At 40.9% G+C, this 111,581-nt stretch overlaps 1 protein-coding gene across 4 annotated transcripts; it reads left to right on the plus strand.

Moving 5' to 3' along the window:
- The first annotated feature begins 14,341 nt into the window (after positions 1 to 14,341).
- MBD5 (methyl-CpG binding domain protein 5) lies at positions 14,342 to 89,968 on the plus strand. Of its 4 annotated transcripts, none has more exons than XM_019554118.1 (10): positions 14,342 to 14,923; positions 25,831 to 25,933; positions 28,171 to 28,351; positions 32,516 to 34,648; positions 52,813 to 53,850; positions 55,526 to 55,737; positions 57,179 to 58,387; positions 67,322 to 67,434; positions 82,006 to 82,081; positions 84,407 to 89,968. In XM_019554118.1, exons 1-10 carry the CDS (start codon positions 14,811 to 14,813, stop codon positions 84,476 to 84,478), a joined length of 5,250 nt encoding a protein of 1,749 aa, XP_019409663.1. In that variant the 5' UTR covers positions 14,342 to 14,810; the 3' UTR covers positions 84,479 to 89,968. The 4 variants fall into 4 exon arrangements, with proteins under 4 accessions (XP_019409663.1, XP_019409664.1, XP_019409665.1 ...); XM_019554119.1 differs by having other exon boundaries at positions 67,361 to 67,434; XM_019554120.1 differs by having other exon boundaries at positions 52,813 to 53,148.
- Positions 89,969 to 111,581: the final 21,613 nt, after the last annotated feature.

Here is a 111,581-nt window from a genome sequence, read left to right on the forward strand (position 1 = left end):
AGTCTTTCACTCCCTACTAGCGTGCTCACCTTGCCCCAGATTTTGGTATCATCAGCAAATTTAAACAGGGTTCTTTTCACCCCGTCGTCCAAATAGCTGATAAAGAGATTGAACAGTGCAGGCCCAAGAACCGAGCCCTGGGGATCTCCACTGCCCACTTCTCCCCACATCGAATATGACCCGTCTACCACCACCCTCTGAGTGCGACCCTTCAGCCAATCTGCAATCCATCTGACTGTGTAGACATCAATGCCGCAGTCGCCCAATTTTTAATGAGGATGGGGTGGGAGATGATATCAAAGGACTTGCTGAAGTCCAGAAAGACTACATCCATGGCAACACCTGCATCCAATGCCTTTGTGACCTGATCATAAAAGGCAATCAGGTTGGTCTGACATGACCTGCCCCTAATGAAACTGTACTGGTTGCCCTTGAGCATCATCTCTGAGGCCGGCCCATCGCAGATGTGGTCCATGATTATCTTCTCAAAGAGTTTCTCTAGGATTGAGGTAAGACTGATGGGCCTATACTTGCCCGGGTCCTCCCTCCTCCCTTTTCTAAAGATGGGGACCACGTTGGCTATCTTCCAGTCATCTGGCACCTGGCTTGAGCACCACGAGCGCTCGTAAAGCCATGCCAGAGGCCCTGTAATAACCCCTGCTAGCTCCCTCAACACCCTGGGGTGGAAAGCATCCGGACCCCCTGATTTGAACACATCCAGCCCCTCCAGAAGTTCTCTAACCCGGTCCCCCCCAACCTGAGGTCTGGAGGCGTTCCCCTCGAGTCTGTCTTGCATCATGGTGGGGAAGTCCCGATCCCTGCCCAAGAAAACAGAGGTGAAGGTGATTTAAGGTTCCATTCTGTAGAATAACTGGGTAATATAAGTAATTCCATTTTCATAATATTAGTACACATTGTCAGATTGACTGGAAACTTTTTTTAAGAAGGAAAAGTAAAAAAAAAAAGAAGACCTTCAGTAACTGTGCTGTTCTAGAACTCTAAAATATATATTGGGGCCCTGCCACACATTCAGATTAAAGCTGGATATATAGATATATACTAGCTAATTGCCTGTTAAGAATGATGGATTACAGGGAGTGTTTACATGACCCCCCCTCAGGCCCCACTAACCTTATGGGGGCAACCATGTAAAGATTCCCCCCCCCCACCTCTGCCTTGCAGTGGGGATTTGACCTCCCTTCCCACCACTCCCTCCACCCCTGCTAGCTTTGTCAGAGCTGGGCTGTGGGGGGGGGAGAGGCACCACCACCGTAACCCTGACTCCCCTCCCTGCTTCTTCTTCCTTCCTTCCCTGCACCCACCCAGGACCATGCCATGCCTGTGCAGCCTCCCTCCCTCCCTGCCACTTCACCCCACTTCCAGCTGTTCTCAGGGCCCACTCCTCTCCCTCCCTCCCCGCTGCCCAGCCCTGACAACAGCCACCACCCTGACCCCGCCCTTCACTTCTCCCTGCCTTGCTCCCTCTCTGCCCACTGCCTCCCTTTCCCTGCCAGCTGTTCTAGGGGGCATCGGGACAGGTGGCAGGGGGGTGCCCTCACCCCCTCCCTTCACCCTCTGCTGGGGAGACGTGGGAAAGCCCTGCTTCTCAGGCAGCTGGGGTGTGTTTTTTGCCTCCACAAACTTCCCCGGCTGTGGCTCAACCTTGGGCCTGCGCATCCTGGGCCATGCAGCCAATTGCCACCTGCCCTCTTGGCAGCACATGTGCAGTTGTCCAGAAGCATTATGGACAGACAGTCAGACTTAAGCCTTTTATTATATTAGAATGACAGATATAGATGGAAACAGCTATAAAATTGTTACATTTTCTTAAGCATTATCTTTGTAGCTGGTTCACTCTTATAGGTAGAAGGAGATTTTTATGACATGATGATTACTTTGCACATGCAGCCACTCTAAATTTGTTGGGTGATTAACCAGAAATCGCATGATAATTACTTTGCATGTCTGGCCAGTCTTACTTTGCATGTGTGGCTGGCCTACAATTGTTGTGTGATTACCCAGTTAATTGCATAATATATGTAAAGTGTGGCAGGGGCTTTAGTAACATATGTCAGAGCTATTTTTTAATATGGTATGATACATTTTGCTACATATTTAAAAAACTTTTTTTCTGCTTGCACTTAGAGTCTCTCTGTCTCTGTACAATTCTACTGTGAAGACTGATGTTCAGTGTTATAATGTGTCTGAAAAGTTACCCAAAATTCACTTACATTCTTGAATGGAGATTCCAAGGACTTAATAACAAGAATTTTGGCAGCTGTTTAGGTTGAGTAGAATATAATTCTAACACCAGAACTTATGAGTTTTGTTCTTCATTTTCCTTTGAAAGTCACATGGAAGCCTGTTTATGTCAGTAATAGAAGCCAAGCAGCAACTGTTGTCCTTACCAGCGTTCAGAATAAACAAAGTATAGCTTTTTCCATATGAGTTATTACTTAGACAGTGTGGCTCAGTTTCAGGTCACCATTCTGGTCCCCCATTACTGTACATTGGCTACATGAAGATTCTTTAGACAAAGAATCATCAAGTTATATAGAGCCATAGGTGAAGTCCCACCTCAGCATTCAGCAGCATAATCTATTACATGTTGATGGAGAAAGAGATACAACTGGAATACAGTGCCATCTAGCAATTCTTAACTATTGTAACAGCTGCTAGATTCAGAGGATCCAGGACCAGGAAGTGCAAAACTAGTGAACATTCCATTTTGCCAGGCCATTCAGATCTTGCATGACCCTGGTCTAAGAAACCTTCCCAATCTAGTTGCATACAGTTTCCACTAATCTCATGGGCTAGGGACAGACATTCAAGAAGCCTGAGCCTGAACTGATTCAATCTTTGAAAGTTAGTCTAACCTTGCTATGTTTAACCAGTTTGTAACTGTACAGACATCCCATCTGGACTGAAAAAAAAAATGCAGGCACATGCCTGCAGTGGCTCAGGTTAGAACCTGTGGGGTGTTAAAGCAGCCCTCCCTTCCCTTTTACAGTACTGAGCTGAGGGGGGCATGGCCAGGCCCCAGCAGGACTCTGATTATGAAGGGGTTCCCGCCCCTCCTGACCAGCTAGCAGGGAATTGATAACACAGCGTTTATCCCCCAATTAAGAAAACAACAGGGGGACATTACCAGCTACCTGTTGATTTTGCCTTTGTCCCATCTGCCGTAGCACAGACCACAGCCAGCATGTGGTCTGCTAACTAATGCTCTGTGTGTGTGTAAGACAGAGGGGACGGTGGATCCCTGCTTAGAGGTGAGGGGGGGAGAAGGGGGAAGCCAGGCAGCTGCAGCCAGAGAGCAGAGGGGAGGAGCCAGCTCTACAGTGAAGCATGCTGGGATGTTGGGGGAGTCTGATTTTAACTTAAACCATCAAGGGATCTGGCAAAGACATTACATAAACCAGTTTGACCTAAATCAATTAAGTGTGATACTACATTCAACCAGGTTCATCTCAAATAAGTTTCAGCTATTTTCAAATTTGTTTATGTGCCCTGAACATCTGTTCTGTTACAGATTTAAACCAGTTTATGTGTAATGTCTGTCCCTAGCCATATTTACTGGATACGTCTGTGTTACTATGCTGCCATACAGTATTATACTGCAAGAAATGACCTCTCTGTTTCCATTATTGTGGCCCTGCAATAATGAAGGTACAAGAGGAATGTATTACAAATACCCAAATGAGGGATAATTGGCTCAGGAGCAACACTGCCAAGAAAAATCTGGGGCTTTGGCAGATCAAAAACTCAGTATGACTCAGCAATGTGATGCAGTCACAAAAAAAAGAAATACACATTTCAGAAGTATTGTGTATAAGATATAGGAGATCATAGTACTACCCCACTTGCCACCAGTTAGGCCCTATCTTGCATACTTCATGCAGTTCTGAGTTCTACATTTTAAGAAGGATATAGACAAATTGAGGAGGGTCCAGAGGCAAGTAAAGAAGATGGTAAAGGAGTTGGAATGCTACCCTTATGAGAAAGCATTGAGAACTAGGTAGTTTGGAGAAACAGAATAAGGGACATGTGATAGCCTAATTGAAGAGCTGACAGAAAGGCCAGAGCAAACTCCTGTTCTCCCTTGTTTCTATGAGCAGGAAGAGAAGCAGCACATTTAAACTGAAGCAAAAAGATAAGGTTAGGTTAGATTAAGGCTAGGTACAGACATTCAAAAAGCCCGAGGTGGAATTGATCTAAGTTGCACTGTTTTCTGTAAACGGCCTAGTTTAGATTGGTAGCAAACAGAACACACATTCACCCTGGGGAGGGGGAGGGTGCAAATCTTAGACCCGGTTCTGTCATTTTTAAACCAGTCTGTATCTGCTGAACTTCTGTTGTGTTATAGGTATAGACCAGTTTTGTGTGCCAAATTTCTGTCCTGTTACAGATGGGACAAAGGTTTCCCATCCCTTATACTGATAAATATGTAATGTCTGTACCAGGCATCAATCTCAGAAAAAAACTTGCTAACTTTCAAGAGAGGTATATGATAGTTGTCATGTATACACACCATCACCTGCTTTCAGTGCTCCTCAGCTGTCTGCAATGGACAGAGGTAGCAATCCCTACATGAAAAAATAAGTAGACACCAATTTGATATCGCTTCCAGAAATACATAAAAGCTTGTGGCAAAGTGCTTCAGTCACCTTGCACAGTCCATCACTGACTTTAGTGTATAGCTGTATTTAAAAACAATAAAACTTAAAAAAACAACTTGAACACGAGACTGCAGAATAATAAATCGTGTACAGATTGAATGATGTTAAGTATGGTTTCAGCAAAGACTGGATTCTTAAACTTTTACCTGGATTAACTTTTATAAGTGCTATGTAGTTCCATGGATTAATTGTCTTGTTTGTCCCTGTTGACCTATTTGAGCCACCTTTGCATTTCAGCAGTGTCCCCTTTCTCTACCACTATGTATTTACATTCCCGTGTAAGTTCCCTTTTGATCTGCTTTCTGCAAGTCCATCCTTAACATCTGAAAAAGTAGGCTGTTGCCTACAAAAGCTTATGCCTTTCTGAACCAGATTCTAAGGTGCCACACTACCCTACTTTCTGCTTTCTTTGCAGCAGAGTAGGCCAGTTAGGGAGCTAATACATGAGCTATTGTGTAAAGATGGTTAAGAGAATTACAGTCTCCTCCTTGATTCCTTCATTGCTCCAGACAGTGGGTATACTGCCCAACTTGGCACAGGTTGGGAAGTTCTTATTTGCTTAGTTATCATTAAGATGACACAAAAACTTTGCATTTTATTATAAATGGATTTTAAGGTCAAAAGGGACTTAACATCATTTAGTCTGGCCACTTTTGTAACGCAGTCTGTAGAAATTTTCCCAGTAATTCATGTATCAGTTCCATACGGCTCCAAATATATATGTTTTATAAAAACATTCAATCTTGATTTAAATCCATTATGTACTGGAAAAATGAACTATATTTTCTTCTACTTTAACACCTTTTTTCGAAAGAGGCTGGAATTGTTTATAAACAGGAATGAACAGGCCTGCCTGCTGTTCATTGAAATAGAAAAGTCTATTAACATATTTTTTACTAGGGTTGGGCATTTGACCAGTCAGATGAAGTTCAGACAATTGATTGGTCAGATACCGGTCAAAAATTGTTTTTAAAAATTGCCAATACATCCCGATAATACACAGAAGAAGCAGTTTTTCCATTAAGAAATGTGTCAAAAACAATGTAAAAAATCATATTTTAATTAAGAAAATTACAAAAAAAGTAGGGTTTGGGTTGTTTGTTTGGTTTTTTTTGTAAAATTGCTATAATCTTTGACCAGTCAAAAATATGCAGCCTGTTGACAACATTTGACTGGTCAGTTGACCAGTTTGCCAACTCTGATTTTTACAAAAGGATGACTAGCCTGTGGCTCACGTGCTGGAAGTGGCACAGGCAAATTGGGGAGGGAGCAGAGAATATAGCAGCAGGTAAGAAAGGTAGTACAAAGCAGGCAACAGATTGGGAAGAGAGCACAATGCAGAAAGCAGAGCTACAGATCAGGAGGGAGGAATGGATAGGGAGTAGAAACCAAATCGGCAGGTCAGGTAGGGGAAGAGGATCAGACTGACATTCAGGAAGGGTGCTGGGCTTAAGGTGTGTCATGCTTGCCAAAAATATTGGCCCCACTGTTTTACAGTATGGCTAACAGGTTTGTTACTTTTAAGAAAATAAAGATTATTTATCATACCACCTTAGCTACTACACCAGTCCAAAGCAGAGTACAGAAGTCTGCATTGCCACAGAAAAGAACTCCCACTGCTAGGGTTCAATTCAGCCTCATACCAAAATAATTTGCAGTTGTGTAACCCCACAAATATAATGGTGCAGTTTAAAAATTTCATCTTAGAAGTTGAACATCTGAACAGAGTTGGTCTCAAAATTGAGGACAATGTGCTATACCATATCTAGAGTAATGTTGTAGTGCTAGAATACAGTCCAACTAGGTGAGATAAAGGCAGAGAGGAAACCTGTATCCTGATCTTCATTGTGTTTGTTCGTTTGAGTTAATTGCTTGCGTGAAAATAGCACTTCATAAAATGTTTAATATTAATCTCATTAGTCAACAACATTCATGTTTTAAAAGGATTGCATAAATAAAAGCAACAAGCATTGTTGTCTAATTAGATGACAGTTGAGAATCCTAATTAATTGCTTTGATATATTTTACAGATTAATAATTAGCAAGTGATAGACTTGCATAGACTAAAATGTGTCCTATACTTTAGGAAGCTGTTGTTCCTCCATCACTTTATAGGAATATTGCTATTTTGTTAATGGGCAGTTTGTCTGTTCTGTGTTCTGACACCACACACATCACAGCGAAAAATATTTCAGAGAGAAAAATGCACAGATTGTAGTATTTTCTTTCTCTCGATTCCTTTGCTGACAGGGGAGAGGCAGGGGTCGGAGGGTTCGGGGGGGATTGGTGGGGTGAGGGACAGGCCGCAGACGGATGCAGGGCCTGGGGGAGTGGGCGGGCCGTTGGGGGTCTCCCCCCACAGTCCCTTCCCCCCTCCTCCAGCCCCCCCGATCCCTTACTCACTGGCACCAGAGCCCTGGTGCTGAAACACATGGCCTGGCTGGCCGCGTGTTTCGGCACCAGAGCAAGGGGCAACCATAGAGATGCTCTGGCAGCCAGAGCATCTCTGTGGAAGACCCAGCCTCCCGTTGCCTCAGGGCATAGTCAGGGACTGCCCTGCTCCACTTTTTTATATTTCGCTTTTTTTAGACCCCTGAACATTTTTTGTTCCCGCACATGCCTGTTGCCCCGCTTCAAAAGGGTTTGAGGCGGGGCAGCAGGCACGTGCGCGCTTGTGTGGACGCACCCATACTGTTCAAAAGGTCAGAGGGCCATTATCGCTGATGGAACACAGAACGGTTAGCAGAGAAAACAATAAGGTATGACAAGTCAGAAAATCATTTTTTATGGGTTTTTTTGTTCCCAGCCCTGTGTTCTTAAGATATTGTGCACGTTTCCCTTGAGGACAAGGATTGTGAGGTCAGAAATAAAGCTTTTTTCTGGGAAAATTTTTCTTCCACTACTAATTTTTCTATGAGAATTCATTCTGGAGCATAATGGTTATTTGATGTCACCCATCTGGATTCTGTGACGGTATTTAGCACACTGGAGGAAGATGTATACAGTAGAACCCTAATTGTTCATATCAGCGTAGTTTGCAATCCACATAATTTGCATCTGGTTGTTGAATTAAGGATAAGCCCCTCAGCTGTCTCTTGTGATATTATGGTACTGCTGCTTCACTCACCTGGAGCTCATCAGTGGTTCTTTGCAGATGATCAGAGAAGCAACATCCTTTTGAAATAAGAGCTGTAGCAACTCAAAGATCCCATGCAGTAAACAGAAAGGCAGTTTGTTGTGGCTCTGCATACCCCTGGTCATTTTGCAAACCCTCATAAGTGATCAGAAAGGAAAGGGCTAGATAAAGGAATTGCACACACACCCGTATAAGTGAACAGAAATGAGTTCAAATTTGTAACGCAATAGAAGTTCAGTGCACATAAACAGTTATTTTAAAATGGCCGAAACCGATTTAAAATAAACCTGGATGGATGTAGTATCAGACTTAAGTTATTTAGGTTCAATAAGTTTATTGCTCTTCTTTCCCAGATTCCCTCCAGATTTAAGCTCAACTCTCAGTCCCCTGGCATCCCAGGATGCTTTGCACTCCCCCCCCTCCCCCACAGAGTGGGCAGGCTAGTTTTGGCCCAAGCTGTCTGCTCCAGCCAAGCAGGGAGCCTTGCGATTGCTCCCCCCGGCTTCTAGCCTGAGCCACTGCAGGCATGTGGCTGCACTTTCATAATCAAAAGTGAATGTCTGTTCACTTGCCTATTGGTTTGGTCTACACAGCTTAGACTAACCTGCAAAGATTGAATTGATTCAGCCTCAGGTTATTTAACTGTCTGTACTTAGCCATGACCATTATAGATTTTGTTGTATCACGTTTTGTGATGAGACCCATGGATTGAGATAGTTTCATTGTGGGGTGTATTTATCATGGCAATGGTAGAAATATGTTGGGAGGTTTTGCATTTGTTTAGGGAGGGGATTTTTGTGTTTATGATCAGCAGAAAATTTGTTTCTGTTTGAAAATTTGCTGAGGTTGGCAGGGAGTTATTTGAAAGCCAAGAGGGAAAGGGGGATAATTGATTTCAAGGTGTTATATGGTGACTGACCAGATTGGGACCCCAACTTTGCTGAAGTGAACAGCACCAATCACTGTTTTATGTTTTGAATTTTAACATGCACTAGTTTGTATGCTGTACTTGCACTTGAAAAAATAGGAAATGTGAATGACAAATGGTTTGTGCACTAAATTCGTACAAGTGCTCCTATTTTTACACTGCTAAAGCCCTGATGTTACAGTTTATAGTCCTTGCACCTCCAAATCTTATCAAGGTTAAAATGCTTGACAAGAGTTGGACTAAAAAGATATTCATGGCTGCAGCAAGCAGTTTGTGCTTATTCATTGTACTGGCTAAAAATCTTTGAAAATTTTCCACATAGGCAGTTATGCAAATTATCTTGCTGTTTATCACATCTTTGCAAGTCATGCGTAATATAGGAAAATGGCTGATCTGATCAAGCTGTTAAGTATCGTAGTAGGGATAGAATTCAGTGTTAGCTGATGCATTGTATTGCAAAACCAGCAAAAATAACGTTACTTAAAAGTGCTTTGTAAAGAAAATATTGGTGGCTGTAATTCTCAGGTAATGAATCCAATGTGATTGCATTAAACAGCAACATGAGCAAGCAAAAGCTGTCATAATACCAGGCTGAGAGATTACTATATTTATCTCACCTGCTTCCATGTAGCTTAATATTTTAAATATATATATTCTGCCAATGATTTCCCCAAAACTAATTGTAACTGAAAATAATAAGATGTCTATTTACTTATTCCAGTCTTTACACACAAAATCTGTTTACATACTGTATTAATTCAGTCTTGCTCTTCAGAAAAAGTTCACTTGGCCTAAGACATCTAAATAACCAAGGTAAAATCCACAAAAACAAAACAAGGTTTCAGCTAAAAGCTTGCCTGCACAAAAACCCCTTGAATTATAACTAAAGCTTGCCAAAGTTTAGCTAATCTATTAAACCTATTTGTTTCTAATTTTTAATTGCCACATCTATTTGCCAGATTCAGAAATTAAGACATATAAAGTTGTCTGCCACTAGTTGAGTTGTTTGACTATGTTCTAGTTGTCTGAATATGGCCTCCTCTTCTCCCTAACATACATAATTTAGGGTTGCATGATGATTGAGTTTCAGAGGTGAGTGAAGTGATTTCATACCGTTTTGTAGCATTCTGTATTGGTCAGGTGAATGGGAAAGTTTGTGAAAGGAAAAAAAAAGATACTGAGTTCTGAGAATGATCCAAAATTATTTTGAGATTTTGTGGTAGAGAATGTAATAGTTTAGGGCTCTTCTCTTGACTTCCATACAGTTCATGTTTGGTTCTTTTACTGGTAGTGTGCTTTCCCATCATTTCAGTGCCAGGGGTTTATATATCTAGGCCCTGAAGTATTTAGATGCTCCCTCATTGTAGGATTTGTAGAGGAAGGCCAGAACCTTGAAAAAACTTTGTATAGGGTAGTAAGTCACATGTGCCGAGCACGGCACTCGAGGCCATTGTGCTCAGCCCGCCACCGCCAGCCTGGACTCTAGGCAGGTGCTGCAAACATCTGCTCCAGGATCTGGCATTAGCTCCATACTGGCAGGTGCACGCACGCCTCAGAGTGGATGGTGGAGAAAGGGCCTGAGGCAGTGCAACCCCGGCCTCTCCCTTCCTGCTGACACAGCTGATGAGCGAGCTCCAGAACCCGGTGCAGCTGTTTTGTAGCCACCCTGGGCTCTGGGCAGCTGCAGCATGCTCCACAGCCCCAGCATCAGCTCCATGGAAGCAGTGACTGCATGTGCACCTCAGAGCAGACAGCGGGAAGGCTGTGATACCTCAGGCTCTATCCCCACCGTCCACTCTGAGGCGCACATGCACCCGCTGATATGGGGCTGATGTCAGAGCCTGAAGCAGCTGTTTGCAGCCTCCCAGCTGCAGCCAGCCCAGGCTCTGGTGGCTGCTGCCAACCACAGAGCCCAGGCTGCTTGTAGCAGGGCTTGCAGCTGAGCCCGCCTGACTCGTGCCTGCTCCAAGCCCAGCCCACCACCAGGATGAGGCTGGCACTGCCCCTTGCCAAGAGCACCACACCTTTTGCGGGCTTAGCTGTGCGGGGTCTGTAGGTGATTGGGTTGACAGGCAGGCTCCGGGCTGGGCCTCGGCCAGCTGCACTGCAGCCCAGGAGCTGGCTCCCCGGGGAAGCCTAGGGGCTCTGGCAGAACCACAGCATTGTTGGGTCGGACTTTGTCCAGTGGCCCAGGAGCCCAGCTCCATGCACCTGCACATCTGGTTCTGTGCGTTTGTCTGCCTCTGTCTGGTTCTGTGTGTCTGGTTCGTGTGCATGTGTCTGTTCTGGGTGTGTTCTGGTTCTCTGTGTTTGTGCACGTGGTTCTGTGTGTGTGTATGTGTGTTTGTATGTGTGCGCACATGCATTTGTCTGGTTCTCTGTCTGCTCTCCTTTTTCTTTCTCTTTCTCCCCTTTCTCTTATTTGTCTCTCTTTTCTGTCTCTCTCATTGCAACATGCTCAACAAAAAGGAATACACAACAAAGGCAACATTTATGATATTAAATATACCAATATGCAGTGCATTCTGCCTCCCCCCCGCCCATTTTGTTTTTCTGGTATGCTGGCACTCCAGCACCTTCCAAGGTAGACATTGTGGCTTTTTCAGCACTCCAGCCAAAAAACATTGTCTACCCCTGGCCTAGGACATGCCAAGCAGTGTGCGATATGGTCACATTGACTTATTTCTCATAATAACTGCCATATTATATCAGCTGCAATCTGTATGCAGACTCCATTCCTCTACCTAGATTATATGTGTTACGGAGTTTGGCCTAAAGACTATTATAGATACTTATAAGTAGAATATTTCAAAGGCAGAAGGATCCACCTGAGAAGGTAGTGCTGCTGATAATGGAAAGTTATGTTACACAAGTTTTCTTTCTCATATAATATCAGTGTCTTGAGTTATCATTGGAAGTTATTTGCATTTTTTTAAATTATTCCTTGCTGGTGTGTTTCTACTCCATGCTCGCTGATGCTACTGACACCTGCCATTTTAGTAATAGAATCATCCATGCTCTCTGCAAAAATGCAAGCTCCACACATGGGGTACAAAATGTAATGAAGTCTAGAAGTATGCACTGCAAACAAGATGTACCAGACGTAAGTGTGTACTTCGCTTTATAAACTGTAAAGAGGCAACTGGACTTATCCCAACTGTGTTATAACTAGGGCCTTCCCCATATGATTCTACAGCCACTAATTCCCAATTTTTTTCCCGTATTTTCTGGGTAATCATTCTAATAAGGGACTTTAGGAACATGGGAATCTTGCCTTAGATTTCTACAGGGCAAGGCTTCATGTTGTGCCGTAATACTTCTTCCTGGCTGAGAAATGGGTCCTAGGCTAGTAACTAAGTCCCTTGTCCCAAATGAAGGTCTGCAGAGACTCAGCATAGAGTATCCATCCTGCTTCCTCATTCTGCCAGCCTACATTGTTCTTGTAAGTATCACATAGTTATCTTAAAAAAAAAACTCTTTAAGGTTGAAATATATAAAGAGCATATCTCGGTAAGATGAAATACAAGAAATGCACGTCTTGTGAGCTCAGTATGCTGTGCGTTCAGTGTGATGTTGATGTTGAAGTGTGTGGAGTTTGCTCTTTAGGTTTTGTTTTTTGGGGGTTTTTTATTATTATTATTATTAAATACATCACTTTGTTTTATTTTTAAGCATGTAATACCAGACAAACATTTTCAATGTGGACAATCTAACTCTGGTGTTGAAAATTCTAATTTTTTGCATTTCTTTACTCCCTTTAAATTGGAATCTTAATCTATTAGCATAAGATGTTTTTCATGCAACATATTTGAACTATTTCTGTCCTAAGCACTTCTTCTATTACAATCTGTTCAATAGATGAATGTAAGGAAATGTTAGAATGAGGAAATAAAAACCAGAAACAGCACGTATCTAAAATAAAAGCTATAATGCCATTGTTGCCATAGTAAAGGATTCAACAGTATCTTACTTTTTCAATGTTTGATTTCTAGGATTACTGCTTTTGCAGCATAGTTAGATTTTGAACTGCATACTTATTTTAGTCTCTCTTTAATAAACCTTTCTAGAGGTAGCTAATTGTAAACCCAGATATTTATGTCTCCTTTTGGTTGAGGATAACATGATCCATTGCTTTCAAAACATCTCTAATAGGGATTACTCATACAATAGAGTAATATGATATATGTTTATTATTTTTCCTGTGTCATTCAGGCAATTCAGAGTTTTTTGCGTGGGTACTCTGAGGCCCATACATAAAAAATACCAGACTGATAGCAAATTTACACTGAAAAATCAAGAGATGCTGTTTTTCTTTGTATTGAATGAGTTTCTATATAATTAAGTGCAATTAAAATACTTTTACTGATACAATAATTTACCATGTTTACTTGAATATAAGAAAACCCCTCAAAAATTAGATTCTATATATGGGAAATGCATAATTTGATATAATTTTCAGGTATAGAATATAATTATTGGAGGTCCATCTTGAATTTGTCCCCCTCCCATTACTACAGCAGGGAAAATAAATCTAGGGGGTCAGGTAGTCCCCTTGCCCTCTGCCCCCTCAACCTTTTCCCCCCAAAGCCTCTTCCCACTCCTTACTGCCAGAGCTGCTCCCCTTGAGCACATGTAAGTGAGGGGCAAATTTGAAAACACTTACCTTTGAAATAAAGATACCTGTGGTAACTTGCATGTAAACAAATTACTACAGATACCCAAAGACTTAGTTCATCCAGAATGGATGTGTTTTACCTTGTTTGAAACTGCCACAAGTTATAGCACAGGTATTCCATAAACACTTTTAAGCAGTGTTTTGTACCTATTTATATATAGTACAAACTGCATGATATTAGTTCAAAACCAAAAGGTGCATGATTTTTACCATATAGTTCATTGGACTGGGCCCCAGCAGAGTCAACAGTGTTTCAAGCCTTGGTAACTTCATAGCTCAGCACTGCTCACTATGTATGTGTATATTCCAGATACCCCCTGCCAAAGGATTCATGTGTTAATTAGCCCCCCAGTCATGACTGGAACCAGGTGTTCTTGTTGCAAGCCCTGAGATCCTCCAAAAATGTATATGCAGATGAGGCACAGGGCAATCTGGTCTGGCTCCACCTCACGGAGGACAGGGAAATCACACTAATCAAATGTTCCAGGCTGAGAGAGAGGGGCAACAGGGGGATTCTGGGTAAACTGTTTGGGGCCCTGTTTGATGTTTGCCAGACAAGGGGATGATGAGGGGGTGCACCCCAGGGGATGATGAGGTTGAAAGTTTATAAGCTACTGCAAGACCATTTCAGGCTGTACATAAGGAAGAATTTTACTGTCCAAGCCCCCGAGGTCTGAAACAGTCTGCCATCAAAGGTGGTTCAAGCACCTACATTGAACACCTTCAAGAGTAAATTGGATGCTTATCTTGCTGGGATCCTATGACCCCAGCTGACTTCCTGCCCTTCGGGCGGGGGGCTGGACTCAATGATCTTCCAAGGTCCTTTCCAGCCCTAATGTCTATGAAAGTCTATGAAAGACATTTAAGGCTGATAAAGAAGCCAGAATCATTAGAAATGGGAAAGAAACGCACAGCTAAAGGTGGCATCTAAAGGGTATAATATCTGGAGATATTAGCTCTGACTCATATATGTAAAAATGAGACTAGCTCTCATAAAATACAAGTTGTCCTAGATGGTCATCAAGCTTGGAGTCATGCTTTTGAACTAGAAATTCATTCCCTCCCTTTCTGACAGGTAACAGAGGACTGGTGAATTATGATTTTCCAAAGTTGGAAGCACTCATTTTTACCCATGTAGTTAATCCTTATGAATACATAAGGAGTTAAACATTGCATATTTAATGTGGATTATAATGGGATACTGACTCATTAACAAAAAATGGCAGATTTTAAGGACTTGGTTTCAAATTGAACTGGAGCCTCCAATGCACTTTGTACAATCTGGGGAAAGCTGTACTGAATGGCCTTCTCTTGAAGGCCATGATGACATGTAATAAAAAGATATCATCTTACTGTTGATATCTTTGAAGAGTCATAAGCAGAAGCAGAAAAATGAATGGAGGAAAGGAGTGTGATGGAGGGGACAAGGATGGAGGGCCACCAGCAGTACAAGTTCCAGTTGGTTGGCAACGTCGGATAGACCAGAATGGAGTGCTCTATATCAGGTGAGAATTAAATATATTGTATGCACTTTATATTATTCTTGTTATACTAGAATGTATTATAAATTAGTGACTCTTCTGATGATGTAATCACAGTATATGGTAGCTTCAAACTTTTTGTTATTCTGAAAATGTTAGGTCATATTTTCTGCTGATATTAAAATATGAAGATCGGGTTAAGCTGGCAGTGGTCAACTGATTTATACCAGCTGAGAATTTGTCATGTCATTCCTGATTTACACTTCTTTATTTTAATATTATACCCAGTTTCAATTACTACACTACTTAATATATGTAGTGTATAAAGCCATATGAACAATGCCTTATTTCTCTATGGATTATGTATTTGAAAGGTATATCAAATGTAAAGCCTCTTAATTTTTTTATTATTCAAACCAATTAACTCAGAATATTTTGAATATCTGTTACTTCTCTCTCTTTAGTCTTTTATGGATTTATGCTGCAAATATCAATTATTTTTAGTATTTTCTATGCTTCCATTTGAAGGGAAGTTGAGTAGCATAACCCATGTAATAGCTTTAGAAAACATTCATCTTTAAATGGTCATTGATAGTTTCCTCCTGGATATCCTGTTGTTTTTCCTAAAGAACTGCATCTGCAGAACACCTACATATTGCATATACAAAGCAAAGTAAATTGGTGTCAAGTACAGGACCATGTTGTAGATATAGGTATTGGGAATTGTTACACAATAAAAAAAAAAAAGTTCTGTATCACTTTCTAAGCTCCCTGTTTTCCTACAGCTATAAACAGGAGACCACCAAACCATTGCTGCTTTTCTGACATTTCTCCACATAAGTTGTTTTTTTTTTTTTGGTGTGCACGAACATTGTTCACTCAGGCCCCTGGCAGACATGCAGATAAAGGCGTGATGGGATCTGATGCACGATCCACACAATCATGCATCCTGCCATGCAGGACTGAGCATGTGAGATTTGAGCATCAGATTCCATCACTCTTTATTTCTCATGCAGGGGGAGCCTGGGATAACAATCCTGCGTTCTCCCAGTTGGAAGTCCCATCAATTGACAGGGCTCCTAGCCACAAGACTGCATCGTGTGCCTCTGCCAGCTAGGAGCCTGGATCAATTGATGTGGCTCACAACCGCAGGAGCACATGGTATGATCCTGCAGCTGGGAGCCCCATCAGCTGACAGAGCTCCCAACCACAGTGATCCACCTGGCCACACATTCAGTTAATGGCATGATAAGAATCAGCCACAAAGTTGTTACACATTTTTTGTGGAACAACTTTGTAGCTTATCCCTTGTTTTATGACATGGTTAATCATCTGAATGTGTGGCAAGGTTACAACTTAAAATGCAGTTAACTGGTTAATCATGTTTCAAGTGTAATGTGTGCCCAGGGCCTCAAAAGTAGAGACTTTTTTTTGCCAGTTGAGTCCATTGGAGCTATGCATGCTCCTAAGTTTCATTCTGTTCCCATATCAAGGGCATAAAGTACAGAACAACCATGGTTAAACCACTGTTTGAACCATCTTCATTGCCTTCTCACTGACCCTTCATTGTGAGACTGAGCTCCTCAGGATCCACATATCCATACAGTATTTCTGTCTCTTGTATGTGTGTAAATTCCTGTTTGTATGGTTAGTTAAGTTAGTTACTCTCTGGCGATTTTTGATAGCTTTGGAAATTTTATTTTCCTTATTTTATTTTCTCTCTCTTGTCAAGAAGTGATCTCTGCTACCTCTGGTATTAAATGTCATGTCCTAAGTTGTGCACATTTTAAGAATTGTCTTTTTTTGTAAAATAACATTAATGATGACTGTGCTCTAATGTCTTAGAGAAGCCCATATTCATGAGTATTCAGCATGTATGCTGTTTTTCCAAAACAGAGAAAGGCACCCTTGACTTCTTAATGTCATTGGTATCTGATCAAGGAAAAGCATAATTCCTTGACAAGTCCTCCTGCTGCTTAGAAGTATCTGGAAGTCCCTCCCAGGGATCAGCTAGATCCTGAGTTCCAACTTCAAAAATAATGTCAGCTTCATAGAAGATGCAATTGCAAGGGACCTCCTATGTCACAGTTACTAGTGACATTGCAAGTGCTACATTATATACAGGCATACCTCGGCGATATTGCAGGTTCGGTTCCAGACCACCACAATAAAGCGAATATTGCAATAAAGTGAGTCACACGAATTTTTTGGTTTTCCAGTGCATATAAAAGTTATGTTTACACTATACTGTAGTCCATTAAGTGTGCAATAGCATTATGTCTAAAAAAACAATGTACACACCTTAATTAAAAATACTTTATTGCTAAAAAATGCTAATCATCATCTGAGCCTTCAGCGAGTCATAATCTTTTTGCTGGTGGATATTGATGGCTGCTGACTGATCAGGGTGGTGGTTGCTGAAGTTTGAAATATTGTGAGAATTACCAAAATGCGACACAGAGACACGAAGTGAGCAAATGCTGTTGGAAAAATGGTGCCAACAGACTTGCTCGACGCAGGGTGGCCACAAACCTTCAATTTGTAAAAAACACAATATCTGCGAAGCGCAATAAAGCAAAGCGCAATAAAATGAGGTATGCCTGTAATACCTCCATATATAGAGCATATTCACACTGACAGATTGGGGGCGGGGAGGGAATAGCACTTTACTGAAAGAGGCAGTGCATTAGTTTGACCCACTCTGCAGCGTCTGTATAGGCAGCTCAGCAAGGCATCTTGGTAATCTCTAAAGGTGATTCAATCAGCTATAAGATAAAAGTGCCCAATCTATATAGACATTGGGCAAACTGTGTCCAGCTAATGTGGTGCCTCTTTTGGATATGTGCTGCGTTTGGTGCAAGGGTGCACTGAGCTTAAAGCCCTGGGGTTTTTTCCCCCCTGCATCTGTAAACAGCCTTATTTTTTATTTTTTGGTGGGGGGAGCATGTTTCCTTGCTACTCCCACTGGCAAGCTGCTCCTGAAACTAATTGCTCTAATATCTAGGAACCATCTTCTCATTTCTGGCCTAAATTTACTCATGATCAGGATGTACTTATTTATGCTCACAGTGCACTTTCACTTATATGCTTTTTTTCCTTTCCTTGGTTTTTACTTCCCTTCATGAATTTGTACACATGTATTCCCCTGATCAACTTAATAGCCTTTCTCTGCACTCATTACAGTGTCAGCTCATCTTGAACATGAAAAAAGATTTCTCTCTTAACCCCCATTTAAGCCTAGGCACTGTATTTGCTGCTGTTTTATCATATAGTATCATCTCCAGTTACAGATTTGTTAAAATATATTTGCTACTAGATGTACAATTTCATGTGCCAGCTTCTTCAAAATTCTGGAATGGAAATTATCCTGTCCCTCAGTTTGCAAATATTCATGTCCTTATTCCCACTATCCACCTCTGATATCTTGTTCAACATCAATTTCTTTATTGAAAATTGAGGAGAATCATATGATTGTATTACTCTGTTAATTTAGCCTTTTAGCTAAATTACCTATATTATAATAGGAATCATAGAAAAATAAGAGGACATTCAAGAGGTCATCTAGTCCAACCTGTGTTTTAAGTAGGATTATCACTGTCTAAATCATCCCAGACAAATCTTTGCCAAACTAAACGTAGATATCATTTAAGATGAAGACTCCAGAATCTCTTTGAGTAAACTATTCTAATACTTACCCACCTGCAGAGTTATAAAATTTTACCTAATACCTAACCTATTAAATAGGTTATAGTTTCAAAGTGCTTAGGGTCGGAAGGGACCTAAACAGATCATCAGGTCCGACCCTCTGCCCCAGGTAGGAATGAGTGCTGGGGTCATAACACCCAAGCCAAATATCTATCAAGCCTCCTTTTGAAGACCCCCAAGGTAGGAGAGAGCACCACCTCACTTGGGAGCCCGTTCCAGAGCCTGGCAGCCCTAACTGTAAGGAAATGCCTCCTGACGTCCAGCCTGAACCTTCTCTCTAACAATTTGTCGCCATTATTCCTAGTAACCCCTGGTGGTGCCCAGGGGAACAGAGCCTCACCCAATTTCCGCTGGTCCACCCCGGTGAGTTTGTAGACAGCCACCAGATCCCCTCTCAGCCTTCTCTTGTGGAGGCTGGATCAATTCAGGCCCTTTAGCTTCTCTTTGTTGGGCCTGCCCCGCTGCCCCTCGACCATGCAAGTGGCCCTCATCTGGATCCTCTCAATGCTAGCCACATCCCTCTTGAAGTGCAGCACCCAGAACTGGACACAGTACTCCAACTGCAGCCTGACCAATGCCACATAGAGGGGAAGGATCACCTCCCTGGACCTGTTTTTGATCTATCTGTAGATTCACAACAAGATGCAGTTAGCCTTACTGACCACTTCCTTGCCTTGGTGGCTCATGTTCATCCTGGAGTCAACAATGACTCCAAGATCCCTTTCTGCTGCTGTGTTGACAGAAAGGGTGTTCCCTAGCCTTTAGGTATGTTGCTGGTTCCTTCTCCCTAGATGCAGCACCTTGCATTTCCTGCCTTGAATTCCATCCTGTACTCATCTGCCCACCTCTGTAACCTGTCAAGATCTAGCTGGATTCTGTCCCTCCCCTCCAGCATGCCCACCTCATCCCACATCTTGGTGTCATCAGTGAACTTGGACAGCGTGCTTTCCACACCCACATCGCTGATAAAGATGTTGAACAGTATAGGCCCAAGGACCGAGCCCTGCGGAACGCCACTGCCCACATCCCTTCAGGTCAAAAACAACCCATCCACCACCACTCTCTGGGTGTGACCATCTAGCCAATTTGCCACCCATCTGACTGTGTAGGTATCAGTGCCACAGGCATCAGAGAGCTAACTGCCGCAGTCAGTTTGAAATACCAGTAAAAAATCATGATGTTAGTCATCGCTAACAAAATTGCATGTATATATGTTTTTGACCTTTTTGTTTGGAAAGATTAAAAAAAAATAAAATCTGCTGTGCTGTTAAATTCCAAGTGGATCATTTTACTCAATCTTTAAACATTTCTGTATAATTTAAGATAGACAAAACATAAGTCATTATATTAGTCTTGAAGTGTTGTATAACTTTGTGTTTAAAGTGACCGCCCAGCAAGACTGAGATAACTGAGGCATAAGGTACTTGGTTGTCCAAGGTCATACTTTGGCAAGTCTTTGGACGCTGTTTGTTAAATGTTAGACCTTTGATTAAATAGGATCATAAGAAAGTAAAGCTGGAATGGACCTCACAAAGTGATCTAGTCCAGGCCCCTGTGCGAGGCAGGACAATGCCTCATTAAACCATTCCAGCCGGGTAGCTGTCCAGCTTGCTCTTAAAAGTTCCAGGGGATGCGGATTATACCATTTCTCTAGGTAGCCTGTTCCAGTGTTTGATCACTGTAATAGACAGAAAGTTCCTAATCTCAAACCCATGTTTCCTCTGCTGCAACTTGAGGCCATTGCTCCTAGTCCTGTTCCCTTACAGCCACAGTCTATCTCCATCCCTTCCCTTGATTTCCAAATTACACTCTTGTTAATGCAACCCAGTATGCTGTTTACTTTTTTAGTAGCACACTTGGCTAATATTCAGTTTATGGTCAATGGTAACCCCTAGGTCCTCCTTTGCAGTACTGCAGTCTAGCAGTCATTCGCCAGTCTATTTATGCATGCAATTATTCCTTTCCAAGCACAGGACTTTTGCACTTGTCCTTGTTGAATTTCATCTGGAAATGTAAATTCATCTTTTATGCAAGTGATCTACATATTATATATTATAACCATATGAACTGAAATTGAATGTAGACTATGAAACAAAATATAGAACTTACTAATGGACTTCAATATTAGTTTAGTGTCCTATAAAAATCAGGTGCATCTTTATAGCGTAAAATGAAGTATAATGTTATTATGTTACTTTCAAGAAGACTTTTTATTTTAAAACATCACTGTATTAAGAAGGCAGATATTAACTGAAAAGCTTTTGACCTATTTTTATTAACCTGAGTTGACAACTTGTCAAAAAATAAAATGTTTGAAATGTAATAGCTTCCATTAGTAATTGGCATTCTTTTTCCAGCTTAAAAATTAACTATGCAGTTGAAACAGACAAAAAAAATCCATGTTCTTGTAGACAAGAGAATAAACATAAGTAAAAAAGTCACTTGATTCTATTTTGTTAATTTTAAGTACCATTTTTTACATCCAGACCAGTGTGAGTTCTTCATTTAAAAGTTAACTCTTTGTATTTATCCCCTTTAAGTCAGTGATTGTAACTGCTCAGTACGTAATCTGATTTTTTTTTAATTTTGTTTTAACCACTGTCAGAGACCCATCTGTAGGAGTATTCCTAGAGCCCCAAGTTTCTCCCCATTGTCCTACTGCTTGTTCCAAGGAACAAACAAAGGTTTCTCTTGGAATAACTTCCCCACAAGTCTCAGTTCCACTGTCCTTATACCAGACCCCACAGCTGCAGCAGAGGAATTTTTGCCATCTCTAAGTAGTGTTTTCTTGGGCCATGAAAAAATTCAAGGTCCACCCCAGACTCTCTCCATATATGGGGTAGCCTGAAAGATCACTTGTTCTGAGATCACATTTTACCACAAGCAGTCAGTAAGGTACCAGAACACAAAAATGATTTATTACGTGGAAGAAAGTAATTGTACATAAAAAGTAGTCATCTAGTTTGAAGACAGAACAAAAAGACAGGTAAAGTTTTTACCCTCTCATCCGGCTACAACCTAGTTCTTCTAAAAGAGCTGTCGCAATACTTTGAGTGCCCATCTCAACAATAGCCCTTTCTGCCTGTGTTTGGCAGTGGCAGTTGTTCTTGCTCGAGTGACACAACAGGCCAGTGTTCCTTATTAATATCACTTTCCTTTGTTCCTTTGTGTCGGGTAGTCACCGGGTATGGGCATGTACCCCTACATCCCGCTGACATTCACTGGTCCCCTCAGGGTGGCTGCACCCCTTGTGGGTGATTGTAGTGAGGTCTGGTGCCCTTTCTTCCTTCCTGCCATGACTTTAATGATAAGAAGATGTTTATGAAAGGGAGGTGGTGACTACCCACCCCACATCCAGATCGATCGCCAGGGCTGCCCCAATGCCCGAAGCCCAAAAATGAAAGCAATGAAAGGACCAACTTGAAACCAATTTATTTACTCCCTTCTCATTTTATTTTTTTGGGTTAACTGAAATCTTATCGCTTTTATCCTTTTCTTCTTTTGGACATTGTTGAAGTCTGGTCCTGGTTGCCTGGGGCTCTGTTAACCCTCGGAGCCAGTCAGCAGCTTACTGTCTCTGCCTCAGACTCCTTCTGGATATTTTTAATTAGGACCGTGCCAGGCTTAATTGGCAGTGCATGCTGCTTAACGAGGAAGGGAACTCCCTCTTGTGCCATCAGCTGGTAAGGAGGCGCGGTCTTCACAGTTTGTAGGCTTTCTGCCCCACTCCCGATCCAGTCGGGGGGCCTTTCGGGGCACACAATCCCCTTTCCCTCGTGGGAGAATGCCCAGCCCTGATATGGACTTTCTTCTTGCCTGGACTGCCTGTGGCTCAGCGGCATCTGGCGGCACCCAGTATGTGGCTCTCAAGCAGGGAACAGAACATCAAAGGAAAGAGGAAAAAAAACACCAAAAAACCCCCGCAGCAGACAGTTCAGGCAGATCCGCTACCTCCGCCATTGCTAGGGTCTCTCCCTAATTTGCCTTCTATTGCCTTCCTTCTTCCACCCTCCTCTTCACTCCCACAGCAAGGGTGTCACTGCCTCTTCAGGGTCCAATGAGGGGCTTATCCAACTTTCATCGCCTTCACTCCACATCTCCAGCTCCCTGGCTTTTTCCTTTTCTTTTCCCGCTGTCCTCCTCTCTCCACCCTGGGCTCTGTTCCCAGTCCCTAGATATTGCCCCAGCTGCAGATTAGCACCAATCCACTTCACCTATCAAAGAGGTAAAGCCGGGCAGGTGTGGATAGGAAGCTCCCATTGTAGTGTGGACATCGTGATGCAATGCAGTCCATGCCTGTGGCCAGGGATGTACTCTAGGTGAGTGCCCTCTGGACTCTCACACTTTGACATATAAATAGCTCTTAATTAGAGATCTGTCCATAACCTTTGACTAAGCTGTGTCCCAAAATCTTAAAGATCTATACAGACAGTGTAACATCCCTACAGTGATAAAAATGACATAAATAAATACAGTTTTACAGCTTTTGAACAAGACCAAACACAAGGTCATCCATATCAAACTTGAGGCAGATAGTTCTATGGAAGACGCTCTAAACCTCAAAAGAATTCCTGCTTTTGGGTGTGCTTATGACGACCACTATTATAACTGGTTGAATCAGCATAATTTATGAAAGTACTTAGCTGTTTTAGGTCCCTTGACAGAGCACAATGATGGAATGATTTGTGTTTGCTATGTGAAGGCATGAAACAACTCCTTCCCTTGCATAATGTATATGCTGTGGTCGTGGTGTGGTGGTAAGGGGTCCCTGCTCACGTGTGCACAAATAAAGATAGGCAGGCAGTGATGAAAAATGGGCAGTCTTGGCACTGTGCATTTCTCCCTACCAATGTGGCAAGAAAATAGCAATTCCCACCATGATGTGGTGATAGTTTACCCTAAACCTAAATCAGGGAAAAAATTCTGATTCTGGTGGTACGACATCTTTGCATAACTGGAATGACTGACAGCCAAGTTAGTCCAGATTAGGGATAAGTAAGCTCACTGCAAAGCCATATTTGTGTTACTTACCTTCACTGCATTCACTGCGATATGTGGCTAGGAATTTTGGAGTCCTATGACATGGGGGTTTGTGCTACAGTAAGCCAAGCCACTCTTTGCCAGTTAATTGTGAGCAAACTTGTCTGTGTTTCTGAACCGAAAATGGGATTTGTGGCTACAAACAGATGTTGCATTTCTCCTGGGAGAAACCATTTTATTCCAGAACAAAGTGCAGTTGTTCACACTTCCATGTCCATTGTCCTGAAACAAACTCTAAAAAGGCTCATGGGATAAGAAATGCTAACATTTTGTCCTGGGGTATCACAAAATCTATCTGAACAGTTGTTTTACGATTACATGATTAAATTAATGGTAGAAAAGTGGCACTGCATTCAGGCATTTCCTAAACTCTGATGAAAAGGTGATGTTTGTACACACCAGTCCAGGGACTTATCTGTTCCAAGACAGACACAGGCATGATGTCCCAGAACAAATGCAGTGTTCCTATGCATACTATCAAGCACTAAATAACTCAGTACTCAAATGATTTAGCTTGCATTCTCACTGCAAAATGGATGACTTACCAGTCCAAATGAAACGAGAACACAAGCTCTAGCCTATCTCCAGCTGTTCCATCTAGCTTGTGTTTTAATCATCCCTATAACTGGTTGAGAACATCCTACTTGTTAATAGGTGAAGGATGGAGGCAACACCTGAGTAACCCCAAATTAACTGCAGTGAGGGCATACCCTGAGTAACAGTTTATTACTGTGTGCTTACTTCAAACAGCTTGTAAAAATCCGATATAGGCCTAAATGACTGGTTTGTGCTGAAGTTCTAAAGGCAAATTGCAAAATTTAGGGATAACATTTGCTTAATAAGTGACGACAGTGTCTTGTCTTGACTGGTTTCTGGTAGAAATAATGTCCAATTCTTCCCAGAACAGGAAAACTATCATACTAAGTCTTGCAGTCTAAAGCTGTTCACCACAAAGCATGTACCTCATGTCTATAATTTAAATCTTTACTGAAAATGTTAATGTCATCTGTAATAGTTGGTTTGTACATACTGTAAGCGTTCTTTTATGCAAAGTACTTGGTTTTACCTTTTGTTCTTAAGTGTAAAATCTTACATGTATTATCAATTTTGTGTCTTGAGTCCCAGCTGACTTTTGAATCCCAATATCTGCATCACAGAGTACTACTGAGGCTCTAGTCCATAGGAATTGTCAAGGTTATAGGGGAACCCCCCTTTTACTGGGTTCTTGATGTAATATCTCCCAGAGTCAGTGAGGCATTTGAAAATTTAGCTGAATTAAAGCTAAGCTATGGACATACTGGTCTGTATAACTACATTTATGTACTGTAGCAGTTCTTAACCTTTTTTAAACTCAAGGCATCCTTTGAAAAATGCCAGCTCTTAATTTTTACTCTGTTTTTGACTACAGAAAAAGTGTAGAGTAAGTCTTCTGTTGCAAAGCCCTCAGAAAGACCATGATGCTTTTAACGCTATGGATTTTATTCGAAATCTCTGGATTTATCTGTCAATCATGTTTGCACACCTGACAGTGCTAACATTGTGTGGCACCCTGCAGCAGCCTTGGAAGGATTTCTGGGCACCTTGGGGTGCCAGGTTGAGATTCTTTGATGTACTGTTTCCTTGATCTTCCATCCTGTATCTTGTACTGCTGGAAGCATGTTCTTGTGATGACACCTCTTAAATGAGGTTCTCATCCTTCAGAGTACACCATGCAAGTACACCTGTATCTGTGTGGATCCCCAGTGGCCTCACAGAAAGAGTCCATGGAGATGTCACAGTCTACTCCTGTATTGTATTATAGAACTGGGGAGAAAAAAGTTGTTTTAAAATGTTTATGCAGTCTAGATCCTCTTTGAGCACTACTGCAATGTGAAAATTAAATAGTTATAATTTTGATTGCTTTGGTTTTTTTCTGCATGTGTTACCTTTTGTTTTTGTATCAAGATCTCTGACTTTCACAGATATATTTTGGGGTCTGTTATAAACCAATTCTTCTGGTTGGGAGGGGGCTAGCGGGGGGAGGGGAGTGGTGCTCTTAAATAAAGTCTCTCTCCTGGTGAAAAATAAACTACAAAACGGAAGTTCAAAAACTGAAATGACTTAGTTTTCATTTGACATGTTGGAACTATATATAGATACTATCATCTATAAATATTAATTTATGTATATCTTCTATTGCTTTACAGTCCCAGTGGATCTTTATTATCCTGCTTGGAGCAGGTGAAGACTTACCTGTTGACTGATGGAACATGCAAGTGTGGCTTAGAATGTCCTCTTATCCTCCCCAAGGTAAAAAGTAGAGAGTAACTTTAAACATATAGGCAGAACACAGGGTAGAGATGTACCTTATAGACTCTCTGAATTAGCACTGAATAAGCTTTCATGAGCAAGAGCTCACTAATGCTGGTTGTTGTATTATTCCTGCTGAGCCATAATTTCATACTTATTCAGAGGTTATGCTTCAGAAAAATATGTGATTTATGCCCAAATTAAAGAATTTCTTGTTTTCAAGTAGAGATGATTTTTTTTTTCTTGTGGGGAGGAGGAAAATGGAAGTAATAGTTGACAGACAGCATGGTTGTAAAATACCAAACTTTTTTTAAATTTATTTTTTAGTTTAAAACATCAGTGGAAAGGGTGGCTAGTATATTTCCTTGTGCACAGCATGCTTCCATATATAGGACACACCTTGCTCTTTAAGGACAGCCTGAAGTGGAGGTGGAGGAAATCTTTCTTTGTGATAGCTACATAGCAGCACCTAGGGAACTAAGCCCACTTCTTACCTCACTGCCAGCCCTGTGTGTCAGATGAGGCCCCCAAACCAACCCAGTGCACTGGGTCTGGGAGCAGTATGCCAAGTCCAACCCCATCTGCTGGCTCTGGAGCCTTGTGCTGAATTGGACCCAGCACACTGAGTAGGGAACCACACGCTAGGTCTGGGGCTGAGCGCTAGCTCTAAGGCTGTGCACCCACACAGATCACATCTGAGGTCATACACTGGCCATGTGCCAGTCACTCCTTGTACATTGGCTCCAAAGCTGTGTGCGGGGCCCAACCCCATGTGTTGGCTCCAGGACTGTATGCTGAGTCTGGCCATGTACCAACCCTGTGCAATGACCCGGTCCAGCTCATGGGGCCATACCATCTGGTTGGGGATGGTGCTCTTCACAGGTCCTGAAATTTGACAGCAGGGGAGCAGTGGCAGTATTAATTACCATAGTTTCCAGAGCCATGGCAGTTAACTCTGCCATCAGTCTTCTGCTGCCAAATTTTCATCCTTGGGGAGATTCATTTTTCTCCTGTACAATGCATACACCAAATTTCACCAGCTGATTTTGCAAGGGAAAAAGGCATAGGGTATATGCAACAAGATAAGCATCCTCCTGTATTGATGGAAATCTAAACATAAAAACATTATGCCAGTGCATGAGAACCAGAAGGTGAACATGATGAATATTGACTAGTGAATAAAAAGAGTTTTTCAAAAAGAGTTGTTTATACTTGGCACATTCTGTGTAAGCTTCAACAACTTTTGGAGTAGGTCCATAATTTATGTGTTTGTTTAATCCTTAAAATATATATTTTATAAGTATGCATCAAGACTGCCATCATTTGAAAATATAAAAGGTATAGAAAGCTTTCATAAAATATATAAACTGGGTCACATTATTGTATAACACTGATATAGTCCTGAAATTTATTACTATTAGTCTGTATTCCAAAACATCTTTTCCTTGATCCTAAATTAATCCTAATCATGTGTGATCTCTCCTTTTTATTTAAACAGAGGCATCATGCACAAATGCAGTACTCTTTGAAGTTCTGCTTCACTAAAGGGATGCTTGCTTTTGCCTTTTTACACTAAAGACCAGCTGTTCGCCTTTTTTTTACTTCTAATATTTATCATACACGACCGCTGGATTTCAGGTTTCCTGAACAGTGTTCCTCTGAGTGTTGTAGTGATGGAACACAAAATGTTTTCCCTCCTCATCCCCTACCCACACTCTCTAAAACAAATACACTGTTATTTTTCATGCTCCTCCTTTATCATCTACCCTTCCCATCAGTGTAGGCAGCCTCAGATACCTCCTTTTACTGAGAAAATCCCAACATTGTGGTTCTCTTCCCTCTGGTCCCTCTGTTGATTAGCATCTGGTAGGCTAATCTGCTGCAGAAATTCATTTGTAGTAATAGTTTCACCTAATTGGATAGAGAAAGAAAGGAATGTGGTGGATGGAAGCATGAAGATGAGCAAGATGAGGCCATGCCCTGTAAGGAGGAATAAAGGAGGTATTCTACCATCTACTAATGTCTGTATTCATAAGCTGTCTGTACAGCATTGATGCTCTGACCAAAAGCATCCACCTGAGCTGATTGCAGGGCAAGGCAGGGTTGATATCTATCTAAGACATGATATAAAGGTTGATATCCCATGAAACTTGTGACAAACTTTGGTTCTCTTTCCAGTTCTGATACAATTTTGGAGTTGTTGCTCTGTCTCTAATATGAGGATTTCACTTTTTTAGGTATTTAATTTTGATCCTGGAGCTGCTGTGAAACAGAGAACTGCTGAAGATGTAAAAGCAGATGAAGATGTCACCAAGCTATGCATTCATAAACGGAAAATTATTGCTGTGGCTACACTCCATAAAAGCATGGAAGCGCCTCATCCATCACTCGTTCTGACTAGTCCTGGAGGGGGAACAAGTAAGTTATATTATGCAAGGAAAAGCAGACTTGTATGTTTTTGTGAAATTACAAACTATTGCTCTATAAAAGTACAGTAAAATCCCTGTCATCCGGCATTTGAGTAACTAGAACACTCTATTAACTGGAATTTCCGGCCAGCTGTCCAGATGCTGGGAGGATGAAGCTTGCTCATGGCGGCCACTGTTGCCACCCGCCACCCTGCACTGCTGCTGCTGCTCCACATGCAGCTGGAAACCCCTATGCCTCAGGTAACTGGCATTTTAAGTTACTGGCACCCCCCATTCCCCACTTATGCCAGATAACAGGGATTTTACTGTAACTAACAAACTACAAAACCTCTCCTGATATAAGTTTAGAATGAAGAATTTTCAAGTAGAAAGAAATCCTAAAGTTAAGATATACATAAAACTGTTAATTTAGCTACGCAATATTTGGTGCATATGTGCTGTTGTATTTTTGGAATACTATTTCTGGTGTTAAAACTTTACCTTAATAAGTCAGTGCAACTAATGCTGTTAGAACCCTTAACTGTATAGTTTTCTGATTCTTGTGCATTTAGTTTAAGCTTTACCATGACATGCCTATACTATATCTTTTGCATTTAATTTCTGTATTAAAAAATAGAAAAAAGTAAAGCAGAAATAAATAATAATTTATTAATTAAATCCCTAACCAACATGGGTCAGTTATGCAGCCTTCCATGACTGCTTCCCTACAAGATCACTGTGCATCTCCCAGTTGAAGAAGTAAGCCTCCTAGCACACAACTCCTCCCCTATAATATGCCCCAGTAAAGCTAAGATTGGATATGCACACTTACATTTCATTTCATATATACCAGGAGCCAACATTCAGAGGGAGGAACTTGCATAAATATGCTTTGGTAATTCAGTCACACTATCAAATATTTCATGTATTTGAATTAACATTTGATTGTGGAAGTTGAATGAGTTCCTGCAGCTAGTAATGATGGGAAGGAAAGAAGCTTGTCACCATAGTATAGTTGAGTGACATTAGCAGGCAGGATGAAGAACAGGTTTGTCATTGCAGCTTGTGTGAATTGTCTTCTATAGGGAAGGTGACAAATGAATATTTGTCCATAGTCCTTTAGATTTATTTGAATATGCTGTCTGCAAATCATATATTCAGTGTGAGGGAGAATTAATACTATTTGAGGTATAAATTTCCAGAGTAACCAAATTTGTCATAGTGGCCACCATAGGATGATACCATTCCTAAAGTAAAAGTGGGAAATACAGATTCTAGGAAAAAATGTTGGTAGAAAGAAAAGGAAAGTGAACTTTCTCTGAGAGTGGAAAACGTATGAAGATTAGAATTGATACCGCTTAATTTATTCATTCCTTTAGATTGGATCTAATAAAAAAGCATATAGTTTTTTTGTGTACACTTCTTCCTCCCACCACAAACACACAGAGGAATCTTGGAAACAAAAAGAAAAGCTCCTCCTAGAAACAACCGAAATTCAGCGTCCAGATATCCTAAATAAAACTGCAGCTAGAATGGCAACAAGAGCTTTAATTTAGTAAAGCATTAAAATGCAGGTTTTAAGTCTACCTTTTTTGACGAAGTACTTGTCAACTTTAAGTAGGAGCAAAAGTATTTTGCTAAAACAAAATAGTTAGAATAAAAATGGGGCAAAGAGGACTGTTCTTCACTGAGCCAACTCATGTTTAGAATTTTAATTAGAAACATTTGACTTAGTTGAATGCAGAACAGGTATAAGCAATTTATATATGTAGATGTATAGATATAGTCATCTAATCTTAGAATTCAACCCGCAGATTGGCTCCATATGCCAGAGCAAGCATGCAGGACCAGGCCAGTGAGGGTGTCGCATGCATCATGTGCTCTGAACCAGCCCCATGTGCTGCTGGCTAGGGGTGTGCAAAGCAGGCAGTATTCAATTCAGATTCTGAAGATTTGATTCTGATTTGGAGAATCTGTGATTCGGCCATAGACACAGCTTTATATGTTTTTTCTACATAGCTCAAGGTACCAGGTGTGGCTCGTGAACACTGAGATGGTGGGGCGGATGGAGCATCCCACAGGAGCGTGGGGGGCCCCCCCATGTGCTCAGTGGCGGACCCAGAAGTGGACTTGAAGTATTTCGGTCCATTTCCGGGTCCACTGCCAAGCATGTGGATGACACCCTCCATGCCCCCTTAGCTCAGCTATTGGCCACAGGGGGACCCCAGGTTCCCCCCCAGACCCAGGAAGCACCAGTCACTGAGCCAGGGAATGGGGGAGGTGGCCCCCATGTGCTCCATGGCGGACCTGAAAGTAGACTGGAAGTACTTCTGGTCCACTTCTAGATCCACCATCAAGCACGCGGGGGATCCCCCTCCCCCCCATGCTCCTGTGGGATGCTTCATCTGCCCCACCATCTCAGTGTTCATGAGCTAAGCCCTGGTACCTTGAGGTATGTCAAAAAAACATAAAGCTGTGTCTATGGTTGAATCTCTCCGTATCAAATCGGAGGCTTCCGATTCGATTTGGAGAAATTAATGGGTCTCCTGATTTGATTCAGATTCAGAGATTTGGCCACTGAATCAGCCTGAATCTCCTCCAAATTGAATCAGTGACCGAAGCTTCGCATAGCTCTACTGCTGGCACATATGCCAGCTTTAGTCCTGTATACCACATGCAGCATTTGCTGGCTCCAGTCCCACAGTGTATGGAGCTAGTCTGGCGCATGCTACACATGGCGCATGGGGCCAGTCCAGGGTGTGTGCTGCACATGCCACCTGTGCTGAACCAGGCCTGTGGATTGATTCAGGCAAGTGGTGACCAGTCTGTGGACTCGGTCCAGACCAGCCCTGCACATTGGAACTGGGGCTGGTCTGATATGAGCACTGTGTGCAGCAGACACCTCAAATTAGCCCTGCATGTGGTTTGCATTGGCGCCAGTCTATACACACTGCATGTAGTATGTACCAGCCCCAGCCTGCTACCGCGCACAGGTCTTGTCTGGGGCCCACACTGCATACAGCACCTGTGCCAGATTAGCCCTACATGCTGCTTCTGCCATGCAGGGCTCATCTGTGGGCCCATTCTAGACCAGCTCCAGATCTCACATGTGGGGCTGCTCTGATGCAAATGCCACATGGAGCATATGCCCTGGACTAGCCCTGTGCACCATGTGCAATGCATGCCAGACTGAGTCTCACACTGTGTACAGCCTGTGCCAGACAAGTTCCACATGCCTCATTCAGGCCAGGCCAAGACCCACAGGCTTCACAGCAGGCTGAATAATAGGGCTTATGGGCCAGATCCAGCCTGCGGGACATATCTTTGACACCCCGATCTAATCAAGAGGTAGTTGTATAATCCTTTATACGATATTAAATTTACCTTACTTACAGTAATGTTATCCAGGCAATATTATCAACAATCTAGTTGAGCAGCTGTTATTGATAACACACAGTGATACATATTGAAAGGATTTTTGAGCTGTAAGATTTTGTACATTCAGCATATTTTTGAAAATTTGATATTAACAGGTGTGTTTGTCATCCAATTGAAAATATCTATTAAAACCTGTTTGGTTTATGAATTAGAATTAGGCACAAGGATGGTACACTATGTTCAACTTCCTTTATTTTAACTTTGCCCTGCCCTTTGCTGCTGATTGGCCAAGGGGCCTGGTGGCCTTACCCCTTACTGCTGATTGGTTGAGGAGGAGGCGGTGGCTCCACCCCTTACTGCTGATTGGTCAAGGGGGGCAGTTGTCCCATTCCCACCACCTCCAAGGGGACTGAAGTGGCAGTAGTTTGTGCAGTGATGAAGGTTGAGGGCTCAGATACCCTGTTTATGGAAGTACTTCATATCGTTCTTTTTTTTTTCCGAGAGAAACATCTCTAGGAAGTAACATCCAAAAAACACCTATGCTAATAAAAAGTTATTTATGCAGCAAAATCAAGTATACATTTGCATACAGTCTTTAATTATATGACTACATACTATTTTCTAAATAGGCAACTGTTAATCTAGGACATGATAACTTTCAAATGCTTTTTTTAGAAATTAAAAGCTTGGCATTGTTTTTGCATATAGTCAATTTCTATGTATTCATGTTTGTCTAAAACAAATTAGTTAAACAGATTTCAAAATAGTAACTGTTATTTGATATCTTTAATATCAGGTGCAACGCCAGTAGTTCCTACTCGAGCAGCAACTCCAAGATCAATGAGGAATAAATCACATGAAGGAATTACAAATTCTGTGATGCCAGAATGTAAGACTCCTTTCAAGTTAATGATAGGGGCATCAAATGCCATGGGTAGGATTTATGTACAAGAAATGGCTGGAAGCCAGCAACAAGAACTTCATTCTGTCTATCCCAGGCAGAGATTGGGCAGTAATGAACTTGGGCAGAAGTCTCCGTATCGTGGCAGTCATGGTGGAATGCCTAGTCCAGCTTCATCAGGATCACAGATATATGGAGATGGCTCAATCTCTCCTAGGACTGACCCACTTGGAAGCCCTGATGTTTTCACACGAAATAATCCCAATTTTCATGGAGCACCCAACTCTAGTCCTATTCACATGAACAGGACTCCTTTATCTCCACCTTCAGTAATGCTACATGGTTCTCCAGTACAGTCATCCTGTGCAATGGCTGGAAGGACTAATATACCTCTTTCCCCACCCCTGACCACAAAAAGCCCAGTAATGAAAAAGCCCATGTGTAATTTTTCAGCTAATATGGAAATACCACGAGCAATGTTTCACCATAAACCACCCCAAGGCCCACCTCCACCTCCTCCACCTTCTTGTGCTCTTCAGAAGAAGCCATTAACATCAGAAAAGGATCCGCTTGGCATACTTGACCCTATTCCTAGCAAACCAGTGAATCAGAATCCTGTTATCATTAACCCAACTACTTTCCATTCAAATGTCCACTCTCAGGTACCTGTGATGAATGTAAGCATGCCTCCTGCCGTTGTCCCCTTGCCAAGTAATCTCCCTTTGCCAACAGTAAAACCTGGTCACATGAACCATGGAAGTCATGTACAAAGAATTCAGCATTCAGCTTCAACCTCACTGTCTCCTTCACCAGTGACGTCCCCTGTTCATATGATAGCATCTGGGATTGGAAGGATTGAGGCTTCTCCCCAAAGATCACGCTCATCTTCCACATCATCAGATCATGGAAATTTCATGTTGCCTCCAGTAGGACCACAGTCATCCTGTAGCGGTATTAAAGTTCCTCCCAGATCACCAAGATCAACAATAGGGTCCCCAAGACCTTCTATGCCATCAAGCCCTTCTACCAAGCCTGATGGACTTCATCAATACAAGGACATCCCTAACCCATTAATTGCTGGAATGAGTAATGTATTAAATCCTCCAAGCAATGCAGTTTTTTCTACTGCATCAGCTGGAAGTGGTCCCTTAAAGAGTCAGCCTGGTTTGCTGGGAATGCCTTTAAATCAGATCTTGAACCAGCACAATGCTGCCTCTTTTCCAGCAAGCAGTTTACTCTCAGCAGCAGCCAAAGCACAGCTAGCAAATCAAAATAAACTTGCTGGTAACAACAATAACAGCAGTAGCAATTCTGGAGCTGTTGCCGGTGGCGGCAACAATGAAGGACATAGCACTTTAAATACCATGTTTCCTCCTACTGCCAATGTTCTTCTACCAACAAGTGAAGGACAAAGTGGTCGAGCAGCACTAAGAGATAAACTGATGTCTCAGCAAAAAGACCCTTTAAGAAAAAGAAAACAGCCAACTACAACAGTGCTGAGTTTGCTTAGGCAGTCTCAGTTGGATAGTTCTGGAGTTCCTAAGTCTGGATCTGATTTGATAAGAAAGCAAAGTCAAGGTTCATTTCCCATCAGTTCTATGTCCCAGTTACTTCAGTCCATGAGTTGTCAAAGCTCTCACATGAGCAGCAATACTACCACTGGTTGTGGGAGCTCAAATACTGTTTTGCCTTGCTCTTCTAACCAGATGCATTTTACAGACACCAGTATGAACTCTGGCACTCTTCAGAATTCATTGACACAGAGTTTATCTTTAAGAGGAGAAGGTATGCACTGCCAGAATGCAAACACTAATTTTGTTCATGGTACTAGCCCAGGTCCAAACAACCATCTTGCAGGCCTAATAAATCAGATGCAGGCTAGTGGGAACTGTGGGGTGCTCAGTCAGTCAGGAATGGCTTTAGGAAATTCATTACATCCAACACCTCAGTCAAGAATCCAAGCATCCTCCACGCCAGTGATACCAAACAGCATTGTTAGCAGCTGTAATCAAACAAGTCCTGAAACAGGTATGTTTCCCTTTAAAAGGGTTCTTGTATGTTTGACAGTTTTCAGCTGTTATGAATTGTTTTTATGTGTGTATTGTTTTATCTCCTTTGATTTCAACTTAGCGTAAAAGTAAGCCTGCTAAAGGCTAATCGCAGGTGATCAAAACTATAGATAGCTAAAAACAGTAATAGCCTAAAACTCTTCTTTCTCTACAAAAATGCACACTGTTCCATAAATCCAGGTCCTGCCTTCCACCTTGCTTTTAACTCTTGCTAAACCCTCATTTTCTTAATAAAAATAAATAAAATTCATGCACCTGTTTAGGGCCCCAAAACTCAGTTCTCTCTTACCACAAAACTAAATAGATTGATTTTGAGGCATACTCTGAAGGCCAACAGAATTAGGCTGTTTTACAGCATGCCAAGGGGCCACATTCAAGAGAGAAGGTTGCAATTTATTAACCAGAAAAAGATGGAAAATAGGATCATGATCATGTACCACCATTGGGTATGTAACATAATCCCCAAATTGCCAGTTGAGATGTGTCAATCAAATATCCTCAGTGAGAGAAGCCAGTATCATCATGTTCTTATTCTCTGGCTGGTTACCCTGACTTACTAACCACAGTTCAGTCCTATATGGATTGAGCTTCAGCCATTTCATTGAACTCAGTGTCCCTGGACTACCAGACAATAAAAAAAGAACTCATCTGTACCCTTTTCTTTAGTTAAAATTGATATAGAAATCTGAATACTATCCACATACTAAAAACACTTCCATCCGTATCTCTCACTTACCATTATATACTTATTAAAGGAGGCGGGGATAATAGAACGTTGTGAAACTCCCATGTGTCCTCCAAGCATAAAAATAATGACCCAAAACTATGGTCAATCTGGTAGTATCTATGTGCAACATAAATGACATAGTATATGTATTAATTGTTTACTACTTGTATTAAATATATGACAGGTATAAATGCTTCTAAAGTTTGGCTAAATGTTTAAGAGTACAGAACTAACACAATAACTTTTGGTCAAGTTTATATTTGTGTTAATCTTGATAATTTTACAAGAACTATAACTAGATTGTTGAATAAATTATATTTAGTTGCAAAAATGCAACAAGATTTTAGTTATGAAGACTCCTAGAAGTAGCAGGTATGTAAGGTCAGTTTTCTTCTTTATATTTGTGCTACTTTTTCATAAAAAGGAGACATCTTAAAAAAACCCACATTTTTAATGAACATTGACTAGAAAGAATGTCTGTTTAATTTCTCTGCAAAATGATAAATAATATCTAATATTAATTTATACACAGAAGAACAATATTTATTTGATGCATATTTTAGTCTTAGGACTTTAGTCATTTTTCAAAAGTATTTATTAACCTTTTCATTTTACAGAGTCATAGGTAAAAAATCCCATATCAAGTAAAAATTATTGTAATCACACCTTAAGTGGTCACCCAGGCACCTGTTCATTCAGTTAATGGCATGATAAAAAGCGGAATAAACTACAAAGTTATTCCACAAAATATGTGGAAGGTTGTAGTTGCTTCCTATCATGCCATTAATTGAATGTGTGGCCTGGGGCCTCTGTGGCTGGGAGTCCCATCAGCATATTGGAGCTCCCAGCTGGGGGGTGGGGAGGCCACGTTCACCCCTGCGTTTGGGGGCTCCAGGTGATGCTACCTCCCAGCTGTGGGAGCATATGAGCTCAGGGCTGGGAGCCCCATCAGCTGAAATGGCTCCCAGCCATGGGGGCACTTAGTACACCCCTGTGACTAGGATACCCCAGCTGATGCGGTATCCCAGTCATGCAGTGGTTTATGGGGATGCTGGGTAAACTGTGGTCTCACAGTTGTGAGGGTGAATGAAGTACCTCTGCAGCAGGGATGCTGTCAGCTGCAATCTCCCCACTGCAGGGAGCCCTGTGGCACCCCCATAGCTAGGAACCCTATCAACTGAGGGGGCTCCCAACTGCAGGAGCTTGTTTCTTGCCAGTGCAGGGAGAGCTCAGGATTAGGCTCCTCCTCCACCAGCAATAAGACATGATAGGCTCCGATTCGTAATTCCACAATCACACTTCCTGCCATGCAGGCCTGGTAGGAGGTGCTGTTGTGTGGCTAGTGTATTAGATCCCCTCGTGCCTTTACCTGCGTGTGTGGAGGGACACTCAGAATTGCTGTACTGTTGGAGCCAGAACTTCCATGTTTCTGGAAGCACAACCATGTTGTTCCATAAAAGAGAGGTAACAAACTTGATAGTATGTCCTGTAGTCCTTTGTGTCTGTCTAAATGTTGTCCTCCAGAGCATGGCTGGGCCCTCAGTCACACTTTCTTAAAACTTCTGGTTGGTCAAGTAACAGGCCGGTAGCCCACAACTCTTTGCTTGGCTGTTTTACCCCATCACAGTGAGGAACAACAGAAGGCTTAGATAAGCTCCGCCCACTCTAAAAGCCCATGTTCCCTTCCATGCAGATCAAAGAAAGAGTTCTGCCTTAAAACATGCTTTCTAGCAAAGCCTTCAGAAGACCCCTCTGGAGGAAAACCACGTGTCATACCTTCACAGGGGTGAATGGGACCCAGTACTGTGCGGAGAATGGCCAGCTGGGTTTCCCTGGTTTCCCTGCACCAGTGCTTTGAAAGAAAGTAGTGCATGCTTTACGCTCTGGACCTCACTCTTTCCAGGCAATTCTACAGAGAACCAGACAGGTGGAACCAGCACTCAGTTATCAGAGTCCCTTGCTTCCTGCAAATCTAATGTAATCAGCCCCTGACCATGGCCTTGCCCCTCACTCCCAAGCCACAGCCCCCTCCCCCCCAGCCCTACTGGTGCCCCTCACTCACAGCCCCCTGGCCCTGCCAGTGCCCATTACTTCCAACCCACAGTCCCCCACCCCTCCCAGCGCTGTTAGTGCACCTCACTCCTGACCCACAGTCCCCTGTCCCTGCTGGTCCCCTCACCCAATGCCCAGCCCTGCTTGTACCCCTTATTCCCAACCCTGCTAGAGGGGGGCCTCCAGCTGCCACGGCTATGGGATCAGGGCCAGGGCCCGCAGCCCCCAGCCTACCCCAGCATTGCCCAAGCCCCGGCTGCCACACGCAGGAGGTAGCAGTTGCTGTGGCTAGAGCAGAACATGGGCCCTGCCCCCCTATCCCTTAACTTGTGGACAGTATGGCCAGAGCAGAGCTGAGTGGAGCCCATGGGGGTGTGGGAGGGGATGAGTTTGCAGGCCGCCTACTATGGACTCGGGGATCCTTGCCCTGCTGCCCTGCCCCTGGGGGCCTCTGCAGCCCAGTGAGCGGGACCCAGTATGAGAGGGTAGGGAGGTTTGATGCTGCTGCTGCTGTCACTGCCATGAGCCCTACACCAGCTGCACCACCGTGGCAAGGCACCCCTGACTGCCCAGCAGCAGCAGGGGGAATGGTGACAGCATGGAGTTGTGCCCCTTTAAAGGAGAAAAATATGTGTTTTTCTCTTTTAAAGGAGAAAATATGCATTTTCTGCAACAGAGAAAAACACAGATCCGTGGTAATCAGTAAAGAGGAGAAAACATTCCCCCGTTCTCAATCCCAGCAGAAAAGTATGAGTATGAAGCTTATGACTGAAATTTCCTATGAGAGAATGGGGCTGTTTATACAAGTCAGAAGTGATTAAGAAAGATGTCATGTTATACAGAAGTATTAATAATAAATTTTCATTTGCAGATTATTAGAGCAGCTTCCCATTAAGACTTGGGAACTTAACAATGCTCTCCCTGCAAGTCTCTGTCTACTCTGCCTGTACTCATCTGTGGTCTTGCTTGGCCACTTGCTCACAAGGCATCTCTTGGGCCAGGGGCAGGGGCAGCAGGTTGAAGTGCTCTGTTGTTTGCAATGTCCTTTCTTGCTATCAGGGAGGTTGATTTCCTTTCCTGAGGAGAAGATGCCCCGCCACTTGTGTTTCAGGATGGAAAAGGCACTGCCAGTTTGAAAGCCATAACAGGATAACAGTAGAGAAAGTACACATACATACACACACAACCATACTTATCTGCCTGGGCAGTGGCAGAGGCTTCCTAAAGAAATGCATTTAAGTTTAATGAATTATGTCAGGCATGTTATACACAGATAATTTTTGTCCTGTATAGCAATATAGTTATCCTTGACTAATACCCCTGTGAATGTTATTTGAGATGAGAACTTTTTATTACATCTTTTATTGGACCAACTGCATTGTTAAGAGAGAAGTTTGGCATGGTTTTGTACACAGAGAACCCTTTACGTGAATGTTGGTATTCTGTTATAACTCTGACATTTGGGGGTTTACTTTAAAAACTATACCAAGCAGAATAAGGTAACCTGGAAAACAGGCAGTCGTGTAACAGGCATTGATTGGGGTTTTACTAGTTTAACTTCCTAGGCTTAAAATCACACTTTTTTATCAAAAAAACTTCCTTACTCACGGTAACTTACTCCACAAATAGCCCACTTCCTGGAAGCATATCAGTGTGAAGATGACAGAACCTGTGTGTAAAATCAAAAGAAAAGTAAAATCTATCTTACTATTTATGCTGTTTGGTTGCATTTTTGCATCTTTCCATTTCTCTTGAGCCCTGAGCTGTATTGTTTGGGTTGTAAGCATTGTTTATGAACAATTGTATTAAAGGGGAGCTAGCAGAGGACTCAGCATATAGCTTATTTTGCATATTCCTTTACTAAAGATTCTAATGTTTCTATTATGTACCAAGAGGAGATCATGAGTTTGTACTCAGTTTTTCAGATAATTGATGTGAATATTTCTGTAACCTTCAAGTCCTGTCATGTTATTAACCAGAGCCTCATATCCCACAAAGAGGTTACACAAGGTAAAGGCAGTAGATGGTTCTAAAATATAGCAGTACACATTTTATTCACTAAGCCACACTGCATCTTACTAATAACCTACCATATTTGTCTTTGGTTATGCTATCTGTTAAAAAAAAAAAAAAAAATGAAAAATGATGTAGATGACTCACTTCAACACTGTTATGCATCTTTCCCTAGAAGCTGGTTCTCACAGGAGATCAGTTTTCTTTTATTGCTAATGTGTATGCACTTACTCCAGAAACTCAGTTTGTAGAAAATCTGTACATCAGTTCTGATGGTTTAGTATTCAAAGACTACTGTTAATGCAAAAATTAGTATATGAAGGACAGATAAGGGGAAAGTAGCAATTAATTTGCTATGTAGTAAAAATGAAGGCAACTCATAAAGGAAGACAACAGAACTAATTGTCAGGAGTCAGGGCAACAAGCAGGCTAAACTGGTTACTGGGTTGTTCTGCCTACTTGTGGCCTACCTACCCCCAGGCTGACCCCAGTTACTTGCATGGGTATGACTACTTGCTTATAACCAGCAGCTCTTGCAGTGCCCAGAAAGTTACTTATTAGGACAGATGCCTTTGTCTGACTGTAGACTTCAGATTCCTTGTTCTTAGCTTCCAGGTTCCTACCTTTGACTCCTATTTTTCCATTCCCTGGCCTTGTCTATTTGTTCCTAGTATTCTAGATCCATCCTTTTTATTCCTGATTTGGTTGGCTTCCTGGCTTCATCCTTGTTCTTGGTTCTTGCCATCTGTTCCTATTTCCAGCTGCCTTCCTGGCTTTTTGAACCTTTGTGCTTCCAGACTTCAGTCCAGGACCCTGTCCTCCCACATCCAGCTTCTGACTTGTGGGTTAGCTTGGCGATTGTCCATGACCTCATTCCATATAGCTATAACTGCTTGCTCCAGACCCCTATGGCTAGTGACTCTGGTCTGGATCCCTGCCTCCTGTCCCTGACCACTCCAGGGCACCAGTATATGTTCTGGTCCCTGGCCTGTTGACCCACCTGCCCTTGATCTCCTGCTCTGGTTTTGACCCCGCGTTTCCCTGACCTGGTCTGTTCTTGGTCCCCTGGGTTGTCACTCAGAGTCAGGCCCCAAATGCCCGCATCCTAGTCATGCCTCAACACTAATAAAGTATCATTGGCCAGTAAGGCTACAAATAAGGCATTTAGAAAACATGTGAGGCAAGAAAAACCCTAAGTCAGATATACTCATTATTAGGTAAAACTGCAGAACAGCAGTATAAAAAGGACTGAAGTGTTCATTATGCATTTGTAATAAAAGAAGAGGATATGATGATGTTTTTATTTAAATAGAAAGTTTACTGGTTATAATAAACGAGAAGATAAAGCTGTATCTGCTGAAATTTAATATTTTCAAATCAACAGGCCTAGATAACTTACTTGTAAGCATCTAATGTAGGAACAACTCTCTGAACAACTATTTTTTTAATGAATCTTGGAAAATGGGAAATTCTGGTTGCCATTTTTTTCTCATGTAGAACGCGTGACCTATGGTACTATACACCAGTCAGCATGGGTTGCCGCCAGGTTAAAATAATTCATGACTTCTCACCAAAGAATAGGAGGCTAATGTATAATATTATTACAGTAAAATCCCTGTTATCTGGGATTTTACTAACTATTACACCATACTAACCGGAATATCCAGCCAGCCTGCTGGATAGACATGGGGGGCCAAAGCTCGCATGTGGCAGCTACTGCTGCCACCCGCTACCCACTACCCTTCACCGCCATTCCTCATAGCCACTGCTGCCCCCCTCTCTGCATGCAGGCACTGCCACTGCCCACTACCCCATGATAATGCTGCCCAGCCTCTACCACACTTTACCTGCCCCCCAGCTCTGTGTTACCTGAAAACCCCTGCTGGGTTATTTGTAGATAACCAGAATTTTTACACAACCAGCAATTTCCTTACCAGAAAGATGCCAGATAACAGAGATTTTACTGTAATTCCAGTCGGAATGGTTTTAAGGAAAGTGGATCTTGTGAAATAAATCAGTTACCAGTTTTGGCAGGATTCCAGGTCTAGTCGATTAAAGCATATTTGTTGGTATCTCTTACTTGATTTCTCCAAGGTATTTGACTTAGGTGCACATGATCGTTGATTAGAACACTTGCATTGTACGGAAATAGCAGTGGATTAAAAACTGGCTTGCTGACAGATACCAAAATATAACTCTTAATGGGGAAACATATTGGTTCCATCTGGCTCACAGAAGGATTATTCTTGGTCAAGAACTATTTATTGTATTTATAAACAATCTAGATGACAATAGAAATCTTTTCTTGTAAAGTTTGCAAATGACATGACGGGTGCAGAAGTATATCATGAGGAGGACAGGTTCCTATTACAGAAGAATCTGAATCACCTGATTAGTGGTCACCTTTCAGTAAAATACATTTTGATAAATCCAAGATCAGGTTAATTTATCTCATAATGAAGTCTGTGACTTATAAATACAGAACCAGAGACTGTTTTGGAAAGCAGTGGCTCAGAGAAGGGCTTTAGGAGACTTTATAGATAATCAACTCAATGGGATCTGTCAGTATAATGCTATAACAAAAATGGCTAATGGGATTCGTGAATGAACATAAAGGAAAATACTCAGTAGACACAAGGAAGTGCTCTTGTCGTCTTATATATATTATCTATTCTGTGTGTATGTTCTTTTTTTTTTTTTTTCCTTTCTTGGGGGCTAACCTGTGATGACCATAGCTAGTGTTCGCAAGGTAGTGTATCTGGTCCACAGTTGGACACAGAATAGTGCTTACTGTCAACACAAACCTGTGTTCTTGTGGGTCTCAAGTCTTCCATATTTGTTCCCCAATTCTCTGTAAGTAGTGGTCTGGTGTCCTTGTTTTCTATAGAACTTGAAAGGAGGATGAGAGACGGTGGATCTTTTAAATGTAGTTTTTGTTGCAACCTGGGCTTCATTCTGAAACCAGGTTCAGGTAAATCAGGAGTTACTACATCATACTACTACCGCATTTAATGTGTTCATTGAAATTGCTGGACACAAAACAAAGAGTGAAAGGGCCAGTGCTTGATTATGAGATGATGAAAATAGCTTGCTGGAGCTTCTGGCACACCTAATGAGAAATTAGCCAGGATTTAGCCAACTAGCAAATGCTTTATCTGCATGCTAATGTTCCAGTGTAATTTCCACATCTGCATTTTATGTCATGACAGTCAGAGTTTTGTAAGATGGGAGTAGAAATCCTGGGCCATTGAGCCTATTCACCTTGTGTTCTCGGGCTACTATTTATTCAGAATCCATAAGAACATACATTCTGGCATGTCTTGCACATGACAGCCACAAAACGTCTGATTATAAAAGAACCTACAGTGCACCACAGGAAGAGCACAAAAACGACAGGAGTGCTACCAGTGGGGAGTTTTATAAGTAAAATGCGTTCCATTGATTTTAGGAAATGGAATACAGTCCACGTTACAAAGGAAAGCAAAAGACTTCCCGCCCCCATTGTGCTAGATCTTGGAGAAAGTTCTTTTCTAACCGTAAATCTGGGGATCAGTTTGATCCTAAGTGCATGAGCAAGACTCACTAGCCAGGTACCCAAAGCTAACTAGCCTCAGTGCATGAGCAAGACTCACTACAGTTTACTTGCACCAGCACACCCAGCCATTCTCCTGTCTTGCCATGGCCGACGTCCAGTTCTTGAGAGCAGGGGTGTTAAACTCAATAACCCCCATGAGTCAGATCTGGGCTTCGTAACTCCTTATGGGCTGGATCTGGGTGAGCAACGGGGGAGCAGCAGTATGGGTATTAATGCAGCCATTGTTCACCACTACCACCCCACCCACCAATGACCAATATGCCCAAAGGACCTATTTCTGGGAATTTGGTGATAGGCATACCCCTAAATTCCCAGCCCCTCTGCCCACCCCATAGGTCTGAAACTCCCCTGCTTTAGAGTAAGGTAAAATGAAATCTGGTAAATTTTTCTGGAGGAAAAAATTATTTTTGACAATGAAAGATATGAAATTTCACTTCCGTCGTATCACAGGGATACTAACTGTATGAAGCCACATAGCAGCTGCTCTCGTTTCTAGAACACAAACACCCCTAACCCACCATGCAACTAATTCCATGAACTGATTAAGTTCCATCTGATGGAGTTCAGGTTTCTCTGATGGGCCCCCACTGCAAAATGTCTCTCCTCTAACGGTTAGAAACCTTTTAATTGCCAAAGGTTTGTGTATGCTAGTAGCCTTTTGATTTGGTACCAAAATTGTCCTTTTATCTTAAGTAACTCTTCTCCATCCCTTATATTAATCCCCCAGATATATTTTTAAAGAGTAATCATATCACCTCTCAACTTTAATTATTCAAAGATTTTAATTACTTCTCATAAGGTAGGTTTTCTGTTCCCCTAATAATCCTAGTAACGCATCTTTGCACGTTTTTCTAATTTAATTTTGACCATTTTAAATCTTTTTTTTACCAGAGCTTTGCACAGTATGCTAACTGGATGTCACTAATGTTTTATACAGCAATGGTGGAACTAATACTTCCTTGTCTCTCAAAAAAAAATACTGTCTAATACACCTTAGAATTGTACTAGCCTTCTTCAAAGCCACAGCATACTTGAGACTCATGGTAATATTATAATTAGTCAGTGTACCCAGGCCCCTTTTTTCCTCCCATCACCTTCATATTATATCAAAGCTATGAGAGAGGTTTCATTACTCCCCAAATGCATGAATTTGCACTCTGTACTGTTACTTGTTCTACCATTTTTATTACTGTGCCTCATAAGGTTATCTAACTCTTTCTAGACACTTATCTGGTCATCATCTGTGTATTGACAGTACCTCCTAACTTCTTGTTATCCTCAAATATACTAAACATACATCTATTTCCTGTACCAACGTGATGAAAATCTTAAATTGAATAGTTCCCAAGACCAATCCCGAGGAAGATCACTCTCCAATCAAATCTTTTTTCAAGCAGATACCTCTCTTTCACTATAAACTTTGTAATCTCCTCGTAGGCAACTCTTTATTCACCTTACAATTATAGTATTTTCTATTTTAGCTAATTATTTACCATGAGGCGCAATATTGGACGCTTTGCTTTAAATCTGTGTAGACAAGGTCCACTACATTACCCTTGCCTAAGAAGTCAGTTTTCCTGTCATAGAAGGATATTGAATTATTTTGAACAGTAGTAGTAGTTTGCTTCTAGTTTTTGCTAAAGCAATACAGTAAAACTGAAAATAAAATTTCATGCAATATAATAGTAGAAGTATATAATATATGGTTATGGGAAAAGCGTGCAGTAAGATTACACATTCTACCAATTTAGACAATTAAAACAGAATATAATATATGACGATACCAAAAATAAATAACGTGAAACAATATATAATCGTACATTAACAAAAGAACAGGGGGAATTTTATTTGATTTTGGCTGTTATTCTCTATTCGAGTAATATGAATACACCCAGGGATTATAAAAGAGTCTGTAGTGTATTAGAGAGAAGCCAAACTGGTTTTCCTCATTAGCACAGTATTTAAAATTTTCCACCGACAAAGAGATCCATTTTCCTCTTGTTTCTTCAAAGAATGAGCCAAATGACAAATAGTGATTTAAATAGTCCATCTTATTCTTTTTCAAGTCTGTATATGGGGTCTGACACAACCTTCACGTCTCATTTCAGTGAATTGCGGTGTTGTAATGACCTTTTGTTGTTTGTAGTTTTGTACTTCAAAACTACATCTTTTTAAGCCAAAAGGGTGCTTTATTAATCTCAGAAAAAGAAGTTTGAGGAAAGTCTCACTACCTGAATATCAGAATGACAGCATCTTTAATTCTTTTATCTTTTTTAAACATTGGGGTGATGTTGGATCAGTGTCTGTCAGTATGTTTTTAGAAGGATATTGAATTTGTCTGAGGTGATCTTCCTTGGATAAAAGTCTTGAATTCTGTCCTATTTTCTATTTACCTCCATGCCCTTTATTCTTTCTTTTACTCTCTATTATAAGAGCTTGCATAGTTTTGATGTCAAACTAATGGGTGTACAGTTGCATGTATATTTCTTCTTTGCTTTTTGAAAATGTAGGAACTATATCTATTTTCCAGTCGTATGGCCCTATCCCTGAATAGTTTAATTCATTGAAGAGTCATTCTAGAGGAGCTGCTATTTAATGTGTCAGTTCTTTCATTATTCTGAGATGGAGATTATCCGTCCCCCTGATTTTATTATAGTGAGCAATATAAATTATGCTTTCACTTCCGATTGTAGTAATTTCCATTAGCATACCTCTCATTCACATTCCCATTGTCATTCCTCACATCCTTCTCTTAGCCTCACACACATCTTTATTCTTATTGAAGACTGAAGTAAAGTATTTGTTTAGTACTTAAACCATAACTGTATTAGTCTTAATCTTCACCGTAAATTCAGTGTATAGCAGTTCTCCTACTTCTCTTTTTTGTTTGACCAAAGAACCTTTGACTGTTTGTTCTGATCTGCTTCTCAAGGTCCAACTGAATGAAACTTTTGGCACCTTCATTTTATTTCTGGACTTTCAGATCTCTAAAAGATAGTTCTTCTCCCCAATCAATCCTTTTTTTTTATTGCTTGTGAATTCTCTGCTTACTCTGAATGTCCTGTTTGAGGTGCTTTTTCATCCAAATAGATCTTTACCCCTTTCCTATCAAGCTTTAATTCTTGCATCTGAAGTAAGCCCCAGACAGTTGGACTTAATTTCCCCTGCTCTAATAAGTGCCACAATTTTTCATATTCTTGTAGAAGTCTCTCTCCATGCTTCCCCAAAACCAAGCATACCTTTGGGCTAGGAAGCAGAGATCTCTCTCCTTGCTCATTTCTCTGTGGCCTAATTCTATAGGTGGAAATTATTAGATAAGGATTTGCCAAAGGTCATTCAATTGGTCCATGGTATAGTGAAGACTAAAAATCAGGTTTCCTAATTAATACAATAAGATACTCCCTCATTCCATTATTTTCAGGTGATACAGAGTCAAAACCTGTGCTCCTCACTTAGTTCTCACTCATTCCTCACTCAGATGAACCCTGACTTCAGTTGAAACTTAAATAAAGACCTTAAAATAAAGCCTATACAATTAAAACAAAAGTATCTTGCACTTCAGATATTATTTTATAATGTAAGTTTTATATGATGTAATACATTTCAAAAATTTTTCAAGAGCTGACTTCTATATCCCTAATTCAGCATTTTTATTTTTATTTATTCTACCTTCTAGTAGCATGATGGATACTTAATTTAAGTAACTCATAAATATTAAAATCAGTGCAAAGAAGAACTTATTTTATGTTGCTATTTAACATATTAAGCACTTCAAAATTAATGTAACATCCATTAAGATTGTCAGCCATCTACTCTTTCACTGAAAAATTGAATGATCTATTTCATAGTGTGTATGTGTCTTTTTCTTTTTCATTTACTGTTATTTGTTAGCTAAACAATGCTGGTGCACTAGCAAAAAGGGACTCTCACTTTTAAACTTTAACTTTGTAAATGTAGTGTAGTCAAGCTTCTGTAATGAGATTTTATTTCTGAATAAATATTTGTTCAATGTAATCCATCTGCTTAAAAACAGTGATAAGTTTTATGATGCAGCATAGTAAAATGTGTGGAGATACATTTCTAAAAGAAAAATAAATCTGCCTTTTTAAAAATGAGTGAGTAATTCACAGCAGTAAAATGTTAAACACATTGTGTCCATCAAGTGACTAGCTTTTTCCATAGAGAAAAAAAATCTCCAGTGGGCATTCTGTTGTCTTACATCTTTTAACTTTATTGACCCTCTAGGACAGGAGTGGGCAATTATTTCTGGGAGGGGGCCTTTTACTGAGTTTTGGCGACCCATCGAAGGCGACATGACAGGCAGCCAGGGGTAAATAGATATTAATTTTCTAAACTTTCATGGGGCCCTGCGGGCCAGAATGAATGGCCTGGAGGGCCACATCTGGCCTGCGGGCCACATTTTGCTTACCCCTGCTCTAGGAAATCTAAAAGGTGTATTTCTTACAGGCCTGGGTACCTGTGATTCTCCTTGCATTACATGAACAGTCCTTTACTGTCATTTGCTAAATAAAGGACATCAGCGTTAACAGTTCTTCTGTTTTGCAGAACTTCATCTTCTTTCTTGCTTAAGCAGACAAGATTGTATGGGTAGATATATTTTATTAGATGAACTGAGTAGTTGGAAAAAAGGTTCTTTGCAAGCTTTCGGGCACAGTCACCCTTCTTCAGGCACAGGGACTCTCTGCCATTCTAAGATCTCCAAGGATTGAAAGAAGCTAAAAGTGCAAAAGCCATAGACAGCGGAAGACTGGGCCTAACGGGGCTTATCCTCCCTCCCCCCCCCACCCCAAAAAAAAAAAACAAAACAACTCAGGGCAACAGTGGCAGTGCAGAACACTGCAGGACAGTCTGGGCACAGGCTTCAGGCGGCTGCAAGCAAGGGAGGGGCATACACAGACACAGACAAGCAGCTGAAGCTTGTACATGGCAGGAACTCAGCCTGGCTGGTTGTGGAGCAGCACCAGGTAAATGTGTAAGAGGGAAGGGTCATGGGGGCAGGGGGGCAGATTGAGGTCCCTGCAGTAAAGGAGGGAGTGGGGCAGAGGCAGAGATGAATGGGGTCCTGGGGTGAGTTGTGAAAGGGTCAAAGCCTGGGCGGCTCATCCAGGGGTACTGGATGCCATATGCCTCCTGCATGCTGGCTGTGCTTGCACCACGTCCCTCTCCTGCCTGGTGACAGGAGGCATGTGGCATCGCAAAGTGGCTCCCAAGGTACCAGCAGCAGGGCGGCACAGAGCCCAGCGCTCAGCAGGCAGCCTGCCTCCATGATGCACTGTGCACAGATCCGGCAGGACCTTCCCCCCCACCCCACACACACTCCTGGACCAACCGCCCCGGCTCTGACCCTCCCATGACCCACCCCGGGGTCCCATTCACCCCAGCCCCTGCCTCAGCCCCATTCCGCCCTCACTGCAGGGGCATTGATCTGCACCCCCACCCACCCATCCCTCCCCCTGTGCCCTTTTCCCCCCTACACACTTACCTACTGGGTGGTGTGTGTGTGTGTGCCTGTCTGTGTGTGCATCTGTGTATCTGTGCATGTGTATCTGTGTCTGTGTACATGTGTGCATCCGTCTGTCTGTGTTTGTGTCTCTGTGTGGGTGTAGAAGTATTTTTAAGTTTTACCCAGCCTCCCAAATAATATTTTCTCTCTCTTGCTATGATGACAGGGTATCAGTGAGAATGTACATAGGTGAAAGTTAGGAAAACAATGTGTAGAGAAGGGAAGGGAGGGGGGAAATAATGCCAACGGTAACTAAGGGAGACTACTGTATTTGAGTTCTCTAAGGTAGAAAAGAGGCAGTCTGTGAACAAGTAAATAGCTGGAAATTAGAAAGACAAAGGGTAGAAAAGGAGGGGAGGAGAGAAATGGGGGCAAATAAAAGTGTAAATGGTAAGGTCAGGAAGGTTTTAATGCATCATAAATAAATGTAATGTGTCATAAAGAAATCTTTCCAGAACCACCCATCCTGGCCTTTAAACAAACACCAAACCTTGCTAGCCTCATCACCAGATGCAAACTCCCTATGACCCAAACCACACCTAATAGATCTAGACCATGCCCTCCCCTCCTTTTATACCCTTGGTCTTTCTAATTTCCAGTTATTTACTTGTTCACAGACTGCCTCTTTTCTACCTTGGAGAACTCAACTATGGTAAAGTCTCCTTGGTTTACCTTTGGTAGTACTTACCCATTGTTTTCCTAATTTCTATCTATTTACATTCTCACTGACATCCTCTCACACTTTTAGCTTCTTTCATTCCTTGGAGATCTCAGAATAGCAGACTCCCCATGCCTGAAGAAGGGTGCTTGTGCCTGAAAGCTTACAAAGAACTTTTTTCCAACTACTCGGATGGTCTAATAAAAGATATCACATTTACGCAAAGAAGCTTTCCTGCCTATGTCATTGAAACAACACAGCTACAACCAAAAATCCTTTCTTACTCTCATTTTATTGGTAAGCCTTTACTGTAAAAGCTGCACCTAATATAAGAATCTTTTTCCCAGTGAGGGACCAACATTTTGGGCATATTGTGGATTTGGGATGCTAAAGTACAGAACATCTTGATTCAGCTGCACCTTTACCCAAACAAGGATTGTCCTTTTTTTAGCTTTTGAGTCTCACTCAGCCCTCATTAAGTCCCAGCATCTCCCATCTGTCTCTTTTAAATGTTGGTGTTCAGCTGGGATTTACATTAAGCAAATATCCATGTTGGACATTTGGGTGAGACCAGTGCAGTGCTTAGATGGTGCCATGGTTCATTCTCTTTTAATGATGGTTCTTTAGGTTTGAAGGAAACAAAAGTAATCAACTGTCATTGTTCCCCACCCTTCCATATCCAATCAGGTTTCATTATAGTTTTGCCTGCCTAAAGTTGCCTGTTTGGGTCAAGATGTTTCTTGACTAAGGGACACAGTCTGTTCTCTGCTCTCATCCTACTATTTTTTGGAAAATAGTATTTGGGTGATTGGCTTATCTAGTTTTGAAATAGATCCATGGATCTCACTGTGATGCATCAGATTATAAGTGTCAATAGGTTTAAGATCATCCAAATTCTTGTTTGCCTCCAAAACACAACTAGGACTATACAGTACAGAGATGAAAACATTGAGTCTGACCAAAAGGATTTATCAAGAGCCAGCAACATCAGCAGAGACTATGCCATGAATGTTGAGTATTTGTAGTATTAATGGTATGTCTTTCTCTTGCCCCTGGTAGCCAGGGTAGCATATTGGAGACAAGGGCTCTGATGCACCCCTGCAGCTGGAAGTGGCAGCAGTGGCCCTGAGCCCCCAGGGCATATTGGAGCCCTTGTCTCCAATGGGTCCCCAAAACTGGGAGTGGCAATCAGCTGATCAGTACTATTAGCCTCTGGAGCACAGTGGAGTCCAGGGCTCTCACATACCCTGGAGAATGGGACTCCCAATCAGCCTGGCCACACTTTCAATTTAATGGTGTGACAGGAACCAGCCATAAAGCTATTACATCTATTTTGTGTAGCACCTTTGTGGGGTTTTCCTTGTTTTATCATGCCATTAACTGCATTAATACATGGCCTGATAAATTAAGATGTGATTAACTAGTTAATCACATCTTAAGTATAACATTTGCCAGGGGCCTTTGAAACAAACTCATACAACTGGTTAGTAACAACTGCTAATTTTCTGCAGTTTGGTGACTCAAGAGACACCTAGAACAGGCCCTGCAGCACTTCTCCTCCCTTGCTCCTGGAAATAAAGCATGAAAGCAGTGCTGAATGTATGCCAGTAAGCATGCCTGAGACCCATGGCTTAAAGTGTACACTTAGCCCCACTCGGAGGCTCAGTTTGGTGAGTTTATATGTGTAGAGCAGGAGCAAGCGGGCTGGGCATGCTAGAAACCACTGTTCCCTGCCACTACATCAAAAAAGTATTTTCTAAAGGCCTAATTTTAGAAGTGTTAAACACTTGTTAAAAAAATAATAATACAAGTCCTTCTATTCTGAGCTCTTCTAATTCTCTCATATGCTTTCTGTCCAGGACTGAAATGGTATATTCAAAACAACTGGTTTTATCAATAACAAAATCTGCCTAAATGCTCTCAAAATGAGGGCAAGTTATGGGTGGCATAAAATAGCTGCCTTTAAAAAAAAAAAAAGAAAAAAGAAAGAAAGAAAGAAAAGAAAAGACCAAAAACACTTCCAGAAAAAAAAAAATTCCTTTTTTTCTTCCAGTGTGGAATTTATCCTCACTTTTTCACTTTAGCCTATGAACAGGGCCTGCAGTATTCAGTATTGAATCACTGGTAGACTGCTATTTACCTATTAATTCAGAGATAAAAATGAGAGCTTCCTTGCCTTCAGTGGAATGCAGAGCACTTCATTTTAGCTCTGAAAGGTTTTTAAAATGTTGTGTTTCAAACAAGTTTATTTTAAGAATTTTTTTAGAAGTTACTAAAATGTGTTAGTTATTTCTCATGTCCACTCTGAGTCTTGTACAAGTGAACTCATGAATGCTAAACAAAATAATTTTGATGTTTTTAAGTTATTCTGTTTTAAGTAATTCTGTTTTCCTGTTGAGCCACCCTGAGCCTTTGTTGGGAAGGGCACATATAAATCAAATAAATAATTGAAGCATTCCAATCTTTATCTGATCAAGTGGTTACACAATGCAGTTTGGTGCAGTTACTCAGTAGAATAAACAGTACATTATGTTTTTGCTACTATCAGAATAATCTACCTTTTTAGTGTTTGTATTTTTTGAGACCAAGGGCATCTTTCCATATCACTGAATAAAATGGAGAAGAATATTTCAAAGGTGTTTACACTGAGTTTTATTTCTTCTGCTCCTCTCTTGTATAAACCATTGTCAAATTAAATAATTTTGGCTAGAATAACAATTGATTTAGAGTCGGGAGTAATACACAGATATGCAGAAACAGGAAGGCAATGGGCATGCCTATTAAAAAACAAAACAAAAAAAATGTTTTATGCTAAATCTGCTAAGGCAAGATTTAGTTTTCTTCCCTTTCCAAGTGACAGATCATCCCAGGCCACCCAAATGATTTTAGCTTCTCCTTGCGAAATCTGTTTGTTGTTTTCTGTAGCAACTTCTATCTGGCCATAATGTTTTCTAGAATTAATTAAATATCACTTTTTAACAATGTTAATACTTTCTTCCAAGAATCTCTGAAAACCGTGTTTTAAAACAATAATTCACAAAGCCTCACTATACCATTGGGGAAGTATTTATTCTGATTGTTTTGCAGATATGTAGAATATCTATCTGCAGTTGGACTTGTGAGTCCTGGTTCTTCGTTTTGTACTCTAATCATGTAATCATAATTTTTACCACTAGGCATTTAATCTACCACTACTTCTTCATTCTGGTACTATATTTGGTATTAATCCAAAACTGAATCCAAAGGATAGATACTTTTCAGTCCATGTCTGATCTAAAATATATTGAATACTAATGCTCTCATAACCAAATTTTTGCTGATGAGTTTTAAAAGAAACATAAGTGGTTTTATTTCATACCAGTTGTGGTGTGGGAATGTGTAATGTCTGAAATAATTCATTGGAAATTCTTTTATATTAAAATATTGAAACCATATTGTTAGAAATCTGTCTCCAGTGTATGAGCGTACACACCTGTTCTTGGATGTGGCTGTTACTAAAACTGTGATAATATTTGTCCTTCAGTGGATATTAATATTTTTGTTTCATGTTGCAGGGAATTCAGGACCATCAGGACCATCATCATCCATAGCCATAGCTGGCACCAGCCAACCTGCCATCACAAAGACAACATCGGTTCTTCAAGATGGTGTTATAGTCACCACTGCAGCTGGAAACCCACTTCAGAGCCAACTGCCCATTGGGAGTGATTTCCCTTTTGTTGGCCATGAACATGCACTTCATTTTCCACAAAACAGCTCTTCAAACAACAATCTTCCGCACTCTTTGAATCAAAACCTCCTCAATTCTCTACCTATCTCTTTGCCAGTGAATCAACAACATCTCCTAAACCAGAATCTATTAAATATACTACAGCCTTCAGCAGGAGAAGGCAAGTCTGAGGTCAACCTCAACCCTTTAGGTTTTCTCAACCCGAATGTAAATGCTGCTTTAGCGTTTCTCTCCAGTGACATGGATGGACAGGTATTACAACCTGTTCATTTTCAGCTTCTAGCAGCCCTGCTTCAGAACCAAGCCCAAGCAGCTGCCATGCTTCCCCTACCATCTTTCAATTTGACCATCTCAGATTTGTTGCAGCAACAGCAAAATAACACTTTACCCTCAGTAGTACAGATGACAGCCCCACCAGACCATTTGCCAAGCAATCAGTCAGACAGCAACAGAGCTGAGACCCTTTTAACCAACCCCCTGGGGAACCCTATGCCAAGCTTTTCAGGTACTGATACTACTTCCAACCCCCTGCTCCTCCCAGCTGTCACTGGGGCCTCAGGATTAATGGCCTTGAATCCCCAGCTGGTGGGAGGTGTCCTGAACTCTGCATCGGGCAACACAGCTAATCATCCAGAGGTTTCCATAGCAACCTCCTCCCAGGCAACCACTACCACAACCACTACATCATCAGCAGTGGCAGCACTGTCTGTCTCAACACTTGGTGGGACAGCAGTGGTGTCAATGGCAGAAACATTGCTGAACATATCTAATAGTGCTGGGAATGCATCTGGTCCAGCTAAACTCAACAGTAACTCTGTGGTGCCACAGCTACTTAACCCTCTACTGGGGACAGGTCTACTTGGTAAGTTAAATTTTTTCACAGATTTAAAAAAAAAAAAAAAGAAAAACTGGTTCGGGGGGAGTTTCTGATTCTAGTTTCTATTTTTAAAGATTACATTTCATCATACTATTTCTAAAAGTTTTTTGTATGTCATAGCTTGTTTAACATCTTTAGAGAAAAACAAATAGTTTTGCACGAAATTTTAAGTAGCTTTTTTTTAAAAAAAAAATCAGCAACTGTTTGGGGACATAATTTTATCTTCCATTCCCTAATTCTGATGCCACCTAAAGCTTCTTCACACGTTAAAATTCAGTCAGACAATTGGTTTCCTTTTATTTTTCAAGAAAAAAAAAGTGCAGGTGCATGTTTGGGATGCAGTATTTTATTCCAAATGTATGTGGCATCACAGGGTTTGTATGAGTAGCTGTGCAATAGATGAAAAATGGCCAAGTGCATTTTTCCATCTGTATCAAAAATATGTCAAAACTATAGCACACCTCCTATAAAGTAGTACATAAAGCACTCTAGGAAAATCCTTGCACAAATTCAGTAAAGTAGGTTTCCCTTCTAGCCCTTTACAGTATATTTATGTTGTCATACTTCAGTGTTTTTCAGTTCTGCTTGTAGCTTAGAAACAAGAGTATCACACTTAACGAGCACCTACAGAATAAAAAAATTATAAAACTTAGCTGTTCTCCTCTGCCTTTATTCCCTTGACCAATTTACCCGGAATGTTGATAGATTTTGTGTTCTTGTATGTTTGGACAATCAGTATACCAGTAAAAGGAATAAAGTAATGCCATAGAGCTGAAAAGTATTATAATTTAGTTGCTTAAATTACAAAATTGTTGCTGTGAACTTAGCCCTGTTTTTTGTGAACCTACAATAGACATTTAATTTACCACTAGAATTGTTATTAAATTAGGATTAATTTTCTATCTGAAATAATATCTCTATTGATTATCATTCCATATGTAGAATGTCCAGTTAACTCAAAAAAAAAAAAATCAAACTACTAGATCAACTTTTTAGGGCTTATTAGTTTTACTTAGGGTATTTTTTAGTAGTAATTTAATGGGGTCAGGTTTAGTAAAGTGTTTATATTCTTCTCAATTGGGATCTTGTTATTTTCTATTAAATTTATATAGTGACCTTTCTGTGATAGATAATTCAGATTTTTTAAGACTATTTTTGCTTCTTACTAGATTTATGTATCATCTGAGTCTAGAAAAGGGATAACTAATAGAGATAGTGTGCATATTTTTGCATTCAAGAACCCCTGGAAAATTGTACATCCAGGTCCAACTGTAGCATTGTGGCTATTGGAAGTTTTCTCCTTTCTGGTACAGTATAAAGCAGTTGCTCTATAAAAACTAAGAATAAAATTCTAAGAAACCAGATTACTAAAGCTTATTCTGCTGTATATGACTATATCACTCCTGAGGAAAAAAACAGTAATGTCAGAATCCTTTACAAAGAGTCCATGTAGATATTACAAGTAAAAGGAATGTGTTGAAGAAGTGAAGAAATAAGTAGTAGGAGACATGTCCCTTGAGGAACAGATTTCAGGCAGAAGTTGTGTTACACAGAAAGTTTCAACAGTTGCTTACCATTCGTTTAAAACATGCCTCAAGGAAGGTCTCATTACTTCTTGAAAACTATACTGACTTATATTTCCATGTGTTTGGATTTGCAGGTGACATGTCATCAATAAACACTACTTTGAATAACCATCAACTGACTCATCTCCAGTCACTGTTAAACAACAATCAGATGTTTCCTTCAAATCAGCAGCAGCAGCAGCTTCTCCAGGGGTATCAGAATATCCAGGGATTTCAAGGGCAGCCCTCAATTCCTGGACCAGCTAGCAACCCAAACCCCATGGCATGTCTGTTTCAGAATTTTCAGGTAGAAAGCAAAATGAAATTGCTATTAAGTATATGTAAAAATTCTCAGCAAGTAAAATTGTGTTCTCCACATTCTGATTTTTTTTTTTGTGGGGGGAGGGAAGGTGGGAACAGATGTTAAAAAAATAAACCCAAAAACAGTCTCTTCACAGCTTGTTACCCTAATGTATTGGCATTTTACAAATCAGGCCCCCTGTTACCTCCCCTGTCCCCTCCCCCCGCTCAAAAAGCCAATTATGGATAAATGTGAGTTCAAGTGTTAACCTGACAGAACGACAAGGAAAATTTCAACTAAGCTAAGTACAAAAATTAGTGTTATAGTGCTGCAAACTTTAGAACATGAAGGCTGCAGAAGTACATGTTATAGTGCCAGGAAAGCTTTTATCCTTTAAGAAGGAAAGAAAAAGTACATCATTTTGTCAGTCTGGACAATTAGACATTTCCTTGCAAAATTGTTGTCCTCTATCTATAGGCACTTAACATATTTTAAACATGTGCATTATAGTGGCCATATCTCTGTGTGTTCTCTTTTGAGTCCTAAATCATATGAATAAAGAAACCATTGCAAATATTTTGTCTTCACTAGGTGAGTGTTCTTGTCTCCATAGACTGCACTAGAATTAATATTGTGTATTATCATAGTTTGCTGTGTACGTGACAGATTGAAAATATAAAAGACAGGATTCCTCAAAATCTAACTTGCTAGACATTCTACCGTGACACAGATGATGCATGGAATTAGAGCCTCAGAGCAAAGTATTGCAGATACGATTATTGAGGGATTAAAGTAGGGAGACTTACTAAAAGAAGAATTTAAGAAGGGAAAGGTAGCAACTTGTATGCGAGGAATAAGAAGGAATTTCAGGCAAAGTATAGTAGTCTGCAACAAAAGAAATGCAGCGTGCAGGATGTGTGGAGACAGAGTGTTTATGGGCCTTATAGGGAAATAGACTAAGGGGAATACAAGGAAATAAATCTGGGTACAAAAGCAGAAGTGTGCGAGTAGTTGCTTAGGACACTGAAAGTGAGTGTAAGGATCTTGGACTTCAAACAGAAAAAGAAAGGAAACCAGTGAAGGGGTTTTAAGAGGGGAAGTGGAAATTGAGCCACAAGAACAAGATTATTCTGAAAGTACAGTCATCTAAAGTACTATGTATTGATTCAAAGGTCTGTTTCTTGAAATAAGAAACAGCATGAAAACTAGTCTTGTATGCATTAATGCTTTATGTTTTGAGTTACCTTCTTATTTTCTGATTTTTTTTCAGTTAGTATGAATCCTTTTCATTAGTGGATAACTAAGGCAAAGTTACTGTCATTTATGTGTAAACAGAGAGTCATTATGGTCACCATGATAGTTCCTGGATGAAATGAAATGTATCTTCTGCAATGAAGCATCAAAACCCCCATCATTTTTTATATATTTTGTTCTTTATGTTTTTAAGGTGAGAATGCAGGAAGATGCTGCCCTCCTAAACAAGCGAATGATCACCCAAATGGGGATGACACCAATTCCTGAGACTTCCAACACTACACTTCCTCCTTTTCAAGAAACATCTTGTGATTTGCAGCAAAGAACTGAACAACCTCTAGGACAACAAGCAAAGGATAACCTCAACACAGCTGCTCAGGGTGATGCTTCGGTGGATGCTATCTACAAAGCAGTTGTTGATGCTGCAAGCAAAGGAATGCAAGTAGTAATCACCACCGCAGTTAGCAGTACAACACAAATGAGTCCCATTCCAGCTCTGAGTGCCATGAGTGCCTTCACAGCCTCAATTGGTGACCCATTAAACCTATCTAGTGCTGTCAGTGCAGTTATCCATGGAAGAAACATTAGCGTTTCTGATCATGAAGGTAGGATAAGAAACACTAGAGGAACGAGAATACTGAAGAATTCAGAACATAGTAAAAATTTAACTGAAGGGGATGTATTTGAGTATTACAAAGCAACAACTTGCAACACACCCAAAAAACAGTGGGAAGGAGAGCAAAGCCCTGGAGGTGAGATAAATAGATGGAAGTGTGATGAATTTTTAGATCATTCAGCTCATATCCACAGCAGTCCTTCTCATGAAAGGCCCAATAACATTTCCACACTGCCATTATTACAAGGTGAGCAGCATCAGATACTGTTGCCACAGCGAAACTGTCAAACTGATAAAATATTGGAGGAGAATTTCAGGTATAACAATTACAAGAGAACTATGATGAGTTTTAAGGAGAGACTGGAGAACACTGTGGAACGCTGTGCACACATAAATGGAAATAGGCCTCAACAAAGTAGAGGGTTTGGAGAGTTGCTGAACACTTCTAAACAAGACCTAGTCCTGGAGGAGCAATCTCCAAGTTCCTCAAATAGTTTGGAAAGTTCTCTAGTTAAAGACTATATCCATTATAATGGAGATTTTAATGCCAAAAGCATTAATGGGTGTGTGCCTAGCCCTTCAGATGCTAAAAGCATCAGTAGTGAAGATGACCTAAGGAATCCAGATTCCCCTTCTTCAAATGAGCTGATACATTATAGGCCGAGGACGTTTAACGTTGGCGACTTGGTCTGGGGCCAAATCAAAGGACTGACTTCATGGCCTGGAAAATTAGTAAGAGAAGAAGAAGTTCACAATTCATGTCAACAAAACGCTGAGGAGGGGAAGGTATATACATGTGCATCCACACATACATATATGCATAATCAGTTTTATTGTTATCTAGTATTTATTTTTCATCTATGTTTCTTATTTAAATTACAAATTGCAGCTTTAATGCATTTTCATTCCAGTGTTAGGAGGTGGACTTACCAGAACCGCTTTATTCAGTAGGAATGTTATTACATACTGTGAAATTTTATACAAATGATCCATGGAAATACATTAGACAGTATTCTGGCTTGATTGTATCTTGCCAAGTCATTTTTCACCTAAGACTCGTCACACAAGAAATATTTTGCCTTAACATGAAATAGTTTAATTCACTGTTTTTAGCCACGTGAGTTTTTCAGCCACATTTAAAGTGATTGGTTTAGTGAGTGAAGACTATATTGGATTTAAAAATGTCAGAAACTGCAAAAAGTAAAACTGATGTGCTTAGATTGAGAAATTTGCAAGTAGTTGCAAACTAGTTTACAGCTAGTTTGTTGCAGAAAATATATAATAATGGTGGCATTAATAGTACAAAATCAAAGATCTTTTCCTACTGATTAAATGTTTTTAGTTTGCTCTTTTATATAGTAGTCTAATGTCCCCCACTGGCGAGTATACTTTTGGCAGGAAATTAACTGAAGCCATCCTTACCAGGAATGATCAGTCTATTTTATTAATGAAATTATTTCAATCCTTATTTTCAGTTATTTGTAAAACAGCTATTTCAGAGTCCTCATAAATGCAAAAGTATTTCATACGTTAAATACATAATGAAATGTTTTTAAAAGAATGTTCAGAAAGTAATAGAGCTATTTTTTTTTATGTAAACTAAGGCAAAACCTAGCTGGAGGATTAATAATTTCTTAAATGAAGAAAGGAATCCATCCAAAATGGTAATATTTATAAAAAGCCTGGAAGAAACTATACATTTTGGATGGTTTCTTCTCTTCATATAAAAAATCTTTCCTCCATCTCCCTGCTTCATTTTTACTGTATTTAGGCACAGTGAGCAATTATATTTACTTGTTAATTAATGCTACTGCTAGTAGGATTTCTGTGATAAAGCTTGACTGGATTTTTCCCCTCAGACAGTCCAGTATGACCATGTTATGAAACTGCTGTAAATTATCCAAGGTAATGTATTTGGGCTAGAATGGTTTCAAGCAGAATTTGACAGAGCCTTAATCTGCTTGTTCAGGTGGTTTGTTCATTATCCCTGTTCTCTGTTTGTTCATTATCTCTATTTAAAGGTGTGCACGCAACTTTTTCTGAACCAGAAGATGCTTTTTAATCAACTTTGTTTAATAACATTTCCATGAATAAGAATTTTTTTTCAGTTACAAGGTTAAATTCCAAAATTACTAGTCATTTTTTAAAATTTAGGCCTTAATTTTTAAATGTGAGCATCTGCTTCCTGCTGCAGAACAGCAAACCAAAAAAAGGAGGAAACCCATGTAAAATGAAGACAAGAGTATCGTATTTTGTATCATGATTCTGCTGTGGTGTTACCAGACAACACCTTTCTGAACTAAAAATGTAATGCGTTTCTTAAAATGCCATGTGTCATCGGTTCCAAATATTTATTTGAAAGTTACAAAATTAATACATTTCATAGGAGTGATTTAATAATTTTAACAAATGAGACTGTATACCCTTCACAAATATAAAAAAATCTTATTTGCATTCCTTAACAACTGTTGAGTTTGTAAACTAAATTTTTATCTACCAAGCCATTAATTTGGTTTTGAAATAGGTCTTATTGCTTTTCTTTTGTGTTTTCTGGTGCAAATTGTAATATTTCTAGCACAATATCACATTCATTGGCATGACATTGAATATATGCTGGTGCACAAACGTAATGAAAGTTGTATATATTTCTGATTGCCTTCCAAATTGTTAATATAAAGGTAAATATTTTGGTACTATCAGGATGCTGTGGAAGCAACTGATGTCCTCATTAAGAGAGACATTGTGCATCAGGAAGCCCTGTGGTAACTGAACAGCTTTGCAATTAAAAGTCCCTCCACTTTCAGAAATATGTTGTCTAATTTAACTTTTCCCAAACAGAAAGATAGAGTGAATAACTATTATAAGGATAGAGTTTGAGACAAAATAGTGGGAAGCCAGGGCAACATGAAAGATAGACTCTATGAATCTATAGAAGGGAGGAATTAAAAATGGCATACTTACTGTTTCTATTGTAATTGAACATGGAGAACTCTCATATTTATAATTGTAACCCACATGTATCTATCTGTCTGTTTAGCCAATATTTCTGTAGGCTTCTGTACAGCTACATTTCTTAAATATGGTAGTTTTGTGTGAAGCCAGAGAAAGTCAACTCACCTTGCAGTGTGTAAGATCTTCAGAAACTGAGGGTCCCAAGAAATCCTGAGAGGGTGGAATTCTTAATGTAGTTCCCTGTTTGTAATTTTGAAATTGCTGTTGTTCCGGGAACTAACTTAAGAAGCCTTTGAAGTATTTGTAATTTTGAAAGGTTAAGTATTCCACACTATGACTAAGTACAGCCAAAAAGCCTGAGGCAGAACGGATTCAATCTAGGCAACTTCCTCTAAGTTGCAAAGGTTGAACCAATAACCAGCCAAACTGACTTTCAATTGGAAAAGGTAGGAGGAGGCCTGCACTGACCCAGGCCAGTAGGCAGGGGGTGCTACAGCACATCTCCCAGCCTGCTGGCTTTTAGAGCTGTGCAAAATTTCGGCAGCAGTTTCATCTTGGAGCTGTCTCAACCCGTTTCAGTGCCTGAAACACTGAATCCAAATTGAAACAGAAAGCTCTGAAACATCTCCAAACTGAAACAAGGCATCTAAAATGTTTTGGAAGACCCCAGCATGGATCTTTGCTCTCTGCAGAGCCAGGTCGCTGGGCAAGGCACTGCTGGTCCACAGGAAGCAGAGATCTGGGGCAGTGTGGGCAGCAGCGGCGAGGAGATCTCTGATGCAAATCTCTGCTCCCTGCGGAGCAGAGTTGCATGGCAGGCTTGCTCACCGATCTGTTCTGCTTCTCTGCCCCATGACCTGGCATGACAGGGATCAGAGATCCACGTGGGGACCTCTTCTCCCTCCCTCCCCCTCCCCCAGACAAGCCATCCACAGCCCCATTCTGCTCCCCGCTGGGGCCCTGCAGCCCCCGGCCCCAAACCCAGCCTGGCTGGGCAGTAGGGCTGTGCGAATCTTGCAGCCCATTCAAAACAGATTCAGCCAAAATGAAACAGGGCAGTGATCCAAAACACTGAAATGAATCACCATCCTCCAAAACAGCCGAATCCAAAACCGAATTGAAACACAGCTGTTTTGCACAGTCCTACTAGCTATTACCAGCTCATCTAAGTGTCCCCAGCCCCCTGCTGTCCCCCCAACAGGGGGTTAAAGAGCCCCCTGTCCTGGTGCTGGCTTGCTCTGGGGGAGCCCCCCCTCCCCCCAGGAGGTTCCCCCCAGCCCAGGAAGCCCTGGGGAGCGGAGGGGAATTCCCACTTCCCCCTTCCCAGCTGCTGATCACTTCAGGCACTGCCATGGGAGGGAGAGAAAAGGAGTCTTCCTGGCTGGGTGCCGGCCCATGCAGCCCAGCATAGGGGTACCAAGGGGCCCATGCCTTGAGGGGCTTCCCCCCCACCCCAGCACAGTGTCCCCCAGCCTGGGGCACCCCAGGGAGCTGAGGGCAGTTCTTCCCCTCCCAAACCCCACAGCTGCGTGCCTCAGCCCCTGCAAGTCTCAGGGATAGCCCTGAACAGCCTCAGGGTGTACAGGGAAATCCTTCCACTCCCATGCACTAGTTTTGCCACGGACTCACAGCAGTGTAGGCAAAACCAGCTGCAGAGGAGTGGGAGAATTTCCCTCTGCTCCCTGAGGCTGCCTGAGGCAAGCAGCTCCAGGCTTGGAGGCCCTTGCAGGGCTCCCCAGTAGCCCCACGCTGGGCTGCAGGGGCAGGCACCCAGCCTGGAGGACCTCTTCTCCCTCCCTCCTGTGGCAGCCACTGAACCAATCAGCAGCTTGGAAGGGGGAAGGGCTGCTGAGGGTCGAAATGCCCCCACCGCAGGGGCTTTTCCTCCCCTCACATGCTGTTTGGACCCTGGCTAGGAGGGTTTGGGGGTCCATTCCTCTGTCCCCGTCCCCCACCCCTATGGGCTGATAGACACAGGTAGGAAGCAGGCCACATAGCAGAGGGGCAAGCAGTCCCTGCTCCACTGGAGCAGACAGCACGGCCCAGGGCTGCAGAGCACTCTGGACTGACGGGAGACAGTGAGTTAACTTCAGCCAGGAAGGGGTCTGGGATAGAAGTTCCATAAACCAGTTTGACCTAAATCACTTGAGTTTGATACTATATCCAGCCAGGTTCATCTTAAACTGGTTTTGACCATTTTGAAAGTGGTTTATGTACACTTGAACTTCTGTTCTGTTACAGGTTTAAGCCAATTTTCAATCACTTAAACCAGTTTATGTGTAACTTCTTTCCCTTGCCTATGGCATCAGTTTGCTGTGCTGCAGAGTTCAGTTACACATTGTATATTGTCTATAACACAGCAAGTGCTTCTTCGGTTTTATTACAGTTTGACAAAAGTTTGACACTTTCAAAGGAGTTTACATGGAGTATTAGGGTTTTTTCATCTATTGTTTCTAATTATACAGCAACTGGAATCTTTTTTATTAATATTCTTCCTTCCCTTCAATGGAAAGTAGTATTGACCTCAAGATTTTGGTTTGGTACTGAATACTTAGTTTTGAGCAGTTGGTAATATGAGGAGAAAATTAAAGGAAGTGCAGTCGTAGCAGCAAAATCTTCCAAAGGAAAAATTAGGGCTACATTAGTAGGTCATGATGGCTTACTTGGGTTATCTAGGTTTTTGGGTTTTTTTGTTTTGTTTTGTTTGTTTTGGGGGGGGGAGGGGAGCATGTATTTTAAAAGGAAGAAAGGAGCTTAAACTACCAGCCCAGGTAGGCTGTTGCTAATAGTATAACTTGAGAAGTTTCATTCTTTTTTTCTCTTTTGTCTCAAACCCAGTAAAGCTTGGAGCAAGAGTGAAGGAACACATACAACCAGTAGTGGGAGAGAGTGCTTTTTACTAAACTATTTAACAAGAGTGGCAATGAATAATATCAAAGAAAATCTTTTCTAGATCTAAGCAGTAATTTCATAGATTTCATAGACATCAGGGCTGGAAGGGACCTCGGGAGATCATTGAGTCCAGCCCCCTGCCCAAAGGGCAGGAAGTCAGCTGGGGTCATAGGATCCCAGCAAGATAAGCATCCAGTTTACTCTTGAAGGTGTTCAATGTAGGTGCTTGAACCACCTCCGCTGGCAGATTGTTCCAGACCTTGGGGGCTCAGACAGTAAAGAAATTCTTCCTTATGTCCAGCCTGAAACTCCTGAAGTCTTGCAGGAGTTTGTGACTTCAAGAGCAGCAAAGTAAGAACAAAACAGCTGGGAAGATTTAAAATCTGTAAGGTTGCAGAACAATCCCCCATTCTCCACCTTTTGAAAAAGTTGTAAACAAACTAGCCAAATATTACTGACTTAAAGAAATTTAGATTGGTATTTCAGATATTGCTGTTCCTGTAGGATGCGTGCTTGTTAACAATGACAGGACTTTTTTCTAGGGTTTTGGTTGAAATTTAATATTTTCAACCTGAGTTTGATCTGTCCAGAATATCATCAACAACATATTTGTTTGGGATGGAACAGGTCATCTGTGAGGTGGCATAGAGATGCAACAAAATGTTTCAAAATTTAAGTAATTCTCCAACTGCCCCGCATGGTGCCATGATAATAGTCAGCTTGGTCCTGCTTGGTGGTTAAATAATGAAGATTACTTTCAGTGTCCTACCATATTTGCTTGAATACTGCCACACCTTTTTTTCCCCCCAAAGTGATCCCTCCAAAATTGGGGTGCATGTCTTAAGTAGGAAAACTGATTTTCTTCACTGGAATAGAAGCATGGAGATGCTGTGTTTATAACAGCTGCCAAAATAGATGCTGCTTTTTTCAGGGCCAACAAGCAGCAGGAGTGCAATCCAGTTTTAACTTTCTCGTAGCTGCTGCTGAATTGGCAATACTTTTTGGCTGAGCAGCAACTATTCTATTTATTTATAGTGTGGCCAGATCCATTCTAGGTTGGAAATATTAAACTTCAGCCAAAACTATGAAAAAAGTCTTACCACTATTTACCAGATGCATCCTGTAGGAGCAGTGATGTCTGAATATTTTTGGCTGAGCAGCCAAAAGCTGGTGCCACTGTTACTTGAAGCAGCCATTGAACTGGCTGAGGGTGAGTGAGCTGATGTATGCATTCAGCTCTTGGCCACAAATATACACAAATGTCTTTTTTCTGTATACTGTCTTCCAAAAAACAGGGTGAGTGTCTTAGCTGGGGGCATGTAGTATGCAAAATAATACTGTAATCAAACTATTTGGTTTCTCTTGGTGCTAAGTTTTATAATGCCACTGTATTGGACCTCTGTTGGAAATTCAGTTTAGAATATCATAAAAGCATAAACACATCCATTTGTTATCAAGTCTACATAAATTCTTTTCCGTAGATAGGAGATTAAGACCTGGTTTTTCAGAGACGGGGCTCTCACAGTTGTCTTTGAAGTCAGTAAATATTGCTTCTCAGTGCTTCTGAAAATTAGTCTCATAGTTCATACGTTTTACTAATATATTGTAAATGGATATTTCAGTGGATGGTGCATAATACCATTAACTTTCTTTCCCTACTAAACATGGCTTTGCATTTAATGCCATATTGTGTTACCTGTTTAATCTTAATTGTTCTTTGAAAAAGTAAATGAAAATAGATTTTGCATTATTACTTTTAACATCAAGAAATTTGAATATTAAGGTGTTGGGGTTTTTTTTTTGCTATTTAATATAACTCTTATTACAATTTCAGTACATATTCAGCCAAACACAATATTTGTTTTTATTAAAACAAATAGTCTACCATTAAAATATCTTAAAATTATGTTAGAAGACCTAAGGAATACAGTTCTCAGAGAGTTGCATATACTTAATTGTGAAGTCTGCCTGGGCTACAAATAATGTATTCATTTTTCTGTCAGTTGGTAAAGTTTTGAAGATAAAGGCTCAGACAAATTACAGTGTTGCCATTTAATTCTTTTTAAAATTGAAAAATGCAACATTTTATTTTAAAACCACACTCTTCAAATACCCTGTAACAGTAAATGAAGATTGAAGTGATTAATTCTAGCTGCAGGTAACTACCTACATAGATAGTAACATTGCTTCCATTAGCACTTTTAATATGGTACTTTTAAGTTCACCTCTTTGGTACTGTTGAATTTTTTTCTGTGATCAGTAGAAGTCTTTTATACATTGTGCAGTAACATTGCTAGGAGAATTTGTTTCTGTTTCAAGCGATTGTTTTGCTAATTGTCTTGTTTAACATGGGTAATTTCTGTGTCCTTATTTATGCATTTATACCATCATGAAGTTAGATTGTGAGAGAAATTATTTGGAAATATTTGCTATTTTAAACTAAAACTTGAGGGTTTTATAGTTATAGTATTTACTGATGTCCAAGTACAGTTTGTTTCATAATTTAGTCTACCACCTGAAAATAGGATCATTGGCCCCTTCCCCAGGACAGAGCTTAGCAGTAATGGTTCTTATTTGCCATAACTGTATATTTCATTATGAGATGCATAACATTTTAAAAAAGTTATACTTGAACTAAAATGTATGGTGGTTAGCCTTATTTTCATAGGTTCTTAATACTTGCAGCATGCATTAACATTAGCTTATCACCTCTGAAAATCATTGTGAATTTAATTTTAGTGACACACATTACTTAGATTTTGAGAGATATTACATTTTCAAAACATTTATTCAGGATTAATCATAGCAATAATCAATAACTTTCTATTTAATGATTGAATTTGCTCTGCGAAGTCAAAAAATCAACTTACAGTTAGCAACAAACTTTACACAGACTTTTGTTAGGTTTTCAAAAATAATAAAAATTAACAAAAGCAGAACAAAACTAACAAGAAATTTTTTCTGTTCTGTTTTTTGAAATTATCTGTTTTAGATTTGATTTTATAAACAGAGCAAGGCTAATCAAAATCATGTAAAGTTTAGATGGTTAATGTTTTGCTCAAGTTTGAAAATGTGAACCTCTCTCTATATATGAAACTGTAGTTCTTTCCAGCATCATCATCCTCATCAGTAATTCCCGGGATCCACATAGTGGTCCATTTATGATATCTGTAACAGATTTGTGCATATGTAACTGCAGTTGACTTTGAGTGTTGTTTATAACTGAATCTGGCTTTTGGCCCAGTATGTTTCTCTAACTGGCAATGAGATGATTCAGCAAAACCTGCCTTTCCAGCAGTGTTCTTAAGTTCTTTTGACTTTAAAAGGACTTACACACATGTTGAAATGATTTGCTATTCAGGAGTTAATTTGAGCATGTGCTTAATTGCATTGTTGAATTGGTGCCTTAAGGACTTTAATTTAAAATCAGAGTGGTAAAGGCATTTGTGGTAATGTACAGCTTTTAACGTATACCAAAAATACTATATTGTACATAATAGACAATAGAGAAAATATTTTTATGTAGCACATCTAAGTTTCGTAGGAATGAAATCTGCATGCAGACAAGGACTATGAGATTTTCATAACAGTATTCATATTGTTTATCCCAAAGGGAGAAAAAAGTAGTAGCTTTTTTAAATGATAATTTTATTTTAGCTCTAAATTGTCTTTTCGTGTGTCATGTTTTTACTTTTTGCATGTTAATGCTATAAGTCTGAACATACTGACACATTTTAAAAATCTTGCTCTTCTTCCTGTAGTGGAGAATAGTATTTTTTTTTTTTTTTTTTTAATGGAAGCAGTGAAAATTAAGGTCCACAAACTAAACATCTGCATGTCCACCAGTAAAGTTAAAGCAGTGTTTAATAATTGCAGGTCTGGGTAATGTGGTTTGGTGTTCATACCTTCACTCAGGTGGAGCCAGAGAAGTTGAAGACACTAACAGAAGGTCTGGAAGCCTACAGCCGAGCCAGGAAACGGAACAGAAAGTAAGCAGATGCTTCTTCATTTACAGATTAATTGAAATTTTGAAATCCTCTTGCCTCTCAAGAAACTTACTTCACTCCCAAAAGCACCTTTGACATCACTGGGAGTTTACTTGGATTCGGTCTTTAGTTATTAAAACACTGGATGGATGGATGGATGGATGGATAGAGATATCTATATCTCTCTTTCTATAGATATATATCTCTATAGTTATATAGTGATAAATATATACACAGCAAATAACAGCAAATATCTTTCTGACCAGAAAAAGTAAGTTTCTGATATCCCTTAATCTGTGATGTAGCAAAACACATAATAATAAAAGTTAAATTTTCTTACAAAGTAAAAAAGGTGAAACATAGTAGCAGGATCTGATTGCCATAATGTGTTTATTTCAAGATAATTTGGTTGTCATTTTACTGTATATCTGTGTCAGTATATGTGGGGAAGAAAAAGAAACAGTGCACACTGCAGTATTGTTTTTCCTGCAGTCTGATGAAAGAGCTCTGGATTGCACTGTCTAATAAGCATTATTCCAGTGGAGCACCTCAGTGCTGCAGAGATAAAGCTAGACTTTTGTGGAGGGTCTTAGATAAGGAATTATTCCACAGTTCTTAGGACCAACATAGTTCTTTTTTCTACCTTTAATATCATAGTGGTACAAAAGGGATTATTTCAGATAAATTCAGTAGTGTTTACCGTTGCTGTTACACTTTTCCATAAAAATTGTGCAGTGATTGGCACGGTTCTAGTATGCTGTTTTCTACTTGCTGTTACAGTAAAAAAAAAAATCTATGAGCTTGAATGTGACCAGAAATACTCCTGACTTGAAAGTATTTTCATGCAAAACAATCAACACAATCTTAAAGGAATCAAATTATATTTTGTTCTTAACATCTTTAAGGTCTAGGCTTTTGATATTCTTTTCACTTGTCATGTGATATTTCAGAAAATTATTCTTGATTCCAGTGAGACAATGGAATCTTCACCGCCATCCTGGAGAGATGCTCCTGGAGAGCATCTCAGTGAGGTTTTGTGAGATTGCAAGCTGAGAACATAAAAGTGCCATTGGCAACATTTCGGTTATTTGCTGTTGTCCCTGAAGAAAATTTGTAACTGGAGTGAATGACTCTATGAAAAGATTTTTACAAGTCTGAAGTGAACTGTAAAATTGAAGCAAAGGTCCTCTCTCCTGATTTAGCATTTGTACCTGAATATAGCTACAGTCCTAGCTATAAATTGAAATTTAATGAGAGTTTAATGACGTAAACTGCTGAATCTGGCCCAGTGTTGATAAAGTGCAAATGGTGGATAATATCAAAAGTAAAAAATTCTTCTGTGACACTTTGGTCACAAAAGTATCAGGTAATTTAAATTCATAATTCTTGAAACCACCATGACTCAGCAGACCACCTTTCCATTTGCGTTACTGCAGTCCATTGTATTATTTATTTTATAGTTATATGTAATAGGCACAAAAATATTGTTAGAAGGGCAATATTGAGGTTGCAGAGGTGAGCAGTCAAAATGGAAAAAATTGGATGTGCCATTTTCATTCAGCCCCCTTATTCGCATGCTTAACAATCAGGGTCGCCAACCATCCATAAACTTATGAACAGTCCATTAAAAAAGGCTAAAAACTCTTGTCTGTAAAGTCCATAAAATTTGAACCATCTGTAAAAAAAAAAAAAAAACAAACAAAAAAACCAAAAAACAACTGTGAACTTGATTGAAGGTCCTTTATTGAAATAAGGCTGGATACAAGTGTTAATGGGCAGTCATTGCAGAGCAGCACCTTGTGTCCAAATGGGAATGTATCTTGGTGCCCTGCAGAAAGCTTTCTGTCAGGGCTTTGTGGCCTACTGGAGCCTCTATAGCCCTCTAATTCCTTCCACCCCTTGCCACATGCTGCTGCTGTGTATTGTTGGCCACCACCTGCCTGTAATGGATGCTCTCTTCTAAAGTTTAGAAAGTTAGTGTTAAACCCCAATTTTGAACCCAGCTCTTATTACTGATGTCCAGGGCTGGAAAGGTTGCATTCACATTATATAAAACATATGTTAGTAGAAAGTTTGGTTGTCAGTAAAACATTTGCAGGTTATAGATTTAAAAAAAAAAAAAGGCTTGGGTTGGCAACCCTGATCACAATAGTCTACATTCCATCCTCATTTTTTCATGGGATCCATGCCTCGTTTACTGCTTGCTTAATGAGTAGCAAAGCAGTATTATAACATATCATTCAGTGGCTGGCCTTGTTCTCTTTTGCTGCACATTCTTCAAACCATGATAGGAAAACAAGGCAAGAATTCCTAGTTTTTTCATGGCTATTTCTGTAGTAGCCATCACTATAGTATCTTACTACTTCAGAAAAATGAATTTCTTCCTTTTCCTAGTACCCAGAGAGCGCCATTTTTTAGATGAAAAACTGAGGCACAAAAAAGTCGGGGTCAGAAGTATCTGATGATTTGGGGCATGGTGTCTAAAACACTACAACTTCTGTTGACTTCTGTTTCAGTTGTGAGTGGTTCACAGTTCTGCAAATCAGACCTCAGGGTCTCAGGATAGGGACCCAGAAAATGAAGAACGCATGGTTAGAGACCACATGTGAAAAGTATGGTTAAGAAACATGACTAGCACCACAGAGGATCTGTAATGGCACAGACCAGTGTGGAATCCAGCTGCCCAGGGTCACGCTCACCTTCTGTAACCACAGAACAGTCTTCCTACAATTTATTGGCCTTGATCCATGTCCGTTTTCCAACATTTACAACAGATGACATAAGGATCCTAAAGTTAATGGGTCCTTCACTAGTTAGCCTCGATTCACCCCTCTTATGGGCTCTCCTGTGCAGTAAATGAGGTAGGAGTTCTGTAAAAAGAAAAACCAGTGTGATTCTGAAATGTAAAACTGTTGTAATAGATACATATTAGGGAGTACATATTAGGTAACCTTAATCCTGGTATTCACTGATTTTTGGAGTCCTACATTCACAGTGACCCTGACTCCTTCACGTTTTTCTGTCAACCTCTTTATACAACCAATACTATTTCTCCCCTTGCAGATTGGCTCCTTACCAGAGTTCTTTCTCCTTTTGAACCTTTGCCCATTGGTCACCAATCAAATTTCCCACCCTCATAATTTCAGACAGTTTAATTCAGTTTTCCACTTTCTGGTTCCCAGTTCACATGAATCTGTTTCCTTTTTTCCTGCATTTTACCTTCCACTCAGAACGGTTCCTTCAAGAACCCTACTCACCCTTCCCCCCTCTCCCACCACACTGCCTAGGTGCAGCAGGGCCTAGCTGCAGCAAGGGCAGCATTTAGATCATAGAGTCTTTGAGTTCCAATGCCTGGAGTGCCAATGTAGTCAACAGCAGCCCAGAGGAGCAATTGCAAGGAAAGTCCTATTATGTTCTGGCCTGGAGCATGTACAGAATCTTCCCAGATTTTAGCTACTAAGCTCAAAAAAATCCTTCATGCTGCAATTTTTGAAAGGCATGTAGCGGTGGCAACTTTTCATTGCTTTTCTTGGAGACAGCAGAAGTCACATGCCTGACACAAAGGCTGTCCTCAGCCACATGTGAAGCCCCTACTACAAAGCATAGGGACATGAAAGATTTTCAAATACTAGAATACTTTAACATGGTTAAAGTATATATTTTTCCCTAATCTTTTCCTCTGAAACAGCTTAAGTATTTTGGTTGAAAATTTTGGGGGGAAAATCAGCCTGAAGCAGATTCTCAGCATGGAAAACTTCAGCTGGAATAAGATATAATGGAAAGTACAAGACATAATAGGTGGTGCTACTGGTCCTGCTTATAATATGCTTAAGTTGTTTAACTAACATGGCCAGATTATAATTGTAGGGAGAAATATCACTTTCCATTTCTTAATGATTGCATAAGTAAAAAATTGCAACACTGTTACTGAAGAAGTCTCTTTGCAAATATACCACAGTTGATTTTTGTTCTGTTTTGCAGTATTCTCTAAGAGCTGTAGGTAGGTCATTGTTTGCATTAGAAGGCTGTACTTCACCAGTAGACCAGTAATGTGCCCTATAATTATAGTTCATTTTCTCTGTTGTCAAATTAAAGTAAACTGAAGCTATTACTCAGTATTACACCTTTTCAAAGGTGGATGTAATTTTAGGCATCTTGAAGAACAATATTTAATGTAAGCACAAGCTTAGTAATTTTAATGAATTATAAAGATAACTAAGTTGTTCATATGTTAATATTCAAATAGGAATATGAATTAAATGGGTTTTATGTGCCTGATTTTAGGTTCCCAAACTGAAATTATTCCGAGAATGACCAGATGGATTATTGATGGTAACTTTAAAACAGATATCTAATAATCTTTTCAATTTCTGATTGTCACCAGTATCTTAATATTATATGAGAATGACAACAGGCATTTTAGAATTGCAATTCATACTACCATATTTTCTCAAACAGGAAGACCAGGTTTTTCCACCCAGTGGAATATAAAAGCCCCTCATTTTACATTCACATACAAATTTATACGTTTGTATACAAGGAAACTGCACTAAATACATTGTCTGTCTTTGAGCTGCTACTGAAAACTGCATGTTCCCAGTAATGGAAACCAACTATGATCAAATGCAGCCAACACTAAGCATGAATATAAATTGCATGACCCATACTGAGCAAATGTGCTGATTTTTTTTTTTTTTTTTTTTTTTTGAAACAAAGATACGTGTGTGTGTGTAACTGTACCTCTAACAGCCTGTTGTGACCATTGTGGTTCACTTGACAGATCAAAAACACCCTTTAACAGTTAAACTATATTAGTGGTGGAAGGCCAGGAACCTGCTCATAAACAGTCAGTCAGATCCCACAGTTGAGGACTGTATTGAAGTGGGGCTGCGTGAAATGTACTGGCACTACAGGAAGACAGAAGAGGATAACAGGAAAGAGGTGGCGGACGTCATATGGAAGAGAGGGGACTGGCACAGACTTTTCAGAGGCAAACCCTACCAAGAGAATGACAAGGAGGACAGTGGTGAGGATAGCGATGACAATCACAAATATGACAAGTACTGGAATGGTTATGGGTGTGTGGGTGCCCAGGTGTGCAGTGCAAACTTTGTAATGAGACTAAAACAATTTAACTGTCAAAGTGTGTTTTGGTCTGTCAAGTCAACCATGGTGGTCACTTGATGGATTGTTAGGGGTACAGTTATATAGATTTTTTTTTATATATGTAGACATAAGTATTTTTTTTTAAAAAATTGTACTATATATAAGTAGGTGCTGAAGTGTTTCCTAAAAGTGCATTTATGGAGTACCTGTGCTAAAACTTGCAGCAGATTAAAAAAAAAACAAAAAACAAGGTAAAATGCATCAACTCTGGCTAGATTAAGTCTGTGGACACTATTTGCAAATTGCTGTATTTTAGGGGCAGTTTTTTTCAAATTTGCTTCTTGTTTCCATGTGCTCAGGGAGAGCTCATCAGAAGACGCGGCTGCGGGAGGTACATTTTTGAAGGGTTCAAACACAAATCTGAATCATATTCACTGTTGTAGCAGTGGGAGGGGGACAGATTCAACACAAACCTCCAATTATTAGATTCTATACCTGGAAAATTATAACCAACTTATGTATTTTCCATACGTAGAATGTAATTATTGGGAGGTCATCTCATATCTGAGTAAATATGGTTTTGTCTTTTTTCATTTTATATATGTGCAACTGGTCATACTGCCTAATAGTAATGATTTTGGTCTATTATGATTTAAGTTTAGTTATTTCATTTTTTTTAAATAGTAAAATTGTGTGTTTAAACGGGTATTGGAAAAAAGTATATAATTTATAACACTAGAAATCATGACCCAGTTTTGTGTTTCATGTTATGTTGGTGAAAAATGCATTTTTATAAAGGAAGAATTGCAGCTTTATTATTCCAATCAACAAAAATGTTGAATCACTTCAGAATTACTGATATTTGGGGAACTGATTATTTCTTCAGTCCTCGTTCTATTTCATGCAGCTATGCTGTTAATTTTATAAATAAGATTAAATTCAAAGAGTGTGATATTAAACTTGATTACAGAATGTTTTAAGTAGTAAAAACATACTGCATGCCCAGTATATACTGCTTTTTTTTTGAGCTAGGCATCTAAATATTTGCATCATGCTGCCTTTAGTTGCAGGGTAAATCCATATATAAATTCTTTATTGTGGGAATACATAATCTTATTAAAATTAAAGATGCTGTAGTGGGGGTGATGAAGATACCCTATAGGTTTAATGAAATTAATACTTACATTTTAAACCTGTAAATGTTGAGAAGGATTTAATTCTGCATGTCTGCCTCCCCTGTTTTACTTTAGCTATATGAAATGAATGGGATTGTCTGAATAAGTGGAAGTAATTTAAGAATAACATAAATGTGCTTATTGTTGACAAATCTGTCTTATGATCTATGGAGATTTAAGTAGCTTGAAATCAAATGCTTATTTCTAATATACACAACAATCCAATAATGCTAGCACCTGCTCCTGCAAATCCTTGTAATCAGTAGGACTGTTCGTATGAGTAAGAGTTCCTAGCATTGCACCACTAATTGATTGTTTGCATTTAAAATGACATCTAAAATACAGATATCTGATTTATTAGTTTCAAAATATACTAATATTTATTCTGAAATCACAGTTGTGAATGACCTTTCCAAGGGCAAATCTGATAGTTGTGCATTTATACCCATTCCAAAATATTCTGCTATTTTCTGGCCCTGAGACTTAATATCTCCAATGAATTTTTGGTCTACATCTCTGCTTAAGACAGTTTTTTATCTGTTTCTCTCCAGATAAGTACATCAATAGTTGCATTTGTTGTGAGGCTAAACAATAAAAAGGAAAATAGAAATTTCCTGAACTTTAATGTTGGAACTTTGAATAGTCTACATTACATGTTTATCACATTTAATTTATCACATCTAGCAATACAGCATTTCACAGTATTTCTCTGAATATTGCTGTCAGGATGTTTTGGCTGGAATATCTGTCAAAGGCATACACCAGTATAATTAGAGAAATGCAGGAATCACATATACAATGTTTTCTCAAATGCAGTAGTATATTAGTCAGGTAGGCCTGTGCAGTTGATACAAATGGAATAAAACAAATTCATGTTTTAACATGAAAACTATGCATAGAGATATGCTCATAAAGAATATGTTTTTTCAGGTTCAGTCCTATATAATATTCTAAAGTTCCCAAGTTCATGGCCACATTCTGCAGGCATAACAGTCAGATGTCACATTTACTGCTGAATTTAGTAACACTGAAGTGTATCAGTCTTAGTTGTATCTTTCTGGCATTCCATTCCATTCCCATATCCATATAATTTATCCCCTCTCTCTTTATTGAAGTATGTGTCATTTTGTATCACCTCTCACATCCTCTGGTGAACTAAAGTCCCACCATCAACTTCACCCTGACCATATTCTCGTATAAACGTTTCTGGACATTCTTTCGTGCTGTCCAATTCGTGGTTATGAGTCTGAACTCATTTGCATCCTTGTGAATCTTTCTGGGTTCTTGCTGTGTGTGACAGAGCAGCAATAGTGCTCCACCCCTGTAAGGGCTAGAGCAGGCAGCTGCCAGGTGGCTGATTGCAGTGACCATTTTCAGACTTAGGCCAAAAAGGCAGCAGTCTGGGTGGAGCAGCCAGGGAGGCAACACTGGCCTGAGCTGTTCCTGGAACACCTTGGAGGTAAGGGTAGGAGCTTCGGGGGGTGGTTTGGAGGCTCTTGGTCCTGGGTATGACTTGAAACTTCATCCAGCCAGGGAAGGGTGGCCTGGTGAGGAAATGCCAGGCCAGTTACCTCCCTGGTCAAAGACGGGTAGGGGCGCCTTAAAACCTCAGCCTCCACTATATAGTGGAAAATATAAAAACTATGGGGCCAGGCATGCTGAGGGAAAGGCACTTGAGCCCCTAGGGGTATAAGACCCCAGGCCATGAAGGGCCATAGAGTTAGCCCCCAGTGCAAAGGAACCGAGGGCTGAGAGCCCAGTATGTGAGACCAAGGGCCCAGTGTGTGTTTGTGTATGTTTATGTAGAGTTCCCTGAGCAGAGCCAGGGCAAGCTTGGCCCAGGTTGGGAACTTGGCTTGCCACTACCCAGGTGAGGCTTGCGGAAGAAGCCCAAGAGACTGCATGTCTTCCACCCAAGGCGTGCCTGGATAAAGCCCCAAGGCCTGTGGGAACCGCTTGGTGCTTGTAATGGCATGAATTTTCCACCAGTTAGGGAAACAGCAAGGTCAAGTCAGGAAAGACTGGGCAGACTGCCCCATAGAGGCAGGTGGGTGGGCCATCTTGAAACTCATCTACGGTCTTGCCCCCTGTCACACTATGTAGAAGACAGTGAAAAGAGAGTTAAAATTGTAGGTTGTTTCCATTTTTCCCCTTGTTCTGCAAGTTATTTGAGTTAACAACTAGAGTTTTTTTTATTTGTTTTATTATATAGGAGATGCCAAGGTAAGCAGTTATTTAAGATGCATAACCTTAAAACAGAACTATTTAATTCAAATTATTAGTGAAGGTTTTTAGTTGAGCTATATATTCCACCTAAGATCACTGACTGTTTTAGTCCATTTATGTAGTATGGCTTAATCAGGGTACCTCTGAAGAGGTACTGCGTTTGGTTCGCTTGACCTGGAAGGCCAGTCGGGATGTGAAGATGCTTCACAAGTAGTAAGATATTTTTATAGTTCTGCCTTAAAGATTGGGTCATTCATCAGTAAGTTTCCCTTCAGGCATGTAGTTATATAGAAGATAAGCCAAAATGAGTACAGCTGAAATACTTCTGCTAGTTGTGGATTTTTTTCTTCTCCCTCCCTTTGTCATTTATTAAGGGAATATGAATCCTCCTCAAATGATACAAGTCTTTGAAGACAGTTTGTGGGGACTGAAAAGCGCCATTTATATAAATAACACATTTAACATAAACAACAGCCATGCAAATTTCTCCATACCTCTACTCTGTACGTCAATATAGAGCTTTTAAACTGATGCTTTTGGAGTTACCACACTGACAGAAAGAGCTAAGCAGAAAGAATACTTTCTCTGCCTGTTCATTCTTCCTATCAGCCACTTCATTTGCCTGCATCTTTTCATATTCTCCTCCTAGAAGCTCCCTAAATTGGGTATAATAGGATGCATGGGATTATAAAGCCATTGCAGGTGACTGGGTTTTATTATTTGATCACTGTCTGTCATATCTTGTGTAAGCACTTTTGGTTGGTTGGTTTATCAAATAAGCTTGCCTAAATGTGTACAACACCATCAGGTTCATAACAAGATCAAGACTAAATGGACTTCTATTACTAAACCTCCCCTAGAATCGATATCCTCACTATAGTCTCAGATTGTCTCAACACAATTCTCAAATAAATTAACATTACACTAGGCCCAAAAGAACAAAATATAGGGCGGTAAAGAGGGGTCTCTACTGGAGAAGCAGCAATATAAAAACTCCATTAAGAACATGCTGCCTTCAAATTCTGAATATGGCAGCAAAAGAGTAATCCACAGCAGTACAGACTGATGGGGGAGGAGTCTCTTCCTCAAAGCAAAGGCTCTAGGGACACAAAGAGCATTTTTTACACATGCTCTAATTAAAGCACCTGGACCGTCTTGTGTATCAGCAGCATGCATCAGTGTGTTCAAAATGGCAGCAGGGCACTTTATCTAAAGCTCATTGAACAAGCTTTAAAGTGCCCATGCTGCTATTTTGAGCATGGGGATGCTGATGCATGAGGCACGGAGGCTGGCTGGATCATGATAATTACCATGCTCCAGCAGTCTGCTCCATCATGTTGTGTCCCAGCTTGTCTCCAGGCACCCTAAGAAATGTCTCAAGTTGCAGCAATAAGAAGATAAGAAGCAGATGCTACTTCTGAAAAATTAGATGTTTTATATCAGTGAGTCTTAACCTTTTTAGACTCAGGGCACCCCTCACTAGACTTAAGGCACCCCTCAGAAAAGACTAGCTCTTAATTTTCGCTTCTTTTGTTGACTTAAAAAAAAAAAAGCAATTCTTCTGTTGCAAAGAATTCAGGCCAGGGAAGGACAGAATGTTTTTAGCAACATAGAGTCTGTTTGAAATCTCTGAATTTCTCCTGTGAATTATGTTGGCATATCTAACTGCATTAACAATGTATGGCATGCCATGGCAATGTTTTATACATGCACATGTGCCTTACTGTTGACACTCTTAAATAAGCGGACAAAGGAATGGATTCTGTTTCTCTAACTACATGCTGTTTGAAAGTGTGCTGATCACTGCTGATGAGGCTTGATGATGCAGGAGTTTCTGCATCAAAACTTTTAATGAAGGAAGGGGAAGATTTTATCCCTTATTCTTTCTCCTTTATGTAGATCATATCAGCAAACTCATTCTCACCCAATACACAAAGTCTACCACACATTGAGATAACAAGGAGAGAAAGAATATATGTGTAAGATGCAGGTAATTGAATGTATGGAAATTTTTCCAACACATCCGGAACACTGTTTAACAAATTAAGCTGAAACTCCCCTGATATATTTACTGTAGTTGCTTTTTATCAACATACCCCGAACACCAGACTGCAGTTAGTCCCATTTGAAAATTATTTATCTTATCCATGAAGTAAATGAGAACTTTTCAATATAAAAACTTTATTTTGGTTTTTAACGTATCAGTAGGACTTCTGTAGATGAAAACTAGTTGTTCTGTTGTCTGCAGTCAGAAGCTTTTATGAGAGGAAATAATTTGGTCAAGCTAAAATTATCATTTAATTTTTTTTTTCCAATTTTTAGTCTAGTGTCTTGCTTGCTGACTTGACAGCCTGGATTCAGGAGCTTTTATATATGTTGATGTTAGACTAATACACTATACTTTCATAGGAACTACCCAAAAGGTTGGTCTATCACTCTTAGAGCAAAATTTGACAGTTTATCAGATTGGCAGAGGGAGGAGAAGGATTTGCCTAGCATTCCCTTCATGAATACATGTAGGAACACAGTGAATATAAAGATTGTGTTTCAAAACTTAGAGCCCTTAATAGTCTGAGTATCTGGTACTTTACTGAGCTAATGTCTTTGTATAACCATTATATCCTCTGACTTATTAGACAGCTGGGAGCTTGTAGCCTGGCAGCATGCAAAAACAAGAAGGAGTATTGTCCCCACTTCTTTATCTTGATTGCCCCAGAGTGTGGAATGGTTTTTGCCTTTGTTTGGGAAAGAAGTGACCTGAAATGAGCTCCAAAATGTAGATTTTTGTTTTTTATTTAATAAGGTCTTCAGCATGAGAAATGTGTCTTACTTATGAATTTATACTGATTGTGTGTTACTGTGTGATTTTAGTTTTTAACAGGTCAGACACTTTTAATAGATGTTAGTATACATCAGAATGGGTTGTTTTTATCATTTGATTTTTTTACTGAAGTGAATAGAGGCATTTATTTTAGAATTAATTTAACAAAGCTAACAACAAAATCTTTCAAAAGAAATGCATGTTAAAATCTAATGGTACTTATTTGTTGAGCACTCTTCTCCCAAAGTATCATCTCGACTTTCAGGTAGAAGCAGACTGAACAAGATATAACATATACCTGTTACTAGCTATCAGACAAATTTGCTTAGTTACCTGTAAAACATTTTCCTGTGTTCATCTGTTTTCTAGAAAGAAAACATGTTATTACCTCTCTAGGAATTTCTGCTGAAATGAATGGTATGTTGGGTAGAAATGTCTAAGAATCAGCCTGTTGCTGACAGCCTGCCTTTGATCCAGTCTCAGCTCCAGTGTCTTCATATGGTGACTGATTTCTAGTGCAAGAAAACAGTTAACTGCCACCCTTTCATTCAAACCCTTGCTTTCTGAGCCAGCTTGGAAAAACATGGGATTTGGAAACCTTAGTCTTGCTGTGTTTCTACTATGAATGCAAGATCATATCGTTAAAAATGAACACTCCTGTCTGATGCTGCCTTTCCAATTACTGCATTCTCACTTTAACTGTCCAGTGATTTACTTGGCAAGCACAGTAAAATACATATCCATATTAGAGGCAAGAATTCTTGTGGGTGATCCATCTTTTATTGGACCAGTGCATAGTGACAACACACGAAACGACAGCAGTTGTTTCCAATGTGGCAGCAACATCACCTTAATGCTATTTTCGTATTAAGAAATTAATATAAAGGCTCACACCTTCACATATTTTACTTCCCTTTTTGGCAGAAGATGCACAAGAAAGGTATCACAGTCAGAGCAACATCTGAATTCCCAGCCCATTCACGAATGAACAAACCTTCTTCATAATTTGTCGTAACTATTGATTGTATTTCATTTAAGGGATTGTCTACACAAGTGACAGCCAGATTATGGGGATTCTTTTAGCAATTTGATTAAAGCTGTGCAAAACCTTGCATAAAGACCAGTTTTGTTATGAGAGCAATTTACTTAAATACAGCTTAAATTGGTATCTAATCAGTTTGAGCTCAATCAACATAAGCCAGTTTTATATCAAGTTTAGTGTCCACATAGCTTTTTGCACTGGTTTAATCAAATCTTAATCTAATTCAAACTTTTCTCCAACTTTTTATGTAGTGGAGTCCCAGTGTATTTTAAGCTCTTTGAAGTAGCAACCTTGTCATTCTTTCTGCTTAATAAGGTGCCAGAGATGCTATTGCATGCTATAAATAAAAGGAAAATGGGAATTTTTATACTTTCCAACTTGTCCAAACCTTGGTATAGCTGAGGGAAGATGTTCATATGTGGTATGGAATGTTTTCTGTGAGCTAATGAATAGGAGATTGCTCCCCATCCAAAATATATCAGCTGCTTTTGATCATTACTGAGCCCACTATATGCTTGCTGAGATGGATGGGATTAGTGTAAAATGTGTTATTCATAAACATCTCCATGTTGGTGTCTGGACAGTCTTCCTTTTGAACCCCTCAATTAATATCTTTAGTTGGGGATGGGGCTTTCAATCACAGGTGAAGAATTTGTCAGGTGTGTAAATGCCTTCCCTTTTTTAAAAGGGATGGTGGAACACAAAGCTTTTAAACACTGCACTGTAGAAGTTGGGTTCTCTGCAATGGGAGGGTGAAGGAAAGGAATGATAGCCCCATTGATTTGGCCACTAGTTTTGGGCTTTGTGACAATCATTTTCTGTTCCTTGTCCTGCCAGAGCTTTCTTTTGTGAACTTCAACAACTGTGCTAAGTCTCTCTTTGCCCTACTTTTCCTTTAGAAAGGAACAGAATATTGTGACACAGGAGTATTGCAAAGATAAATGTTTAAAAATTTGTGATTTGCTCATAGAACAATAATGGGGGACATGTAACTAGCTGAGTTAGGCATATAATCTATTTCTTATCTGTAGGAGTCAGCATCTCACCTCTCAAATTCATTTGATTTTTTTCATGTTGACTTCTTTAAGTAAGTCACAAAGTACAATATCTGGGTTTTCCATTTTATTTATTTTGGTCAGTAGGAAAAATAAGACCCAATAATATTGTTTTTAAGCATAAATCCCAAAAATATTATCTACAAAAGATGGCTATTATTATAACGGATATAACTTATAATAACTTGAATAGAAATACTCTTTGAAGAGTTGATGCTCTCTGGAGAGCCAGTCATGAAGCAACAAAAATACCACCCAGAGCTCTGAGCTTAGTGTTTGAATTCAAAAAATGTTTTAATAAGAATAATAATCAAGAACTAAAGCAATCAGTTGGCAGTGAGCAACTGCCAGGTTTTACAGTGACTATGGGACTCATGTTCCAGTGGCTAGTTAAAGTTAGAAAAGACATTTAAACTTCAATGCTTAGGTTGAGGGAAGGCATGACCTTGCAGAATGCTCACTGTCATTGTCCAGGTGGAAGTTAGCTTCCATTTTTCTTGTGAAATACAAATGTAGCCTCCAGCTACAGAATAAATCTAGCTTTGCATGCAGAGTGAGGCAGGTAAAGGCAATCCAGCATTAAGGGTAAGTCAGATATTCTTCTATTCTTTGAAGAAGCCCAAAATAGTTGAATTGCTCCCACAAGGGAATGGCAGTTTTTCTGGTGTGCATTTGGATTGTTCTCAGTCCATCGTGATAGAGCTGTTCTTTTCCAAACCAAAGGGTGGGGGAGTATATCTTTAACTTTACTGTAAATTCAAATTGCATACCATGCATAACCACAAAGAGCCAATGCAGCATATAAAGAGGTACTAATGATGTGCTGTTGTGTGTTGTTTATAAATGTGTTATCTCATCTGGAAATTATAATTCCTAATGTTTAACTCATTAAAGTTATTTCTTTAATAATAAGAGAGTAAAATGACAACACACAACTTTATTTTAAAAGCACATAAAAGGACACCATGTACTCTTTATCTTTTTTCACCAAAGATTTCTGTGCACTGATTGAAATTAGTAGAATATGGCCTATTTATGCGTTTTGTTTCTATTGTCTACAGTCTTTTAAAATGGGATATTTCCGTTATAAAGAATCATTGACAGTATTAATCGCTCTCTCTCTCCCTCTCTCTCTCTTTTAAATCTTAGAAGTGGGAAGCTAAATAACCATTTAGAAGCTGCTATTCATGAGGCCATGAGCGAACTAGACAAAATGTCTGGGAATGTAAGTCTCTTTGGTTTTTAGTAATAGTTTTTACTACATTTGTTCTTTTTCAGTATAAACCTGGATTTTATTGGTTTTTTTATTTATAGTTTTCAATAAAACATTTGTATTACTGTTCATCTTATTGTTTCATAATGTTGGAAAAGGTTTAAAATTCACTTGGATTGTAAACAGTGTTAAGTACTCAGTGTACATCAGATATGAATTTTACCAATACTTGGAACAGTACTTTAACTCCCAGTGAGCTCCCTAATTTTTGGTTGTAGTAGGGATTGCAAGATTCTGCTCATTTCTCCTCCAGTTTTGAGTAGAAAGATGTTGAAACAACATTAAGATGATCAGCGTTTATATTATGACTCACCACTGAATAAACTTAATCTAATATGAAATTAAAGATATTCTCATAAAAATAAGTTGAACACCCTTAATTCTTAAATTTGGTGCTTGTTTTATTTCTTGTTTCCATTTCTGTTTTGTCACACAGACATCATAAATCTCTCATTTACAATTGTATCCACATCATGTAATAAAACATTGAAACAATTTCTTTATTTGTCCATGAGATATAAAAGTGAATAAAAATATAATATATTACATGACATTAGACATACCAAAAACATCTAATAAATATTTTGGATAATAACAAATGCTATAAGATTCAAGTACTCAAAGAAAAAAAAGTTATTCCTATTGTTACAAGACTTAGTCGTAAAAAGACCTCGCACATGCTTGTTATTTACAACTGGTAAGGCTTCAGTGGAACTGCTTGCAGTAGATAAAATTAAGCAAGTGCAAACATCTTTGCAGGATCTTGACTTAAGCATTAATTTTAGAATCAACTAGAAATATTAGAGAATCTGCTTAGTAACTCAAGTTACCTGCTTTGAGAGGCTGAGAAAATTGACACTGGATTATTTTCCCTTTTCTTTTTTAACGTAAAAAGGAGACTGGATTTTCATCAAAGTCAGTAGAAGTTTTGCAGTTGGTCTGGCTATAGAACTATGTCCACCTACCCCAGAAATAAAAACAAAGCTAAAGAGTCTGGTTAGGAACAGCTGCCTCCTAACCTCACTACATAACAGTTAAAATTCATAAACTGGACAATTTTTATTGTACCCCTGTCAAACAGATTTCATACTGATGTGCAACCTAAGTACAACAGCTGCATGCTATAAATGAATTGGGGCAACTATGCTAATTATGCTGTAATACGGTTTCCTCATCTGGTTGGTGGTTTTGCGTGGACAAGTCTGATGTATCATAAATTTTGTATCATAAAATAACACTGTGTTAGCTGTAGCTCAGAATTAGTCATTAGTTCTATCTTACTAGTTTTGTCACAAAACTTCATCAAGATGAGCTTTCTTTTCATAAATATTTTGATCAGAATAACAAGACCAGAAAATTATTGCAAACTCAATGACATTCTTTTTCTGTTTTGAAATAAGCTTTTTTTTAATGTACACTGTTCAGACAGAAATATTAATAGATGTATATAGGACACACTGACTTGCAAAGAAATTGACACTAGCAGTAACACACAGTAAATATAACACAACTTCTAGCTGCCTTAGAAAATATAATGGGTAATTTAAAGAAACACTTCACAGTATTCAAGGGTTTGTAATTTTCTCAATCTATTCATTGCATTTCAGAATACACAACCTCATTCCTACCAACAGATGGTGGTGGTATTCTATATAAGACAGCAATACGTACTTTTTGCATTTGATTTCTTGTAGCTGGGTTGTAAATGTGTTTTGAGCTTTATGTCATGATCTTTCCTCCTGGCTTTCAGCTTAGAACAAATAACAAGCATTGAATGGAAAACAATAGATGATGGAAAAACATTCTCATTTGCTAATTAATCCACTGTTCAACCTGAAATTGTAATAATAGTCCTTGATATTTTGGTGTAAATAGCTAGCTAAAAATAAGCTATCCCTAAAAAGTAAGGTCCATGTTAAAGGTATTGGTCTCTATTCATTTCCATATTCGATTTTCTGTTGTTGTCTCTATATTCTTAAACTCCTTGCTCCTAGAGCTTGATATTATTAATGCTTTGTGATTTAGTTCCTGGTATACTATTGTTTAATTAATGTAAATGGTACCTTTCTTCTGAGACTTGAGAGGTCCAGACTATAGCATAAATGTTCAACCCCCACCAGGATTTTAATATTCTGTTCTTCACGTGAAAATCAAGAAGTAAGAACTGTATTACCCAGTTAGCCAAAGTATTTGTCAAAAATACTTGAATTCATCTATCATTGGCAGGTTCCTTTCCCTAGTACTCCATGCTAACCTTTGATTATACTTATTTTTTAGGTCCACCAAATCCCACAGGGAGACAGACAGGTGAAGCCCCCAAAACCCAAGAGGAGGAAGATCTCTAGATAACATTGAATGTCTTTGTTGCTGGTCCAGTACTTATCAAAATGAACATGCACATAAATCTTTATATAGGTATTGATATAGATGTAATTATATCAATATTTATATTGAGACAGATAGACACCATCGCAGGGTGCTAAATGAAATAGTGGTAAAATATTTTTGTTGATCAAGAGGGATAGTTATTGCTGGATAAACCAATCAGAATTCTTGAAAGGTTACAGTAACAATGTCAGATGATTACTGATTTTTTTCTATAATTCTAAAATTGTGATTATAAGAAATAGTCCAAATGTTTCTGAGAAATTTTCATTGTGTATATAGATAATACAGAATTTCATGGTGATATCTGATATGTAAATATTGTACAATATTGTCATGTACAAGCGTACCTAATGCACACTTTATCTTTTATTGTACAAAAAAATAGTGTACAAAATTCTTTGGTTTCTATTGAGTACACATACAAGAGACTACCAGTGTAAAGTGATAAATAAAAATACAGCCTAAATGCTTTTATATGATAATGTAAAAGATGCTGTTTTTGTATTTAACAGCAGAGAAAAGGCATGATTATGTAATACCTTAATTATGACATACACTTCACACCACTGAGTGTTCATTTATATTGTCTGTTTGGAATGAACCTTGCCTGGAAGTACTGTACTCCATTTCAGGTCTCTGTAGGAGAGTGCAACCTTGCAGATTCCTAAAGGGATGTGGGATCACAGGTCTAATTAAGAATTCAAAAGCTGCAACTATTGGTTGCATTTTTATTTACTTAAGTTTTAAAGTAGAATGCTGTAGATTTTATTACAAAATTTAGATGGAATATTTTAGTCAGCCATTTTTATAGTTGAAGTTTGATAGCCATCTGCTAAACTAAACCATTTGTATCATCAGTAACTTTAAACCCTCAAAAAATCCCTAGGCTTCTTAGCTTACGTTTAATCAATTAAATATTCAGTTTATGTATATGGGGGCTGTGGCCCCATTCTGAAATCACGATAAGTGTTAAGGTTAATTACAGTTTGATTTTGCAGTAAAATAAAAGGGCCTATTCCAGTGTTTCTAAAAAAAATAATTTTAGCATCCAGCTTACAGTATTAATAACTAGAAATTAAAGGTGGCTTACAAAATTCTTAGTAACAATAATTTTTATCAGTATTATGTAACATATCAGATTTATTTTATTTAAGAAGAATTATTTATACCATTAACAGATTCTTATATATATTAATGTGGCTGAAATGTGCAGGTTAAATCTATTAACCAAATTATTTATGTTATATTAAGTGAAAAATGTGAAACATATGTAGAAAACAATACACTAAAAATATTCAAATCTAAAACTATGAGCCATTGTAAAAAACGAGGTTAAAAGGAAGTGTAGCGCAACAGCATTTCAATGTTCTTTTCACAGTGGTGGTGGTGGTGGTGGTGGTGATGGCAGCAACAGTGCACATCGTCTTCCAGGCTACCCAAAGTAACTTATCCCACCATGCCTGGTCCCAGGATGGAGTCCTTAACTCCCAGCTCTTCATCTGGGAGCCACCATTTTTTAACACTTTTTCCTTGAAGTGGCAAATTTACAAAGACTGTTAGTAATCAGCATTCTGTAAGGCTGATAATGTTGCCACTCTCCTGATAACTGATAGTTGGCACTTGTTCAAGGAGTAACCCTTTCTCTCATCATTCACTTTCCCCTTAGCCCAAAATCCTTTATCTGCCCGGCATGGTTTTGACCCAGAGGACAGAGACCTGAGGACATCCCCAAACTCAGCTCTCCTGTGCCACAGCACAAAGCACTACCACTGGGCTAATCTACTTTTTCATGTCTCATACAGACAGCTTTTATTCCTTTTTTCCCCCCACCCCAACCTGATGGAATGCAATTAGCTACACTAAGCTACAGTGGCCTGGAGGCAGGAACCCTTCCTTCTACTGGGTAGGTTCATTTGTCTTTCGTGTAATGGCAGGGTGGCCTGCCATGGTCCTACATGCAAACTCATGTGAAGTGATTTTTTGTGTAGTTTAGTTGACACTTTTTTGTTACAAGTTGATGTGTTTGTTACGTTTAAAGAGTTAATGTTGTCCATTTTCCGTACCAGCCTGCTTTTCTGCTGTTTTGTCTATACTGATGTTTTTTATTCATAAATACACGTGTGTGTGTGTGTGCGTGTATGCGCGCATGTGTATGCGTGTGTGTTCATATTTAGTTTGGTTTTTACCTTTTGCTTTTCGGTCCTAAAACTGAGTTTGTATTGACCAATCCTTCTTTTTGGCATTTTAACTAATTAGGTTTGTACTCTCTCACCAGTGTATACTTTACATTAGTAGACTATGTAAAGTATTTTTGTGCACTTGATTTCATTGGTTAATAATGGCATTGATGTGGGTGCTAGGAGTAGTTTGTTTCAGTCCATACAGATTTTTTTCTCTTTTAGAGTTTTTATGGTTTCATGTAAGCAGTTAATGTAAATATTGTGAGCATTACAGGTCATGCAGTGTTGTAACATTTTAAAAAATGTTGCACCTACTTTACAATTAAAAAACTGGTCACTCATACTTGAATTTTGCCCATAGAGCCATTTCTTTCTCTTTGCATTAAAGCATAATATACTTTTTTGATGGAGGCCCAACCCTTCTTTCCTCATTATTATTTTTTGTTTAAAAAATCTATATTTTTTCTAATAGAAGACTTAAAATGAGAAATTTTAAAGATACTTTTTGCCTAGTTTCTAATTTAAGAGAGAACTCCTATATTTAAAGGGTGAAAAATACCCCATTATGGAAAGTGGAATGATACTTTATTGTCATTAATTTGGCATGCAAATTTTAAGTGACTGAGTAAAGTGGGCCCACAAAAAATTAGTATCTGATTAGATTAGTTAATTTTTGTGTGGTTCTTTGAGGATGTAAGTAAGTATCCTCTATATTATTTATATATTTATTTATTTATTGCGCTTTATTTAAGTGGGTTGTGGCATGTTGTTTTTTTTCCAAATGACATAAAATCAAAGGAATTATTCCTCTTTCTATCATGGCGCATTTTGTGAACACCATTAAAGAAAAATATTTCCATTCATTTCAATGGATTTTCTTCATATTCCCACTCTGACAAAAAGTTATTGCTTGGATGGACCAGCCATGAAAATAATATCCACGTAGTAAAAATAACACATCTCTGATGTCCCAGGTCTGCTATACTCTCAGTCTAAGGTTTGAGGTTCTGGGTTTTTTTAAAAAACAAAACAAAAATAATACATCAAATATTAAATGATTTGCTAAGTCAGTTTTGCAGAAGATTTATAAGTAATGCAATATTATTTTGAAGTCCCTGAGTTTGGTATAGAAGTATTAGAGGGCTCATGGTGGACTGAATTACCTTAGACATACTACCTTTCTTAGTTACAGTTTGTATTTTGCTATGTAGGGTTGTAATGTGAGAATTCCAGAAGAGCAGTAGCATAAAATGCTTTTCTATTTTTTAAAAAAGAAACCCATTCTAGTCTTACTAAGAATTAGAAATTTTTTTAATATCAGTTTTGTAATTTTTGATAAAGTTGTTGATATTATGATTAAATCACCAAAAAAAAAGTTACTGTGATGTTCTCTTCGGGGTAGGGACCATGTCTTCTTATCTGTTTGTTAAACTTCTAGCATAATGGGGCAAGTAGGCACCACTATAATATTACGAGTTAGATAATGTTAAAGTTGAGTTAAAACATGAAACCAAGAGAATTCATAGTTGAGCTTTGAAAAAATGAATCCCTGTCCTTAGTTTACCTATTGTATGCGGCTTGAATGCAGTATTATCCAGTGCTGTAATCTGCAGGTAAGTTGAGAAGATGAATGGCCTGATCAGCTGTTCACTTGGGAAGTCATAACATATATTCTGCTCTAATACAGTAGTTATTTCATCCCTTCATTGCGTTTCTAACCATACTAACTGAACACCTTTACAGTTCACATTTTGGAATTCACTTAGTAAATGTCTTTAAACAATAGGCTTTAGTATGTGCTATTCTGTACTTGTACATACAACCCAATATAATAGAGAGGAAGAGACAGTAGAGGAAATCACGACAATGACTTGTTCCTGGAGTTTGTATGTGGTCACGCAGGATTTGCCTACCCATACAACAAATAAGCTATAAGAGCCACTCTGTTTGTTTCAGCAAATTCTCATGGGGGTCTGTGAGAGCTCAGGGCCTTTCATGTGGAGTTCTGTACTTCCTCAGCTTCTATGGTCCTTGACCTTGCACCCTTGCAAGTATGATATAATTGGAGCTGTCCTCTACAGTCTTGCCATGGCCTCACTTGTTAAAGGTTATCTGTGGAAGAGAGCCTTGGCTAGGACAGATTTATGTAACGTTTGTCAAGTATTCACTTCTCTATCTCTTAAATATCTAGTGGTCCTATATTATATGGCTAGGTGTGTTCAAAAGAAATAAAGATGTTTGATCCTCTCGCTGAAATATACAGCCCTAATAAGTCTTGCTCCATTAGAAATACATTGTAGGCTTTGCAACGATGCTTTTATGGACAAAGGTCTAACTCTTCCTATCCTGCACTGTAAACCATGACCAAACCAGACTGTGGTCATGTTGTGCTTCCTTTTATTGGTATAGATGAGTAGACATGCCACAGGGCTGTAGAGAATCCGGCCCCTCCTGTTTCTCTCCACATCAGCTTTTACAACTAATTCATTACATTAATTCATTTCTGGCAACAAGAACAAAAAGAGAAGTGTGGTGGTTGCTTTCAACTTTCTTAGCATTTGATCCAATAGAAATGTCTCTTTTTCTGGGAGTTCAGCCCAAAGTGTTTTTCTTCTTTCACATCTGGTATGAGCTAAGTGCTTATTTACATACAAGTCATTCCAGAATATGTAGGTTTGGGTTTACGGTAGGAGAGGTATTGTAGAATAAATTTGAGTGGGCAGTCTTATTTCAGAAAAGAGTGTTTTTCCATGGTTTATTAAATCCACAGTACTACTACAAAATAAAATATCCACACACAGACAAACTAATAGTTATGCCGTTTTGTACAAAAGTTCCAAGAAAAGTGTATTAATTGCTGTTCATCAGAATGGATAATGAATAGCCAAAATAACAAAAGCACATGTTTTATATGGACCAGCGTTTTAAAACTAACCAAAAGAAATCAGTACCAAAGGATGCCAGAGTTCAGTTCAGAGCCAGAGTCTGAATCCAGTATGAATGGCACTTGCATGAATTGCAGTAATATATAATAAGGTGAGGCCTCTGTTCCAGCTGCTCAAGGCTTCAAGCTACCTGGTGATGATACACAACGCAGGATGAGGAAAAAAATCTGCAGGTAAGTCCTTCTGTTTCATTTATGATTCTGGTGAAGCTAAGCATACAATTGTGTTAGCTACAGCTAGAATGCATGGCATTCATGGTGCTGTGCAGGCAGGTAAGGACTCTGAGTCCCTTTCTTGAGGATATTATCTGATTTAAAAAAAAAAAACAGAACATGGCAGGTGGACAGAGCATTGACACTACAAAAACGTGGGGTAACGCAACACTGTTTTGTGGAAACATAGTTCAACTGCTTGCTTCATGATTATCTGCACTTCAGTCTTCTAAGCATGTCCATATGTGTATTTATAACCTGGAGCAAGGAAGAGGTGCATTGTATTAAAATTAATATCAGCAAAAGCTCATTGCAATAGATATTTATGTTGTCTCTTTGTAGGGAACCATGTTAGGCTTAACCCTTCCTCTTCCAGCATTCCTGTGCATGCAGTAATTAATTCAGATCTTGTTGTCTAAGATGCTTCCAGGGCTGAAGCATTATTATATAATTCCCAGTGGAGTTAAAGAGAATGGTACCCATTCAAAGAAAAGAACTCATAGTTCTCATTTCTCTTGATTTCCCTTCCTCCCCCCCCCCGCCTAGGTAAAAAAGGAAAAGTCTCACACAAAAAGTAAGGAATCTACAAGTAAAGTTTTTCAAAGCTTGCCATCATTCATTATCAACTGAAGAAAGTGACCTCTACTTCTGAGGAAGGTGGCTTAAGATTCTGAAAATCAAGAATAACTTTTGTTCAGCTATTAGCTATTTATTTATATAACATTTGTTTTCTATTTGACCCTACAGCCAAATCCAAACATTTGTTTTTTACTGTGTCCATTCTTGGTTAATATTTTATATTAACATTAGCACAGGAACTCATTTAAAAAAAAATCCTATGACCTTATACCTCGTTGACTTGTTTTCCTTGATTTTTTTCCTGTATCTTTTCTAGCCTACAAATGAGTAGATGTTTTAGATATTAAAAAATAAACATCTACACTTAAAATTAATTGTTCCATTTCCTGGATGATGAAATGCATTAAAAGAGGGGTCCTAATAACATAACAATAGGATAGACAACAAAAATGCAATAGAGTTGTCTTGATATTGCCATGATCCTCAATAGTAGATGTGGATGGACTGTCTCTAATCTAGTACGTATTTGGAGATTATTTTTTTTCGCCACAAAAGATTAAGTAAAATAGCCTTAAGAGGAAAGGGAGAGAAAGGTGCTCTTGGTCCCAGATTAAGAACCAGGAGCTGAGTTCTCATCCTAACTGCTATGAAGAGAGAAGAAAAACACAAGTGGCAGAGCACACCTCTTCAATGAGGAAGTTTCTCTGTGTTTATGTGGGTAGAATAATATGGATGAGGTACTTGGTACCTGCCTGTCTTCCATAGGTAAAAATGTGATAAATGTCCATTTGCCTGAGAGGTGCTGATTGGAGTTAGCCAATAAGTAACAATTACAGCTTGCAAAAAAATTCATGGTTTCCAAATGTTGTTTGCTTTCCAAAGTAAAATTAAACAAACCTTCCAGAGCATTTCTCTGGAGAGAGGGAGAGAGACTTTTCCTCCCTTCTGATCACATACCCCCAAATAAATAACTAATAGATAACCTGGTGGTTACAGCAGTCATCATAAATGTTGCTGCTCTGCCTCATTCTGAGCAGGATTAACATCAGAGCCTTAACCTGACTAGGCTCTAAGCTATTCTGGGGTAGGTCTCTCTCTCAGAAATTCTATCCTACCCCTGACAAACCGCCCCAAATTTAACTGAACCCACTTTATTTCCATGCTAAATTTTGATTTTGACATAACAGCATTTTTCCATCAGCAAAAAGTTTTGCAGAATTGTTTTTGATCAGAGTTGTGAGTTTGAATTAAAGATTGTAAAGTGCTTTAAAGACAAAGGCTGGGATTTTTCAAGAGGCGAAGGGAATTATGCTCATTGAAATGCAGTGGAGAATGACCTGAGGCCCCCTTGAAATTCTCTGCAAACATTGTTGCATGCATACTAAATAACATAATAGCCATATTTGAAGCTTCATTTTATTGTTTTATATACAAAATAAACACAAGTACAGGCCTAGTTTTTCCCAAATGGACAAACTTAACCTCCCAAGTCTATGATTAGCTATCTGACATCAATGAGAGCTTCTGAGGACTTAGTACTTTTGACAATTTGCTTTTAAAAGCTTTGGATCCAACAGGTTTCTTGAAAATGCATACACCCAGAACAGGGAGGGGACAGGCCACCCAGTGGTAGGGCAGAAAGCAGAGCAGCAGATTGGGCAGGGACCAGAAAGAACAGATCAGGTAGGAAAAAGGGAATTGGAGTGGCATTTGGGGAGGTGTGGGGCTAAGTCGTGGTGCACTAGCCAGAAAGTTTGGTCCCCACTGACCTAGATCTTTAAATATGTTTGGTTTTAAATAAGATGAATTATTAGTAAAGAACTCACTGATATGTACAAAAGAAAATCCTTGCAAAATTAGACTTTAAGAATGGGGTTCTATTTTTAAGTCTTAATGGCATGGAGGATGTGTACACTATAAAAATGAAGAAAAAATTCAAGAAATGAACCTTTAAAGGGAATGAAAAGAACTATGAAGTTGCTTCTTAAAAACCTAACAGGTAGGCCTCAAGTGTACTCTAAAGAATGGAAATGAGCTGGGAAGATGATTGACTTGGTTCCAAGCAATCCTTTTTACATGTAGTTTTTTTCTTTCATCTAAAAATATTAGAATACAGTTATCCAAGTAGTGACAATGATACACTATCCAGAAATAAGATCTATAGGAATACTTCTAGAATAAGAAGAATTTTTTTCCATGTTTTTTAAACGTTAGGGACAGTGATTCATGTTAGTTCGTTCAGTACCGTAAACTACTGCAGATTCAGATCTGTTTAAACTACCTTATTTGGAAGTTCTCTGACTTGAATTTTATAGATCTTTCCCACCCATATTCTGACTGTAACTTTTTCAAGGACCACTGTGATTTAGAAAAAGAAATTGCAGTTCTTTCCTCAGAACTGTACTGATAACTTCAAGTATTCGGAAAGCATGCATATAGAAGGTCACAGGATTTTATAGTGTCTTAACAGTTTGACAGGATTCTTTGTGTGAATCTGATATCTTTTATTAGACCAACTTAGACATCGGGGCATTTGGTGCATTCGATGAGAGACATTACGTTTCTGGAGGTGCACCTGGAAGATCCATGAATGCCGATGGCTCTGGCTCTGGTGTGGGGTGTAGTAATTGTGGGGGTGGTGGAGATGTGTTGGCAAGTTTTGCATTTCATGTCATGGCACGATCTGGATCCATTTGGTGTGTTCTGGGCTTGAGGAAGTTTGCTTCTGGTGATGAGGTTAGTGAGGTTCAGTGCTTGTTTGAAGGCTAGGATGGATGGCTCTGGGAAGATCTTTTTAAGAGTAGGGTCTCTTTCTAGTATGGCTTGCAATTGTTTGACAATTTTCCATACAGGTTCGAGGGAGGGGCGATATGTCATAAACAGCTGTGTGCAATTTGTGGGAGGGTTTCTTCTGTACTGCAGCAGTTCTTCACGTGGTATCCAGGTGGCTCTTTCAAATGTGCGATCTATCTCTCTGGAGGAGTGTCCTTGTTGGGTGAAAGCCTTTTTAAGATTGGTAAGGTGGCAGTCCCGTGTGTTCTCTTCAGTGCAAATTTGGTGGTGTCTGAGGGCTTGGCTGTATATCACAGCTTTTTTGGTGTGTTTGGGGTGATTGCTGGTTCTGTGCAGATATGTATGTTGGTCTGTGGGTTTCTTGTATAACGTCTGTATTTTATCATTCTGGATACTACTACACACAACTCCAAATATGCTTCACAGCTATGCAGAAGAACTTAGCCAAACTCATGGAGACACAATATTTAGAAGATTGAGAATAACGTGACTAATTTTTGGATCAAGGAGAGGAGTCTTAAGGAGCCAAAAACTCTAATAAGATTGTCTCCTTCTTATCATAGGACAGAAAAAATGTTTTTCTCTAATTTCTTAAGGCCTTGGAGTCTCTCTGGGAAACCAGAAACACTTTGAATCTGGGTGCAGTTTTACTTGAAAGATAGGCTAGATCCTGGTACTTTCTTAAGAAAACTGGAAATATCAAAAGAACTAAAAGCTGTTCTGATGCAAGATTTTGGAAAAGTCTGTGTTGGCCTAACTGGTCTTGTTGCAGTCAATGGGAGCAAAGTTAGGCATGATGGAGCCATTATATGGTTAAAAAAACATCAGATTTTTGGAGGACTTGGTCAGGGAAAACACACCTTCTGGTAAAGAAAAGTGGGCTGCTTGTTATAAAATCACCTTTGGTTTGCACATATATTTGTATTTGGATGCCAACTGAGGACTTGACTAGGGATGTCATATGAATTCCTTGCATATAACTAAGCTTTTCAGGAACTATTATTCAACTTTTTGAGGACCAAAAATTTAATATTCAGGTTTTGCAGAAATAAACTAAAGTAGAAGGATTGGACCGCCTAGTCAATGTATTCTCACAGATGAAGTTTGAGATGTCTAGCACTCTAAATAATCATGTACTAGTAAGTTTGTATTCATTTATACCAGCAGAAATTTATTCTGGTAGAAAAATAGACCAAGAGCCAAACTGTACATACAGACAGTCCTCTAGCCTTATGGCTGGAGAGCTTCACAAGCTCTTCAGCCAGGGGGCACCAGAGAGCTATGCCCTGGGCCCCACCCCACCCCACCCTTGCCCTGCCCATTACCTGACAGCCTGGCTTCTCCCCTGCCTGGGAGGGCAGCAGGCTGAAAAGCAGCAGCTGCCACAGACTGCTGGGAAAAGTTCCTCCTGGGAGAATGCCTCCCCCACCCCATCCTGTCAATCATCTGCTTGGTGGTAGCAGTGACATTGTCCCATGGTGGGACCTCTCCCAGTTCTCCCTCACAAGAGAGCAGCCTTGCTCCTTGCACTCTTCTTGACTGACCTGCAGGAGTGTAGGGCGCGGGGGAGCACTCAGTCACCATGGCAAGGCTTTGGGAGCCTTGAAGAAGGCACAGCAACCTGCCTCACTCCACACTGCTCTGGGTCAACTGGCCAGCATGGATGGCAAAGGGAAACCAGGGGAGCTGGGAGCCAGGTGGGGGAAAGCCTCTGAAAGCCCAGCTCCTAAGTGCTCTGGCTTCCATGTGCCCCCCTTTGCCACTCAGCTGAGCATCACAGGGGTGATTTAGAAGTCAGCAACCATCTGTGGGACTCAGGGAAAGTCTCCCACCGTCTTCCCCTTACAAGGGAGTCAACAGAAAGGAACCCTGGCTTACTGGCCCAGCTGAGTGGCATGGTGGCTATTCAAAAGCCAGCAGCCAGGCTCTGGAATGGTCTCCCACCCAACTCCTGCCAGCTCCCTATTGCCCCCCCCCCAGTGCCCAGCTGAGTCCTGCTCAGCTCTGAGCTCCACTCCCAGCACCATCCTGCTGCCCAACTGGGTAGTGGGGGCAAAGGGAAGCCAGTGGGAGTCAGCAAAGTCCTGTGTCTCTCTTTCTGAAACTGGGGAGTGTCCAGTTTGGGAAAGAGGCAGGTGGCTGCTGTTCCCCTAATCTGGTCTATGAGAGCAGGGAGCAGCTCCCCCTCTCCCGCTAACACACACCTCAAGACCAGAGTGACCTTGGTATTGAGGCACCCATCCCCAGGTCCCATTTCTGCTCTACAAGACAAATTAATCCAGGGAAACGTGTACAGACATTCAGTACCAGGAGGACTCTTTGACGAGTGATTTAACCCTGGTTGTTCATAGGTTATTTTTCTTCTGGAGTGGCCATTTGTGGCCCTAGAGAAAAAGTCTGAACATCTGTACACTTTCAGTTCCTACTGGGAGAGCAGTGATTCTCCTGGTAGAAATGGAACCTCTGTATCTAGCCTAAGTTAGATAACTGGACTGAAGGTCTTTAGCTTTTTATTTTTACTTCGGAGATGTGAGGAAATTTTTCATATAGCAAGAGCCCTTCACACATTCCTCTCAAATATCAAGATCAGACCACAGTTAGAGACAGATGAGCCACCAGGGAGGATCACTGACAGCATCCTTTATGCCACTGTTTACATTTTAATGTTCCTGTTCCTAGGAGGCAACCGTCCTGACTTGGGCATCTAGGTGGCACACTTTGCCCCAAAATCAAGATTCTTGCCACTAGCAGTTACAGACTGTGTAAACTGGCTGAGAAAAACCTGGCTGAGGGGTGTGTGGATGGGTGGGTCAATAACTTTTCAAAATCTTTAATTTTGAAAAATGTAATTTATTAGGAATAATACTCCAAGGTAGGGCTGTACAACTTCTGAGTTGCCATGGGCAACATGCCATACTCTGTACCCCTTTCCCTCTGCTGTAGTTCCCTCACTGCACTGTACCCTGCCTGCAGAGTTCCCAGTAGGGCTGTGTGAAATGGGTATGTTTCATTTTGGTTTTGTATTTGGCTATTTTGGAGGACAGTGATTTGTTCTGGTGTTTCGAATCACTGTTCCATTTCAATTTGGCCGAATCTGTTTCAGAGTTTCGACACTGTTTCAGTGATTCGGTCACTAAAATGTCCATAACTTTGTCATTTTGTGCCTGATTTGACTGGGATGGTAGCCCCTTCAGAGGGCATGAAGCCTGCCAAATTTCAAGGAGATAGGTGCAGGGGTTTCTGTGAAACTGCACCTCAAACTGTTCAAAGCAAAACTTGTATCACTTGCCGGCAGTAGCAGCATGCTGTCATCCCACATGCAGATCTTGGGGCTTGCGCCTCCTGGGAGGGCTGTGGGGCTGTGCCAGACTCCATCCTGAGGGCATGGGCCCCCAGATCTGTGGGCTCCCAGGATGACAGGCTCCTGCTCCCAGCTGGGACAGGCACTTGACACAGCCTGCACCAAGCACTGGAAAGATTGGTGTTGCTGCTGGCCCCAGCCAGCAGCAGCGTGCTGTCATCCTGCACGCAGATTTGGGGGCCCGCACCCCTCCCCCAGAGGGCTGTGAGGCTGTGCCAGACTCTTCCCAGTGGTCATGCAGGATAACAGCAAGCTGCCACTGCCAGCTGGGGCCAGCACTGGGTTGTTTCCGGCGCTCGGCACAGGCTGTGCCAAGCAGACTTGGGTGCTGGCCCCAGCTGGCACTGACAGCATAGTGTCATCCTGCACTCAGATCTGGGGGCCCATGACCCCTGGGAGGGCTATGATGCTGTGCCAAACTCCTCCCTGGGGGCACAGGGCCCCAGATCTGCCTGCTGGATGACAGCAGGCTGCCATCCCTCCCCCAGAGCACTGGGATTGGAAGGGACCTCGGACAGCTGGCAGAGACAGGCCAGCTACAGATGTCAGTATCAGAACAGTCCTTCCCCTGCCTTTTCTGAGTTTCTGTGTCCCCACAAACCCACCTCTGAAACATCCAAAATGTTTTAGACTTCATAGATTTCATAGACATTAGGACTGGAAGGGACCTCGGGAGATCATCAAATCCAGCCCCCTGCCCAAAGGGCAGGAAGTCAGCTGGGGTCATAGGATCCCAGCAAGATAAGCATCCAATTTACTCTAGATGGTTTCATTTAATTTCAGAGCCTTCTGGTTCATTTTGGATTTGATGTTTCAGGCACCAAAACAGTCTGAAACACCTCTGAAATGAAACGGCTGCTGACATTTTGCACAGCCCTAGTTCCCTCCAGATTCCCAGCCATGGGAGCTCACAGCCTGGAGGGACACTGAGAGCTGCCCTGTTCCTGCTAGACGTAGGAGGAGGGATGGTGAGCTTAGAGACTGATAGCAGCAGCAGGAAAGCAATGAGAGGAGCAGTGCACAGACTTAGGATTTCAAGGGCCTCAGGTTAACCCCTCAGGAGCTGGATGCAGCCTGTGGGCTGCCAGTTGGACAGCCCTGCTCCACAGTATAAGGCAGGAGGATAATTTTCGTATCTCAGAAGAAACCAGTTTTATCCAGTCATGACTGTAGGTCAGCTCATTTGAATGACAAGTGGAAAAAAAACTAACTGCAAAATAACCTGTAAGAGAATGGTCTGTCTCTTTAAGACTCAGGGTGGCTGGGGCCTACCACTCATCTTTGATAATCAGGCACAGCTGGGAAAGGTTTAGGTCTTCACTATAGAAGCCTGAGAGCATTCAGCTGGGCAAGTTTCAGGAGTGAGGTTAGTGTCTGTGGTCTTGGAGCAGAGAAGGATGCAGAGTAGATGCAGCCTCTGGCTCCCTGCAGCTTGTACTGGGTCAGTGGAATGGCTTCTATATTGTGTTACTTGGTGAGCTTTGATTTGATTCCAGTGAGGCCCCAGGAATTAAATTTAGATCAAAACCTGTGCAAGTTTTTAGGCAGGAAATTTAGAAAAACCAATGGGCTAGTTTGAGAAACTTGTCTGCAGCCTTTGCAATTTTATTAAATCAATCTTAACTATAAAATCATTTCAAAATGTGATCTTTTATAAAAGTGGTTTTACTCTGTAATTGTCATCAAGAAACTTTGTGTTGATTAATTCTGTATTAAATCTGTTCAATTTGCAAATAAGTCTTTTCTAAGGCCACTGCCGGACATGCAGGTAAAGGCATGATGGTTAGTGCGCTACACAACTCAAGGCAGCAGGTGGGCAAATTCACAGGCCAATCACCGTGCTGGCTGCCACTTTCAAAGGCTTATTGTGGTGGGAGCCCTCATACCTCTGGCCAAGAGGCCTCAAGAGTCCTGCCCCTTGCCATTGATTGATGGAGAAGGGCAGGGCCACAAGAAAGACAACCCTCTCTGCCAATCAGCGGTGGAGGGATAAGGGGATGGCTGCCATTTTGGCCGCTGGGACTGAGTGGTGCCAGGCTCCGGCTGACAGGTGGAGCTTCCCCAGCTCCCAGACAGCACACAGTGCGCTGCTGATCCATGCTGCACCCATGCCATGTGGCAGCTGCTGCACGGGTGCCAGGTGGGAGATGGGCAATTCCCAATGCCCCACACTGCACAGGGGGGCTCTGCCACGAGCCCTCAAAGGCCCCAATCACCATTGCCAGAGTCGGTGAGTACAGGGTTGTTTTTTTTAAGTGAAGACAACACATAGAAAAAGACAGAGTTATCGTGGTGGGTGACTCCCTCCTTAGGGGGAGTAAGGGGTGATCTATCACCCTGGCCCCCTAGCCCATGAGGTCTACTGCCTGTCTGGAGTCTTGTGTCCAGGATGTGACAGAGAGGATCCCCAAACTCATCCAGCCTTCTGACCACCATCCCATGCTACTCATCCATGTGGGCACCAATGATACAGCGTGGCGCACTCCAGTCCAGATCATGTGTGACTACAGAGTGCGGGGAGCTGAGCTCAAGGGTCTGAGGGCACAGATAGTTATTTTCTTCAGTCCTCCCAGTCAGAGGACATTGGCTCCGGAGGGACAGGTGCACTGGCAAGGTGAATAGAAGAATCCAGTGACGGTGCCATCGTGAGGGGTTTGGCTTCCTTGACTACAGTTTGCACTTCAGAGAGAGTGGACTGTTGGGAAGGGATGGCCTCCACGTGACCTGGAAAGGGAAGAACAGCTGATCTTCTTGACAGGGCTTTAAACTAAGACTGCTGGAGGAAGGGGGGGGGGGGTCTATTAACAGTTCTAGCCCAGGTCATGTCAGCCACATTACCAATAACTTGGGCAGCCCAAGGGAACCCTCTCTGGCAACAGCCCAAGGAAAAGGTGCCACTTCACCCCTCAGGGAAGCATTGGGCTTCTCATGGGAGACTTAACTGCCAGTACACAAACTCCAGGAGCTTGGGAAGTAAGTATGAGCAACTGGCCCTTCTATATGAAAATGACTATGACCTGGGAGGGGTAATGGAGACCTGGTGGGACTCCACTTGGTTGGTGGCTTTAGAGGGTTACACTGTGTATAGGAGAGACCATGTGGGGAAGAGGGGTAGGGATGTTTCTTTCTACGTCAAAGATCAGCTCACCTCCCTGCAGATTGAGTTTTCTAACCAGGAAAGACGTCTTGAGACCCTCTGGGTCAAAATATGAGTTGAAATATGGGGAGGGTGACATACGTGCAGGACTGTACTATAGACCTCCACACCAAGAGGAAGAACTAGATTGGGAATTCAATAGGGAACTGGTCAAAGCCACGTGCTCCCAGTGCATGATCATCATGGGGGACTTGTCACTTTCCTGACATCTCTTGGGATGAGCAGATGGCCAAATCTGACAGGTCACATTGCTTTCTCACTTGCATTGGTGACCTCTACCTAACGCAGGAGGTATATGGACCAACTAAGGGAGAGACATTTCTTGATCTGGTCCTGGCCAAAGGGGAGGACCTGGTAAGCAACAGAGGGGAAGCTTGGTAACAGCGACCATGACTTGGTCACCTTCTTAGTTTGGCAAAGAGCTGGCAAACCCCTCAGTAAAACAGAAGAACTTAACTTTGGGAAGGCTGATTTTTACAAACTGAGAGATTTAGTCAGTCAGGCAATTAGAGCCCATACCCACCAGAAAAGGGAGTACATGAGAAATGGTCATCTCTTAAAAACATAATCCTAAAAGCACAGGGGAAAGCTATATCATCTCACAAGAAATGCAGTCAATGGGCAAGGAAGCCCCCTTGGCTGAACAAGGAATTGTTGGACCTCATTAAACTCAAAAGAGAAGCCTACACCATCTGGAAAGCAGCAAGCATCACCAAAGAGGATTACTCAGCACTCACCCGCACCTGTAGAGAGTGGTCAAAAAAAGACAAAGCACAAACCAAACTCAGGCTAGCTACAGGAATCAAGGACAACAAAAACTCCTTCAGATACGTAGGAAGTTGAAAAAAGAACAAAGATAACATTGGGCCCCTGCGAGACCCGACAGGGCAACTGGCATCCGATGCCCAAGAAAAGGCCAATCTCCTAAAGGGAGGAGGGATGACCCGGGGAATTATAGACCAATCAGTCTGATGTCCATCCCAGGAAAAATCCTTGATAAAATTGTCAAGGGATCCATCAACACCTGACTAACCGATGGCAAGCATCTGAAGACCAGCCAACATGGCTTTGTGACTGGCAGGTCTTGCCTGATCAACCTCATCTCTTTCTATGGCCAGGTAACATGTGCCCTGGACAAGGGAGATGACATGGATGTCATTTTTCTGGATTTCTAGAAAGACCTTGACGTATTTCCCCATAACGTCCTCATACTGGGGAACCATGCCTTGATCATCATACAGTCTGATGGCCAGGCAACTGGCTACAGGGTCAGACCCAAAGAGTAGAATCATAGAATCAATGAGTGGGAAGGGACCTAGACAGATCATCGAGTCTGACCCCCTGCCAAGGGCAGGAAGGAGCACTGGGGGCAGGAGGGGTCATAAGACCCCAACCAGGTGCCTATCCAGTCTCCTCTTGAAGATTTCAAGGGAGGGTGAGAGCACCACCTCTCTGGGAAGACTATTCCGGGGTCTGGCCACCCTTACAGTGAAGTAGTTCTTCCTAATATCTAACCTAAACCTATCCTCCCTCAGCTTGTGGCCATTGTTCCTGGTGACTCCAAGGGGGGCCCTGGTGAACAGACTTTCCCCGAGTCCCTGCTGCTGGCTCCTGATAAGGTTGTAGGCAGCCACAAGATCCCCCCTCAGTCTCCTCTTGCGGAGACTGAAGAGATTCAGGTCCCTCAGCCTCTTCTCATAGGGCTGGCCACGGAGGCCCCCAACCATACGAGTGGCCTCCTCTGGACCCTCTCCATGCTGTCCACATCCCTCTTGAAGTGCGGCGCCTGGAACTGGACACAGTACTCCAGCTGCGGCCTGACCAGCGCCACATAGAGGGGAAGCAAGACCTCTCTGGACCTGTTAGTGACATCCCTGTTGATGCAAGACAGGGTGCGGTTGGCTCTGCCTATTGCTTCATCACACTGGGGACTCGTATTCGTCCTGGAGTCAATCATGACTCCAAGATCTCTCTCTGCCTCTGTGCTGCCGAGAGGGTCAGCCCCTAACCTATAACCATAATGCTGGTTTCCTCTCCCCAGGTGCAGCACCCTGCACTTGTCCTTGTTGAGCCACATCCTGTTCAGATCCGCCCACTTCTCTAACCTATCCAGGTCTGCCTGGATGTGGTCCCTGCCTGCCGGTGGATTCACTTTACCCCACAGCTTGGCGTCATCAGCGAACTTGAACAGGGTGCTCTCCACACCCTTGTCCAGGTCACTAATTAATATGTTGAACAGCACCAGCCCAAGGACCGAGCCCTGGGGGACTCCGCTGCTCACAGCCTCCCAGGTCAACATCGATCCGTCCACCACCACCACCCTCTGGGTGCGCCCCTGGAGCCAGTTTGCCACCCGTGTGACTGTGCATTCGTCAATGCCGCAGTCCCTCAGCTTGCCCACCACAATTGGGTGGGACACTGTGTTGAAGGCCTTCTGGAAGTCCAAAAAAATGACATCGACTTCCTCCTTCCCATCTAAGCTCTTTGTTAGCTGGTCATAGAAAGAGACCAGGTTAGTCAGGCAGAATCAGCCTGGCAAGAACCCATGCTGGTTACCCCCCAACATCACTTCCCCTGCAGGCTCTCACAAATGTGGCCCTTGATAATTTTTTCAAAGACCTTCCCCAGGATAGAAGTGAGGCTGACTGGCCTGTAGTTGCCAGGCTCTTCCTTCCTCCCCTTCTTGAAAATAGGGACCACATTGGCGCTTTTCCAGTCCTCAGGGACTTGGCCCGAGCACCAGGAGTCCTCGAACAGCTGTGCCAATGGCACCACAATGACACCAGCCAATTCCCTCAGCACACACAGATGAAGGTCATCCGGGCCCGCCGACTCATTGATTCTATGATTTACTATTCAGACAAACTCCAAAAGGTGTTAAACTATTTGCCACTCAAGTTTAATCCTTCAAACCATTTTCCACAAGAAGAAAACACAGGCTGGAATAGTCAGTATTTCATGAAAGCTACTGTTCTAGTTGATAGTTTGTAATGAATAAACAAATAACAGCATATTCGATATAATGTGGGTCAGGCTGAATGGATGGGTTAGGGAGAATTAGAGATGAATCCTGGCCATTTAGGCACCAACACGAGTTTTCAGGTTTCAGTAGGGCTAGGATTTCACCAGAGTCTAAATCTAAGGTGATTAGAAGAGTGCTTATGTTGGGGATGTTGGTCCAGTTTGTATGCTATATACAATTATTTGTATTTGGTACATACATCCAAAGCTGTGGATAGAATAATTTTAAAAACATTAAATATATATGTATATGAAATTATAATATACTGTTATGAAAATATGGAAGCAACACAAGTAAATATTGAAGATTTCAGGAACAACTTACAGCTCATTAACTTACAGAAACGATTGTACTGATAGGGTACATGAATAACAAAAAAGCAACAAGTTGGTGTTAGTTGGTGGTTATCTGATACTCAAGTTATAGGGATGTTTCTTCTAGTAATAGTTAGAAATCACAACCACCCCAATGACCAAGCTCATCCCAATAACCAAACAGTGAGAGTCTTCTGTTAAGCTGAAAAAGCAAATTGTCTGCAAGTTAGGCAGGTGTAATATTAGTACTTAAGTGGGATTTCCAAACATCTAATCCCACAAAGAAAAATTTGTATAAAATAGGCACCACTTCTAATTGCTAAAAGTTCCGTAGAAATTGATGTTTCTTCATGAGTTATGTTTAGTAGTTTCTGAATTGGTATCTCTGCTGTTCTGATGTTGCTGGGCAACTTTCTGAGTTTTAATATGTTAGCCTCCATATGGGGAAAACTAGGACTTAATATGAGTCTCTGTTAGAGTCTTGATGCTAATACTTCCATGCTGCCTTCTCTGAATGGAAATAAAACATCTGAAATGTTGTCCCTTCTTTCTGGAAGGTAGCAAGAATTTAGCTTTAATCAAATAAAGTTATCAACTGTATACCATGAGGAATGGCTATGGTTGGTGCCCTCCAAACATCTTAAGAAAAATGATAGTTTGAATTTGGTTTGCTCAATTTGTATCCAAATCATTTTGAAACAGTTTGCCAGCACTCTGTCTTTTGGTTGTGATGTATGTGGATTCAGCCCAGGCAAAACTGAGAACTCATTTATTATATTGTTTTTATTTCATATATCATATTTGCACCCAAACAGTTAAATTTTAAGAAAAGCCAGTTTCAATTTATGGCAAAGTCTGGGAGCACTGAAGGGAGAACCAATCCAAAAGAGCTCAGATAATTTCCCATCCCTCGTATAAATATCTAGATCAGGAGCGGGCAATTATTTCAGGCGGAGGGCCACTTCGAAGTTTTGGTAAGCCATCGAAGACTGTATGGGTAGCCCCTCCCCTTGACTGATGCCCTGCCCCCTGATCACCAACTTGGGAGCGGAAGTCCCACCCCCTAACCCCTGACCTTTGCCACCAGAAGTCCCTCTCCTTGTTCCCCTTGAAATTACTCCTTTCAGCAAGGGGTTTTGTCATTTCTGAACCAGAAAAATACCAAATAATATAAAAAATCAAACTTACTACAAAATTAATTAATTTCATTTCAAAAAATATTTCTGTCCTAATTGACATGTGGCTGTGTAGTGTACACAGCGGTGATTGTATATAATAGCTTAAAATGAAGTCTTACTCTTGTATATTGTGGGAGGGGTGTGGGTGGGAGGGTGGATATGGGGGTGTGTGATTTGTGGGGGGGTGGATAGGTGTGGGCTGTGGGTGGATTTGGGTGTTGTGTGGACCTGGGAGTGTGTAGGGGTGGGTGGCTGGGGAGGGTTGTGGAGTGTGGAGAAGGAGGGTTTGCCCACAGCCTGCCCTGCCCCGCCACCCATGGCAGATAGAGCCCCCACCAGCACTCCCTCAAACCCAGCCTCTGTGCTCCTGTTGCTCCTGGCCCAGGGGCACTGGCATAGGCCCCTTGCTGCTGCTTGCTGCCACTTGCCACCCCATCTGCCAGTGCTGCCCTTCTTCATCCCAGCTGGTCCTGTGTTCCTGGTGCTTCAGCTAGGAACCACGTGGTGGCAGAGTGACCGGCGGGTCTGGGAGGGAGTGGGGAAATGGCTGCAGTGAGCAGGGGGAAGGGGCAATGAGTGGGGGTGGGTGGGAGTGCGGGGCCCACGCTGGTGCACCAGGGCCAGCACCAGCACAGCCCAGAGCAGGGCAGCAGGAGTGTGGGGTGGAGGCTGCCAGGGGCTCTATGGACCCAGGCTGCATCCCTCCTCTCCCTGTTAGAGCAGCGCAGCCTGGTTCCATAGAGCCCCAGGCAGCCTGGCCCCATGTGCCTGCCACCCCACTCTGGGCCCTGCCGGTGCTGGTCCTGGGTCACCAGCACAGGCACCATGTCCCTGCCTGGCTGTTGCTGTGCCCCAGGTGCTGCTTACTGCCCCTTTCCCCATCTGCCACAGCGATTTCTCCATTCCCACCCACCAGTACCACGTGGTTTTTAGCTGCAATGCCAGGACTGCAGGAGTGGGTTCGGCCAATCCTGAGGACTCCCCTGCCTCCCTCCCCCACTCCTCATCTGGATTTTCCTTGATGCGGGGAAGCAGGAACAGCCCCAGGCCAGAAGCCCCTGTTGGCAGAGACTTCCAGCTGGGGCTTGGAGGGGAAAACTGGAAACGGGGCAGAGCCAGACCAAACTTGCTTCTCCAGCTTCTTCATCCTGCTGGATGCTCCCCTGGGTCCTACTGCCCTGCTTCCTGTTATCTTTGACAGGCAGCCAGGGGCAGATAAATATTCATTTTCTAAAGTATTTAGAGGCACCCCAGGCCAAAGAATGGCCTGGCAGGCTGGATGCAGTCCACGAGTCATATTTTGCCTACCCTTGATTTATACAGTACTCTTTACCATGTGTGCTTCAAGGATGGAGATTTGAGAGGAATAATTACACATTGTTGGTAAATAAATAGTATTGTCACATTCCTTCCCAGTAGAGAATATTTTTAATTAAGTAAATTCAAATTGGTTAGCGAGTCTGCATAAGAAGGCATTATCAAGCTTCCCCTCCCAAAACAGAACTTTTCTGCATTGTTCAATATGTCTCATAGAAAGCAGTCCCAGAAGACAAGAAAGTTCACTGCAACAAGTCACCTGTCTACATATGCTGTTTTCTCCGAGATGAAGGATTCAGTCATAGATTTCATAGACATCAGGGCTGGAAGGGACCTCAGAAGATCAAGTCCAGCTCCCCGCCCGAAGGGCAGGAAGTCAGCTGGCATCATAGGATTTCAGCAAGATAAGCATCCAATTTTCTCTTGAAGATGTTCAATGTAGGTGCTTAAACCACCTTCGATGGCAGACTGTTCCAGACCTTGGGGGCTCAGACAGTAAAGAAATTCTTCCTTATGTCCAGCCTGAAACGGTCTTCTAGTAGTTTATGACCGTTCGACCTCGTCATCCCTTGGGGCACTCTGGTGAACAAACATTCCCCCAGATACTGGTGGTCACCCCTGATAAACTTATAGGTGGCCATCAGATCACCCCTGAGCCTGCGCTTTTCCAAGCTAAAGAGCCCCATGACTCTCAGCCTGTCGTCGTAAGGTCTGTTTTCCTAACATCTGATCATGCGCATGGCTCCTCTCTGGACTCTCTCAAGCTTCTCCACATCCTTTTTGAATCATGGGGTCCAAAACTGGACGCATTACTCCGGCTGCGGCCTCACCAAGGCCAAGTACAAGGGAGAATGACGTCCCGGGATTTGCTTGAGAAGCATCTATGCATGCAAGCCAGCATTTTGGTCACTTTACTAGCCACAGCATCGCATTGCAGGCTCATGTTCATCTTTTGGTCAATGATGAACCCCAAGTCTCTTTCTTCTGTAGTGCTAGCCAGTGTAGCACTGCCAAGCCTACGTGGATGCTGCAGGTTTTTCTTCCCAAGGTGGAGAACTTTGCATTTTTCAGTGTTAAACACCATCAGGTTCGCGTCTGCTCATTTGCTGAGCCTGTCCAGGTCAGCCTGGATTGCCTTCCTGTCTTCTGGTATAGATGCTTTGCCCCAAAGTTTGGTGTCATCGGCGAACTTGGCCAGTCTGCTTCTGACTCCAATGTCCACATCATTAATGAAGATGTTGAACAATATGTGTCCAAGGACAGAGCCTTAAGGGACCCCACTGGTCACAGGACACCATGACAATTAACTTCTATCAGTTACCACTCTCTGGGTCTGACCACGGAGCCAATTTCCCAGCCAGTGGATTTTAGTGGACCCAAGGCCACAATTGGCCAGTTTGGCCAAGAGGTGATCATGGGATACCAAATCAAAGGCTTTTTTGAAGTCAAGATATATGACATCAGTCTCTTCGTTGTCCCGTTGGTAGGTCACCTGGTCGTAAAAGGAAATGAGATTGGTCAAGCAAGACCTACCCGCAACAAGCCCATGCTGGCTATCCCTCAGGCTGTTGGTGTCAGCCAGTCCATTAAGGATGGTTTCTTTAATAAACTTTTCTAAGATCTTCAACAGGATAGAGGTCAGGCTGATGGGCCTATAGTTTGTCAGATCCACTTTCCTCCCTTTCTTGAAGATTGGCACCACATTGGGCTCCTTCCAGTCTTTGGGCACTACACCAGAGTGCCAGGAGTTTTCAAAGATACATGCCAGAGCCTGAGCTATGATGCTCGCCAGCTCCTTGAGTACCCTGGGGTGCAAATTGACAGGGCCAGCTGACTTGAAGGTATCCAGCCTCTCAAAGTGTTCCTTTATGAGGTCAACATTGATGGAGGACACCCAGACCTCCATTGATCTCCCTCACCCAGACCTCCCTGTCCCATAGTGGGCATGGGCATCCTATGGGGCTGATGAAAGACCGACCCAAAGTACCCATTTAATAGGTTGGCTTTTTCCTGGGCGTCAGTTGCCCCATTTGGTTCAGCAGGGGTCCAGTGTTGTCCTTGCTTTTCCTGCAGCTCCCCACATATCTGAAAAAGGACTTTTTGTTGTCCTTGTTGCTCAAAGCTAGTTGGAGTTCAGTTGCAGCCTTGGCTTTCCTGGTTTGCTCCCTGCAGGACCAGACCAGTGCAAAATATTCCTCCTTGGAAGTGAATCCCATCCTCCATCCTCTGTTGGCCTTTCTTTTTAGCCTCAGGAGGTCTGCTAGATCCCTGGAGAGCCAGGGGGGCTCCTGTGTCCCCTTGCTGCCTTTCCTCCAAGATGGAATAGAATTAGCTTGTGCATTGAGGATCACTCCCTTGAGAAGCAACCACTCTTCTTGAGCTGCCCTCCCCCTGGGGTCATGGTCCCTTAGGGCCTCACTGACAAGCCTCCTGAGCTTTAAGTCATGATAAGCTAAACATTGGCCATTTCTATTTGCCTAACAGGAAGTTATCACCTTGTTGAACAGGTGCCATAGGCACCTGCAAAGACATAAATGCTTCAAGTTCATGCAGTAGCCTTAATCAATGGATCTCTTCATAAAATGGAGTGCCTACTGCCTAGGTGTTTGTAGGATCAGCACACAAGTGCTTATTTAGTCTTTTCAGTGCTGATTTCACACTGAGTATGCCATATAAAAAGAAAGCAGAAAAAATTAGCATCAAAGCACTTCTAAATGTCTTTAAAACAATCTCTTGTCATGAGCCCTGAGATGGGCAGAATCATCTGAAACCTGAAGGACATGAATCTTTCACATCAAAGAATTAATTCTCAAGTGAAGATTCTGCCATTGCCAGTGATCTGGGCAATAATATTGTGGTCAACCTGACTTCAGTAATCCACAAAATAATGGAACAGACAGCAAATGGAAATAATTGGTGCAGGGGCTGGCAACGTTTCCCAGCAGCAGGTGAAATGACCAAGCTTGAGTTAAAGGAAAGCTATGCTAGGATCCAGCCACCATTTCTCTGCCTCTCACCACCACTGCCACTTCTCTTTACCTCCTAGCTCTGGTGCGTCATGGCCAAATCCCACTCCACAGACTGAAGGATCCAATAGCTCCTAGGGCTGTAGGTTGCTGACCCCTACCCTAGAGGATAATTGCACCATGAACAAAACCATCAGATTTATTTATTTTTTTTAAAGTAAAGAACGAGAAACTTTAATAGGGTTTTACTGATTGCTGATGTGGTGTAAATTAACATGATCAATGTTCTTATATACTCTAATGGTTTGAATAGGAAGATTACTTCATTGCCTGCAAACTGCGGTGGGGAGTAGAGTGGGGGGGGAGTGCACTGGTGTGGTTGCACCTGCTTTTGATTCTTGGTCCACCCAAAGTTTAAAATCAGCTGCATAGCAGTGGCAGCAGCATTTGTATTCAGGCAGCAGTGAGGGAACCAACTGACTTCATGACTTCTTAAAATGTACCCAATTCTTTCTAAACTCTTCATTTCACAAGTGTTAATGACCTTCTCTTCTTTATAATAGTCTTAATGTTCCACTAATCAAGCCAACTTTTCTTCTGCAATTCTGCTGCCTGTTAGATGCTCCTGGTAATGTAGGTCTATTTCAGAGCCTTACAGAATGTTTTTAACTGATTCTAATAGTTATATGTCTTTTTGCTTCAACCTTAGCATATTCGAAAAGGTTCTACTTTCTTTTTACCTGGAGAAATATGTTTTGTTTTATATGGGATGATATGCTACAACATTTGCACGCGCACCCCTCCACCCCCCTCTTTTCAAAATCCTAGGTCTGCCCATGAATCCTAACTACAGTTTTACACAAGCTGACCATAACATTTGGGCGAAGGAACATTGTTTCACATACTGGTTAGATAACTGAACTAATAGCCAGAGAGCTGGATCTTGAATCTCTCTGGCTCCAGAGAAAGTGTTCCTGATACAGTGTGGAGATGCAGGGCTTTTTGAACTGCCTTCTTTTTTCTAGAATACCTGAGCAAGATAGGACTGGATTTTGTCCATGGTATATAATTAGAAGTTATAGCAAAATTCACTGCGATTCTCTTTAAGCTGTCTGAATGAGGAGTGCTCTGTCATTAAACAGCATTGATTTCAAAGTGGCCATTAACTGTTTTTAAGGGTCCATTGGTGTTGAGAACTCAGACTTCTACAGAGCTCGGACTGTTCCTTATCAGATCTGCATAAATTTTGCCGAGACTGTTTTAATGAACTGAATATAATTTACATGAGAAAGTAGGGGAGTTGGAAACCTTGTAAATCAAAGAGCTTTATGTCAATGTCAGGTTGTAACAGCACAAATATTTCCAGCAAACTCCTGTTGCTTAGAAGGTAACTTACCAAATCCAAACAAAGAGTGTAAAATTTCAAGTTTTGAGCATTCATGAAGGGTGAATTAGGAAATTATGTTTCTATTAGAATCTCTGATTTGACTAAAAAGTTCCAGAACAACCTGATCCCAAGAGAACAAAAGTGTATAGCAACAAGGACTATAAGATTTTACTACTCATCATCTATAAAAAGAGCTGCTTTCTAGCTATAGCAGCCTCTCCCATTTTAATTTGAAATCTGAAATTTGTAAAGCATGTAAATAATCCATGTGTTTAATTTCCCAATGACTTAAAAATTCCCTTATAAATTTGATGCTTATTTTTCTTCCACAGCTTACCTAATTAAAAACCAAATCAAAAGCACAATACAACTTCAGTGGAATTGAGCTGAATTCACTCCTCTGAGTGCCAGCACAAAGTTTCTAAAACACTTAACTTTGAAGACTTAAGTAATACTTATCTGGCTGCAACTCCAAAATAGTGCTATTGTATTTATTCAATTCTAAGACGAGGTGCTCCCTGCATTTGACACGGGGGATGGGGAGGGGAAGCTCCTCATCTATAGAACTGAGTATGAACATAGGGGGAGGAGGCAAGCAACTGCAGTGGCTTGGGCTCCGGCCCCTACCTGGAGTAGGGGCTGTAGCCATAGCTGTTGCCTGTCATCATCCCGCTCCCCAACCACCATCACCTGTGCACCCCCATCATTTTCCCACCTGCAGCTGCTTCTTCCCAGCTCCTCCCCCATACAGCCTCTGTTCCCAAGTCTGCCCCTCTCCTTTCCTCCTTACCCTTGCAGGGGTGCCACTGCAGCTGGGAGCCCCATCAGCTGAGTGAGCTCCCAGCTGAAGGAACTTGCTTCTTGACAGTGCAGGGGAAGCTCAGGATCAGGCTCCTCCTGTACCAGCAATAAGCTGTGATGGGATCTGATTCACAATCGCACAGTCACACCTCCTGCCATGCACATGTGGCCTGGTAGGAGGTGCAATTTTGTGGATCATATGTTAGAACCCATCATGTCTTTACCTGCATGTGTAGAAGCACCCTCAGACTTACTGTACTGTTGGAGCCAGGACTTCCACATTTCTGGAAGTACAGCCATGTTGCTACATAAAAGAAAGTAGCAAACTTCATAATAAGATACGTCTTGTAGTCCTTTCTGTCTGTCTAAATGTTGTCCTCTAGACCATAGTGCTAAGAGGATTGTCTGAATTACTCCTCTAATTTCCAGAGGTTTCATACTAGCCTGGTAATGTGCTAATGCATTTTAGCACATCCCAGGAGAACTAGAATCCTGTTTAAAATGCTATTTTGTAATAGAATTTGATGTAGTAGTAACACCCAATAACTGACTGAGTTATGTTTTCTTTCGCCGTTACACTTTTAGCATCTTTCCAAAAATTAAATAGGCATGAATTATGATTCCCCAAAGTAGCCCAAGTAGCACTAATTTGGATATTTTAACACATTATATTCCTGGTATTTTATAGTTTCATAGTTCATAGGGTCAGAAGGGACCTGAGCAGATCATCTAGTCCAACCCCCTGCCATGGCAGGAAAGAATACTGGGGTCAAACGACCCCAGCAAGGTGTTCATCTAACCTCCTCTTAAAGACCCCCAGGGTAGGAGCCTGCACCACTTCTCTTGGAAGCT

This window comes from Crocodylus porosus, unplaced genomic scaffold, assembly GCF_001723895.1.
Source record: "Crocodylus porosus isolate Cpor-Errol unplaced genomic scaffold, CroPor_comp1, whole genome shotgun sequence".
Classification (NCBI taxonomy): Eukaryota; Metazoa; Chordata; order Crocodylia; family Crocodylidae; genus Crocodylus; species Crocodylus porosus.

What these genes read in the sequence shown, in the direction of transcription:
- MBD5 (XM_019554118.1), top strand. Translation starts at nt 14,811, where the DNA reads ATGAATGGAGGAAAGGAGTGTGATGGAGGGGACAAGGATGGAGGGCCA. An exon ending in ACTGGGGACAGGTCTACTTG is followed by an intron (nt 53,851 to 55,525) that starts GTAAGTTAAATT and finishes TTGGATTTGCAG; the next exon opens with GTGACATGTCATCAATAAAC. An exon ending in AAAACGCTGAGGAGGGGAAG is followed by an intron (nt 58,388 to 67,321) that starts GTATATACATGT and finishes TAATAATTGCAG; the next exon opens with GTCTGGGTAATGTGGTTTGG.